A 132,893-nucleotide genomic window follows, 5' to 3' on the forward strand; every position below is an offset into this window, starting at 1 on the left:
CACATAGTCACAAAGATAATCGTCTTCTCAAAAATAGCTTCCTTCCAGCTTACCAACCCAGAAAAAGTATCATTTCTAGTAGCTCTGGCCAAAGTCCCAAGTAGGACTTTGATTGACTAGGCTTGAGACATCTGCTTATTCCTGAACCAATCACTGTGGAAAGAAGAACAGGATACCCTGATTCACCAGACCTGAGCCATGGGTCCACCCCATGGTGGGATTAAGGGTAGTATCAGCCTCATTCCTCTTGTCTCAGCTTTCTGCAGAGCCTCCCCCAGGAGGCCATGGAAACCCCAGAAGCCATGGGCCAGGCATTCAAAATGCCACTGGATAGGTATTCCCAAACCCCTTCTCTTAAACCAGGGATTGGCAACCTTTTTCTGTAAAGGTCCAGATGGTAAAATATTCTAAGTTTTATGGACCAAGGGGCAGAATCAAGGCTATTAGGTAAGTACCTACATAACAAGAGAGAAAAGACATTTCCATAAATTCTTTTCAATCACTAAAAAGTTTTTTTTTTTTTTTTAAATCCTCAGTTTGGGCTGGGCACGGTGGCTCATGCCTAACACTTTGGGAGGCCCAGGCGGATGGATTGCTTGAGGTCAGGAGTTTGAAAACCAGACTGGCCAACATGGTGAAACCCCATCTATACTAAACTTACAAAAAAACTAGCCAGGCATGGTGGCAGGCACCTGTAATGCCAGCTACTTGGGAGGCTGAGGCAGGAGAATTGCTTGAACCCAGGAGACAGAGTTTGTAGTGAGCCAAGATTGTGCCACTGCACTCCAGCCTGGATGACAGAGTGAGACTCCGTCTCAAAAAAAGAAAAGAAAAGATCCTCAGTTTGCAGGCTATACAAAAAGAGGCAGTGGGATGAATGTGGCCTGTGAGCCCTGGTTTGCTGACTCCTGCACTAATCTCTTTCCACTTTCCTAAGTGGAAAAAGCCACAGGGTAAGCAGAGTTTATACTGAGAAGGAAATCTAAGGGTACTGTAGGGTTAGGCTGGGCATGGTGGCTCATTCCTGTAATCCTAGCACTTTGGCAGGCTGAGGTGGGTGGATTGCCTAAGCTCAGGAGTTCGAGACCAGCTGGCCTAACATAGTGAAACCCCATCTCTATTAAAAATCCCGCCCCCCCCCCACACAAATTAGCCAGGTGTGGTGGGGTGCATCTGTAGTCCCAGCTACTCAGGAGACTGAGGCATGAGAATTGCTTGAATCCAGGAGGTAGAGGTTGCAGTGAGCTGAGATCGTGCCACTGTACTCCAGTTGGCACAAAGCAAGACTCTAAGTGACAAAGTAAGACTCTGTCTCCCAAAAAAGAAAAAAATAATAATTACTTAATTTAAAAGGTACTGTAGGGTTAAAACACAGCCAAGGAAGGGGAGGAGGGGAGAGGCTGGAAACCTGTGAAGGCAGAGTCTGAAGGAGAACTGGGGAAATTTGGAAGGGGAAAGATGCATCTTTGGGGGCAGTGGCTATGATAAGAGAGTAAGATAATGAAAGAAAGAAAAAGATTTTACAATTCAGCTGTCCCTCAGTATCTGCAAGGGATTGGTTCCAGGACCCCCAGGATACCAAAATTTGCCAATGCTCAAGTCCCTGATAAAAAATTGGCATAGAAGCTGCAGATAACCTATGTGCATCCTCCTATATACTTCCAGTCATCCCTAGATTACTTATAATACCTAATACAATGTAAGTGCTATGGAAATAGTTGTTATACGGTATTGTTTAGGGAACAATGACACGAAAAAAAAAGTCTGTGAATGTTCAGTACAGAATTATCCTTTTTATTTTTTCTGAATGGTTTTCCACCCACAGCTGGCTGAATCCAGGAACGAGGAACCCATGGATATGAAGGGCTAGCTGTATTGGCTGTGCCTTACAAATTAAGTGCACCAGAGGCTACAATAAATATTCAATTGCTTTTCAATTACTATGGATACTAGATTGGTTTCTCTCTCCCTTTTTCTTAATGTGACACAATGCTGATCTGGGCCCACAAGTGGATGTGTCTTTCTATGGGCTGCCCCCCAATTCCCCAGCTCTGCTAACCCTCCCGTGGCCCAGCCACCCTGAGCAATATGGTTCCCTCACCCATCACATCTCTCCACCGGAGACATGAACGCCCCACCCTAACGTCCCTCTGCTCAACCAACTCCTATTCATCCTTTCTTTGGGAGATATTCCATGGCTCCCTGGGTGACCCCTACTCACTGAGTCCTTACCTCCCACTGCAACCTATCTATGCCCACCCTGGGGAAAGCCTGAGTTCTCTCTGGTTCCTCGCTTTAAAATGGGATCACCTGCCTGCCCCTGCTGAAAACGAGGCAAGGCAGAAGAAAGTCCTTTGCAATCTAAAGGGCAAGCTAGGCACGTGAGGGCGGTTATTGGCATTTGGTTCCAAGAAGGCCCTATTTTTGATCGTCTTCTCTGTCCCATCCTCTCCGGGTGAAGCTTCAACGTGCCCCGAGAGCCAGGTCTCCGCAGAAACAGAAATACTCTGTTATTGGCAGGAATTAGATACGCTTGTGAATTAGGGATCTGCTTCGCGCCAATTTCATCAGCTTGGGGATGGGGGTGGGATGGGAGTGGGCACTCTGACTCTTCTAGGACAGCCTCCTCGTATTCCTGGTGATTGTTTCCCCATCCCAGGAAATCCTGCATGTGCCTCCCCGCAACGAAAGTCACTGATGTCGCGCCTCTCCTCCCAGCAGCTTCCAGACCGCGACCTTCTGTAGCTCTGCTCAAAACTTCACCTGGAAGAGCCTGTTATAATTCTTAAACAGCCCCTCAATCGACTGTGATTAAGCATACACTCCAGCCTCAGCGAGCTTGGCGTCTGCACCTGCCGCTCGGAGGCCCTTCTTAAGGCACCTGCGCTGGACCCCGCCCCGCCTGGTCCGCGCGCACGCGCAGTGGCCCCACCCCGCCCCGCCCCGCGGCGCCCGAGGACCGGATGGAGCTACACTTAAACTGGTTCAGCCAGGAGGCCCTGCGCAGCTGCGGGGAGAGCTGGGTGGTTGTGCCACCTCATTAGACACATTGGTGGACGATGCCACAGATTAGCAGGTTGGCTCGCAGGGCGGGGCGCAGGCTTTCTCACTGATCTGGGAGCATGGGAGCAGGGGCCATCCGGGGGCGGCCCGCCTGCTTCGCTTTCCTTGAGCAACGTCTCACTTTGCCCTTTGTTTTTAAACACCATGCAGGATGGTTTCTGTGCAAACGAAGCTGTGTCACTTCTCAAGTGTCGGTGCTCAACGTGGCAACCCCCCTCCCGCCCCCAGTACAGAGATCCCGCCCATCCACCGACAATCCCCTCCTCTTCTTTCTTCCCCTAGGTGCTAGTGATTCAAGGTAATCCCACTGGAGGGAACACACGCTGCGATGCACCCTCTCCTCTTCCACTGAGCCAGGGGTGACCTTGAGTGACTCAGGCCATCTCAGCAGGCTCTACCAGGAACAGCACCTAGAGCTGGTAGACAGCACGGGCTGCAGAGAGGTAAAGATGGGGTTCGGAAGCCAAGGCTCCCCTTGTTGCACGGGTGGCATCAGGCAAGCTACTCAACCTCAAACCCTGGCTTCCCTTCTGTATAATGGAGACAGTCTCGACCCCACAGGCACTTGTGGAGAAAGTGGGTTTGAGCTGAGCTCCTCTGAAAATCAGGCACACTCAGAGAGTAGCTCAGAAAACCAGGATGTGTCAGTTTCATACTCTGGGAAGCAGAAGCCAAGATAGAATTAGAAGTGCAATGTCTGTGAAGGAAGAATAAAGGGAAAAGGAAACAGGAGTGGGGCAGGGGGCAGACCACAAGGAAGACTGCTAACCCTCCCGTGGCCCAGCCACCCTGAGCAATATGGTTCCCTCACCCATCACATCTCTCCACCTGAGACATGAACGCCCCACCCTAACGTCCCTCTGCTCAACCAACTCCTATTCATTCTTTCTTTGGGAGATATTCCATGGCTCCCTGGGTGACCCCTACTCACTGAGTCCTTACCTCCCACTGCAACCTATCTATGCCCACCCTGGGGAAAGCCTGAGTTCTCTCTGGTTCCTCGCTTTAAAATGGGATCACCTGCCTGCCCCTGCTGAAAATGAGGCAAGGCAGAAGAAAGTCCTTTGCAATCTAAAGGGCAAGCTAGGCACGTGAGGGCGGTTATTGGCATTTGGTTCCAAGAAGGCCCTATTTTTGATCGTCTTCTCTGTCCCAGGGAGAAGGCTGGGAAGAACGACTAGGGTAGAAGGAGCCCCACGGTGCAGTGCAGCTTGAGAAGGTGTGGAGGGGATGGAAGTCACTCATGGGGCAGGAATGGCCCAGCTCCAGCACCTTGCTATGGCCAGCCAGCTGCTGGAAACAGGCCAGGAAGAGTGTGGCCTTCGTGAAAACAGTGGGGTGGATCCCGAGATGAAGGTGTAGCAGCTGGAAGCTGTCAGTTCACCACTCCTCTTCTGAAGGGAGAGCTGAGCCCTGCACATGGGAGCACTGGTGAAAAGGGTGGTAGACGTTTATCAGTAACCTTACTGGTTTTGTGCTCCATCCTCCATCTCCCAGAGTCCCCCTGACCTTGCCTTCAGCTCCAGGAATGGCCACATGGCTCAGACAAAGCCAACCAGCACATCCCATTTCAGTAGCCAGCGATGAATGATTCAGTGTTTACCCAAACGCATCCAATCAGGGTGAATCTGAGGACATTTGCTGGGGAGGCTGGGACACAATCTCTTTTCTGACAGATGGTAACAAGAAAGTAGGTAGCTGCAGGGGCTGCTGGCAGCCATCTTGAGACATGAAAGGTGTCCAAATTGGGATGAATTCAGTGTTGAGGATGGTGGTGCAGAGAAACAGGAGACAGGGGCTTTGGTCACATTGTTGGATGGCTGGGTTAAGCCTCTCCTGAAATCCATTCTACTGCTGGACTTTACAGTTCATAAACTAATAAATCCTCTTTACTGTTTGAAGCAGTTGCGTCAGGTGTCCTGTTACGTATAAGAAAGGTCTCTGATTTGATCAGCAATAGGGAAATGGATGTTCTCTGAGCTCCAAAAGTCAGCACACGCCTAATGCTCAGGCTTTATGGAGCCTCAGACTGATCAAAGGCTGGTATAGGCATCCATGGCTGCTGCTCTTGGGACCTCAGGGGAGCAGTGCGTGAATGTTCATTTCAGAGTCATGACAACTCCACGTGTCTGCATCCTTTTACACCCAGTCACTCCCTTTCCCACAACCAGCTGCTGTCTTCACCCTCTCACCTGTATCTTTTCTCCATTACATAGATCCTCCTAACTCATACTTCTTCCTCCTTCCTGAGTTGAGTTTGCAAGACTGATTCCAGATTCACCTTGTGATTTTCTTAACGCATCTCTTACCTTCAATAACTTCCAAGGGCCTGATCCTCTCTTCATTTCCCAATTCAAATTTCTGGGAGCAGGACTTGGATTATCCCAGCTGTTGCCTATTTAGACACCCTCAGAGATTCTAATTCCACTATCTTTGGAGGGGACTGAGTATTGGTAGTTTTGAAAAGTTTCTTGCATGGTTCAAGTGTGCAGCCAGAGTCAAGAACCCTTGGATTAGTAAAGCTTTCCAGGCCAGCTGACCCCACAGTCAGCCCTTGGGTCAAGTTCAAGCCCAATCCAGTCAGCTAAGAGCAGAGCTACAGGGTTTCACTATGCCCAAAGTCCCTTCCACTGGCAGAATCTGTGGCTACAGAAGGAGTAAGAGGAGGCTGGGAACAGTGGCTCATGCCTGTAATCCCAGCACTTTGGGAGGCCAAGGCAGGTGGATCACCTGAGGTCAGGAGTTCGAGGCCAGCCCGGCCAACATGGCAAAACCCTGTCTCTACTAAAAATACAAAAATTAGCCAGGCGTGGTGGTGCGCGCCTGTAATCCCAGCTACTCAGGAGGCTGAGGCAGAAGAATCGCTTGAACCCAGGAGGCGGAGGTTGCAGTGAGCTGAGCTGAGATCATGCCACTGCATTCCAGCCTGGTGACAGAGTGAGACTTTGTCTCAAAAAAAAAAAAAAAAAAAAAGGAGTGAGAGGAGACAGGCCCCTACTTGACATGCTGAGGACAAACAAGCCTAGCACAGTGTTTGGCATCATGCAGTCGCTCAACAAATGACAGATGTTATTACATTCCTGTCTCTTCTCTAATTCAAGGGGATGCAGTTGGCCCTCCATATCCTGGGGTTTCACATCCATGACTTCAACCAACCACAGACTGAAAATATTCAGATAAATAATAAAATACAATAAAAATGCATATTTTAAAAACAATACAGTATACTCACAATTTCCATAGCATTTACATTGTATTTGGTATAAGTAATCTAAAGATGATTTAAAGCATACAAGAGAATGTAGGTAGGTTATATGCAACTACTATGCCATTTTATATAAGGGACTTGCACATCCCTGGATTTTGCTATCTGAGGAGGCCCTGGAACCAATCTCCCACAGATACCGAGGGACGACTGTATTGTCTTTAAAATAAACTATGCATCTGGGTGTGGTGGCACGCACCTGTAGTCCCAGCTACACAGGAGACTGAGATGGGAAGATCCCTTGAGCCCAGGAGTTTGGTGAGTTCTGATCACATCACTGCACTTCAGCCTGGGCAACAGACTGAGACGCCATCTCAAAAAAGAAAAAAAAACTTAAAAAATAATAATATAAAACAAAATAAACTATGCTGCTATAACACAACAGAGGAAGAGCTGCTGAGGAAGCACCTAGAGGATCTAGGCATTCATGCTTAGCAAATTTACTACAAAACAGGAAAATCCTCACTAATCAGATTTACATTTGAGAGCAATTGCTGCCAATGCAATAGGAATAAATGCAGTTATAAAGTCATATTTTGGGAGGTTATTTGGTGACATGGGAAACAGGACCTCATGTTAAGAGAGAAAAAAGGATGTAAATTTATGTAGTACATGATTCAAATTTTGTTTAAAAAATACATGTTTATTCGTCTACAAAGAAAAATAGAGAAACTGAAAAGGTATCTGGGGTTTCTCAAGAGAGAGGTTTTTTTTTCTTTTTTTTTTTGAGACGGAGTCTCACTCCATCATCCAGGCTGAAGTGCAGTGGCATAATCTCGGCTTACTGCAACCTCTGCCTCCTGGGTTCAAGGGTTCAAGCGATTCTCCTGCCTCAGTCTCCCAAGTAGCTGGGACTACAGGCATGCACCACTATGCCCAGCTAATATTTTTTGTATTTTTAGTAGAGATGGGGTTTTGCCATGTGGGCCAGGCTGGTCTCGAACTGTGGACCTTAGGTGATCCACCCACCTCGGCCTCCCAAAGTGCTGCGATTACAGGCATGAGCCACTGCACCCAACCAACAGTTTTTCTTAAAGCTAATTTTGTCCAATTTAGAGGGCTGATCTTTATCCTAAATACTATCCTTCTACTTTTTGGCATTAACAGGCTTTTATAAAAGGATAGTTTCAGTAGAATACTGCCTAGGTTGGGTTAGAGATGCACATCCAGAATGAAAAGTCAGTAGCCTTACGTCAGCACCCTCTGCACTCTACCCTGTTTAGTTTTGTTTCTAATTTTAATTTTGTAGAAATCAGTACAGAAGTCTGGAACCCACTGCTTTAGAAGATAAGAATCTCTTTCCTGCTCCAATCCTTCTGGCTTGCCTTGGATTCAAGGCTCTTCCAGCAGGAGCTGGCCCTGATTCACGGGGATAGTGTCCATGTCCAGGGGCACTGCCCAGAGCGGGGACTGTTCAGATTCTCTACCAACTGACCTTCCACCTGCCAGCCAAGGGGGCAGTGAGTGGAGAATGCTGGAAATTCAGGGTTGGGGAGGAGGGACGGCAACAGGAAAAGATAGAACATATGTGTCGATTAGGCCAGGAGATGAGGACCCCAGACCCGGGAGGAAGAGGAGGAGGAAAGACACACCTGATCTTCCTGCTTAGAATGCTGGCAGAAGTTACATTCAAAAGATAAGAGAATCAAGACTTATGAAACAAAAGAAAACCCAAGAAAGGCAACATGGCCCATGCTAGGTGGGGATTACTAGCTAGTAAAGAGCTGTCAAGGGTCTGACGCCATGTATTCATTTGAGCTCTCCAGTTGCCTAGTTTTTCATTCAACAAGTGTCGTCTGAAGGTGTTGTGTGGACAGAACGTTGTGTGGGATCCAAAGCTGAAACAGATACTGAAGTCTGTGCTCTAGTAAAGAGAGGAAACCCGTATTTACCCCGCAGGGAGCAATAAATACTCTAAGACTATTACAAATTGTTCTGGGAGTTCAGAGGAGGGAATTTATTTCTAGTCCGGAGCAATGAAGGGTGACCTCCTGGAAGAAGTGGCATTTGACTGGGGACCTTGAAGGATGGATGAGATTTAAACATGCAAACTAACAGCAAGGGAAACGGGAGAGCAACGCAGGAGCAAACATGAAGATGGGAAAACACAAAGCATGTAGGGGAAACACACAAATGCAATACTTTGTATTATGGGTGAGGCTCTACAAGAGGCACTGGATTGCAATGGGACTATTGTTTCCAGGGGACCTCTGGGCTGGTGGTCAAGCTACTGGAACTATCACTATTTCAGACCAAGCCAGGCTCACAAGTCTTAGCTGTTCTTACTGATTCTCCTGAATGCTCACTCCAGGAAGAGCAGTCAGGAAATGTTTCTTTGGAAATAGCTTCAAAGACACCAGCATACCACTATGAACACTTAAAATATGGAGACAGAGCATTTGGAGTGCTGCTCCCAGCATGTCGGAGGGAAAAGCAGCAAGATCCTTCCCGGAGGTAAATCCTTTGTGTTGTTTTCTTCCCAGTGCTTGGGCATCCAATCCCACGTTCATCCTTTTCCTCTAACTTATCTTTTCATGACTTTGGAAAGCAGTCTTCCTTATCTAGGAAACAAATGGCCTCCACGGAGAGCTCAAAACAGCAAAGTCATTTATCTGTTTGACATGTGTTTGCCTGTTTGTTTTCTCCAGCCTTGAGACAAGAGTTGTGTCAACTGTGGATGGCTATGCCCCAGTCACTCGAGAGACACGAATCAATTTCCCAGCTGCATTTATCACTTGCTGCCTTAAATCAAGTCTAATCAATGCTTCCTTCATTTGGTATGGATTGAAACTATACATAACACACTCAGAAAACAGGAGAGAAAAGCAGCAGATCACAAAAATTCCATCAGGGATTTAGATGGAATGATGTTAAAGAAACATTTGCAATCTTTCATTTGCTCTAATGGAGACCCCTGACCAAACAATGAGAGATTTGCGTTCATGAAGCTTAATTTGAATTCACCTGCAAATGTCATTTGCAGTGACATTACATGACAGGCCATTTGATATATGGTGGGTTTCTGCATGTTTAAGGATTTTATAATTAATACACTCTTAGGATCTGATGTATATTTATAATTTCATTCCTATACTAAGTTTTAAACTCATTTCCATTTCTTTTAGAGGTATCTGTTTCACCATCATTGACTATATAATTCAATTTCCAGTTATAACATATAAAGTAATAAAAAATCCCTTTATAACAAAACAGATATCTAGGAGTCTGTTTTGTTTTTGTTTTTTTGTTAATAATTTTATAAAGTCTTAAATATGGCCCTCTCTCTACTCCTCCCAATTCTTGGTATTAATAACAGAATTTGATCCACGTAACCAAAGTGAGTTTTTCATTCACAGGTGTGAAAACCGCTCCCCAGCTGTCAACCAATTTAGAATGTGGTAGGGAGCAGTCTTGTCTCATTTGCAGCTTAATCTTGTGCCAGTGAAAGGTGATACCAGCTTAGTTACCGGCACCTAAAACCTGGCCATGCCCACAGCAAGGCCTCCGATCATTCTTCAAGGATAATGGGACAAGAGAGACAGAACACAAAAAAACAGGTCAATGATAATGCAAGCCTAGAAGATGAGGCAGTGCTGTGATTCATGGGCATAATTAATATTTCTATCTAATCTGCTGAACTGTGTAGACTTTTACCACTAGCCTGCCTCTGTAGCGATTAACAGGGCTGACTCATTTTCACAGTGCCAGCTCCCCTAGCGACCTGTTGTTAGGTAGCTAAATAGAGCCCTGTTCAGCTCTGGGAAGTGAAACAATAATAATAAACCCTTACACTGGTTTAACGCTTTCCAGTTCATAAAAGTGCTTTGAACATACAGTCTCCTAGCACTGGAAGGCCAGCAATAAAAGCAGTTCTATTTCCATTTCTGTCTATGGCCATACCACCCTGAACGCACCCGATCTCATCTATTCCCTCTTTTTTTTTTCCTTTGAGACAGAGTGTCACTTTGTCCCCCAGGCTGGAATGCAGTGGCACAATCTCAGCTCACTGCAATCTCCGCCTCCCGGGTTCAAGTGATTCTCCTGCCTCAGCCTCGAGTAGCTGAGATTACAGGGGCCCGCCACCACGCCCAGATAATTTGTTTGTATTTTTAGCAGAGACAGGGTTTCACCAAGTTCGCCAGGCTGGTCTCGAACTCCTGACCTCAAGTGATCCGTCTGCCTCAGCCTCCCAAAGTGTTGGGATTACAGGCATGAGCCACCACGCCCAGCCCCATTTCTAAGATGGAGGGAAAGGTGTAGTTTGGAGTCCCCTACCCTTGTGAGTCAGCCACAGTGGAGCTGGGTTGAATTGGAGGCTGCCTCTTGTCAACCGCAAAGTCTTGATTTTTCCCACTGAGCTGTGACTAGGCAGTCACTGGGTCTCTTCCCTATACTTTCCCCAACTTATTTTTTTCTCCCATCACCTATGGGTTTTGGGAAACCCATATGGTTATAGGAGAACCCTAAAGTTGCCTGGCAGGTTGTCTAGTTTAAAAAAAATAAATGAAAGGCAGCACCTTTGGAGGTGTTTTGGGTTACTGAGCTAGTGTACTATAGTGTTCTCAGCCCATCTTAAACAAAGACAGAGTAATGTGATATAACAAAGTTTCAACCTCTGTGAACAAAGAAAGGGTAGGAGAAACACTGCCGACACAGACTCTGAAATTAAGGAACTCACTCACGTTGTCTTTAATACTCATGAGGGTTGTTTAATGAGCTCCCTGGCTTTGAGGATGTCCGGGAAGGATCATGTTTGCTCATTCTTTGAGGAAGGGAATAACAAGTTTTTCTACCCAAGACAAGTCCACTGAAGTAGATCCTGTCAAGATTCCTAAGAACAGAAATTGATGGAAGGAAGAAAACTTCCATGGCTTTAAACTTTTAGACAAGAGAGGATTTGCTTAACTTGCTTGACTTCAGTGGAAGTAAATGAGGGGAGTTACAGATAATACTTTTTCAAACTGGCTTCAGGTAATGTACTATTGAGGAGAAATGCATTTTCAATGGTCATAAGGACTTGGAAGCTCTCCAAGGAGGCTGAGAGAAGTCTTGAACACATTCCAACAAAGCAGTTATAGTATTCAGGAGTTCATATGCATTTTAAGTGCCGTAGTCACCCCAGGATCATGTTAACACAAACTAGAAAAGTACAAATATTCACCATCTTCACAAGCCCTAAGTAAAAAGTATCATACCCTTTCTTGAAATTAATGATGCTACTGAGATTAATAGATCAGATTTCATTTCCTCCTCAAAGCAAATTGGTTTTTCTTATTTGTTCATTCATTCAACAAATATTTATGGAGTGCTTGAGAATAAGGACACTGATGATTCAGTGTTAACAAGACCCTACCTCCCCAGCAGCTTAAACTCAAGTGGGAAAACTCATAAACTATTAATGGAGACTTACACTTCCAGTCCCAATGGATTAACAGGGACCAGATTTACTCTCCCGTCAGACATAACCAAAGCAGAGAAACGGGAGCAATACACAAAACCATGGCTTTCCAAACTCTGAACTTCAGGCAATGCAAGACAGTGATCCTGAGAGACAGAAAACAAGGTGAGACCTACTGCCTTGAAAGACTTTCCACGCTATGCAGAGAAGGACAATCCAGGCAGAACCCAGGGGGTTCTGGAGTTCAAAGACAGGGCTGAGGACTTGGGGTGACGAAGGCAGCTAACATTTGCAGGACAGAGCTCCAGAGAGGAGACAGCTGCACAGAGAACCCTGGCTATCTGGAGACAGAGAGGAGAGCCCTCTTCTAGAACCATCTGAAAAGATTAGAGGTAGCTGGGTGCAGTGGCTCAGGCCTGTAATCCCAGCACTTTGGGAATCTAAGGCGGGTGGATCACCTGAGGTTTGAGACCAGCCTGGCCAACATGGTGAAAACCTGTCTCTACTAAAAACACAAAAAAGTAGCCAGGTGTGGTGGTGCATGCCTGTAATCCCAGGTACTTGGGAGGCTGAGGCAGGAGAGTCACTTGAACCCAGGAGGCAGAGGTTACAGTGAGCTGAGATCGCATCACTGCACTCTAGCCTGAGCGACAGAACAAGACTCTGTCTCGAGGAAAAAAAAAACCACACACACTCACATTAGAGAGAACAGTCCTCAGTATGCACACAGGGAACAGTGTGAGTTCAATCGCCAGGCTGAAAAACTCGTAATTCATAAGGCATGGTACAGCACTCAGGAAAATCAGCACTGGGGAATGATTTGCCCTAGACTGAGCACTGCGCCAGACCTGCCTAACAAATTACAAAGCGAGACCCGTAAGGATCAAGCTACTTCCATGTCACTGGACAGCATCCCTACGCAAAGATAGAGAGTATATATAAGAATGCATATCCAGCACCTAAGACGGTAAAATTCACAAAGTGTGGCATCCAATCAAAGACTATGAGGCATGCAAAAAAAAAAAAAAGACTCATTAAGGACTTGTATCCAGAATTTATAAAGAACTCTCAAACTGTTGGGCGTGGTCACTCATGCCTATAATCCCAGCACTTTGGGAGACCAAAGTGGGCAGACCAGTCTGGGCAACATGGCAAAACCCCGTCTCTACCAAAAATAAAAAAATTAGCCCAGCCTGGTGGTGCACACCTGTAGTCCCAGGTACTTGGGGGCGCTGAGGCATGAGAATTGCTTCAGCCTGGGAGGCAGGTGTTACAGTGAGCCAAGATCTCGCCACTGCATGCCAGCCTGGGTGACAAAGTGAGATTCCATCTCAAAACACACACACACACACACACACACACACCCCACAATACAAAACAAAACCAACCAAACAAAAAGAACTCTAAAAAAATCACAAACCCAGCCTGGGCAACATGGCAAAACCCCATCTCTATAAAAGCTACAAAAATTAGCTGGGTGTGGTGGAGCAAGCCTGTGGTAAGGAGGAGGTGCTAGGATTGCTTGAACCTGGGAGGTTGAGGCTGCAGTAAGCAGAGATTGCGCCACTGCACTCCACTCTGGGAGACAGGGTAAGACCCTGTCTCAAACATACGCACACACACACACAGGCAAACATATACACACACACAGAGGCAAAAGATTTGAACAGACACTTCCACAATGAAACACCACTACACATCTATAAAAATGGTAAAAGTTTAAAAGACTCACCATATCAGTAACAAGCATGTGCAAGATTGGAACTCTCATAGGCTGGAACTCTCATAGATTGGAACTCTCATAAACTATCACTTTTGGTGGGAATGTAAAATGGTACAGCCATGCTGCATAACAGTTCAGCGTTTTCTTAAAACACTAAACACATACCTACCATATGGCTCGGTCATTCCGCCCTCAGGTATTTGCCTAAGAGAAATGAAAGCATACGTCCACATGAAGACTTGTATACAAATGTTCATAACAGCTTTATTTATAACAGCCCCAAAATGGAAACAACCGAGGCGTCCATCGATAGGTCAATGAACAGATCTATTCAATGAAGTAGTACTCAGCAATGAAAAACACAAAAACTCTTGACACATGCTGCCACATGGATGAATCTCAAAATAACTAGACCGAGTAAAATAAGCCTGACCAAAAAAGGGATACATATTGTATGATTCAATTTACATAGAATTCTAGGACATGCAAACTAATAAGGGGGCCCAAGAGCACTTGGGGATGATGGGTCCGCTCCTCACTTCAATCGCGGTGACAGTTTTATGTGGGGTACACATATGCCAACACACTGTACACTTTCGATACGTGCAGTTTATGGGGTGTCAAGTACACTTCCTAAAATAAAAATATTGATGGGCTCTACATTCTGGAGACACTGGCAGTAGAACTATTATTTTCAGCTTGAAATATTAGCTACACTTTGGTAAAAATACTTTTGAATTTTATCTTCACAGTGATAGCAAGGAAAACAAAAGGTATACACATTCACTGATTGAAAAAAAAGTCATAAAGTTGTCCCCGTTTCTGTGGGGGGTTGGTTCCAGGACTCCTGAGGATACCAAAATCATCAGATGCTCAAGTCCCTGATAAAAAATGGTGCAGTATTTGCATATAACCTACCCACATCCTCCCGTACACTTTAGATCATCACTAGATTCCTTATATGATCCCATACAATGTAAATGCTGTGGAAATAGTTGTTATACTGTATTAGAGAATAATAACAAGAAAAAAAGTCTCCATGTTTGGTACAGATGCAATTTTTTCTTAAATATTTTTGATCTGCAGTTGGTTGAATCCACAGATGCGGATACAAATACAGCAGGCTGTCTATATACTAAGAAAAACTACAAAGTGAAAATGAGGAATTCTCATTTGGTAAATGAAACCAAATCTACCGTATTTCTCAACAACAAATAAAACCACCTAAGAGTCAATCATTTGGTGTCTGACGGCCGTCTCTCTCCTGCATATTGCTGTGGTTTACAGCAGTGGTGCTCTTGGGTTCAGAAACCTGAACTGTGGTCTTCAGTTGTTCCCCAAGCTCCTCTATCAGAGGTCCAGACACTCCAAGAGGCTGGGAAGAGGCAAGGGGCTTTCCCTGATTGGCATCAGACTCCTGGATGGCTGTGTTTTTGCATACTCCACCATCAACAATAAGAAGGGCACTGCTTTCTTCAAGAAAGGGACCTTGCAAAGAATTGACTGTCTCAGATGGACTGTCTTTGAGTTCATCTTGTTCTGAATCTGAGTCTGAGTCTTCGTTTCCAGATGACACGGTGCTGTCTGAGTCCTCCGAATCACTTGCCTCAGAGCTGGAGCAAAGTGTCTGCTGCCCAGAAACTGAATGGGCTGCTTTTAATGCAGTTTCCTCCTCCTGGACAAGCAGTGCTGCTGCTTCTAGTTCTTCCAGTTCTAACCCCAGCTGGGCCTTTGTAAGGGAGACTTCCTTTAAGGCTTCTGCAAGAGCTGCCAACTTTTTGGATCTTGAAAACATTTTAAGAACAAAGATTAGAATTATTTATTAATTGGCCTGAGGATAACAGGGTATGCAGCTTCCAAAAAAATAAAGTTGAATCCATATTTTAAATGGCACACCAGGATATATACCATAACAGATCCAAGATATATATGTAAAAACAGATCCAAGATATACATATTTTTTAAAAAGCGATTAAAAGTATTACAGGGAAACACAGATTTCCTTTATGACCCTAAGAAGGAGGAAGGCTTTTCTAACTATGACTCAAAATTCAGAAGCCACAAAAGAAAAGACTGATAAATTCAACTAAATAAAATCAATTTCTTGGCCAGGCGTGGCGGCTCACGCCTGTAATCCCAGCACTTTGGGAGGCTGAGGTGGGTGGATCACCTGAGGTCAGGAGTTCAAGACCAGCCTGGCCAACATGGTAAAACCCTGTCTCTACTAAAAATACAAAAAAAAAGCCGTGCACAGTGGCAGTCACCTGTAATCCCAGCTACTTGGAGGGCTGAGGCAGAAGAATCACTTGAACTCAGGAGGTGGAGGTTGTAGTGAGCCAAGATCACACTACTGCACTCCAGCTAGGCAACATAGCGAGACTCCGTCTCAAAAAGAAAAAGAAAAAAATCTATTCCTTCTGGGTAATATATCTATAATAAGTGCATATATATATATATATATATATATATACTAATAAACCCTAATTCTCCTAACAGAGTTCCTAATAATGGATATATAACAACCTAACAGAAAAATGGACAAGCAGACAATTTTCACAAAAGGAAATATAAGTAACTCTTAAATGTATTAGATGTTCAACTCCAGTCAAATAAGAGAAATACAAATTAAAGTCATATGTGAGATATATTTTTTATATGTCAGATTGGCAAATACCCAAACATTTGATATTATTCTGTTAGCAAGACTGCAGGAGAAAAGGCACTTTCATATACTGATGGAGGGAGATTAAATAGCTACAACCCCCAAGAAGGAGAACTTGGCGATAACTTTCAAAATGGAAAATGTATATACCCTGGACCCAGCAAGCCCCATGTCTAAAAATTAAACACATGTAGCACACACACTACATAACATAGGTCTGAGGTTATTTACTATGACATCATTTTTTAATACCTAAAAATTGGAAACAACCAAATGTCCTTGTTATAAGACTGGTTGACTGGTGAAATAAGTTATGGCATATCCACACAAAGGAATAGCCTACAGCTGTATAATGAATGAAACTCTCCATGGGCCAATCCAGACTTACTGCTTAACACCACAAAAGGCTCACCATATGTATATGCTACATATATATAAAAAGGGAAAATAACAGGAAAGATATCAAAACAGATGTTTCTATTTGCTTGTATACTTCTCAATAAACTCTCCAAAGTGACAGAAAACAGTAACTTATGTAAAGGAGATAGGATGGGAACTGGAAATATGGGGGATGACACAGGATGATGGTGTGATGGAGCCTTTTCACTGCCATTGTTTTATTTTTAAACCTATATAAATGTATAAATGTTCACAATCTTAAAATGTACAAGGAGGAAAAGCAATATCAGCAGCATGGAGTACTTTTTCTTAAACCATTTCATATTATTTCAGAAGATTTTTTTGAGACAGAGTCTCACTCTGTCGCCAGGCTGGAGTACAGTGGCGCGATTTCGGCTCACTGCAACCTCCACCTCCCGGGTTCAAGCAATTCTCCTGCCTCAGCCTCCCGAATAGCTGGGACTACAGGTACGTACCACCAAGCCCAGCTAATTTTTTTGTATTTTTAGTAGAGACAGGGTTTCACCATGTTAGCCAAGATGGTCTTGATCTCCTGACCTCGTGATCCACCAGCCTCGGCCTCCCAAAGTGCTGGGATTACAGGTGTGAGCCACTGCGCCCAGCCGAAGATTCTTTTCCTCTAAATTACTTGCTAGATTTATAATATTACATTGTATCGAGTAAATAAACTTTTCCATTATTAACTTGGATGCAATTAGTTGTTTTTTGTTTCTAAAAGAACCAACATGACAGAAACTGGCATTCTCCAAAAATGACTACTCTTCTAAAGGGGAAATCTAATGTGACAACTGAAGAAAGGTGGCAGTGAGTGAAAGTGGTAAACATGCTGACATGGTTTCTACGTTTCCCCAACTCCAAAGATAAAATGAACGTACAAAACATTGAGTGGCTTTGATACAAACTGGATGAGGGTGAGTTTACAAGATAAATTCATTTGTAAAAGTGTAGTCCATCCCATAACATTGGGAAAATGAGACTTCATTTCAGTGCAACTGACAGTACAATAGGAAATACCGAACAAAGATGGTATTTTAATCTGGGTGTCCGCATGTACCTGAAATGCTATTTCTCAAAATACTTAGCACAATAATGAGATTGTGCAGGGATTGCCCCCCACCCCCCACAAACCCTGCTGCCCCTTCACACGTGCAATCAGGCCGCAGAAGCACCACTGCAGTGCCCAAGGGTGAGCGGGAGGCACAGTGCGGTGAGTGGGACAAGGGCAGTCACCATTGTTGATGGGTGGCTTTCTCTTATGCAAGGAAAGCCCTGGGTTTCAGTGCCAGAATTTCCAGAGTGCTTAGAAAAAGGCAGGGGTTAGGGTAAAGAGGAAAACCAAGGTGACATCCACTAGAGTCAGTTAATGATTCACCAAAGCGTTATAATCCCTGGCTAATCTTTTATCAGTCTGAGGCATTTTTAAAAGCATAGTTATGGAATATGACGGCTGCAACATAATTTGCACTTATACCCAAGATAGTTGTAGATGATGTCCACCAATATTTTTAAACCTTGACTACCAGTGCCAAAGGATTCAGTCTGAGCTGCTGCAAAGTTCATTCAGTCTAAGAACTAGTACACCACTCTGTTTCTCCATGAAGGGGAGTCCTCTCACGCAGCTTAAGAAATAAAGAGTAATAAATTTGGGAAAATGGATACTGCCTCTAATACTAGAAATAAAAACATGTAAAATAAAAGCTTTTACTTTACTGACTACATATCTCATTTTAATCGTCACGACAAATACGTCTCAACAATATACAAAGGATGATGTTCCACTAACATCACTGCACTTGCTCCATTAACCACCCTGTGAATCAGTACCATTGTTATCCCTACATTACAGATGAGGACACTGGAGCTTGCAGGGGTAGGAGAGCCACTGAGGTTCGCTCAGCTAACAAGGAGCGGTCACGACTGGAAACCCAAGCCTCAGAACTCCAGTCCTCTTCCCGTTCCATCAAAGGACCTCCCATGAATACACAGGCTTTGCAAAGTGTTCTTTTTTTTCTTTTCTTTTTTTTTTTTTTTCAGACAGAGTTTCACTCTTGTTGTCCGGGCTGGAGTGCAATGGCACAATCTCGGCTCACCACAACCTCCACCTCCTGGGTTCAAGCAGTTCTCCTGCCTCCGCCTCCTGAGTAGCTGGGATTACAGACACGCGCCACCATGCCCGACTAATTTTGTATTTTTAGTAGAGACAGGGTGTTTCCATGTTGGTCAGGCTGGTCTTGAACTCCCGACCTCAGGCGATCTGCCTGCCTCGGCCTCCCAAACTGCTGGGATTACAGGCATGAGCCACTGTGCCTGGCCAAAGTGTCCTTTCTTAAAGCCACATTCTTTACTTCTTCCCAATTTGAGCTCCACTCAGCATCTTCCAACTGAGCAAGTTCTGACTTGCACAAAGCCCAGAATCCTCCAAAGCAATTGTGACTAATATATTTAGCTTAACGATGTTAAATGAAGTATACATACAAACATCATCTATGGAGGTTCAGAAAAGAAGGGTAAAGTTCAAATCATTTTTGTGAATTTCACTGAATATATTAAACATGCCAATTCTCAGGTTGATATTATTTGGATCTTTGTTATTGTCTACTATACAGATATTGTGTCCTGTCTTTTATACCTGTAGAAATGTGGAATTCCAAAGCTCCTCCCCTAGAATCCTGGCTCTTCTCAGAAAGCATACCCCACACACAGGGGGACTAAAAGTATCAAGTGTAACAGGCAGAAAAGTGGTGAAGCTGAATCCAGGGGCCCAAATAGGAACTCCCGTCTGTAACCAGCTGATGCGAACTTTTATCCTTCAGGAAAAAGTTTTTCACTTTCAGCATTATATTGTGCTTAAAATTACCAGGCTACACAGTAAGTGGGTGGGTGGGTGGATGGATGGATGGATGGATGGATGGATGGATGGACGGACGGACGGACGGACGGACGGATGGAGAGACAGGTAGAGAGAGAGAGAGACAGACAGACAGATTTCTGATTCTTCACCAAGCTTCATTTCTATTTTATTATCCCACCCTTACTACTTCAAGCTGGCTAGCTTCCTAAATTAATATTAAAGTTCTGAAAGAAACTTTAATAGAAGAAACATTCTGAACTCTCTCCCATTCTTAAAGAATGCCAGGATAAAAACTGATTAAAATTCAAAATAGCATCGGTGTAGAATGTGCCCCAACAGTCTGAGGAATGAAAGTTGGGTTTGTTTTTATTCAATTACTTAGCACAGATAACCTAGCAATCACTGCTCACGAAAAGGGAAATTATTCCTGTAGGGAAAAAAAATTAAGCCATGAAAGAGTAGCTGTTTTGTTTTTTCAACCACTAGTACAATTAGAGTTGGTTCTAATCTGCCACTCCGTGTAAATTCTAGAATCTACTTCTGTAACAGACTTACCTTTTCAGAAAGCAGCTCACTTAAGGTAGGTAGTGTCATACTCAAAACAGACTAGGCTAGTTCATGTCCAAAAGCCTGGTCAAATGACATTATTAGATAACCACACTTACAAACATCAGGTATCATTTATTTATTTATTTATTTTTATTTATTTTTTTGAGACAGGTTCTCGCTCTATTGCCTGGGCTCTGGAGTGCAATGGTGCGATCAGGGCTCCCTGTAGCCTTGACCTCCTGGGCAAAAGTGATCCTCCCACCTCAGCCTCCTGAGTAGCTGGGACTGCAGGCACATCCATCACACCCAGCTAATTTTTAAATTTTTTGTAAAGACAGGGTCTCCCTATGTTGCCCAGGCTGGTCTCGAACTCCTGGGCTCAAGTGATCCTCCCACCTTGGCCTCCCAGAGTGCCGGATTTACAGGCGTGAGCTGCAGCCCTGGCCATGGTACATTTTGATACTCTCAACAAACACATAGGTTGAGTTACTAGTTATAGTATATGTTTTTTGTTTATCTGGTTGGGTTTTCTTGAGAGAGTCTCACTCTGCCTTCCAGCCTGGAGTGTGGAGTACAGTGGCACGATCTCAGCTCACTGCAACCTCTACCTCCCTGGTTCAAGTGATTCTCCTGCCTCAGTCTCCCGAGTAGCTGGGATTACAGGCATGCACCACCACACCCGACTAATTTTTGCAATTTTTAGTAGAGACGACGTTTTGCCACATTGGCCAGGCTGGTCTCAAACTCCTGACCTCACAGTGATCCACCCACCTTGGTCTCTCAAAGTGCTGGGGATTACAGGGGTGAGCCACCATGCCTGGCTAGTTATAGTATATGTTTTATATCTCAGTGAGGATCACCTACCTGTTAAGAATGTATTTATTATAGAATGAAGAGACTCTGCATTTAAAAGAGACAACTGGATACCACTACTGTCATATTTTAATAAAACCACACGCAGAATAGATTTTTCTTAGAAAGTTACTGGAAATGTAATCCTACGATGTAACTTTAAAAACACCTTTCATTCTTTTTGCATATGTGAAATAATATCCTATTTGGAGAATTTCTCTTTAAAGACTGAAGACAAGTTATGCTACATGTAACTACCACCAAAGAGTAATTGCAACAGCAGAAAGTACATGCCTTGACTGTGGCAAAGCTGATACAAAATTTCCTCAATTATTTTACATTTGGTGACTGTATTTAGGAGGGGGAAAGCCTCCACAGCCTTATGAAGCAACCAAAACAAAATGCAAAAGGAGCCTGAAATGTAGGGGCAGGGAGAACTGGGTATAAATGGAAAGCATACATCCTGTTTTTTTGCTGTAGAGTTTTGTCTCAAACTATCAATCAACTTTTCACCACTTCCTGCAATAGCAGGTCTACTATAAATCTTACAGTAACTGACTAGGTTTCATTTCCTCTGCCCAAACCTAGAAGCCTGCCAGGCATGACATACTGAGACTAGAGCCCACAACTGATCACAGAGGACAAGACTCCAGTGAGGCAATTCCAGACAGTTCAAACTGGATGCTTACTGACTAACCTGGCCTTTTAATTTCACAGCATACCACACACACAATCTCAGGTTCTATCTGGGACCAAACAGTAGATCAAATTTCTTCTTTTTTTTTTTTTTTTGTTTGAGAGATGGGGTCTCACTGCATTGCCCAGGCTGGAGACCAGTAGTCAAAGGAGCAGTAATACCACATTACAATGTTGAACTACTGGCCTCAACAGCCTTCCTGCCTCAGCTTCCCAAGTAGGTGGAACTATGGGTACGTGCCACTGAGCCCGGCTTCAACTTTCTTTCTGAAGGGCATTTACTGCCTATCAATGGTAGACTGGATAAAGAAAACATGGTACATATACACCATGGAATACCATGCAGCCATAAAAGGAACGAGATCATGTCCTTTGTAGCAACATGGATGGAGCTGGAGGCCATTTTCCTTAGCAAACTAACGCAGGAACAGAAAACCAAATACCACATGTCTCACTTATAAGTGGGAGCTAAATGATGAGAACACATGGACACATAGAGGGGAACAACACACACTGGGGCCTAATAGAGGGTGGAGGGTGGGAGGAGGAGAGGACCAGGAAAAATAATGAGTACTAGGCTTAATAACTGGGTGGTGAAAATAATCTGTACATCAAACTCCCATGACATAAGTTTCCCATATATAACAAACCTAGACGTGTCTCTGAACTTAAAAGTTAAATTTTTAAGAAGGGCATTTGTGATAATAACATGTCATTGTTCCTCTCTACTGAAAAGAACCAGTTCCAAACTTTAGGTTCCTTGGCCCAAAACACACATATGTAGCCTGATCTAAAGGTAATGCACTGGCTTTAAGAAGAAGTTGCTGGTGAAATTCCTATCTTGAATCTGAGAGCCGCCAAGGAAAACAAATACCAGTGGATGCACAGAGGAACGCAGAGCTGTCTGTTCTTATTCTGTAACAGTGAGAAGCACTTCTAGCGCAGCCATTAACAAAAACATTCAATCTCTACGAACAAGAAATGACTAACTTAATACAAGGAAGGCTGCAAGATAAAGAGTTATTTATCTTTATCTTATTGACCCATATCTTATTGGTCCATACCTAGTTTGGGCCAATAAAACAACTTCTCATACACATTTCAACTGGCTTTTATGCCATTTTGTGGGCGCAGGCTCTGGGAAACATCATCTAGTCCATGGATCAGCAGAATCATTTTCTGAAAACTCCCTGTATTAGTTTCCTAAGGCTGCCATAATAAGCCATCCAAAACTAGTAGCAGAAAACAAGATAAATAAATTTATTTTTCACAGTTCTTGAGGCTACTTTTTTTTTCTTTTTTCTTTTTGAGACAGAGTGTCATTCTATTGTCCAGGCTGGAATGCAATGGCACGATCTCGGCTACTGCAACCTCCGCCTCCTGGGTTCAAGCAATTCTTCTGCCTCAGCCTCCTGAGTAGCTGGGATTACAGGTGCACACTACCACGCCCAGTTAATTTTTGTATTTTGGTAGAGACGGGGTTTCACCATGTTGGCCAGGCTGGTCTCGAACTCCCGACCTCATGATCCGCCCGCCTCGGCTTTCCAAAGAACTGGGATTACAGGCGTGAGTCACCGCACCCGGCCAAGGCTACTATTAATAGTTCAGAATTAAGGCATTAGCAGGGTTGGTTCCTTCTCAGGGCAGAATCCCTTCTATACCCTTTTCTTAGCTTCTGGTGTTGCTGGCAATCCTTGGAGTTTCTTGGCTTGTAAATGCATCACTCCAAGCTCTGCCTCTGTTGTTACAGGGTGTTCTTCCTATGTGTTTGTGACTTCACATGGCCATCTTCACTCTGTGTGTGTCTTAGTGTCTCTTCTTTTCTTATGAGGTCACCAGTCACAGTGGATTAAGGGCCCACCCTACTCTAGCATGACCTCATCTTAACTAATTACATCTGCAATGACTCTATTTCCAAATAAGGTCACATTGTGAGTTTCTGCAAGGACATGAATTTTGGACGGACATCACAGGGCATCACTGTAACACAGTACACCTTGTAGAGCTAAAATAAATAGTGGAGATGCTCATTAATAGAGGGTAATAGACCAGAAAAAAGTAAGCCAACTTAAAATGGAGACCAAAATTTAATAGTAAATAATGATGATAAGCTTAAAACTTCACATTGAGGCTGGACACAGTGGCTCACGCCTGTTATCCCAGCACTCTGGGAGGCCAAGGTGGGCGGATCACTTGAGGTCAGCAGTTCAAGACCAGCCTGGCCAACATGGTGAAATGCTGTCTCTATTAAAAATACAAAAATTAGCCGGCTGTGGTGGCAGGTGCCTGTAATCCCAGCTACTCAGGAAGCTGAGGCAGGAGAATCACTTGAACCTGGGAGGCAGAGGTTGTAGTGAGCAGAGATTGTACCCACTACACTCCACACTCCAGCCTCAGCAACAGAGGGAGACTCTGTGTCAAAAAAACAAACAAACAAACAAAAACCAAACACTTCACCTTGAAACAAAATTACAAACTACAAAAATAAATTTATGAAATATTTAACAATGTTAACAATATGTAGGTTACAACTGCAATCATGTACTAATTCTCAAAAACAGCAAAGAATGAACCAAATAGTAATTGTATTTGTAACTGTTCTAACAAAATTCTATTACAGCACCATCTAACATTCATCATGTCATGTTGGTCTTTTCGTAGCAGAATCAGAGAAGGTAAATCTTACAGAAAAAAATCAAGGGTATCATCAGTTTCCTCAAGGGCCTCTCAATCATGTGAGGCTCAAATCAATCCTTTAATCAATCCTTTAATATTCAAAATAAGAATTTTCCACTAATTTCACTATTATTGTAGAGTTTTCTTCTTCAATTGTTTACTATGGTGAGCAGTTCCGTGTGGTTCAAGCACATCCCCCATATCACTTCCAATGTTTTTGTGAAATCCTTGATCTTTTGGTTGACTTGCAATTTATTTGCACTGTACAATATCAATGATCAACAAGAAGTCAAACAACAAAAATACTGGCAAGATGGATGGGAAAGATGCTGGGAAGGAAATGATATAGTAGAATGTGGATGAAATTTATTAAGAGGCTTGCTCATTAGTGAGTATTTTTGAGTTTTGACTACCATCGCATTTCTCTAACTTTTTAAGTGCAGAAACTCAACGAATATTCAGAAAGGACTTTCTGCATGACACATATAGGTGGCTGTATTAGAGAGATCCACTGAAATTTCATTCTTTAAGGGAGCACAGAAGTCATCTACTCCAATTCTTCCACTTCATAAATGCAGTTGACATGACTGGCTACTTTGATGCAGCTTGAATGTTTGTGTGACTTAAATTGGAAGAGTTGCAACAAGATATTAATCCCAAAGTTCCAAGCTTAAAGGGCTCTTCTCTCTCACCTGCTCTCTTTCAACTGCTTACAGGGTAGTTGTTATGACAGTAATAGAAATTATTTAATTTTTGAAAAAGACTGTTGAAACCTTCAATGCTATTTAATTCCTATGGAGAAGTCAGCTTGACTGTGATGTACTAAGCTTAGGAAAAATACAATGTGGAGTTAGAAAATAATCAGTATCAAATCATTCCTTAAGGAAATGACAGTGACCACTTTCCAAAAGTCCCTGGCAGAAAATAACTTCTGTCTTCTTGAAATATTACAAACTATATAAAGGTTTTAAAAATCACAAAATAGACCTCCATATCCCTTTATGAAAAGTCAACTGTAGGTTTCCTGTACTTAGATTGATAAAAGCTCTCAAGATGATTCCAACGATTCAACAACTATGCCACTTTTCAAAAAAGTTTATGACCTCTGGTCCTTAGCGCTTTAGTAGAGAATACAAATATTCATGAACGCATTAATATATATCTGACACATTAGACTACAGATCCCAAGAAGGTGAGGGAAATAAAATTTTTATTTTTACTTATTTTTAAATTTTTTGTTATTCTTTTAGGGATGGGGTCTTGTTCCATTGCCCAGGCTGGAGTGCAGTGGCTCAATCACAGCTTACTGCAGCCTCAAACTACTGTGTTCAAGCCATCCTGCCACTTCAGCCTACTGAGTAGCCAGGATTAGAAGCACACACCACCATGCCTGGCTACTTTATAAATTTTCTGTAGTGACACGGTCTTGCTACATTGTCCAGGCTGGTCTCAAACTCCTGGGCTCAAGCGACCCTCCTGAACCAGCCTCCCAAAGTGCTAAGATTATAGGCATAAGCTACTGCGCTGGGCCAAGAAATAAAATTTTTAGATGTATTTGAATAATAGTGTCAAATCACTACGGCAAACAGTGATAATAAAGACTCAACCACCTCTTGGATGCTACGCAAAAGGACAAAGGTTCTTTGACAGTATCTGTTAATACAAAAGGCTTGCACTTCCTGTGCAGTAACTCTGTGCAGGTTTTCTAAGTATTTCACATGGTAAACTCATGAAGTACTTATAGCAACCCTGTGATATAGGTACTATTATTATCCTTACTGGTAAAATAAGAAAATAATGTGGCACCTTCTTTGAGCCATGGAGGACCAAAGAAGATGTCATATTATCACAGAACGACAACTCTAAAGACCTCAAGCAGAACATGTCTTACTTTTTATGTTAATATGTGTGAACTCACATACAGTTTCCCCTAGTTCACAATTATATAGAGAATCATTTGCTTTAATCTTCAAACGATAAACAGGTGGGCTACATGTTTAAAAAGTCCTCCATCAGAATTACTCTTCTGCACAGAAGAGGTGAAAAGCAGGGGAGCTAAAGGCAAGGAGATAGGCTCTAGCTCCAGCAGTTCTTTTTGAGGACAGTCTGCACATAAACATGTACATACATACATGTGCCCCCCCACACACACATGTGCCCACAAACATGTACATACATACATACATGTGCACACACGTGCCTATACAAACATCTGCCCACACACATTAGTAAACACATAGACACACATCCATTTTTTGAGAAAAATAAATGACTAAAAAAAAAAAAAACTTGCTATGGCAATGGTAAATACTGAAAAGAATGGCTCTCATAAGGTTTATCCAAATGCAGAGAAGCCACCATTTGGCTCAACCCCAACCTCCACTTAAGAAATTCAAGGGTGAGGGCAACAAATAGGTTAAGAAAGGTACAATGTCCATAAAGAACTGTGTGAAAGAAACACAGTTCACCCCAGCTTTGCAACTCTTTTATATTTTTGCCAGGCCAGATCAAATTCTCAGAGATGGAAATGTGGGTCTCATAAATTTGCCACATTTCTCTCTACTCCCTAGCAGAAATGCTTTTGCTGAAATGTGCTTCACTGTGATTCCAAAAGCTGATTTAAATAACAGTCCCATGAAAATCTCTTGGAATTGTATACCTCACTTGAATTGTGTACCTCGCAAGGTCTCCCGTTCCACATGGGCTGTTCAAATCCGTGACTCACTCAACATGAGAGAATGTACCTAGAGCTCCTCCTTGCTCCCAGTTTCATTTTGTTTCTACTTTTTTTTTTTTTTTTTTTGAGACAGAATCTTGCTCTGTCACCCAGGCTAGAGTGCAGTGGGGTGATCTCAGCTCACTACGACCTCTGCCTCCTGGGTTCAAGCAATTCTCCTGCCTCAGCCTCCTGAATAGCTGAGATTACAGGCACGCACCACCACGCCTGGCTAATTTTTGTATTTTTAGTAGAGACAGGAGTTCACCATGTTGGCCAGGCTGGTCTCGAACCCCTGACCTCAGGCGATCCGTCTGCCTCAGCCTCCCAAAGTGCTGGGATTATAGGCATGAGCCACCACGTCCAGCCTGTTTCTGCTTTTAATTTTCTTCTTTTACCTTCACCTTTATTATGCCATCTTGTTTTACACACACACACACACACACACACACACACACACACAGAGAAATGCTTTAAATAATTTCTAGTACAAGGCAGAGTATAAATTATGAATGAAACCAATTATCTGCTTAAGTAAAAGACACCTTTGTAGGATAGGAAAGGACAGGAGAAACGGGGACTACAAGTCGCAGGCTGAAGCAGAGCTCTCCAATCCACTTTCTTCTCTATGACTATTCCATGAAGCATGGTATTTGGGCACATCAGACTTGGAACAATTCTGACAACATTCCTACATTTCACCTGTTTTGTGAAAAAAGGGCAAACAGTGTTGTTTAATGATGTAGGATTTTGACCTGTTAACTGTTCAAATGAAACGGCTGTTTGGATTCAGTTAAACTAAGTAGAGGTCAGTCAACTAAATAGAGAAGGTGTCACTATAAAGTTGGTGGTAGAAGGAAGATACTGTGGGTTGAATTGTGTCCCCCCCACAAAGATGTGTTGATGTCCTAAGCCCTGGAAGCTGTGAATGTCACCTGTTTTGGAAACAGGGTATTTGCAGATGTAATCAAGATTGGATACCGGATTAGGGTGGGCCTTCAGTCCACCAACTGGTGTCCTTATAAAAAACACAATGTAAACACAACGTAAAGACACAGGGACACAGAGAATGCCATGAAGGTGGAGGCAGAGATTGGCATGATGTGCTCATATGCCAGAGGATGTCTAGGGTTGCCAGCAACTGCTGAAGCCAGCAGAGAGGCACCAGAACAGATTCTGCTGCAGAGTCTGCAGAAGGAACCAACCCAAATGACACCTTGATTTTGGAATTCTAGCCTCCAGGAATGCAAGGAAGAAAGGTCTGTGGTTTTAAGCCACCCAGTCTGTGGTAATTTGTTACAGCAGCCTTAGGAAATGAATATAGAAGAACATCAGTGATCAAGATCTTTAGAGCAGAACAGAAATTAGAAAGCATTGCACAGTATGCTCCTGAGTTTACAAATGGGGGAAAAAAAAAAGACACCACTAAAAGTAACAACAGCAAGGCACAGAAAAGTTTTCTTTGCATAATAACATGAGGGGAATAGATTAGTTTGTTACTAATTCCCATCCAAGCCCAAAATGCTACACTTTTACACTATGATCACAATGTTCCCCTGCTAAAAACCTGCAATGACTTCCCAAACTCAGAATAAAATCCAAACTCCCGACTTAAGACAAGGCTGTGTAAGACCTGGAACCCACCACTCTTGGCTCTCTCATGATTCTCATCCAGGCCACTAAGCTAACCCCTAACTGCCCTCTCTCTGTCCCAAGGACACATCAACAAATTCTCACACAGCCTTTGTACTTGTTCCCTTCTTTCTGGAATGCTCTTCCACAAGTATTCCCATGCTGGCTCCTACCCATTCACAATTCAACTAAAATGCTCTCAGAGAGTCTTGCAAAAGCAGTCTAGTTAAAGCAATGCTTCCCAAGGTGTTTCGTATCATGGAACACACAGAAAAACTGTCTCTATCCAGCATGGCGCGTTGGATAAACTCACCAGGCTGGCCCACATCCTACCTGCCATCCCGAGGGCTGAGGGGCAATATGCACACTCACCTGAAGCCCTACTTGTGGTGTCTTGGACCACCAGCTGGGTTGCTCTGCCCTTCACCCTCCACTGACATTCACTATTATGAGCTTAACATTTGAGGAGAGTTCTGAGGTGTAAGGAAGTAGAAGTCCTGGGTAAACTTTCAAATGGCATCTCCTTTAACTTCACTGTCCCATTTTGAAAGCAGAATAAAAAATAACTGCTTTCAAAATTTCCTGGCATACTCAGAAAAAAAGACAAGGTCAAGTGACTTCATATGTTTTCTTTGGATGTTTGTTCTAAATGCTAATTTTTCTTTGGCTACAAAATGTAAAGTATGTGTGCTATACTGCTTTCACAGTACTAAGCCAAACTACTCAAGTGTTGGCGTGTTGACTGCGTTATGCAGAAGCAGAAGCATGCAGGTCTTCACAATATAATAGGAGGCAAAAACTTCGAAAATTCAGAATATTTATGCAGTCACTGTTACAATATGCAATGAAATGTCTTTTTTTTTTTTTTTTTTTTCTCCTGAGATGGAGTCTTCTTCTGTCAACCGGGCTGGAGTACAGTGGCGTGATCTCGGCTCACTGCAAGCTCTGCCTCCCAGGTTCACACGAGATTCTCCTGCCTCAGCCTCCCAAGTAGCTGGGATTACAGAGGCACACCACCACAGCCGGCTAATTTTTTTGTATTTTTAGTAGAGATGGGGTTTCACCATGTTGGCTAGACTGGTCTCGAACTCCTGATCTCATGATCTGCCCACCTTGGCCTCCCAAAGTGCTGGGATTATAGGCGTGAACCACTGCGCCTGGCCAAAATGTTTTCTTAAATGCATGCCACAATGGCATGAGTTAGTTAACCCAGAACCATTCTATGGTTTCTTAATGCCAATCCTATTCTACAAAATGAATGAAAGTAATGCATTGCCCGCTGGCTCAGTTTGAGTTTTCAGGAATTATTAAATGACTGACATGTCACAAAAGCTCTGCCTCTTCCCAGTCATTCTGAACCTAAAAGAGTGTCTGTAACCCTTGTTTTCCTACAGAGAAAGCAGGGATGAACACAAGAGGGCACCGTTATGGCACAGAGGCACGGGACAGGGCCAGTCACAACATGGAGTGTCCATCTCTCAGGCAGAGCTGCTGTACTGTCCCACAGTCCTAAACAAACAATCCCACACTGTGCCAGTCAGGATAGCTCACTGACTTAATAAGAACAGCTATTTAACTTGTGTCTCTTCTGTAGGAGAGCCAGGCCTAGGAGCTGTAACATTCAGCATTCAAGAGATCCTTCTGAACACAGGTCCTTGTTGGAACAGAGAGGACTGTGCTAGGGGTGGGAGGGAGCCCTGATGGCTGGGTCTTAGGTCTGATCAGCAAAGACCAAGAAGAAAGTGCTCAGGAAACGTGCCCATCTGTAATCTACTCAATATCCAACCCTCCCCAGCAACCCCACTCACACAGAGTTACATTACTTGCTGCATTCCTTTTTAGGGTACAGTGCTCTCAGGCCAATTTGTTGGGAGAGTTTTTTTTAAGGTGCCCTAAAGACACTTTTAGGAATTGATGTTGAGAGTCAGATTGCTCCAAAAATAATGCTGAATGAATGAAGCGACACACAAAAGAGTATGTACTGTATTTATTATCTCAATTATACCAAGTTCAAAAACAGGCAAAGTCAGTGGCTAGTGACAGAGCTCAGGACAGTGGTCACAAGGTAGGGTGTGCATGAATGGTGCCCCTGGAGTGACTTTAAGGCACATTTCTTGACTGGGGTGGTTGTTACATGGAGTTTTCCTTTATGAGAATTCATTGTTTGTATACTTATAATCTATGTATACAATAAAAATTAACTTAAAAATTCCATGAGTCCTGGAAAGAAGTCTCAAGCCAGAGAGAGGGGAGGACAGTCCTGAGGGTGGACGGGATCCCAGGATGGCACCCATTTCCTCTTGAAAACTGTCAGGACCACCAATACTGCATCCTCATCTCAAACTTCCTTTTATAAAAAGGCATGGAGCATTCTACCAAACACAAAAAGAATTTGAAAACTATGCCTAGAGAAAGATCCATTAGCCATCTCTTTCAATGTGCACACTATACACAGCAAGTTTTTCTTTGCACAAGTGCACACACAGTTCATTGCTATTGAGGTTGTTCCTGAGGTATGAGTAAAGCACTATGGGTCATTTCCAATATCATTTTATAGGCATTTTCCCCCGAAGATTTCTGGCCTACAGACCAACTTTAGTACTTTCTGGGCTAAGTATAAAACAAGAATTTCCATTATTTTTACTTTACTTCCAAGCCTATATAATATTTCATCTTATCCAATAAAAAATCTGAACATGAGCTACCAAGAACCTTTATGCCACCATATAACCTTTATGCCAAAACATAAATATTTTACTCAAGGTAAACAATTTTTTCTAAGTTGTATACTACAGAGTAAAGCTTACTTTCTCGAAACAGGCTGCATGTGGTGGCTCAAGCCTGTAATCCCAGCACTTTGGGAGGCTGGGGTAGAAGGACCGCCTGAGCCCAGGATTTTGAGACCAGAAACATAATGAGATCCCATCTCTACAAAAAAATTAAAAATTAGCTGAACATGGTGGTGAGAACCTGTAGTCCCAGCTGCTCAAGAGACTGAGGTGAGAGGATCATTTGCACCTGGGAGGTTGAGGCTGCAATTAGCCATGGTTGAGCCACTGCACTCCAGCTTGGGTGACAGAGCGAGACTCCTCTCAAAAAAAAAAAAGAACAAAAACCAAAAAAAAAAAACAAAACAGCTTTAAAAAATCGGGCATAATAGGCCCCCATTCTATGTCTATAATTACAAGTAAAATGTACACAATAAAAAAAGAAATCTGGCCAGGCACAGTGGCTCACACCTGTAATCCCAACACTTTGGGAGGCCGAGACGGGAGGATCACGAGGTCAGGAGATCGAGACCATCTTGGCTAACATGGTGAAACCTGTCTCTACTAAAAAATAGAAAAAATTGGCCAGGTGCGGTGGCTCACACCTGTAATCCCAGTACTTTGGGAGGCCGAGGCGGGCGGATCACGAGGGCAGGAGTTCAAGATCATCCTGGCGAACACAGTGAAACCCCGTCTCTACTAAAAATACAAAAAAAATCAGCCGGGCGTCGTGGTGGGCACCTGTAGTCCCAGCTTCTTGGGAGGCTGAGGCAGGAGAATGGTGTGAACTCAGGAGCCGGAGCTTGCAGTGAGCCAAGATGGTGCCACTGCACTGCAGCCTGGGCGACAGAGCAAGACTCCTCTCAAAAAAAAAACAAAAAAGAAAAAAAAAGAAACCCTTCCCCCTGGGGGTGGAGGTATGAAAAGACAACTCTGTCAAGTTCTCAAGTGTTTCATTCATTGTGACTGTAAGGAAAGGCAGGTCGGGGAGTTTCTCTGGTAGACCTCAGCACTGCTCAGGCTTGTTTTGCTTCAATTTTTGGCACTTTGGATCACTTTTTCTAATAAACTATACTCATGTACCTGTTTACACATGCATATGTAGATATATATGGTAGACTCTTTTTCCTTTTTAAATGAGGTCTTGCTATGTTTCCCAAGCTAGTCTTAAACTTTGGCCTCAAGGGAGACACCCACCTCAGCCTCCCTAAGTGCTAGGATTACAGGCGTGAGCCACCACGTCGACCAATAGGGTATACTCAAAGTATGTATTTCTTTGTATTTATAATGAAATTTAAGATTAATCCAATGCTTTGCTTTCATTGTTCAAGCCTCCTATTCATAATAAGAGAAGAGTTCTCAGCACCCAGGGCCTTTTGACTCTACATGTAACCTTCAGGAGTTACGCCATCAAACACTTACCGACCACCTACTATGTGCTAGGTTTAGTGGATCCAATGGGGAATACAAAACAGTATTTGACCTAAAAGATCATATAAAATCAGTGTGTGGTGGGCAAGGGGCAAACCACAATACCACAGTGCAGTAAGTCTATGAGAAGGGTGGGGATACGATGCCCTGGGCACTCAGAAGACAGTTTCTTTGCACATACAATTCTAAATGAAAACCATTCTGTATCTTAAAATAAGGGGAAAAGTCCATCAAAGTCCTAATTCTTCCCAGGTTGACTATTTCAGTGCTTTTTAAAATTTTTCAAACATCAGATTCTTTGACAGAAAAAAAAGAGTACCTTTTTCTTCCTTTTTGTCCTACTGTGTTGGTCCCTCTACCAACTTTACCTTGTGAAATTGCCTATAAGGTAAAGTAAAGCCTCACTACTCCGTATCTGTGAATTTAGCTACTCAGTAAAATTTAATTGTAACCCCCAAGTCAATATTTACAGTGTTTTTGTGGTCCTTTGAGGACATACACAGAAGAGAGAAAATTTCAAGTTCCCCAACACGCATTTCCAGCTGAGGTCCTACAAGGTGATGACATTCTGACTTCTTGTCTCAGCTCTTACACTCTACACAAGGTTCCTTTACGTGGCCTACTTAATGTCGTGTTTTTCTCATTTTTGCGCTTTTTGTCGGTGATTTCATTGTTTAAAGAGGCCCCTAAGCGTAATGCTGAAGGGCTGTCCAGTGTTCCTAAGTGGAAGGAGGCTGAGATGTGCCTGACCGAGACCGCTTTGTTCAGGCATGAGTTTTAGTACTGTTGGCTGTGGGTTCAATATTAATGAATCAACAGTATATATTAAATAAGGCGACTTTAAACAGAAACACACATAAAACAAGGTTAAGTGTTGTGACCAGAGACTCACAGGAACCTAACCTGTATTTCCCCTGGGAACAATGGTTCAGAATTCACTTAATTCAGTGTTCACAGTGACTTTATAGACCATAACCACCTCAAACAGCAAGAATTAAGTACTGGCCATGAGCAGAGAGAAGGGGCAGCCATTTCAGGCTTGGAACGAGGGAAGGGGAAGAGAGAAGAGAAGCAGAGAGGTTCTAGAAAAGGAGCTATCTAAAATGAAATTTTTGTAAGGACTATGAGGAGAAAAGTAGGAGAGGTTCAGTGACATAGGAGCTGTGGAATCACAGCACAAGCCCTGGTACAGGGCCACATCCTAGGACTGCAAGGACATACTGACCACATTCCACAGGACTATATAGTCTATCTGGGAATGTGGTAGGCAGGAGAGATGCATGTAAGATCATCTATCTACCCTGACTATCAGAACACAAATTTCAAAATGTCCATGGTTTGGGGTCTTTTTATTCCCATGAAAACTTCTAGGGTAGTAACTTTTACAAAAGCACAGGAAGCCTTCAGAGTGAGTCACATGCTGCCACCTCATCCACATCACAAGAACAAACTTCTGACCCTGGTCCGGCGTGATCTGTGGCTCAGCGCATATATACCACACCCTACCCAGTGCCCGCATACCACACTATGCAGAACCACTTACTTACAAGTAGGAGAGGTGGAGTGCAGTGGTGCAATCACAGTTGATGGCAGCCCAGAACTCCTAGGCTCAAGTGATCCTCCTGCCTTGGCCTCCCAGAGTGCTAGGATTATTTGCATGAGCCACGGAGCCCAGACTACTAGGGTTTAAAGTATTCAATGACTGCCTCAGGAAACATGGGATCTGAAAGCCAGACATGACAGCAGTTCTGACAAGTGGTCCTCCATAGAAAATCCAACTTGGGAAAGTGTATTTTATGCTTGCTTATACTCTCTCAAAAACTAAACTGAAGTGAAAAACATCTGTCTACCAGAATACCCTTAAATGACAGTCCCTAGACCATCTAAGTAGAATTTTAAAATACTTTTAATAAAGGCAATTGACTTCAATGGCTAATATTTAGTTTCTTTACTTGATAAAGCCTTGCTTCTGAAAGCGTAACACTAGACCAGGAGCAGCAGCAGCATCTTGGAACTTCTTAGAAATGCAGAACCTCAGGCCCCATCCCAGGTCTCTGAATAGGAGTCTTTTTAACAAGACTCCCAGGTAATACACATGCACTATGATGTCTGGAACGCCCCAGAGAGCTGTGACTACGATGAAGTCATTATTACCAGCTGACACTTTTTATTCACTATCAATATTGTGGACTCTTGGATCTGATCAAACTGTGGGATGGGAATTGGTGGGAGGGTCCCCTTGTTCCCGAGTCAACTTGAAGTGAAGCATTGCTGACTTCACACATTGTGTACAGGGCAGCCTGACTCTGCTCCATCCCTCTTGCACCCAGAGCATGAGGATGAATCTCCACCTCGCATTTACTCACCAAACTTGGCTTTAAGTAAAAAGATGCATGGGGCCCTACTCTAATGGTTACATGGCTCAAGAGTTCTTTCCTTAGCCCCTCTTCTAGGCCAGACTGATCCTGAGGCCCAGACTTGGAAACATTTTATCTCACAACCCTGATTCTGCAAAGCTGGGCTTTCTGCCCATTAGTTGCCTTATTGTACATGATCTTCAACTTTCACAGGGACCTTGCCTGAAGCCAGGGTCCACATGCCTGCCCCTGAACCTATTTCTGTCCATTCAGATGCCACCACTTGCCTGTCTCCTCAGACCTCTGCCCGTTACTTCCTTATCTCCTTCTATGGCACTAGCCTCCCAAGAGTCGCTCTACCTCCAGACTGCACTGAAACTGCATCAGGCCTGCAGTTTTCACTCATTCATTCTTTTTTTTGAGACAGAGTTTCCTTCTGTCGCCCAGGCTGGAATGCAGTGGCAAGATCTCAGCACACTGCAACCTCCACCTCCCAGAATCACATGGTTCACATATATATATTTTTTGGGGGAGACAGAGTCTCACTCTATCACCCAGGATGGAGTACAGTGGTGTGATCTCAGCTCACTGCAACCTGCGCCTCCTGGGTTCGAGCAATTCTTGTGCCTGAGCCCCCGAGTGGCTGGGATAAAAGGCACGTGCTGCTACACCCAGCTAATTTTTGTATTTTAGTGGAGACAGGGTTTCACCATGTTGGCCAGGTTGGTCTCGAACTCCTGACCTCGGTGATCTGCCTGCCTCGGCCTCCCAAAGTTCTGGGATTACAGCCATGAGCCACCGTGCCCAGCCAAATAAATACTTGAAAGTACTATGTGTTCAAGCCCCGAACAAAACAGATCAATTCCTGTGCTCATGGAGCTTATATTCTTGTATAAGATAATAAATACTAAAATAATAATAGATAATAAAAACTAAGTAAAATACAGAGTGTGCTGGATGATATTAGTGCCATGAAAAAAAAAAAAATTGAACTGAAAAGGTAGCCAGGGAGCACCTGGGCCAGGGGGTGTTCAATTTTTTATGAGTATTTAGGGAAGGCCTCACTGAAAGGTGACCTTGGGGACCCTATACACCACTGAACAGCCTAAACTGCAGGACCTAGCTTATTCTTGTTTTCAGTTATTCCACCTCTTCCCAGCTTGAACCTCCAGTCTATTAAGCTTAGCGTAAGACACTCACAACGACCCCCTGCTCCCGGTTCTAAAAGCCATCTAGATATCGATTCTGATATAGCTATTGCTAGTCTCCAGATGATGTATCCAACCCTAAACCATTGTTCTCGTACCGTCCATCCACCTCTGTGGAACAACCTGCACCTCCAAAGCTTCATCTGCTACCCAAGTTCATACTACACCACTGCTGCCTGAGCCCAACACTGAGCCTAGGCTGTCCCATGTACACAGAAAATGACCACAGGTCATCTTGTTCTTGACAAGGAAGACCTAGAGGTTTAATAAAAGAGGAGGAAAATTCTGCCCAAGTCAGAATTTTGGGTAAACAAGATAAAACTATTTGAGGGCTCAGGAATGTGTCATTCTACAACTTACCTCTTCTAAGAAACTCACTGCAGAAGGTATCACAGGAAGCGTTCATGCCTCAGACACCAGGCAAACAAGGAGGGAAGATTTCAGCACATCCAAGCCCTGGTATAGGTGTGCCAGGGAAGGGAAGGGGGAACTGAAAGCACAGGCCTCTTTTAAGGACTTCATGAGTCATTTTGTTGAAGTCTAATCAATCCCCAGCTGGAGGAAACCTGCTAGATAACTGAGTTCAGGTTGTCCAGCGGACTTCACATGATGATGGAAACGTGCTGTCCAATAGGGTGGCCACTAAACCCATGTGGCTGTCGGGCATTCGGAATGTCAGCGTGACTGAAGAACTATACCTTAAATTGTACTTAATTTGAACTAATTTAAATGAAAATAGCCACATGTGGCAATGAATACCAAATCAGACCACACAGATCTAATCTAAAGCCCTAATTTGCTTGGCAAAGATGAAGCCTAGAAACTTCAGTGGCATAGGTATACCACAGGCTAGCCACAAACCCAAGCACTAATCCTCCACATGGCATCAGACTTGAGGGCTTCCAAATTGCTTTCATATGTACGACCCCATCCGATCCTTTCATCAGAAACATAAGCAGGTTCAATTCTCATATTCCTCCAATGTTCAGAAGCGAACATTTGCCCCATGCCAGCGGGTTCCTCCCTGATTAGCCAGAACTCCTCCTGTGCAGACCCACTATGCACTATGCTGTGCTGGCTCACGCTCTGAAGCAGGGACGCCATCTAAAGAGTTGATTACCGACATACAAGTTGAACAAGATGCTGGAAGATGACATTTGCCAGCAGAACCACCGGAGAATCTGTCCTATGTCACTGGGCCCAGTCCGTGACAAAACATTTATGCAAATTAAGTCTCCTAGAATAGTTGTACCAGGTAGGGAGCTACAATTAATCTCTTATATATTCTATTATAGTGATCATGACCCTCAACAATTAGGACTCAACTATTTGCGGGATACCTTTTTAAAATCCTACATTCACTCTGTCCTCAAGACTTACTGGCAAAAACACTCCTATAATTAGAACTGAACAGTTGCCAACATGTCCCAATCAGACCCAAATTACTATCTACAAAAATTACTGATTACCAAAAATAAGAATGAAAAAGGGTCTCTGAGATACTATTTTACTAAATATAGGAATACACAGTACAACTTAATCCTCCACAGAGAGATGGTTGCCAGAACCAAACCTGTTGGCTGCCTAGCATTTCATGTTCCTACAAGAACTGGATGCAAAAGCCTAATTATGGCTCGATTCAAACGACGCTATCAAAATGCTTCCTGCGTGGGGCGGGAGATATAAGGGCTTTGCTCCTTTCATTCCCTGTCAGGGAGTCTGGGTGGTTTTTTTTCTTGGAGTCACCTCATTCCACTGAGACAAATCCAGCCCTAGAAGGAACAGTTTACAAAAAAGCAGGGAATGCTGTCAGCAGGGACCACAGAGCTTGGCTTTGATCACAGCTGCAGACCCCACCTGCTTAAAAAGGCAGCAGCAATGATACAACTCTTCATTCCCTTGCTCAAAAACAGAAGAAATCAGCAGAGATAAGCCGACAGGGAAAACATTACACAAATTGCTGACCCTGCTGCAGGCAGAGAAGAGCTGCCTCTGCTCGGCTTTGATTTTCCAAAGCCTGAGCCTGAGGGAGAGGCAGTTTGACTTTCTTCTTTCCTAGTGCTCCCGATGGCAAGGCACATTCAGATGGAGCCTGGAGGAATACCAAGTGCAGAAGAAAGGGAAATAAATAAATAAACAAAACAAGAACACAGGCTAAACCATGGAGAAGAGCTGCCATCAGCAACTAGGAAGATCATATCCCTAGTCGAAAGCAACTCGGTTTTACAGGTTTTTGCTAAAACACACAGAGCCCAGAGCTGTGGCTGTGATCTTTGTCATGTTGTTGTCCTGCTGAGTGAGGCAAATAAGTATGTGCCATAAGCCTTCCTTATGCATTTTCTATTCCTATTGTTTAGTACGTGTCCAAAGAAAACAACAACAGGGCTGCCATCCACGTCAGTGAGGGGAGCTGGAAACAGAGCACTGCATGGCCAGCAGTTTTTTCCTCGACACAAACACAGATTGTTCTCTGCTTTATAAGCAGCCTATTTGCTGCTTAATGGTCATCCACAGTGTGCCTTTAGAACAGGGTTCAACATGAGCCACCAGGTCGAATGGTGCGTGCCCCAGTCTGTTTTCCCCTAAGCATTCTAGAACCCCGCTGCAGCTTCCAAAATTGATTCCACTATAATACAGTCACTGCTGCCATCCAGGTGCCACATTTATTGAGTGCCCAGTATTTGCTGGGCATTTTTCTAGGCCCCAGCTATACAGCATTGCACAAGAAAAACATGGCTCCTGCTTGCATGGGACCTGCAGTTTGGCAGGAAAAAAGTGCAGGTCCTTTGATCCAGTAACACATTAGGCCAAGGCCACAAACTGCTGCCCCCAGAAGCCAAACAGATGGAGTCTAGCAGGCAGGTGGGGGTCTGTGGCAGAATGGAGGGCACTTGTCCCACATAATGGAGACAGCTGGCCCCAGTTCTAGCCAATTGTTACCATGTGGGGATGTGGGCCCAGCAACTGCCAGAACTTCCGTTATTTCAAGAGCAGCTGTAAATCCAGACTTTTACACAAAATCTTCCAATTTTTAAGTGTTGACAACCAATTTAAAGTCTTTAAAAACTCACTGAGAGCCAAAAGTGACCCAAGGGCCACTAGCTTGCAACTTTTACATCCGCAGACTTAGTTCCATCTCCCCAATTCCCTAATATATTCTATATATCTCAATACGTAGCTGCTCCACCAATGTGACCGGTTTATCACTGCTTCCAGACCCAGAACAATTGTTTTTACTTTGGGATGTGCCTCAAGTTGTGTCCCTACCTAGCACATCTCCCTGCTTTCTTTCCGTGCCTGGTCAGATCCCACCCATCTTTAGTTCCCTGTTCAAGACTTTTACTCCACTAAGCTTGCAGACCAGCCTGGGATCCCCTTCTTTGAATCAATATGCCTCTTGCAACGGGGCCAGGGCTTGCTCAGCAGTCCTCGAATTCTGCCCTCTGCGTATCTTGTCTTGTCTCCACAACCAGACTAAATGCTCCACATTGGCTGCTTCACCAAGAAAATGTCCTGTGTTTATCAGGAGGTCACGTGTTCTGGAAGTCAGCAAATGACTGACTGACCACAGCAAGGAGGTTAAGAGCTCAGGCTCTGAAGTCACGCAGCCTGAGATTAAGTTAACTTTATCTCTCTGAGCCTCAGTTTCCCTATTCATAACCTGGGGTGATAAGAAAATGAGGACATAACCCAAATTCATATGGGGCTTGTGAGATCATCAAATGAGATAATCTCTATAAAGCACTTAGCACAATGCCTGCTATGCAGTAAACCCTTGATAAATGCTAGCTATTATTGTTATGGACTGATTGCCTGATTCAGCCAATGCTATTGTTAAACAAGCATCGCATCAATGGAGCTTTGTTCTTAGCAAATATTATTGACCACTTACTCTGTGTTAACATGTTCTAAACAAATTGCATGTGTTAGCTCATCTAATTTTCCTAATTCTCCCCCATTTTATGGATAGCAGAAGCACAGAGAGTTTAAATGGCTTGTTCAAGGCCATACAGACAGAGCTGAGATCTGAAGCTGCCAGCTGGCTCCAGAGCCCATACTCTTAACCATAATACTCTATGGCCTCGCTACATTTCTAATGGCAGGGGACAGCTTTCTGACCTCAGCCTTCCCAAATCAGAAACAGGATTTGGCTTTGTGGACCATGGCTTAAGATGACAGAATGATCAGGGCCTGGTTTGAGCCAGACTACATCTCAGAAGTTCCAGGAAGGAACTTGCTTTTGCCAGTTTCACCAAGGGCTGTCAGTCTGTTCAATAAACTAATCATGACAAGGAAAGAGGAAAAATGCCCAGAAAGTACAAGATCATATCTATTATTATAGAAGGGGAAACTGTGATATAGATTAATACTAATGACAAAGGTGTTCTGCTGATCACAGAATAACTGAAGAGGGAATCAGAACAATATACCTAGCCTCGAATATCCACACAGAAGACAGGTAAGAGGCAAATGTGTCTTCCTTAACTTTTGAAAAGAAGGAAAATGATGAAACCATAGACCATGAACTCAAACTATGCGATATAGGCAGATAAGGGATGAAGTAGGTGATCCCCAGAAGTTACTATGGATTCACAAACTGATGCCATCCCTTGGACTAGCCCGCACCTGGGAATCCTGTGCAAAGATTGTGTCTGGATTTTAACAAAACATATGACAATCTCCTACGGTCTCTTTATGGACAAAATACAAAGTATGGGTGTATGATTATATAGTTGTCTAGACTGACATTTGACCTTGGAGGTGAGACTGATTTCCACCTGAAGGAAGGTATCTAGTGGAAGAGTACAAAGTTCTGACCTCAGCCTTCCTCATTCAACATTCTACTCACTGTCTTAGGTGAAATCACAGAATGTTCATTCTAATTCCTTAAAGCCAGAAGCCGTATCTAATTCTTCTTTAGTTCCACAGTGCCTAACCTTGTGCTTGCTCCAAAAAATGATTGCTCATTAGATTTCAGGAGTCAAGTTTACAAACAGTGTTACAAAGGTGTAAAAGATCAAGAAATAACCTAGGTGACAGATTCCAGTTCCAAAAAGTTTGTAACAGGTGGATGGGATATGCCGAATCTAACAAGGTGAAACTAAACTGGGACAAATGTAAAGATTGTGAACTAGCTAGCACAGAAGAAGAATTATACTTAAAGACGAATATGAAGAGTTTCAGCTAGTCATAAACTAAGAATATAGTGAGTTAAGGTTTCCTATGATAAGTAGATGGCTGACAAAGTAATATTCACAAAAACCAAAAGCAATAGCTTCTCTCTGGTCAAACCTGAAGTATTATATTTAAACTGGAGGATACTTTAAAAGGGTCTGGACCAAAACAATAAATAAAGGGAGGGGTTGAGGGACAGTGACAAAGTAGTGTGCCCAAAAAGAGACCAAAATGGACAAAGAGTTGGAAATTTGGACCTATAAGAATAAGGCAGAAGAGGTTGATCTGGAAGACTGAGAAAGGATGCAATAGTAATCAATCCTCCAGATAGCTGAAGGCAGACATTTGAAAAGAGAACTTATTCTATATGGATACAGAATTGAAATTAATGTGAAGAAAGCAGATTTCAATCAGATTTAAAGGACAACTTTTAAGCCCTCTAGCCTGCTTCAGAGTAGGAGGGTCCTCATTTATAAGTGAATTTGCGGGTATCGACTAAGCAATCACACAGCAGTGACAGCGCAGGGGGGAATTAATCCACAAAATAAAGGCTTACAAAAGAGAAGATTTTGCAAGACTTTTCAGTTCCATGACTGGCTGCATTACAGATAGTCATCACCAAGAGGAGTGATGTCAGTGTTAACTTCAAGTCTTACAATGCAGAGATGACTTAGTTGTGGTCGTTAGAGAAAGCTTAAAGCAAAATGTAATAAATATGGTAGAGAAAATGGAATGTACCAAAACAAAAAAAAAAGCTGCAGTTTATGGCAAATTTGGGAAATAGTGAGTACATCTACTTGTCGGGGTAGGGTGCGGCAGTGGGGCGGGGGGGGGTGGTGCCTGATCAGCAAGAATGAGGGATTAAGCTTAGAAAATGAGGAGAAAGATGCAGAGGGTCTGGAATTCAGCTCAGCTCAGGCATTTAGGCTTTTGTCCTGTAGGCAAACCATCAAGAACTTCTGAGGAGACCAGTTCAAAGACAAGATTGTCAGATGTTCATTCATTTGGATCTTCAAATGCACATATGGATGCATCTGGACCCTCAGACAGTTATATGATAAGTCAGACACAATGTAAGCTTCAGAGCATGTGAAGATTGGGCAAATTATCCAGAACCATTTTTAATTAAACTAAAAAATATTTTCTTAGGGCTTGTATATATTATTGTAGAAAAGGAAACAGAAGATGTACCAGATAACCTTGATGGTGCTTCTATCAAGGAAGAGCTTGATGGTGCACCTCTGGAAGATGTAGATGGAATTCCTATTGATGCTACTCCCATTGATGATCTTGATGGAAATCCCTATAAAAAGTCCTGATGATGATCTTGATGGAGTGCCTTTGGATGCAACTGAAGACTCAAAGAAGAAGGAACCCATATTTAAAGTTGCCCCATCAAAATGGGAAGCTGTGGACGAATCTGAATTGGAAGCACAGGTTGTTACAACTTCAAAATGGGAGTTATTTGACCAGCATGAAGAATCAGAAGAAAAACAAAATCAAAATCAAGAAGAAGAAAGTGACGATGAAGAGGATACTCAGAGTTCCGAATCTGAAGAACATCATCTGTACTCTAATCCAATCAAAGAAGAAATGACTGAGTCCAAGTTCTCTAAGTACTCGGAAATGAGCTAGGAAAAACAAGCCAAACTTTGTGAAATTGAGCTCAAAGTCATGAAGTTTCAGGATGAATTGGAATTTTGGAAAAAGACCTAAAAAACCAGGCCAGAGTTTTTAGGAGCAAGTAGAACACTACAGAGATAAACATCTTCAACACGAGAAAGAGTTAGAAGGAGAATGAGAAAGAGACAAGAAAGACAAGGAAAAACTGGAATCTAGCTCCAAAGACAAGAAGGAAAAAGATGAGTATACTCCAACAAGGAAGGAAAGGAAAAGGCGACACAGTACATCCTCCAGCCTATCTCACAGTAGCAGTGGTAGATGAGTGAAATCCCCATCACCAAAATCGGAGTGATCAGAGCATTCAGGAAGACCTCAGAAAGAGAGCTTAAAAAAAAAAAAAAAAAAAAAAAAGAACTTCGAAGAAGACAGCCACATCCAAAATGGCATTTCAGAACTGTCAGACTGGCATTACTACAGGAAAGAAACAAGACGTGGAGTGAGACTGTGGTGGCAAGGACAACAGGGAGGACACTGTAGCAAGAGATGAGGAAATAGAGGCCTGAATTCAAAAAAAGGTGGTGAGACCAAAAAGAGGGATTTATATGAAAGGGATTGAATAGGAAGAATTAGAAGGATTTGCTGACGGAGTCAATGTGGAGTAGGGAATCAAAGACAGAAACACATGACTTAGAGAACCCAAACATGTCCACCTGCATAACGACAAGACCAAAAACCCAAAAACATCTAAAGTCACAACTGGTTCCCAAATTACTGATTCATCACAGCTTTGCATCATATGTTCAGAGCATATTTTTCACACATACAAAATGTAAGATTTTTGTAGTTAGGTTTGAATTTACTAGAAGCCAGTCATCAAAGGTTTATTGAAGAGATGTTCACAAAAATTAAATCCTCCAAGGACAAGAAGATATTCCAGGCCAATACTAATCAAAAGAAAGCTGGGATAGCCATGTCACTATCAGACAGAATAGATGGTAAGGCAAAAAGCATTATTAGTGATACATTTTAACCAACCAAGAAGATAAAACAATTATAAACTAACTAATAACACCAAATAACATGCCTCAAAATATAAAGTAAAAACTGATTGGTCTACAGGAAGAAACTGACAAGACTGACAACATACGAGATTTTCACACATCTCTTTCAATTCAAAACAGACAGACGAAAAAGACAAAATATATCAGTAAAGACACAAAAAATAAACAGCCCAACAAGTTTCATCCAATGGACAGACATGAAGCACAGCAGCTAACAATTCGAAAATCAACATTACTTTTAAGACTAAAACCAAAAGTGAATGAAAACTGAGACCATTCTAGACATAAAACTAATCTCAACCAATTTCAAAACAATGATATAATTCTCTAGCAGAAATGCAATTAAGTTAGAAATCAATAACAAAAACTTTCCTATAAAAATCTATATGCTTGGAAAGGAGAAACATTTCCAAAATTTCATGAGTAAAATGAGAAAATACGTGGAATGAAACAGTAATGAAAATTCAGTACATTTCCAAACCTGTGAGAGGAAAATAAAGCAGATACTTGAAAGAAAATTTAGTTTTAAATGAAGAAAGGGTCAATGTTAGTAAGTTACTAACATCTATGTGCAGAATCTAACAAACTTCCAAGATGTAGATGAAATAAAACGATACAGGTAAAAGCAAAAGTAATGAAATAGAAGACAAACAGAGAGAGGATCAAGAGTGTGAAATGGGTCGGGCATGGTGGCTCACACCTGTAATCCCAGCACTTCGGGAGACCAAGGTGGGTGGATCACCTGAGTTAAGGAGTTCGAGACCAGCCTGACCAACATGGTGAAACCCCATCTCTACTAAAAATAGAAAAATTAGCTGGGCGTGGTGGCGGGTGCCTGTAATCCCAGCTACTCGGGAGGCTGAGACAGGAGAATCGCTTGAACCCAGGAGGCAGAGGTTGCAGTGAGCAGAGATCATGCCACTGCACTCCAGCCTGGGCACCAGAATGAGACTCCGTCTCAAGGAAAAAAAAAAATTAGCTAATCAAATATACCCCTTACAAAAATAATTTTTTAAAAAAAGAGAGAGACAGCACGAATATTAGGAATGTAAAAGACAACAATTACAGATCTGTGGAGAAAACAGATAAGAGCAAATAAAAACAACTCTATGCCAGAAACTTTGAAAATTTAGAAGAAATGGACAAAATTTTGGAAAAATAAAACCTATGAAAACTGATTCAGAGAAATAAAGAACCAGAAAAGTCCTGTAACAATTAGAAAATCTGAATAAATGGTTAAGAATTTTCCCATAAAGAAAGCCACAATGGCGTTTTTGTTTTGTTTTGTTTTGTTTTTGGTGAATGCTACTGAAGATTCAAGGAATGTATCATTTCAATAATACATGCACTGCTTCAGAGAACAGAAAAGGCAATGCCCTTCTGTCTAAGTCATTTTATCAGGAAAGGACAGTACAACAATGGGAAATTATAGGCCAATCTCCCCTCCTCCCATACATACCCTCCTCCTGACCGTAGGCACCCAAAGAGTTTGCAAGCCAAATCCGGCATCATGTTTAAACAATACATCATAATCAAGACAGGTTTATCCCAGAAATGCAAGGCTGAATTTGTTTGAAATTTTACACATGCCATTCATTACATTAACAAATTAAAGGAGAAAATTTTTAAGATCATCCCAAGGATGAGGGAAAAAATGCAATAAAATTCAAAACTATTTAGAATAAAAAACTCTTTGCAAACTAAGAATAACATGAATCTTTCTTAACTTGATAAAGGCTATCTACAAAAGCAAATATCATATTTAATGGTAAAATGTTGAAAGCATTTTCTTAAAGATAAAGAACAAGATAAATATATTACCACCATATCTATTCAGGATTGTACTGGAGGGCCTAGACCAGTGCAACAAAATGAAAAAGAAAAAGAAATGAAGAATATAAAGACTGGAAAGGAAGAAACCAAACTGTCATTACTTGCATTACTACTGCCCATATAGAAAACTGGACAGAAATGATAAATAAGAGTTAATAGTAGAGTCTGGCAAGGTAGCTGGGTATGAAATCAATTTTTAAAAGTGAATTACATTTTTATATATGTTAACGTGCCACATAATAACATTGTGGTCAAAGATGAACTGCATATGGTGGTCCCATAAGAGTATAATATTCTAATTTTACTGTACCTTTTCCATATTTAGATATGTTGAGATATACAAATACCACTGTGTTACAACAGTCTACAGTAATCAGGACGGTCACATGCTGTACAGGTTTGTAGCCTAGGAGCAATAGGCTACACCACAGAGCCTACGTGTATAGTAGACCATGCCATCTAGGTTTGTGTAAGTGCAATCTATGATGTTCAGATAATAAAACTGCCTAATGACGCATTTCTCAGAATGTATCCCTATCATTAAGCAATGCATGACTGTACTTTAAACAGGCAGTTTACAAATAATTTTTTTTAAAAAGGTATCATTTTTATCAAGCAATAAATCCAACAAAAAATGTGTAAGCCTTTAATGGAAAAAAATTATAAAATTTTATTGAAAGACATTAAAGAAAACTTAAATAGAGAGTCATACCATATTACTGGAAAGAGTCACAAAATGTTTTAGTCTCTCCAAACTGATTAACAGATTCAAAGCAATTCCAATCAAAATGTTTTTCATGGAACTTGACAAGCTGATTCTAAGATATAAAGCTACAGTAATTAAGAAAGTATGGTACTAGCGCATGATAGACAAGTAAATCAGTGGGGCTGAACAGACAGCCTAGAAACAGATCCACACAAACATGTTAACTTTATTTATGAGAGTGAGCACTGCAGGATGTATGAGGAAAGGATAGACTATTTAATAAATGAAGCCAGGATACAGTTATCCATATGGGAAAAATGAAACTGGATCCCCTATTTCATAACATATAAAAAATCTATTCCAGGTGGACTAAGGACTTAAATGCAAAATGCAAAAGAATAAAAATTTTAGAAGATACTACAGGAGAATATCTTTATAACATTCAAATCATAAAAACTTTCTTAAACAAGAACCAAAAGCACATCCATAAAGGAACATACTGAGAAATTCTACAGCATTGAGATTAAAAACTTCTGTTTATGAAAATACTACAAGGAGACTGAAACATAAACTATAAACTGGAAGAAAATATTTGCAACATATTTAACCAATAAAGGACTAGTATCCAGAATACTGGAAGAATCCTATAAATCAAAAAGAAAGGAAGTCCTACTGAAAAACAGGGGATACAATAGACAGACATTTCATAGTAGAGGAAACACCAATGGCTCATAAACACATGAAAAGATGCTCAGCTTCACTAGTAATTAGGAAAATGCAAATTAAAATTATAACAGAAACTATTTCATACCCCTTCAGATTGTCAAATCTTAAAATTTGAACCATATAAGTGTTGGCATGAAGGTGGAATCAGGAATATTCTTATACATTGCTGGTTAAAGTATAAGTTGAAATAAATTGGTACAACCACTTTGGAAAACAGTTTGACACTGCCCATTAAAGGCTAACATATCACTGTCCCCTGATCCCAGAAATTCCATTCCTAGGTATAGGGCTTAACCAAAAAGTTGCACAAGTACACCATGAAACATGTACAGTGATATCTGCAGCAGCATTTTCTTAATAGCCCAAACTGGAAACCATTTATTAGTGGTTCCACAGAACAACAGATAAACAAACAGCACTATATTCAGACAACGGGATAGTACACTGCAGGACAGAAAAGAACAATCTACAACTCTATGCATCATCATGGATAAATCTTTTTAAAATCAAAAGAAACAAGTAATAGAAGAACCATATAGTATGATTCCATTACATAAAGTCCAAAAGCAAGCAAAGCTAAAAACTAAACTTGAGATATATGCACGAATGGTAAAACTATATGGAAAAGTAATGACTGACACAAAATTTAGAGTTGTGGTTACCAGAAGTTAAGGTGGGAAATACAATTGGGATTGGTCCCACAGGGAATCTCTAGGAAATTGGTGATATTCTATTTCTTAAGATTGGAGGCCAGGCATGGTGGCTCACGTCTATAATCTTTCCACTTTCAGCACTTGGAGAGGTTGAAGTGGGAGGATCACTTGAGCCCAGGAGTTCAACCAGCCTGCGGTAACAGAGCAAAACCCTATCTCTACAAAAAATAAAAAAATTAGGTGGGTATGCCTGTAGTCTTAACTACTCAGGAGGCTGAGATGGGAGGATCACTTGAGCTCAGGAGTTTGAGGCTGCAGTGACCTATGATCACATCACTGTCCTCCAGCCTGGGTGACAGACAGAGACCTTGTCTCTTAAAAAAAAAAAAAAAATCAGTGGTAGTTACATGAATATTCAGTTCGTTACTATTCTTTAATTTGTGTAATTGTATACGCTTAATTTGTGTAATTTGTATACGCTTCAAATATTATTGCATATTTCATAAGAAAACATTTTAAGAAAATAACCCTACAAACATTCAAAAAAGACATAAAAAGGCAAACCTCCATAGATAACTGAGCCCAGTAGTTCATTAAATAATAAAGGCAACAATACCAGAGGCAAATAAAGAAAACTGGCCACTATCTAGAATTATGATTAAAGTACAGATCACCACAAAAGATTTTAAGTTCTGTATAAAGAAGAATTCCTCTAACAAAAGCCAAAACGCTGAGATTTCCTTTTCCAAAATTAGGTTTTATCATTCATTCAGCTGTGCAGGCTACAAACCCAGGCATCATCCTCCATGTTGCCTTCTTCCTCATTCTCTAAATCCATTTGAGTTCTTAAAATCTTAACTCCCTAGTCAGGCTACACTCACGCCTCATAAGGACACTATTAATAGTCTTGAAACTGGCCTAAAAAGCTCTTTACACTACAACACCAGTGATCTCCCATCATATGCTGAAAATCCTCCACTGGCTTCTCACTACTCTTAGAAAAAGGATAAAAATTCTTAACATTACTTAAAAGGCACTATACTGTCTGGGTTCTGGCTAAATCAGCAGCCTTTTATTGATCCCCTGCCCCCACATATATACCCTTTCTCTGTGTTCCAGCCACCTTGATCTTCTTGCAATTTCTTGAAAACATATAAAATTCCCTCCTGCCACAGACCCTTTGCACATGATGGATCTACTATATATTCCTGAAGTCCACCACCTTTCTTAGGTTAACTCCTACTTGTACTTCAGTACTCAAACCAAACATTTCCCCAGGGGATCCTCCTTCTCCTCCTAATTCCCTCACGAGGCGAGGTCAGCCATCTCTCATGGCAGTATGAAACTTTTCTTTTGCACCACTTTCCAAGGTTTTAATTTTACTTTTTGTGTATGCAAGTATTTGATTAATACTTCTCTCCCCATCAGACTACACATTCTAGAAGGGCAGAAGCCAAGTCAAGTTTTTGATTACCATTGGCAGGCCCCTGGCAGAGAAGCCTGCACACAGTAGGAACTCATAAACTATTTGTTGAATGAATGGACTGATGAACAGATACTCAAGTCTAAAGCAGTCACAATTAAACAACCACCATTACCATCACATAGGATAACAAGACCCCAAAAGATAGAAAATGAAGTCAGTATCTGGCTTAACTCTCATGCCCAAGCCTCAAGCGGACAGCCCATCTTAAAATGCCAGGGGACTTTGAAATAGTATTATTAACAGAAACAAGTAACACTGACCTATACAGAAGATGGAAAGATCTATGTGGCTCTGGTTTAAAAACAAAAGCAAAACTGTTTTCACACAAACCTGGAGCAAGGTTGAATCTTTCTGATAAAAACGTACCAGGCCAGGCGAGGTGGCTCATGCCTATGATCCCAGAACTTTTGGGAGGCCAAGGCAGGAGGACTGCTCGAGGCCAGGAGTTCGAGACCAGCCTGAGCAACACAGCAAGACCCTGCCTCTACTATTTAAAAAATATTTAATTTTTTAAAAAAGGTATGATAAACCTTACTTACCAGGTAAAATTTTCGGATTTGAAATATGCGTCTGAAACCATGGATCACAATACAGCTTCTGAAAGTAAGGATATATAGTGCTGCTACATTCAGAACACAAGCTTCACAACTAGAATTTTGAAAGCTTGACCTGTGTGATTAATCCAGCATTTAATATAAAGTGGAGATCCTTTGCCAACAGTTTTATTCAGATCACTAACTTATACAGCATTAAGTGAAGTCCTTTTAACTGTTATGTCCCTTAAAACAAGCAGATGGGACAAATGCTGACAACTGTAATCTTAAATATCAAGTTGAAAGTGAAGTCAATTTCTTCCAGTAAGAACTAAATCCTTATTTTTCTGAAGCATTAGGATATTCTAAGGATAGAAAACAAATCTAAATTGGTTGGCAAGCTTATTTGGAATGGCACAAAGGTACTTAATACCATATGTGAGAAGGTGTTTTATTCTTTGCTAAAAGAAAGTGTCTTTGGGTTCTAATAAGGTGTCAAAAGTGACAGCCACAAAGAAAAACTCTGGGTGTGTATGTGCTCTGGGTTTATAGCGTACGTACACACCCAAAGTGGCAGGAGTCAGGAGAAGAGATGATCATCAGAAGAGACATTACTTTTTGCCTTTCGCTCTGTCATTTAAAGTATACCACATAATTACAAATCTGGGATGTAAAGTGGTATTTCATCCATCACGAGACTAAAATCAGGCAAACTAACCAAAAGACAAACATGCCATGATATTAGAGGTGTATTCCATCACTTGATGTGCTGTACAACTCAGAGAATCAAGCGATTCTCCTGCCTCAGCCTTCTGAGTAACTGGAATTACAGGTGCCCGCCACCACACCCGTATTTTTAGTAGAGGCAGAATATAGAAGTAAATAAAGTAAAAAGTATGGTGGTCTGCACTCAAGACAATTTTCTTTTCTTTTTTATTTTTTTGACAGTCTCACTCTGTCACCCAGGCTAGAGTGCAGTGACGCAATCTCGGCTCACTGCAACCTCCACTCCTAGGTTCAAGCGATTCTCGTGCCTCAGCCTCCCAAGTAGCTGGGATTACAGGCATGTGCCACCATGCTCAGCTCATTTTTGTATTCATAAGTAGAGATGGGGTTTCGTCATGTTGGCCAGGCTGGTCTTGAACTCCCGACCCCAGGTGATCCGCTCACCTTGGTGTCCCAAAGTGCTGGGATTACAGGTGTAAGACACCATGCACAGCCTCAGGTGAGATTTTCAAGAAGGGCTTGCATTTCAGAAAAAAGAAAGCCCTTATACCCTACATGAAATGAAATAAACATAATAATTAGATAATTCATCAGTGCTGGTTTGAGTTTTCTCAAATACGAACTTAGCATTTAAGTCAGGTAGTCAATTTGACACTACAAATGCAGTTTTTCTCATAGTTTTGGTGCACCATTTTATTATTTATATAAAATTACAGAGCAGAAAGAAGAGACCATATCATTAGGAGTCTTTAATTGGCAGAGACTGACGAGAGTCCCCGAACCCCAACACTAATTTCCTAGCAGAGGCAATCCCGGCCCTGACATAACTTAGGCTTTGAGAAAAAAGGTATAAGACTCTCTTTGAAAATAAGAATGGTTGTTCCATGAAGCAGTGTGCCTTTTAAGCTTCTAATCAAATATCACATCACTAAAAAAAAAAATGTATGGTAAGTAGCCACTAAAAATGGTTTTTGCCATCAATCCATGTATGAAATATTAATGAAGCTTATTTCATTCTCAAAAAATAAGGATAGATAGAAGGTCTATTACAGTTTTCCTATACCCCAAAAAGATTGTTTTACGTACTTCCTGGAAAAAGTGGACCTCCACAGGAAGCCACAGCAATAGAAAATTTGGAGAATAAATATATACTCTAAATCACAGTTTCAGGATATTATAAAACTCTCCAGGAAAAGAGAGTAAGACAAACACAAAACAGAAAACATGATCCACTTCATGAAAGTCCTAATTTACACTTTAAATTTAACAGAAGTATGAAGCTCTTATGTGAAAAGGACAATAGAAACATGTAACAGCTAATATTTCCTTTAGTTTAAACTTTCCATAATGCCACACTAAATGAAAATATCTAAAATTGGATCAGAAATTTGCTGATATCCAACCGTTAAAATAGAATTTGTCAATTTCTCTCAACACTCTGCTAATATCTATGTTTTCTGAAGCAAAAACACTTTCCTTGAAAGCTGTTTAAATTGAAACAGTACAAGAATAATCAATGAAAAAAACTGTAAAATGTCATATAAATCACTTCAAATCCAGAAATATACCTCAAGAAGGTCCTTTTCCAACACTCCATGCCCACCAATACAGAGTTCCGTAGCTCTGTTTATTATGTTCCCAGCTTCTATTTATTCAAGAAAGTAGTCAGAGCAGGAAATGGGACAAGTCAAATGATCACAATCAATCTCATCACCTTCGCAACATGCTGGGAATGTAATTAATCCTCTATTTATTTAGGGGACTTCACACCCCTTACATTAAGGCAGCAATTCCCTGTTGGCTTCAGCTGAGATAATTATGTTATAACAAAGATTGGGTTTCAATCATAATAGACAGAAGAAAAAGGAAATTGTACTTGAAGTTGTCAGTTTTTCTAAAAAGCTTTCTTGTGACTCCACTGAAAGAATGCTCTTGACAAAGCTCTACTTAAACAGAGCACTTTCTAAGTATGATAACCACACATATGCCACATTAATCAATGTAAGCCTTTTCTCTGAATAAGATGTTAAGACAATTCAAGCATAGTGAAAATTCTACGTGAAGTAGAGAATACTGGTTTTAAAAACCTGACTAAATCAATCACCTAACTCACTTGATCCTGTGGGTCTCCTTCCAAAGAGAATCCTCCTAAGAGTTTTGAGGTACAAAAATACACAGGAACCAAGAGATGAAGGAAAATAGCAATTTGCTTACTCTGTAAAAAGCCATGGCTCCACTGAGCCAAAACCAAGGACTTGAGCAATCTAGAGACAAGTATCAGGAACTAAAACAAGAAAGAACAGAGACATCTAACACAGCCACTCAGTTATAGTTATAAAATGGGCCTGATAAACATACTACTCCCTAAATAAAGGTACGCTATTTTCCAAGCTTATTCACCTCTGAAAATGGTTCATACATATCTCCACATTTTCTCCTCTAACCTCCTCCACCTTAAGAAAATTAAGATGAAAATATAAAGGCCTTGCCCAATTTATTTTTATAAACCTTTTATTTATGTATTTATTTTTTTTGACATGGGGTCTCCCTCTGTCACTCAGGCGGGAGTGCTGTGGCATGATCTTGGCTCATTGCAGCCTTGAACTCCTGGGTTCAAGCACATGCCATCACGCCCAGTTAAGTTTTGTTGAGACAGGGTTTCATGTTGCCCAGGCTGGTCTCCAACTCCTGTCCTCAACTGATCCTCCCACCTCAGCCAACACACCTGTAAGTGTTGCAATTATCGGTATGAGCCACCACGGCCAGCCCTAAACTTTCTCTATTTTTATCAATGTATCATAATCATGATGTCCATGGTATACGTGTAAGTAAAAATGATAAATGAATTATGTTTCTATTTCTAAAAATTCTCAAATATTTATTTTTTCCAAGTCTGGATTCATGATGATTAGAATGTTTCTATGTATTAAGCTCCTCAGGTACCTGAGTATCTCAATAATATTTCACTACCTTTCATAGCATTTAAGCTCCTGAATAACCAAAATGTCCAAGAAATGGAGCACTACTCAATTTCCAGTTCTTTAGTAAAAGCAAAACAAAATGTGGTCTCATGGAACAGAAAAAGGACATTAGGTAAAAACTAAGAAAATCTAAATAAACTTTAGTTAATAATAACATATCAATATTGGTTCATTAATTGTGACAAATATATAATTCCAATATAAGAGGTTAACAGGGAAAACTGGGTGGGGGTACATGGGAACTCTGTACTACCTCTGCAATTTTTCTGTAAATCTAAAACTATTCTAAAATAAAGTTTACCTGAAAAACAACAACAACAAAAAAAAACAGGATACAAATTCCAAATTTTTTAAAATATGAACAAAAATATCCCACAAACCTTTAACATTCAAATATATGATGCTTTTGTTAGTTTTTTCAATACACTTAATTACAGGAAGCATTCATATCTTTATAAAAGGTTATTTTAGTCTTAAATCTGTAGGAACATTTGTAATCCTGTGATTTACTGGCACATTTCTTGTAAGAGAAGTCTAATGAAGAGCGACAGTCCCCAGTGGGCACTGCTGAACTACTGGTGATAAGGTGCAGAACCATTAAGTAAATCCTTTCTATATGAAACCACGCTGAATGGATCCAAGTGAATGGATACTGCCTTGTACTAATCTTTTCTTATGGAGATAAAAACCCACTTCCATCCAGGATGAATTTGTGGATTTAATTAAAAATAAACAGTAAAACTAAAGAGCAACTTGACATGCCAGAATAAGCACCTTACCAAGAATGATTTTAATCCAAGGAGGTTTAACTTGCTTGAAATTACACACAATTGTTTCTTGAAATTTCTACATGCTAATCATTAGCAGCTAATGTAACACTTAGCATTTCACCATTTGTCAGAGAAGAAACTTCCCATACAAACGTAAAACCACCAAGAGTGTCCGATTATCACTCTGTGTGCCTGAATTTAACAGATCCCCAAAATCACCTTCCACACTGTAGATTCATTATAAACACCAGTGACTTGGAGGGTGGTAGGTGTCATGGCTTTCCCCCAGCTATGGCTCAAAATGGTATTGCGAAATTACAGCAATGTCTTCATGAGGTGACTGCATGTCCTCCACCTTCACTTTCTTAGAAATGCCACTCACTACTTCTGATCCCAGTGTGACCAAGGCAACTGGACCAGCAAAACTTACCCTTGCTGAGCCAATCACATTCTTCCTCCCCTGGAATTACAAACAAGGGAATCTATCCCCACTGAAAGTAAAGACACGTAAACTCAGAGTTGTGGAGTGGCCATCCTCCATGTGCAGTGAGAGAGAAGAGTGGCAGTGCCTTGCAGAAAGCAGCACCACGCGAGACCACATGTAAGAGCAAGCCGAATGCCTCACTTTCTCATCACCTGACCTCCTGGTATCCAGATGTACTCCTGAAAGTACAGTTCCAGGGGATAACCTACAGTCACCCAATAAAGTTCCTCAATTTTACTGTAAAAGTCTGAGTGAGTTTCTCTTACGTGACCAATTGACAAGAAGTAGTCAAGAGCCATGCTCCTGTATTCCCAGCTACTCCAGAGGCAGAGGCAAGAGGCTCACTTGAGCCCTGGAGCTAGAGGTCACACAGCGATATTCCATCTCTTAAAAAACAAAAAGAATTAGTTAAGAATACTGGCAGGCTCCGGCACACAGACTGAAGAGATAGGATTTCTTATCTGGCCCTATTACTAAAACATCGTGACCCTCAGAATGTTAACAGTAGACCCTCTTATTTAACAATAAAGGATAAGACCCTCTTATCCTTATTCAACAGCAAGGATAAACTATGATCCAAATGCAAAAAGCCTCACATCCACTCTTGTCCTACCTACACACTGTAGATAGAACGAGAAAATTTATTCACAATGTTGCATACCTGTTTTCCTTGTCTACTCCTCTGCATGACGTTATTTTCCCAGTTTGAAATGCATCCACTCCGATTATTATTATACTTATAGGTAACACAGTACCATGTAACCAGAGAACATTTTTTATGTTTTGTGACTTAATTCATTTCCCTTCTTGTCTAAACTCTTCTTTATACATCTGTCCCAGCTGTGCTCCAAATGTTCCTGGCTCCCTCTTTACTGATATTCCTTAGCGGCCTCAAACCAACATTTCCAAAACTGAACTTCTCATCTTCTCTCCCAAACTGCACACTCTTCATTAGTATTTAATCTTGGCAAATGCACCCAGTTAGATGCCCAAGTCAAAACCCACATCTCATCTTGGCTCCTCCCCTTCTCTCTCTCCCAGCAGCATCCAATCAATTACTAAGTCTGTCTCATCTGCCTCTCAAATCTGCCAACTAATCTCCTTCCCCATTCTCACTCACCTGGCTCAAGCTATTTTTCCTGGAATACTCTGCTTCTTAACCGGCCTTTAAGTCTTGAGCTCTGAGCTCTGTCCCACCACAATTCATTCCCCACAATGTCACCTGATGGATCTTCCCAGAATGTCAGTCTCATCCCCACACTCATATAGGCACTTCATCACTTAAAACTCTTCAGATGCTCTATATTCTCCCAGGACAAAGGCCAAGCATCTTTAGAAGGCCAAGCCTCTACATGAACCTCTAGCCTCACTTCTTTCCTCTCCCTTCTATACTATGACCTATGCAGCCTGGGTTTTCAAGCCCTTCAAATGGGCCATATTCTTTTGTCTACTGTCTGAAATATTCTTCATCCCCACTTCCCCACCTGCATCTTACCAATTCTTACAACCTTTCAGCTCTCAGCTTAAACTCTTCCTCTGGAAGCTTTTTCCTACAGCCCTGTGTCCTCTTAGATGCTTCCACAGCACCCATATTTGCCCACTGTAGCTGCTACTGGGTATAATATATTACATCTACATTTCCCACTAGAAGACCAGCTTTACAACGACGTGTCTCTCTTGTTCACCATAATATTCCCAGCACCTATCTCACCACCTGGCGCATAATAGAACTCAATAACTACTGTTTGAAAAAAATACATGACTCCACTTTTAGATGCAATTCTGATGTTGTACCTCTGCATATGAGTCTCTGACTCCCTAATTTTGGCAGATCAACCAGGAACAACAGACAGCCAAAAGGAAGAGATGTATGTTATCTATCCTGTTCTTAGCATAATCCTATCCCCTTCAAAAGCACACGCACATAGAAAGCAACTCAAGCAATCTAAAGTAATCGTAAGGTCTTAAGTTTTCCACAATTTTAGAACTTCAGTGCTGAAATGACTTAGGTTCGCTTACAACTGAGGAAACTGAGGTTCACGATTTATCCAATGACAGATAACTATTTTGTGATATAGCTGTTTCCCTCTACAAACTTCCCACATTAGTGTCCAAAAGACCGTAAGATTTCAGGCAAAAAGTGAATTGCACTGAGTATTAGAGTTAATTAACCATTAATCAGTTTAATGCAAAGAGAGTTTAGCATTTCAAAAACACTTTTTTCTTTTTCCCCATAACTACCTACTTAAAAAAACTACACTACAGAGAAAAAGTGTGATTTAACATCTTAATTACAAGTTCACATTTGTACTGATAAGAGTCAGGATTTTAGATTTTAGTTTCATTTAAAAACAACAACATTTTTCCATGTAGCAAAAACAAAAGAATACCCTTCTTGATCCCCTGTCATTTCAAAATGTGCTATGTATTAAAACCATAGTTTTAATGTGAAATTTTCTCAGTGAGCATATATGTACTCTTTTTATAATGATGAATAAATTAGTTACTTAAAAAAAAAACTCTGTAATGGATGTTATAAAGGGAAATGGTTTATAGGGTATTATCATGAGTATAAAACAGGCTACAGAATGGTATGTACAATATTGTTTCCACTGGTTTAAAAATGCATTAGGAAACAAATAGAGGAAATATCAAGATACTAATACTGGTTGAATTAGATTAAGTGACAAAGTGACTTGCTAAGGTCATACGGTCAATGAGAAGTAGAGCTGGAATGTATTACAGTTCATTATTTTCTAACCCAACTTATATAAAAAGGTGCCAACTCTTTGAATGAAATGACTTTTTTGCTTATCTGCAGTGGTGGATATCACAAAAATTATGCATGGACCTTTTTTTGGTCCATGCTATCGTTAGTATTAAGTGCATTTTATGTGTGGCCCAAGACAATTCTTCCAGTGTGGCCCATGGAAGCCAAAGGGTTGGATACCCATGGAACTGTTAAACTTTCAGAGGGTCAGAACTATCACTGCTACTGATGGCAGCCAACCAGCAAAGAATCGGGGAACTTGTATATGTAGCTGAAATATCAATAAAAATAAGTTAGAATTGATTTATATTTTTAAAGTCCTACATTTAAAAAAAAATGAAAAATGTTCCTTTAATCCGGTCTAACAGGTATCATTCCATTTGAGTAAAACTGATTGTGCTCACAAACTGTGATGGGCCCAGATAGGTGCTCATTCACAAAGACCTTAGTATTTTAGAGGGGAAAGAGTTACGCATCTAGATTCCTACAATATAAGGCAGGCATGAGAGGTGTCCAGTGATCTCTCAACCAAGTGCTACGGAAACATCCACGAGAAAGACAGACGTTTCATTCATTACCTTTCCTTTAGGAAAATCTCTCTGAAGAAAGGGCTTTCATCTTTTTTCTTCCACATGCTATGGGTGGAGACGACTGGTTGCATACGTGGCGTATCTTGAAAAATATGAAATCTGGAACCAGAAGACCTGACCTATCTCTTATAAGACATATAATCTCAAACAAATCACTTTCTAAGGCTGCCAACCAGAGAACATTTCCTGTAGTGAGCACCACACTCGAAACTTCCAGTGAAGCTTATAGTGAAGGGTGGGAGGGAGCATTCTTTTCAGAAAAACAATTCGTAAAGTCTCTAACTCAGAATGAGAGGCCAGGAGCTTCAGTTTTTCAGCTTTGCAAATACGCACTACAAGACACAGAAACCATAGGGAAACGTAGTACAAAAGCAGAAGTAATAATAGATGTTGCTATAACTTCATTAATTCAAAGTAAGAATGACTTTGCTACCTATGTTTCCATAGGTTTTTGCCAAAGCATGTATCTGACTGTAAAAATGGAATGCTGTATTTGTGCTAGTCAGAATTTATCACTTACCTGGTATTTCAAACAAAACCTTACATAGTTTTTATCATTATAATCAAGAACATCAAACTAAACTAAGAAAAATACACAGCTCTTTTCAAACATAAAAATAAGGTACTAGATTTCACTGATAAACTATATGGAGAAGAAATAAACCAGAAGGTAAAAGTGAGGAAAAAATTACTTATGAAAATCATGGATCTACACTGCAACAGAATTATTTAGACCTAAGAAGTTCACAGTAAAGGAAACACTAGAAAGCTCAATCATGTTGTGCTTGTAAAATTAAGAATGAAACTAGAAATTTTTATAAAAATTAGATAAACAAATGTTTTATTTCAAAAGAGAAAAAAACAGCTGGGCTACAGTTAAATTTAACATACAAACTGAAAGCAACACACCTGTTTAGGGAAAAGAAAGTTATGTTCAAATTGGTAAAGTTGTAAAAACCACTTTTGCAAAGTAATTTGAAGAGATCCTGCTGGTTTCTCTCTCCTACCTCACTCCCCAATACATTATCCCTTTTTAAAAAATTATTATTAGCACAACGATTACAAACAACCTAAGAATTTCGCTTCATGTCCCACAACGTAAAACCAAGAGAAAAAGTTTTTTCCAAGTCAGTCGATAATCCCTACTCTACTTGAGAGCCTATATCTTTCTACTTTAATGAAAAACAATCTTCTCTCTAGTTAATAAAGAATATCACAAAGAGAGAAACAGGCACTCATAGAAATGGGATCCTTGCACAAACCTCAATATTCATTACATGTTTACAAAATCATCACTCCTTAAAAAAAAAAAAGAAAGAAGAAGAAAAACCAAAACCCACACAGATAGACTATCCCCATTTAATTTTATTATGAAAATGAAAGTAACAACAGGAAACGGCAGCAGGGTATTTGATAAGCTCAATTAGCAGGAGGATCAAATGAAGTGGTGACATGCCATTATGACCTCAGGGGTTAAAGATTCAATTTTCCATCTGGCGAAATCTAGATTTCCAACACGAATGCTGACACCACCTGCTGTATGTTATTAGGCATTATCTTGAGCAATCCCTAAGCATTTTCTGTACAACAGGTATAGCTTCAAGTTTTTTCATATTTCATTCTGCAATATAATTGCTTTCCCATGAAGAGAAATAAAAAATAAATCCCATATAATGGCTCATTCAAAACAGATATTAAAATCCACACTAAAGCATTTATTTATCAATCATGGCAGTAGCAAAAATATCCAGATCATTTTTCTTCTAAGTCACAATTGACATTGTAGCTATCATTTTCTATAGCACCTAGGAGTCATTCCAATTAAGAGTTCCCTTCATAGGTTTTTGTTTTGTTTTTTTAATACAGACAGGATCTCACTATGTTGCCCAGACTGGTCTTGAACTCCTGAACTCAAGCAATCCTCCCACCTCGGCCTCCCAAAGTGCTGGGATCACAGGCATGAGCCAACATGCCTGGCCCATTTATAGGTTCTTAATTAACAGCCTCTTGCTACTGAAATGGAATTTCGCCCTGTTTACTAAGAATCAGATCTACAGAACTTCACAAAATGAAAATTCACTGGCCGGGCGCGGTGGCTCACACCTGTAATCCCAGCACTTTGGGAGGCCGAGGTGGGTGGATTATGAGGTCAGGAGATTGAGATCATCCTGGCTAACACAGTGAAACCCTGTCTCTACTAAAAAATACAAAAAATTAGCCAGGCATCCAGGCATGGTGGCACACGCCTGTAATCCCAGCTACTCAGGAGGCTGAGGCAGGAGAATCGCTTGAACCTGGGAGGCGGAGCTTGCAGTGAGCCGAGATCGCGCCACTGCACTCCTGCCTGGGTGAGAGTGAGACTCCATCTCAAATAAATAAATAAATAAATAAATATTCACTGCATTTCAAAATTTAATAATTAATCTATTATGTTTCTTTGACGCAATGGTAAACACTTTTAAAAATGTTTATACACCGAGTGCTGGAGCCCATCTGTGAGTGTTCGGACCCTTCCATACATGCGTTATCAAGAATCATGCCATTAGGCTCTGCAGGTGGTAAGCCAGTGGCTAGCCAATGAATGCAGAGCTCTCATCTGGATTCATTTGATGTGGTTTGCATACTAAAATGTTTGCACACACAAACATGAAGGCACATACATCTACACACACACTCTACTGTAAGTGAACTATAGATACAAGTTCAGATACTCAGTCTTGAGATTTCATACTGGACAGTCAACAGCAAGGCAATAAATATCACAACTGTTTTAATACCTGTTTTCCAAGATATACCAATACCAATTTTTTCTAATAAAATTAACTTTTCACCATCTGTACCTTCTTCCCTAAGAACATTCATCAAGCTTCCCATGTTAATCCAGTTACTTTTTAGTGTTTGGTAGGTCTATGGGTTCCCTTCTCATTAAAACTTATTCCTGACCAGGCACGGCGGCTCTCACCTGTAATCCCAGCACTTGGGAGGTCGAGGCGGGCAGATCACCTGAGGTCATGAGTTCGAGACCAGCCTGGCCAACGTGGTGAAACCCCATCTCTAATAAAAATAAAAAAATTAGCCGAGAGTGGTGGCATGGCCTGTAATCCCAGCTACTAAGGAGGCAGAGGCACAAGAATCACTTTAACTTGGGAGACAGAGGTTGCAGTGAGCCGAGATCGCACCAATGCACTCCAGCCTGGGTGACAAGGGCAAACCTCTATCTCAAAAAAATAAATAAATAAAAAATAAACCTTAGTCCTCAGGTGATTTCGTTTTCTTCCTCCTGGGTAAATAGATATGTCAGCAATGTGAGCATCTAAAAATTCATAAGTAACTCTATGAAAACTTACTTGACTTTCTGAATCCACACACAGTAGTCTGAGATGTAGAGATCATTCAGTATGTATGCTGGGTCGTTTTCCTGAAAAATTTTGTGAATATCCAAGAGACACTTTAAAACTGCACTTTTACCTGAAGAAAATTGAAAAAAAAAACATAAAATTATCCTTAAGAAAAAGAAATTCAGATCCTGAGAGGTAATATATTTAAAGCAGTTTAGAATCCTGATCATTTCTTAAGAATATTTTTAAACGCAAAAAAATTTATGAATCCTATTAGGTCTAAATCCCTTTATTGACTTCCTTAAGAATTACACATAATCTTTGGCCGGACGCGGGGCTCACACCTGTAATCCCAGCATTTTGGGAGGCCGAGGCGGGCAGATCATGAGGTCAGGAGATCGAGACCATCCTGGCTAACACGGTGAAACCCCGTCTCTACTAAAAATACAAAAAATTAGCTGGGCGTGGTGGCGGGCGCCTGTAGTCCCAGCTACTCGGGAGGCTGAGGCAGGAGAATGGCGTGAACCCAGGAGGCAGAGCTTGCGTGAGATCATGCCACTGCACTCCAGCTTGGGTGACAGAGCTAGACTCCATACCATCCCCCAAAAAAAAAATTACGTATAATCTTTATATTCTATTGTTACAGCTGACTAGTTGTGGTTATCATTAAAATGCTATGAAATACAACTAGGTCTATTAAAAGAAAGGCAGGAAGTTTTCTAAACCAAATGAATATTTAAATGCATCATAATTTTAATTAGATAATGTTCTTCCAATTCAAGCTTTCAAAATAACATGGAAAACTGTATTCTAAATTTCAAACTTCTTTATTTCTTATGTCAACATTTTCTGTCAAGGAATTATCTACTAATAAATTATTTTATCTTAAAGAATTGAAGAAAACTCAGTTTGAACACTCAAACATCATAGCACTACTTCAGAAATAAGCTGACAAAACTCATATGAACAAAAGCCATCAAGGATTAAAGTCTTGTTCAACCTAACTACTTCCTCCTGGTTTTTAAATGAACCTAATTTTAACCTAACCAAAGTCCACAAAAGGAGCCTTTTACAATTCAACAATTCCCTAGGTGTTCCACACTTCATGATATTCCCTGAAATTTATTAATTATAAGGTGAACTATTAATACCATATCTAGAGTATTACCACTTTCTTTGACCTGTGAAATTCAGTATTTTCAGTTTAACAGTTTCATTCTTATCTTCACAGTTCTGAAACACAGAAATACTGTATACTGAGTTCATGAAGACACTCGATGCGCTTTCATCGACATTTCCCATTTAACTTTTAGATCATAAAAGAATCATGAGCTAGATGATGACATCTCAAGATCCTAAAACTGCTGACACTAAATTTTTTAACATAATTAACACTAGAAAGTAAGTTTCAAAAGAGCAGGGGCTTCTGTTTTACTTAGTGGTTAATCCCCAATACCTAGAACAGAACACTGCAGCAGCAGGTTTTCCATTTAAGTATTCTAAGAATGAATGAATACATGACAGACACAGTAATCACCCAGCTTAAATCCTTAAAATTTCTTTCATTCTACAGTCTCACCCATCAAATCCTCATGATTTTTCCTTGGAAATTCTCCTTGTATCTGCCCTTTGTCTGCCACTGCCTGAGCTCCTATGTTCACTCATATTCTCATCTCACGTCTCAATTTTAAGAATCTTCTTGCCCATCTTTCAGATTCCAGACTCTACCCCTTCTAACACACATTTTTTAATGCACTGTTTTCATGGAATCTCTTCCCTGCATATGTTCTCAATGCTCTTTCTACAGACTTGTTTCCACGCCTTTTTCCCTTCTCATGTGACCTAGCCCGCTATCAAGGTCTAGCTCCAGTCTTCACTCCTTCGGGAAGCTCTGGGCTGACTTTCCTAGTCTTCACGGTCCTTTACTAAATGCTGCAAAGAAGTGGAAAGGAAACTCAAAATGGGGAAAATCCTCCCCAAACCTCTCCTGTTCAATTCCCAGGAGGAAAACTGGAGGCTCCAGGATGGGTAAGATACAGGGCCACTGAGTTGAGGGACCAGGATCTAAATTCCAATCTTAATGGCTCCAGAGGCTACCCACTGTGCCATGCTACCTGTATGTTCTTGCCCCATCCAGTCTATATCACGTTTTTATTACTCAAGGACTTATTAGTGACTTTAACCCCTAAGTAGGTAGTAAGTCCTTGAAAACAGAGTCCATGCCTTTTTAAAAAATATTAACTTGGTGGCTTCCTCATATGCAGATACAATAATGAATGAATGAAGAATGTCAATGGAAGCTCCACTGCTAGACTGATTGTGAAGAGAAACTAATATTTAGAAGGCCTAAAGCTACAAGATGTCAAGTTGATTTGGTTAAGTCAAGGTCAGTGCTACGGCTTATCAAAGTGGCCCAGCTTAACTATGTCAAATGATTAGTGTGGATCACCCAACAACAAGCCTATTTTAATTACAAACTAGGTAATGTTGAGAGCAGGGTGTGATGAAAGGAGGAGGAAATATAATCAAAATCTGCAGGCATGATGAAACCAAGTTTGCCACATTAGCCATATTACCCAAAGAATCAAGGAACAACTGACCTGTAAGAATGTTTTGAAGTTTTAATTGCCACAGAGAAGACAAATGTCACAGTAAGCATATGCCAACTAATTTCTTTCTTGCTTTCCTTCTCTCTCTCTTTTTAGGGGAAGGAGGGTGCAGAGGGAAGGAGTTAGTTTTATAAGCACTAAAAGTTTTAAATGTCAATCATAAGTCTTTACTGGAAAAACAAACTATTCTCTTGTAACTTGAATAAGCTTCTCTGCTATGTGACACTTCCACAATACTATCTCTCAAGATCCCACACTTTACTAACATAAACAGGTTAACAGAAAATGCAGGATTCAGGCTAGGCGTGGTGGCTCATGCCTGTAATCCCAGCACTTTGGGAGGCCGAGGAAGGCGGATCACAAGGTCAGGAGTTTGAGACCAGCCTGGCCAGCATGGTGAAACCCCATCTCCACTAAAAATATAAAAATGAGCCGGGCATGGTAGTGCGTGCCGATAGTCCCAGCTACTCGGGAGGCTGAGGCAGGAGAATAGCGGGACCCAGGGAGGCAGAGGTTGCAGTGAGCCAAGATCACGCCACTGCGCTCCAGTTTAGGTGACAGAGTGAGGCGCCGAAGAAAAAGAAAAGAAAAAAGAAAAGAAAAGCAAAAAGAAAAAGAGAAAAAGAAAAAGAAAAAAGAAAGAGAAAGAAAAAGAAAATGCAGGATTTGGAGAAAACCATTTGGCTGGAGCAAAGAGTTCATGTAGGGAAAAAAGGGAGAAGCAGATGAGTTTGGTAGAAATCAGACAGAAACAAGGAGGAAGAGAAGAATGCACTTGGACAGACTGAGTGAGAATGTCTCTAAACTTAGGTGTAGGCAGTAGGAATAAAGGACCCTACTCCGGATATCGTAATGTAGAAAGGTACAGAGTTAAGGTCACATATTTAAGGAGGATCCACAGCAGCCATTACCTAATAAAATTATATACAGCTTCATTTAGCAGACATGCCTAAAGTGAGGTTGCCCTCCTGCTAAAGGCCACAGGCAAATTTAAATCTTCCAGCTATCACAAAAATAATAATAATAATAATGAAAAGAAATGTCAAATAACAGGCAGGGCATGGTGGCTCATGCCTTCAATCCCAGCACTTTGGGAAGCCAAGGCGGGCAGATCACCTGAGGTCAGGAGTTCGAGACTAGCCTGGTCAATATGGCAAAACCCCATCTCCACAAAAGTACAAAACAGAGTCGGGCGTGGTGGCATACGTCTGTAATCCTAGTTACTCGGGTGGCTGAGTCAGGAGACTCACTTGAACCCAGGAGGTGGAGGCTGCAGTGAGCAGAGATCGCACCACTGCACTCCAGCCTGAGCAACAGAGCGAGACTCTGTCTCAAAAACAAACAAAAGAAATGTCAAATAACAAAAAATAAGAAATGTCAAAATTTTTTTTAATTTAAAGAGAAGAAATTACATTGTATTTGCATGTTCTGATTCCTATTTTCTAAAAAAAAAAAAAAAAAAAAAAAGACAAATACTCATTTAAAAAATGCTAGGCAGGGCAGAGTGGCTCATGCTTGTAATGCCAACACTCTGGGAGGCCAAGGCTGGCAGACCACCTGAAGTCAGGAGTTCAAGACCAGCCTGGCCAACATGGTGAAACCCTGTCTCTACTAAAAATACAAAAATTAGCCAGCCATGATAGCAGGTACCTGTAGCCCCAGCTACTTGGGAGGCTGAGGTGAGAGAATCACTTGAACCCAGGAAGCGGAGACTGCAGTGAGCCAAGATCACGCCACTGCACTCAATCAAGCCTGGGCGACTTGAGAGTGAGACTCCATCACAAAAAATAAATAAAATAAAAATAAAAAATCCTAGACGTATATACCCAAATGATATTAACAGTATCCGTCTCTACGTTCACTGAGCAAATATGTGAGAGCCTGTCATGCACCTGACATTGTTCAATATGTGGGAGTACAGCTGTTTATTCTTTTCTATACTTTCCTCTATTTTCAAAACTGTCCACAAGAAACATTCATTATTTGTTTAACAAAAATTAAGACATGTTCAACTACACAGCCAACCCCTGAAAAATTGACAAATGAAGGTTACAAATTTGAATCCACATTTTAAATTATATTTTAAACAACTGAGAAGCAATATTTAGATTAATATTTAAAAATCATATTGCACGGCAGTTTTGAAAGGGAAAGTTATATGCTCTCTTCACAAGCTGTGTTTTACCTGTAAGCCTTAAACTACTTTCACAGTATGTGATGTGACAAATATGGTAAAGATAACCAGGCTACTGGCAGTTGACAATCTAGAATAAAAAGTACATGAAAACCATTCTCTCCCCAACAATATGCATTGTTACTCTGAGGTCACACTTGATCTCTTCTGTTCTGACTATGTCACCATAGACGACTATAGCATCACAGTCAGGAGACTCACCAAGCATGTGGCTGGGCTTTTTTTTTTTTTTTATTCAGTCTCTTTTGTACTGACTGCTCTTTCTATCAGACCCTCAGCCACTTACCTAGCAGCTATGAGCAAAGGAAAAATCTGGCCCTCTTCCAGGTTGTCACATGGCCGGTGGCCAGAAGCCTATGGGGACTCAAAGTACACGGTGCCTGTGGGGCTCTATCCAGTCGTGGGCTCATCACACATGATATGGGCATAAAAAAATGCTAAGGCCTAAGTCCAAGAGAATCATTTCTGCTCAAAGGCACTGCAGGAAAGTGACCATTTTTAGACAGTTCACTGCCAGGTTCAAAGCAGAAAAAAAAACAGTGCCTTGCACAGTAACCACGGTAACTATTTTCACTGCAGAATGGCACTAACAGCGCTCTCCAGGATGTTAAATCCCAAGAGTTAGGGATTCTTTAGGATGGACTTGGTTGAACAAGTCAACCCTATCCGTGGAAGAATGACTCTAAGACCAAGAATTCTTGTTCACTCATGAAAGCAGTTTAACACTAGTATCCTGGTATTATAAATGACAAGTGCCATGAATGTTTTACTTCAGGGAAAGACTAATGACAACACAGAGAAACGTAACGACAAGATAAAGAAAATATAGATGACAGTAATAAGTAGGTAGGTAGTAAATAAGATTTAACATATTCCCTGGCTTTCCTTTAAAGGAAAGGTAAACTAAGAACAATGTGATTTCCTGTCTGGACAGAAGTGGCATCTCAGGTTAATATATCTTAATACAAAGACAAGATTGAGTTGTTCTAAATAGAATCCCCTGGCTTCCTGAAATCCTCCTATTAGGAGAGCAGGGTTGGGAATAATCTTTCACTGACAGACCAGCTCATGGCTGGAGGCACATAAGAAATGGTTTCCATCTCTAGGAGATGATCAGGGAAGTGGATGTTTTTGCTGGCTAAAAGCCAGCATAGGAAAAACAATGTAAGTTGCTAAATCTATACAGTAAGAGCTAAATTTCTTTTCAATTGCTGGTACATTACAGCTATGTGACTGTGGTTTTCCGGGTATCTACTCTGCCCTTTAAAGTTCTGAGTTACCCAAGACAAGAAGCTAATTGCTTCTTGGCCTTTTGGCTAAGATTGAATGTCATATCTGTCCTTATCAAGAGGCCAAAATAAGAAAATGGACCAGGCCTAGTGGCTCACACCTATAATCCCAACACTTTAGGAGGTGCCAAGACAGGAGGATCACTTGAACCTGGGAGTCTGAGACCAGCCTGGGCAACATAGTGGGACCCCATCTCTACAAAAAAATAATAATAATTTAAAAAATAATCAGTAAAGAAAAGAAGAGTGGTTATTCCAAACATCTGAGGGAAAGCACTGCTTGGTCTTTATTTGTAAAATCATCTCAAAATAACAGCCAACATTACTATCATTTAAAATACATAGCTTAGTATAATAGATACCTGGCTAGAAAATGGGTAGAATTCTGGGATTCTGATGAGACCATATTATCAAAACAGATATCTTATGATTTCAACACTAATTTTCATATGTCATTTGACCATAAAAAGGGAGAAGGCAGAAAACCTGTGTCAAATTAATCTAAATTAAGAGAACCAAAGTGGGGTAATTTGCTTTAACACCAGGCCCTATCAGGAAATAGAATAAAGTCAAATTCCTAAAAATTAACACAAACACACACATTAACTTTAGCATTAAGAAGGCTTCTAGGTCTATGCAATTTTTTTATCCTCAAATTTCTCAGATGCCATTTAAGCCTAGATTTCTGAGCTGTATTAAGAAACACATACTTGAAGCAATGAATTACTATTTTGAACACAAACTTATGGTCCTGTCAATTTAAAAAGTATTCTTTGTTATTAAAATTACATATATTATCTGTATACTTGCAAACAAAATTAACAGGAAGCAAACATGTACTTTGTAGATGTCCCCTTTGCCTGGAATGTACAACCCTCAATTCAACCCCAAATTTACCGTCTATCCAAGTCTCAAATCAGACATTACTTTTTCTGGGAACAGGGTTCCAACTCTTCCCCCAGCTGGTTTAGGGTTCCCTCATATACCCGACATACGCCCCTATTACAGTAGTGCTATAGTTTGAATGCACCCTGCAAAAAGCATCTGTTGGAAAGTTAATCCACAGTGCAACAGTGTTGGAAGATGGGGCCCAATGAGAGGTATTTAGGTCATGAAGGCTCTACCCTCATGAATGTTAATGCCAATTATAAAAGAACTTGAGGCTGCCAGTTCAATCTCTTGCCCTCTTTCTCACCATGTGATACCCTCTGCCACATTCTGATGCAGCAAGATGGCCCTCACCAGTCCCGTGATCTTGGATTTCCCAGCCTCTAGAACCATGAGCCAATAATTTCTGTTCTTTATAAATTACCCAGTCTGTGGTATTCTGTTACAGCAGCACAAAACAGACTTAAGGTGAGTAATTAGGAGCTACCCACTTGCTCTGCACCAGATACTTTATATAATTACATGATTTAACCTTACAAGTTAGGTACTTTCTTCCCTGTTTCACAAATGAGAAAACTGAGGCTCAAAGATATGAAGGAGTTGGCCAAGATCACAGCTAGGAAGCAAGAATCAGAGCTGGAAAATAAGTTGTCTGACCCTCAGCCACTATGCAATAAATCCATTGTCAGTATTTATCACCATGTGTGATGAAGTCCTTGACAGGAAAGGACATGACTTTTCATCTTTCTTCCTTGGCCTAGAACAATCAATGTCCAGCAAATTGTATGATCCTGTTCAATAAACGCTGGTTGTTAATCTACAGTCTGGAATACAAAGAATCTAACTTTAAACACACCCAGTCAAATTGCTCAGTTAGCATATACTAGTTATAAGATCTCTGTGGTCTACAGATTTGCTTTAAGTTATTTGCATCGTGACAAACATGGCATATACAATTTGTTTACTCCTTCCCTAATTACATATTTCCCTGACGAGAAAAGAATGTAACTGTACAAACTTTATTACATCACTGTACCATTAAAAGTTCAAATAATGAATTTAACCCAAGGCTACTTTTTGCCTTTTCTGCTCTAACAATCCCTGCAAGATTCGCCAGTTTGGAAGGACAGCCTTGACATTAACTCTGTCCTCTTTCTTAAGTAACTTGTCAAAACAGTGACTGTTTCAGTTTAGAAATACATGACTAGATGCCATCAAAACTACATAATGGTAACATGACTAATTTCAATTTCTTCAGACAACTAAGAATGAGGCATCCAAGTTCAAGGTAGAACATTAAAAATATATAGTCCATCTACGCAGTAAGGAGAGAAGTAGATTAAAAAGCTGAAGATGCATGGGAAAAAAACTCTTTGAAACAGCTGCAACCTAAACTTGAACTTTTAAAAAACCCACAGGCATAGAAAACTTCAAAATTTTGTGGGTAAAATTTGTATTCAATTTTTCCATCTTAAGAATTACAGTATGTATTTCAATGCCCTTTGTACTTTTAATTAAAACAATTACACTCCATTTTTTCCAATAAATACCACTTAATAGAGTTCTAATTCTTTGAAATTTGTTTTATTTCAAAATGAAAAAAAACTAAAACTTCATGAAGTCGGAAAGAAGAAATAGGAGTATACAGGAAAAAGACAACTGGATATCTCAAAGAGCTCATAAAAAGAAAAACCAAACCTAAACCTAATCCTACCACTGATGAATTTATTTTGGTGATCTCAAGTACTGATAAGTATGTCAAGGTAAACAAGGAGAAAAACTAAACCGTTTTGAAATCCTCACTGTGTTTCAGTGAATATGTTTGCTTTCTGCTAAATGGTGTGCACACTGGTAGACTGAGCTATGCTTCTTTATATTTTAATCAATGGATAATAAATATAATTTAGTAAAGCTGATTAGATATGTATCTCTACATGTAAGTTTAATTTATATGAAAAGGATGCATGAAAATTTTGACTATGAAATTAAGATCTTAGAACTGTGTTCCCCAATTCTAAAAAGCCAAGGAAAGATCATTAAAAAGCTACACATAAATAATCTTATGCAGTTCTTAGCTAATTTCTCACAAAGTAAAAATGGTAACAATCCCAACAGTTCCACTGGGGACCAGCTGTGCAGCCCAGAGTTTGCTTGCTTCTGGTATCACTTCTTAGCTGTTTGGTACTTAATCTGAATCTGTTTCCACAGGGATAAATTAGAAGAAAAATTCTTAAGAATTGCCATGGAAATTAAATGAGACAACAAACATGTAAGCACTTTACATATAAAAAAGGAAGGACGACAACAGGTCATATGATCAGCCCTGGCACTCCCGTTACTGGTCCCTGCCCCCGCTACCTGTGAAGCACCTGCCCACATATTCCTTCCTCCTCAGTGCCGTGGCTAGCGCTGTAGTTCAGACCATACTGCCTGTCCCCAGACTACCTTGGGTCTAGGCAAGAATAAGTCTCCTCTCTTCTCCATGCCCACTAACTTCACCCTTCTCAATGACTCTATACTAAGTGTTGCTGCCAGATGAATCTGATTTCATAAGCCTCTCACCGGCTCCAATGCCAAACTCTTCAGTGGTTCCTCCCTGAATAAGACCCAAACTCATCAGCAAGCCATTGCAGGCTCCTTTCAGCCCAGTCCCTGCACACTGTTTCCATCTTTACCCTACCATTCCCCTTCACACCTCTGGCCTCCAGACAGACAGGAATTTGCCGTTTCTTGGACATGGAACTCTTTCATTTTCCTTTTTCTGATTTTTTTGCCTTCTACTTTCTCAGGGAATACCCTTCCTCCACATCTTCTTTTCTAAATCCTACACATTCTTTAGTAACTATCATTATACATCACTCATTAATGCTGTTTGCTCCTTCCCTATTAATCCCTTCTCCTCCCACTACTAACAAGCACTCTATCAGGGTCAGAGTGAAGTATGGTAACTGAAATCCTATCACTCATTTCCTCCACCCTGACCAGGCTCTGGCTGACAAGATTAACAATACAAAGTAGTCAAAAGAGAGGCAGGGCATCCACTTTTTAAAAAGGTTTTTTGGTGTTAACTACATTAGACAATGCGGGACATCTCTTACCTCCTTTGCCTGCCCCAATCTTAGAACCTGTATCAGGCTGAGACTCAGTCTCAAGCCACGACTGAAGGAGCAAAGACCTGGTGCAAGCCTTCACTGCAGCTAGAAACAGGCAGGTCCAAGAGGGTATGAGAAAGACAGGCTGGCACTTAGCTTGCTTTAGAGCAGAGACTGAAAACCGGGGGCCTCCCAGGCTGACGTGGGCTCTCAGACATGCTATGGCTCTTACATTGTGATTTAAAATTATTTTACTTCTTTGTTCATACTTAAGCTTTAAAAGATTTTAAAGCTTTCTACTTTAATTTTACTTTCTACTTCTTTTTAAAACTGGCAATACTACATATTCACACAGCAACAGTAGGCTACAGTTGAGCCATGTATCTCTCGAGTTCACACAGGCCTCATTAGTCTCTATTTCCTTAAACCCTAGCATCCTTATTCATTTACCTGCTTGGCGAAGTAGCCATCTCAGTTTGCCTCTCCTAATGTACAGAAGTCTACTCTAATGTGAGCCAACTAGATCAGCTACATTTCATCCTGTGGGAAGGCGAGAGAAAACAGCTGAAATGATCTACTTCAATGCTGGCCACTATTTGGAATGGCAAGCAGCCAAAGACCTCGGCTCCCTACAAAAGGGCTCCCTCCAACCTCCATGTACATACCCAAGGCAGAGGTGGTAAATTTTCTCTGTAAAGAGATAGAAAGTAAATATTTTGGCTTTGCAGGTCAATATCTGATGCACTTACTCAATTCTGTCATCTTATCAGAAAAGCAGCCATAGACAGTATGTAAGTGAATGAGCCTGTGTTCCAATAAAACTTTATTTATGGACACTAAAATGAGAATTTAAAATAATTTTCCCAAGTCACAAAATATTATTTTTATTTTTTTCAACGATTTAAAAATGTAAAAAGCATTATTAGCTCAAGGGCAATAGAAGATGGATTTGGCCTGTGGATGGCCATTAAGGTAATTTCTTTTTTTTTTTTTGTTAGAGACAAGGTCTTACTCTGTCACCCAGGCTACAGTGCAGTGGTGTGATCATAGCTCCCTGTAACCTCGAACTGCTGGGCTCAAGCAATCCTCCTGCCTCGTGATCCCAAGTAGTTAGGACTACAGGCACACACAACTATGCCCTGCTAATTTAAAAAAAAATTTTTTTTTCTAGAAACAAGGTCTCATTATGTTGCCCAGGCTGGTCTCAAACTCCTGGCCTCAAGAGATCTTCCCCCTTCTACCTCCCAAAGTGCTGAGTTTACAGGCATGAGCCACCATACCTGTCCGTTAAGGTCTTTTTTAAAGGGAGTCTCTCCTTTGTATCTTATAAAGACTTACATTTTGTTCTTGTTTTGAACATTTAAGTTCTGAGGTATATGTGCCATGGTGGTTTACTGCACACATCATCCCATTACCCAGGTATTAAGCTGAGTATCCACTAGCTATTCTTCCTGATCCTCTCCCTCCTCCTGCCCACCCCCTCCCACCCTCCAAAAGGCCCCAATGGGTGTTGCTGCCCGTGTCCATGTGTTCTTATCATAAATACTTACATTTTGTACCCTATCTTTTGACCTATCATTCCTATTACACAATAAACTCCTTAAGAGCTAAGACCAAGTCATAAATATCTTATAACTCTTCACCAATTCTGTTATACTCCCTTGCATGGAGAATAGATTTGATTCATGTCTGTTGAATAAATAAATGTCTGCCACTTGTTATTTTCCAACGCTAACTTCTTACTTTAAACTTTAAGTTGGGATATGGTGGCTCACACCTGTAAACCAGCACTTTGGGAGGCTGAGGCAGGAGGACAGCTTGAGCCCGGGAGTTTGAAGTTGCAGTGAGCCATGATTATGCCATACTGTACTCCAGCCTGGGTGACAGAGTGAGACCTTGTCTCTAAAAAATAAAAGAAATGAAATGAAACTCTAAATTACCTAAATATATATATAATCAGATGTTGCTTAATGATTTGGATATGTTCTGAGAAATGTGTCATTAGGTGATTCTGCCATGTGAACATCACAGAATGTACTTACACAAACCTAGATGGTAGTCTCCACTACACACCTAGGCTATAGTATAGCCTATTGCTCCTAGGCTGCAAAACAGTATAGCATATGACTGTCCTGAATGCTGTAAGCAATTGTAACACGGTGCTAAGTATTTTTGTATCTAAACATATCCAAGCATACAAAAGATACAGTATATTCCAGCTCTTTTCTGATTCAAAGAAAAACAAACAAAAAAAATTAGTAAGAAAATAAAGATACAGTAATCACAGTATTACAATGTTATGGGACCACTATTGTACATGTGGTCCATCACCTACTGAAAGTCGTTATGTGGTACATAATTGTAATTCTTACATGTATTCCAGGTAAAACATAAACAATTATTCAATTCAGTTCATCAAGGCCTTAGTATTAGTATACAATAGGACCTTGATTCATTAGGGTCAAATAGAAGGTTTTCTCTTTGTTCCCCCAAAGTTGTCTTAAATACATACAATTTTCTGCTGCTATTTTCTTACAGAAAGTTACTTCCATAAAAAATCAGATCCATAAAAATAATCTCAAAACTGACTTTAAATTTATTTAAAGAGGCACTAATTATAGAAGTTTTTTTTAAGCCATACATTCAAACCATGTAACTAAGTTCTAGGGATTTCTACACTGCTCAGCTCAGAAACTGCTGAAATTAACAAAAATAAGTAATACAGAAAATATAGTGTAGATTTAAATTGTATGTAATATTTAAGAGGTCAGCCGACTTGAAGCCATCACCCATCAGTAAGCATTTCTATATAACTCCAATTTTCAAAGAATACTAACATTTTAAAATATTTTAAGTGATATTTTTGAAGCCAAATAACCACAAGCTATTCATCATTTGTTGCAATTAAAAGGCAATTTATTATTTGTAAGCCATATGGGAAATGCTTCCCTCTACTGTGTATTTTAAGAGAACCAAGAATGTTTTATACAAATGTAACCCAAAAATTACCATGAAAGCAATCTAAACATTTTTAGTGATTAACATTATTTAGAAGTATTAGGGGGAAAGGGATTCTATGGAGATGACTAGAATTTGATATTCTTTCTTTTAATGTTTACATTTATACACAATACCCTTCTACAAAGGGTTATAAGTATAAACCTGCAAATGCTCTGAGGTTAAATAATACATATGAATGGGAAGAATGTACTAATTTAGGAGGCTGGGAACATAGACTTGTACTCCAAGGAAGAAACAAGAGTAAAAGGAATTCACTTTGCCTCACAGAAGGAGAATCCAGAGTTCTCCCTTTCAAACATTCAGCAGCAGTTCATGATTTCCAGGAGTTAACTCCTGCTGTCCTCTGAAGTTCTCTCCTTTCTTGGATTAGTTGGTATGTAAAATGGTCAACAAAAACAGGTACAAATGCTACTTCAGTAGCTGACTTTAATTCCATGCTGAAGTTTCTGAGAGCACCGTGATTGTTCTATTCTTAGAAACATTAATTGGTATGGGGAATTAAGTCAGAAAAAAAAAGTTCAAGAACAATTTAGAATAGGAGGAAGAAAACACAAGGAATTACCATCTCCCGGGTAAGGAGCAGGGAATTAAACAATAATATTTGAAAAGTAGAGATGTAAATTCCAGTGACCAGTTAACTCAGATAGGAAAGAAACTATCAACTAGTTTTAGAGGCTATAAAGCAAATCTCAGCATCAGATAGCATATCGATTTTCCATCATCTCATTCCAACAAACACATTTTCATAGCAGAAACTATACTATCCCATGAACCTCCTCACACGGTTTACTCACAATGTTTACAACATTCCCTGCATCCTTCAAGTCCCAATTCAAATCTCACAGCCTCTATGAAAATTTCCCTGACCCCTAGCAAAATGTGTCATCTCTCTCTTTTTTCAACTACTTAATCCACCTTTCTTGTAAGGCACTTACCACAGTTGACTATATATTTTATGTTATTGAGGGACATCTTAGCTCCCTGGCTAGTGAACAGGCTCCCCCAAAAAAGCCCACACATTTATTTATTTTTCTATTGCTCTTTATATTTACAGGGTGCTTTGCATGGACTGGCTCCTGAGTAGGTATACATTCAAAATATGTATCGAACAAATCAATGAATAGATGAACTCATCAAGCAATTAACAAGTACTTGAGGGCGCTAGGAAACTAGTAGAAGCTGAGAATTAAAGGTCAAATAAAGCAGAGGCTCCCACAATAGGAAGTTATATGTCTTCAATGACTTAAATGTAGGTCAGTTTCCCTGGCTTATATTTTCACTTTCCATATTTCTCTTTTGAGCTACTTAATACAAATGCAATTTTTCAAAAACCCTGGTAGTTGTGTAATTCTGTGCCCTGTGCCCCCATTAGAACTATTATATCTTCAGAATCCAGCTCAGCAGCCTCACACGGCAAGTTCTCAACAAATACTTGTTGAATAAATCTCAAAATAGTTTCATACGACGTATTTAAAGAGTAAAAATTAAAAGGCCTAACAGTTCTTTAAAATGTCCAGAACTTGGAACTTACAGAAATTAAATATAGATAACTGTCAACACTGGAAAATCGCAGTGATTTCATCTTTTAGTTTTCGAGTTTGCAGTATCTCCTCTACAATTCAATTTTTTTAAAAGTCATTTGCTATACTGACTCTGGAATAAATAAAATGTAAACATTAAAAAGAAATTCACCTCTAAGGTCTCCTCCAAACTCGGAGCTCATCCAATACACTTGCCAAACCTCAACGTTTTAAACATCCATTTTTCTTTTAAAAAACTGATCAGTCATAAGCCCTGGGCTTGGTGCCATAGCTCTTCTTTTCTTTCTCACTGATTGTGTTATTTTATCTACAGAAGAGGTTAGTAAAGCAGTAATCTCTGAAAATGTGTTTATTAAGCCCAATTAATAACTGATATGTAAGGGTTATTAATTATCTGAAGTAATACAAGGTTTTAATTGGTGACAACAACTAGACTCCTGAAGGCTGTTTCTTGGGTTACTACCTGTTCGGTAGCTACTATTCATTAGACTTCACATGTTATTAAAAAGTAGGTTTCTATTAACCTTAAAAACAAAACAGCAAATAGAAAGAACAACTGTATATGTTTTTATTAGTATGGTGGTGAAGAGTAGTATGGTGGTGAAGAGTCCAGACTTAAGAAAAAAAAGACTTTGTCTAAGGGAAAATCACAACATGTACAAAAATAGGGAACACAGTATCATGAATCCCACATACTCATCACCCAGACAGCCATCAACTTGTAGCCAACCTTGTTTCAGCTACACCCCACCCACTTTCCCACAACCCACTCTGGACTATTTTGAAGCAAATTCCAGGCTTCATATAATTTCATTTATAACTAGTTCAATATATATAAGCACACAGACTCTAAGTTACACAGATCTGGAGTCAAATCTAGGGTCTCCCACCTACTAGCTGTAAGACCCTGGGCCATTGACTTCACTTCTTTGGCCTGTCTTCTATTTGCAAAATGGGGATAGTAATGCTTGCTTCACAGGATTGCAACGTGAGCAAAATGAGATATGGCATCTAAAGAACTGAACTTAGCGCTGGCACACAGAAAGTAGCTAACACACGCAGCTATGGTTATTATTAACAAACTAGCCAAACCAGAGCTACTTCTATTTAAATTATGGGGTGTCCAAACAAATGAGCCTCTTCAGTGGCAATAATGGCATCCCTGTGCCATCCACCTGTACGTATTATCAACACATCAGGACAGAACTCTTTCTGACTCTTTTCTAACGAGGCTCACAAAGAAAGTAACTGGTATCAAGTATCCCTATATTTTAAAGAGATACTAACCTCTTTATGCTGAACTTGTAGAGACAGAAACTAAAAATGATTTGTAATTCATTCGCCAAATATTCACCTTCAGGAGCTTAAGAGTAAAGAGGTCCAGAAAAAATCTCCATGGATAAAGGTGGTAGAGTGCTGTGCAGTTTCTTACTACACTCCATGGGTGCGGGAAGGAGGTGCTTTTCTGTTACCTCAAGCCAAGAGAAACGGGGTTTCAATAGGCCCTAAGAGAGTACAACTTGCTTACCCTGGAAATTTTAACTGTAGACATCAACTGTAGAGTACAAAGATTGGTGTCTGGCTTCCATTAAGAAGCAGGACAGAGCAGCATGTGGTGGCCGAGTGGAGGAAAGCAGTAGGTCCTGTCAAAGTGAAAGGGGTCCTCCTCCCTGCTGCTGGTCACCCACCCTCAGGCAGGTCCCAGCTGGGGAAGGGAAGATTTCCTTTTGTAATGAAGTTCAAAGTGGACATTTTAAGTGCCGAAATTAGACTCCTCTTGTGACTAGAAGTGGTAAAAGAACTTTTTAAAAATCTAAAGTGAAAGAAAAAGTTATAGGATATATATTATAGGAGACAAATATACGATATGATATATATAGGATATATATTCCATCCAAGAAGAAGGAAAAAAAAAGAACCCACAGAATGAGTTCAAAGGGAGAACTGGAAGCAAAAATTAAGTTGGTGTTTCTCTTCCACCCCATCCCATCCTACCCTTCTAATGGAAGTAAAGTAAGGAATACCTTCTATACATTAATAAGATGTAGACAATGCACTCACTAAATTACATAAATAATGTATGATCAAGTATTAAACTACGACTTGTGACTTCTAAAATGAGTAACTCTTCTGAGTGGGCCAGGTGCAGTGGCTCACACCTGTAATCCTAGCACTGTGGGAAGTCAAGGCAGGCAGATCACTTGAGGCCAGGAGTTCCAGACCAGCCTGGTCAACATGGCAAAAGCCCGCCTCTACTAAACATACAAATACTAGCCAGGCATGGTGGTGCATGTCCGTAATCCCAGCTACTTGGGAGGCTGAGGCATGAGAATTTCTTGAACCTAGGAGGTGGAGGTTGCAGTGAGTCAAGATCCGCCACTGCCCTCCAGCCTTGGGCAACAGAGCAAGACTATGTCTCAAGGGAAAAAAGAAAAAAAAAAGAATAACTCTTCTGAAGATACATTAGAAAATCTGCTTTTTCTCTTTTATTTTTAATTGACTAACAGCAGCTAAGTGATGCTTCCATGAAAAATTTTATCCATTCTTCCAAAAAGAAAGGAACAAAGAGGCAATAAAAGTTGAAGAGACAGAGACAGAGGAAAAGAAGGAGTCATGTGCCCCAAGATGACTGATCCAAAGAGAGCAAGGTCCTTTGTTAAGCACTAAAACAGTACTTAAGGGGCAAAGCAGGATTTCCTGCCCTTAAGGAGTTTGGATTAAACAAAATAGCAATCTCCAGAGATAAACATACAGTCTTCTGGAGGAGGGGATGGAATGAAAAGAAATGCAAACCTGAAAAGAGCCAAAGGCCTAGTAAAGAATCCTTGTAAAGGCTACTTGTGAAGTCACATGAAGCCAATTCCTGGCTCTTTGAAAACTCAGATCTTAGTCAATCAGTTATAATGACATATTCTGTAGTTTCTGAAGCACTCCTACATTGGTTTTGAAAGCTCATTCCATTTAAGATCAATCCTTCTTTGGAGCCAGGGTTATTCATTACTTTCAACTATGGAACACTATACTGACCTTTATAATAAAAAGTGTGAACACTGTGACTGCATTTTGAATTATAAGTAGGCATGAATTCATTCTTGGAAAACAGTAAATGCCAAACCAGAGCTACCTTTATTTAAATTATGGGGTGTTCAAACACATGAGCCTCTTCAGCGGCAAGAATGGCATCCCTGTGCCATCCACCTGTGCAAAGACAGGTGACAATTCTCATCCAGAGCATGTCATCTCCACAGCTTCTGGCACAAATTCTAGACAACCCAGCCCTCAGTTTTAGCACTAACTGGCCACAACCCAAATTAGTCACAGAACACACTGTACATGGTACGTAGAGGGTTCAGGTTCATTTTTAGCAGTGGCCTCCAGTGTGTTACTTCAAGTTTTAAGTTGCTATCGTAACACAGTTGATAAAACTACTTCTTGTCGTAGTGATAATGAATAAAAGTTGAGTCTCATTTTCAGTCCTGGCTTACTAAAACGGTTTGGGTAATTGATTCCTGTGTAAGTCAAGGCAATCGAATTTATTTTTGGTTATGCAATCACAGAACTGATTACTTTTCCAATAAAAGTCAAAAGAACTAGATTACTTCCCAGAATAAAAAGTAACAAGCAGTAGTTTGTATATGTGAGTGAGAGTGAGAGAGGGAGAGTGAGTGTGTGAGTGCGTGTGTGTGCAAACGGGCATGTGGAGGTTCTGCCAATTCTCCATCTGGAAGCCACGATATAACAGGATAACCGCAAACTGCATTCTCACTGGTTAAGTCCATGAATAATGCCCAGATAATCTAGCAGGCCTTAAAAAAGAAATGAATGGTGACGTGTAACTGAGGCTCACACAGTCATTTATAGTAGATTGATTTTCCAAGGTACTTTTAGCAATTCAAAAAACATCTTGGATGGAAGGCAAGAAGAAATAACACGTGAAAAAACAAAGCAGTTTGTTTCCCACTGCTAAGTTAAAGAAAATAGATTTCTCAATGATAGCTCTTTTATCCTATAATCAACAATCCTTCAAAATAAAATACGGCTAGTCTAAACCAACTGGATGAATAAAAAGGCATCTTTCATCTAACCATGATTCATTTTTACAATTATTGTCTACTTTAAAATAATCTACTTCAAACGTGATTTTCCTCCCCCATCCCCGCCACCAGGGCAAGAAGACCACAGGTTACACAGTAGGCAAAGTACACCTCGAGGTAGGAGAAAACATTTGAGATGTGATTCTCTTCTTTAGGTCAGTGAAGTCACCTGGAGGTAGAGGGAAGAACTTCCTTTCTTTTCTCAAGTCTGAAAACCTTCTTATTCTCAAGTCTGAAAACCAAGTTCCCAGAAACACTTTTATCTAAGGGCAAAGGAATGATGAGTCTCCCCAGGGGGAGAATATAAGAAATGACCATAAAGTACTAAGAGTGAGTTTTAAATAAATGTGCCAGAACTAATACACACAAATGGATGGTGCCCCCTTCAAAGTCATTACCCTGGAAATTATGTACTTATTCTAATGATAATATTATGGGCACTTTGGAATTTGTTTCAGAACTCAGAATTTCCCACATCCTTAAAGCTAGCAAGTGTTTGTCTTTTCGGGTTGAATTTAGCAAGTCAAAAGTGCTCAGAGTAGCTGTACTTTTTGTTGGAAAATCTTTCTTGAGATGCCAAATCTAAGTTACTTGTCCCCTCCTAAATGATCCCTGGACTTCTCCCAGCAGAGTACTTTTCACTCTCTCTTTGGAACTGCTTACTTACTCATCATCTGTCTGACAAAACTGTAAACTTCAACAGAGCAGGGAACTTTTCTACCTTCTTTATTATTAGACCCTCAGCCCCACCATAGAGCCTAGAAGATTACAGGCAGTCAAGAAATACTGAACCATGCAAGCTATTATAATGTAAAATGGTTTGCAATACCGTGTGCGCCTTATTTGTTTACCTTCCTTACTCCTCTCGGAAAAGAGTTTTTATTACGCCTCTGTGCAATTACTTATCTACATATATGTTATACACAGGAATTTTGTACTTTAAAAGTGGTTGGATTCATTTTTCATTACTTACTTATATACAGAAAAAAAACAAAAATAATTGTATCTTCGCAGATTAAAAACTTACAACTTTTTCCCTCCCAAATTTGCAAGCGCAATAATATCTTACCTAGTTGCAATATCTTTATAGTGTCGCTGCAGGCCTTCACCACCAGCTTGAAATGGCGATAGAGTGGGTAACACAGCACCCTTCTTCCAAAAGACACCATGATTTCATGAACATTAGTCCAAGTCTGTGAAGTGACATTTTAATAAGCAGTCATTTCCATCAAATGTCACACAAACAAAAGCACACAATGAAATAGGAAGCTTTTCTCATTTAAAAGCTGTAAGTTCGGATCATTGTGATGCCAAGTAGAAAAGAAACATAAAACCATGAAATAAGATTATTTTCGTATACCTTAAAATAAAACATAGAATCTTAGTTTTTCTAATTTCTCACACTATCAATACATCACAAATGTCACAAGAAAGCTTTTTAAAGTCCTAAGTATTTTAGATTCTTACAAATAAGAATCTAAAACACATGGCATTAACAAAATACAGATGCACATAAAGGATATTTTAAAATAATTTACATTTCATGTTTTTGTCATCTAGGGCTATTCAAGATGGCACACATCAAAAATGTAGAACTCACCGGGCACGGTGGCTCATGCCTGTAAAGCACTTTGGGAGGCCAAAGCGGGCGGATCACTTGAGGTCAGGAGTTCAAAATCTGCCTGGCCAACAGGGCGAAATCCCGTCTCTACCAAAAATACAAAAATTAGCCAGGTGCGGTGACAGGCACCTGTAATCCCAGCTACTCAGGAGGCTGAAGCAGAGAATTGCTCAAACCTGGGAGGCAGAGGCTGCAGTGAGTCAAGATTATGCTACTGCACTCCAGCCTGGACAATACAGCAAGATTCCATCACAAAAAAAAAAAAAAAAAAAAAAAGTAGAGCTCTTTAGTAAAGTATGTTCAACTTCCTCTCCTCTTTTTTTCTTTTTTTTTTTTTTTTTTTTGCACTGGACATGGGTAATACAAGACATTTACTTGAGTAATTTGCTCTTGCTTATCAAACTGATTTCTAGGGAAAAAAAGGTGTTCTATCTTGAATGGTATCAAACTGATAACATTAGCAATTCAAAACTTACTAAAAACACTAGACAACAGAAAATTTCCACAAAATTGTTTTTCGATAAACAAAGTATTAAAAAATGTACACCATATGTGAAACTTAAAACCAAGGGAGAAAGATAATTTACATGTACATTAATCCTTAAAACTATGAGAAATCTGATTAACACTGAGTATTTGACATAAAGAGAATTATGAACTTAAAAACCATAAATAGGTGAATTTTCATGTAGATTTTTAATAACTACACCACAAAATCATCCAGTCACCAACTACTTCCAACATATTAATAAATGCTAACACAGAAACCGATTCCTCTTATATGCTGATCATGGCAACATGAGGAACTCCAATGAAGCCTAGAGGGGAGCACTTTTCATCTTCAGTAGGCATACAAACTCCCCAGAGATCTTGCTACAAATTCTGGTTCTGATTCGGTGGGTGTGAGGTGGGACTGAAATGCTGTCTTTCTAATGAGCTCCCAGCTGAAGCCGCTGGTCAGGTTGTTGGTCCTTGAACCATTTTTGGAGTAGTAAGATTCTACAATGAAGTAAGTGTTTCAGTTCCTGTTTACATCTTACCTATTATTTTAACAGTGACGTCAATGAACCAACCTGGATTTTGCAACTTAAAAAATACTGGTTGTTTTCATTGATGATATAATCTTGATACTTTTTTAAAGTTTCTGCTTTTAGTTACTGTTTTGATGCACAAGTTTGTTAAAAACTTATAAATTTAAAGATATTATCCTTTGGTATTTTTGGTGAGACCTGCACAACCATCTTTCAGAACACAGAAACAATTACTACCATACTAAAAGAGTTATCAAATATAACCAGACTACATTTGAATTGCAGGACTTAAGTGATTTAAGCTATATGATCTAAGTTTCCTCACCTGTAAAACCTGCAACACTTACCTCACAGACTTACTGAGAACAGGTGAAGTTTTTCTTACATATACATATATATATATATATATATAAAACATATAAAAACATTATTTTTCGTGTGTGTGTGTGTGTGTGTTTATTCTTGGCATAGACCCTGATGGTCACTTATCACCTAGGTTTGCTTCCATCTTTGAGTTTCAAGCTCCAATAAATACATGCCAGCTTACAAACACACCTCTCACTCTGCCCCACATTCTTTCCCAACAAACCATGTCTCCATCCTCTCTCCGAAGTGTGTTTCCCTCCCCCAACTTCCAAAATACTCTACCTGGTTTCATTATCAGAATTTTATTAAAAAGATGGAAAACAAACTTGTACAATAGAGCTTCTATTTTTAAAAATTCAAGGAATTGCTTGAATTATCCCAAATGATGTAAAAACAACAAAAATAACTTCCTGAACAACAAACTCTAAACAACTGCAACTGGAAATCATACCTCAAACCAGCATAGTGTTGGACTCAGTTTCCTGATATTCCATGCAGATTCAACCTGTATTTGTTTTGGAGAAAAGAGTACCATCACATTAAAGGTAAAGTCATTTAAACAAACCAAAGAAATCCATTTTTTCAACCAGTGTCTGAGGATCACTGACATATGAGAACTAAGAAGTGTTCACAACTATAGAAAAATAATTATTTTGCTGATGCAGAGACTATCAGTGGGAAGTTTCTGTTTACTTTACTTGGGATTTTTGAAAATAAAACTTTTCTACTGATAAAAGTACCAGAACACAAGAGCAAATAACCAGGGGTTTTGAAACTAAAAGTTAAAGCAAAGTAATCCCTGCTCAATTTCTGTCCTTTTTCAACTAAGTTACATGCCTCCCAAACAATCCATAAATAATCTATCAAAGGAATCAAAGATAATGTTGAAGTATTACCTGTGGCACTTAAGAAGCTGCTAGAAAATTTGATCTTTCAGAGAATGCTGGTGAGAATAAGCACATTCTAGAGGAGGTCTCAAGTTGTAAGACTTGATGATTTTAAATACACAAATACAAGAATAAAAAATGGTAAATTTTTTCAAGTATACCTAAACACTCATCTTTTCAAGATTTAATATGAAGCATTTTTTGTCAAAGAAAACATTTTCTCCATTTACAGTATCTTTAAAAGATGAGTGAAAACCAAAAGTATTTTCAGATATATTAAGTAGCCTTAGCACACTCAATTAATAGTCATCTTGGAGTCAGACACAAACGTCAAGAGTCACCCTAGAAATTTTCAGAATCATGACAACAAAAAAATTGGTACACAGAAAATTCTAACTCTAATACCATCCTAGTGCCATAATGTTGAGTGAAAAAAGCAGGTTAAATAGTATATACGTTAGGACCCAAGGTAAATACACACAATATAGACACATGTGCACACTGAAAGAAGACTGGAAATAGATACATCGCTACGTAACAACGGTTATTTCTGATGACTAAAATTACAGGAAATCTTAATTATTTCCTTCGTTTGTATATTTTCCTTTACAATATGAATTATTTGTGTAATTCAAAAAAGGAAAGTTATGCTCAGATCAAAAATAACCTTTAGAGCGAGGACAATTATAAACAGCTGCAGCACCACACTAACTAGAAAGGCTGTTTTTTTTGGTTTCCAGCCTTTTTAAATATACAATCAATGGTATAGGTGAAAAGGAAGTTTACAATATCAAATATGGTTTAAGAAGAAATACAATAAAGTCTATATTATTTTTTAAAAGATTAAGAAATAATTTACAAAAAGATTTACTTTTATAACATGATCCATTTAAATAGCAAAAAAAGATATAATTCAGGTTTTAAAAAATCTGACTTACATATAATTTTTCAAAAATCCACATACTCTATGAATTGAGGGACACTTGCAGGTAAATACTAAGATTTCTTTATTTTGTAAAATGCCATATTTTGCATCTGCTGACTTCTGGCTGAGAGAAAGAATATAAATGGGTATGGTAGTTTACCCCCTGGCCAATGTGAAGTTGTCATGTGACAGAGCACTTCTCTGGCCTAAAAGAGATGAGGGCTCAGAGTAGCCTTCCTCTCTACTCTCAGCTTTACTCCCTTAAACTTCCCTACTCTGCTATTTTGCAGAGACTAATCCCAAGAGAAAACTGAAAAAGACCGACTAAGCAATGTATGATTGCATGTGGGTACCCACCACCACCACCCCACACACGCAACCCTGCCGGGGGCATCCCCTGAATAACTAATCACCACCAGTTCTACTCTAGACAAGAAAGACTGATGCTTTAATGCAGTTTACTCAGCACAGTCATCTATGGCAACACGCACACATACAAGCACTTACATTCTTCTCTCCTTCCGTGACACGGGTTTCATAGCAATATGCCAGAAGGATATCAATCAAACTGTAGTACACTTGACGACAGGCTTTCTTGTCCAGCAGATAAGATTTATTGACAAATTTTCGTAGCTGATATTTCTCTTCTTCAGAAAAAGACACTAGAAGAAAACGCATTTAAAAATTAGATGTTTCATTCATTTTTGTAAATCCCCCAATGTGGAAGATTTGTCAAAATTAGAACTTTGATTATAGAAACTGAAATAAAAGTTATTTCTACTTAACTCTGGATATATAAATAACTTAAGTAGACGTCACAGTTTTAGTAAGAGCTGTGAGTCTGCTCAAATCCTAATAGGGCTGAATAAAGATTTTTTGAAATAATACCTAATCCTTAATTCCCAACCCTCCCTTTTTTGCTACACTGTTCTGTACTTAAGGTGTCTGAATGCCAGTTACTGACTTTAAAATTAAGATAACACATTTTGACAACAGAAAGCGCTAAAGTACACTGAAAATATTCATTATCCATTTGAAAGTTCTATACCAAGAAATAGGAATATTCCCAGATATTAATCAATTAAAATTGTTACATTTAAACTAAACTAAATTTCAATTCAAATTAATCCATTAAAATCTCATATTGTCTACCATATAAATCAAGTTTTACATATGACCACATCACATACATTAGACTTGTGGGACGAGACTGTTTCTTTACAACACGGTTCCTTTTTCCTTTTCTTCTTTTGCTTGGCACCCTCTCTCCACCTGAATATTCGTCAACAGCCTCTCACCCACTAAAAATCTAGTATATACCATTCCATAGTTTTCTCTACAGACATGTAATCATATACAGACACACAAGCATACATACTAGGGAGTTTGTACTTCCTACGCCCTCCCTTGACCCAAATAACTAGGTCATTTTTCTCCATCTAGCCCTTCTCACTCAACAATACCTCTGGCAAATCCCTAAAAGTCAACTGGTGTGTAACTAATTTTTGTAAAGGAGTATAATATTCCAAAACGTACCATGCTCTATCCAACCACTCCCCCTACTGATGGGCACTGACGTTGCTTCTAGCTTTCTGCCACTGCTAATAATGCTGCAATAAATATCCTTATCCTATGTCCTTGGATATTAGAGGCTTTATTTCCATAAAGTAGACTCTCGAGACTGGATTGACTGGGTTAAAAAAGTATCTGTTTTAGAAAGATACTTTACTTAAAGGCTACAATAACTCTCCTTTCTCACAGTCATGAATAGAAGTTCCTCTTCCTACACATACCTCCCACCTTCCCCTGGCAAGAAATGTAATAGCTTTTTTACAATCATTTCCAGGTTAATAAATTGAGTAGAGCAGGCAGAATTCCAAGATGACCTCCAATGAGTCATATCACTATGTGGGGATGGAGCTTGTGACTTGCATCTATCCAACAGAATATAGCCAGGCAATGGGACAGTCATTTCCATGATTACATTCCATTATTAGCAGACCAAAGCCAGGGACTCACCTGCTAGTTTTGAAGAAATGTCACACGGTGAAGTGAGAGAGCCTGTGAGAAGGCTATATGGCAGGGACCTGTAGGGGCCTCTAAGATCGAAGAGTGGCCCCCAGCTGACAGCCAGCAACAAAGTAGGGGCCTCAGTTCTGTATCTGCGAGGAACTAAATTCTGCCAACAATCATGTGAGACTGGAAGAAGACCTTGAGCTCCAGGAAACACAGCCTCCAACATTTGTTTTTTAAAAAAATAAGATGGGTATTTTTGGCTACAGCCTTGCAAGACCTTACACAGTGGACCCAGGTAAGCCAGGCCCAACTTCTGACTCGCGGAAACTGAGATCATGAACGTACACTGTGTGAAGCTTGTGATAATCTGTTATGCAGCAAAAGAGAACTAAAACGGTGACTTATCATTGTTATTTCACTTAGTATTTCTCCAAATGCTCAACTTTAAGCACTAGTTCCTTGGTTTGTAAGCAATCTGGATTTGCACTCTTATGAGTAACCCATTCGGATGTGTTTTGTCCAGTTTTTTCTTCCATTGGATGGCTTGTCTTGTCAAATTAAGAATCCTGTATATTATAGATATAAACCCTAATCATCTTTCCAAAGCTACCATATCTCTACAGACATGTAATCATATACAGACACACAAGCATACATACTAGGGAGTTTCTACTGACTTTGTTTATGGTACCTTTTGCCATTGAAGCATTTATTTTTCATGTAGTCAAATATGTCCATCTTTTTTTTTTTAAGAAAATATTCTGGATTTATAGCTTTAGTTAAGGTTTCCCCAATCCTTGAATTGTACATGAAGTCTCTTTAAGATTAAATTATCCATTAAGTGGAGGTATAGCATCATAAATAAAGGTCCTCATCCTGGTCTTCACATTGAGTAGACTGAGGAAAACGAGGAAGAGGAAGGGTTGGTTTTCCTATCTCAGGGGTGGCAGAGGCAAAAGAAAATCCCCATATAAGCAGACCTATGCATTTCAAACATTTTTGTTCAAGGGTCAACTGGGTTTAATTTAAAATTTACTAGATTTAATCAATAAGACAGATAAACTGAGTGTTGATTGCCTCACTGGAGGACACATCTGAAGATTCCTTAATTTAAATAAAAGCTCTCAGTTCACTTTAAGCAATTTGATTTAAGGAAATGGCATGAAGGAATACACTCACTGCAGGAAGAAAGCATACCTGACAAAATATTTTAAGACTCCTGGTATTTAGCAAGAAGGTTTGAGACAGTATTCCCTTAGGTATGGTTTTTGAGATGTTCATTAATTTAGCTAATGGGAAAATGCCAGGTGTTCATGATATCTGACTAGAGAAATATCTTTATATCCTAGTTGACTAATAAAGATCCCTGCTCCCACATAATTCTCAATCACAAAGTAAGTTTGCCCAGAAACCATTTAGCAACATGTCAACTCTCCACATATTTATGCCTTCATTTTTAAGTAATCATACCTATCAATGCTTAATCATTTGTAAAAGTTGATCTAGGCAATGTAGGTTCTGATGTTACATTACGCACATGGAAGTGTTTCTACATTAGTCATTTTCAGTAACTGTGCACAGAAGAAAAACCTACTTGAATTATTCTTCTGAATTCTTGGATACTAGGAGCTGTTAGACTTTCCCTAAAACACTTCCACCTTTTACTGAGCATTTATAAGTTCCATTGTGGCCTACTTCATTAATAATACACAAATGCATTTAAATTCTGAAATTCAAGCAAAGAAATCAGAGATGATAAATAACAATAACAACAAACCAGGAAATCACTAGAGAAACCAAAAGTCTGAGCTCCCTAAGGCCTTTTTTATTAGAGCTATAAATCATATCACCCAAAGGGGAACTTGGGGGAAGTTTGCACACAATCAAGTCTAACCTAGCAGCAGTACTGGAAATAACTACAGATGCGGTGCCAACAATGCTTGGATGATTGCCACCATGAGTAACATTTGTCAAGCATTTATATGACTTAGCTACACTACAAAGCAGCTTTGCCATATAGTTCACAATGTTTTGGTTAATTATACTTTTAAAAACAATCTCCAGTGAAATAAAAGTCAGTTGAACTCAGTACATTTGAGGAGGAAACTGGTACTTGAGCATTGAAGCAAATGGCCGAGGACCACCTCCCAACATCAAAACTCCACCAATATGTCTGAAGGCTGCAAAGGGACTCTCATCAAAATGGAAAGATGTCTGCAAGGTAGTCACTTTTCTCTCCCAAATATTTTCTAATTTTGTTATTTTTAAATCCTCCCTTCCTCTCTAAATCCCCCTCCCAAACATCCCTCTTATCTAGGTCAACAATTAAATCACAAAGGATCTCGATGCTCTCAGAGTAATGCACATCTGTCTATTACATTGTACATTCATTGGAACCAGATCAAGGGAACCAGAAAAAATTGTGCTGCATTCAAACCTTCAGCCTAAATGGGTAGCCCTGCAGTGCTACAACTTTCAAAGTTGACACTGACAGTTATCTCTACAAACACTGAAGGGCTCACTGGTGCCAAACAGGATGTCCCTGCTAGGAAGTTCATTGACTATAAATGTTATGTGGTGTCATAACATGCAATAACGTGCCAAGACTTTGGAGCTTCAGATTAACCACTGAAAGACAACATGGGAAATGCGGTAAGTTCATCCTCATGAAACCAGAGCTCAGGGGAAGCATAGCGTTTAACACTTCCATTTACAAGCCTTTGGGGAGGAAAATCTGGATCACTACAAAGCTGGAGAAAAGTCTCCCTGTTGTAACTCAGGGCTGTGATGAAAATGACAAGAATTACAACCAAGGGAGAAAGAGAGGGAGCAAAGTTCACCACCTAAGGCTTATCTGGAATTCAAAGCAATCTAGGTTAATATTTTATGATACAGAACAAATCGAAGGTACACCCCTCACCTGCACTGTTATATCTGCCTGGCAACACCTGATGAGGAGGTGTTAAACAGACAACAGCCCACAGCTATGACACAAGGAGGAAGAAGGCCAGAGAGGCAAAGAACAAAGAGGAACAGGGGAAAAGGTACAGCAGCAGGCACCGCAGGTAAGCAGAAAACTGTGAGGTTTATTTCTTGGTTTATTTCTTTTCCCCCATATTTTATCCTGGCTCAACACACTTCAATTTATTCCTCCAATTCTGAATGCCTCAAATATTTGAACCAGAATTTTTTAAATGAGAGAGAAATTTTGTTAACAAGGAACCTTCCCTTAAAGCTTTCTAAATGTATAAAAATTGTAATTTCACAGAGAAACTAACCAACTCCTGGCTCTCCTGTGACTGATTTTACTCTATAATAATAATTTCTAACATTTACAGGATTTTAAATATAACGTTTCATTCAATCTCAGGACAACTCTGAGGCAGGTACAGGATTTCCACAGCAACCCAAAGGTGCAAGATCATATCGCAAGCATGTGGTGGAACAAGAAGTCCAACCCCAAGCCTACATTGAGTTTATATCTTATATTTGGTATTATTAGAAGAGACACTCTGTTCAACACAAAGCTCAAGTTCTTCTACCTTAGATCACATGTCCTTGCTATTTTTAAAGGTGGTTTTTAGAATGAATCATCATAATGGCTTTGCAGACTATGACTGTTCCTGATGCACCAGCCTGGCTATCAGCCATGGGTCAGATGAAGGGTCAGGAGGGCAGGTGGTTAAAAGGACTGGGTGGCTTGATCTCCTGCTAAAATTACACAGAGAAGACTAACTCAAAGCATTGCTGACACAGAAAACTGGACTGAGAATAAGCTACAATTTATCAAAGTAGAGCAAGTTAGAATTTAAATCAAAGGGAATGCCTTCTCTTGATTTTTAGGGCCACTAGCTCACCCTGGTGGACAGAAAACTCAACTACGCAACCATCAATTTTCTCCCATACCACTCATTAAAATACTGTGCAAAAATTAGGGAAACTGACTCAAACCAATTGATATACTAGATGATTTAAGTTTGCTCAAACTTTATGACCAGATCTATCTAGCATATACAGTTAACTATCTAAATTGTGTTAGCAATCCTAAACCTGAAAATGTGCCTATATATACATATAGAACGTGAGAAGTCTGAAAGCTGCTTAAACTCAAATATAAAAGTCAGGATTTGTTGAAAACGACAATAAATCTATAACAAGAGTCACTATAATGAGCTTCTGTGATGCACTAAAGCTAATCCTCTTTTTTCTAAAATATTATAGTAGCAATGTTTTGATCTGGTAGAAATCACCTAAACTTTAATAAAACTTAACCATAAAAATATTTATTACAATATTTATAGATATTTATTGAGTACCTTTGTATAACAGGCACTATACTAGACACTGAAAAAATAGCAGATAACAGGTTATTGCATTGATATGCAGAAAACAAAAAACTGTGATGCATTAGAGACCCTGCAGCTACTTCAGAATGAGTGGTCAAAGAAAGTCACTATATATATTATTTGCAACTGCAGAAAGCAGGAAATCACCCAAATGTCCACCAGTTGTAAACAGCCCAAATATCCATCAATCATGAAAAAAAATCCAACGGGATACTAGGTAATCATGAAAAGCTTCAAGTAGATCTGTACATACTGATATGGAAGATGTGCAACACACTACAAATTGAAAACAACAAGGTACGAACCGGGTATACGTGAGTCTATGTGTAGACATTTCTAAAAGCAACTATTTAGATGTGGGAATATATATTTCTAAAATATCCCCCAAAATTACTAATAGTGATTACTTCTGGGAAGAGGAACTTGAGGTGGAAAAAGTCTATATTCCATTCAGTATTCTTCAGAATGTACATATGTGTGTATTCTTTCCATTTAAACATTGAAATTTTATTTTTAATATGTAAATAAAAGCCAAATCAGTGTGACAGAAAACATGGGTGTTCTTTCCTTGATCTGTCTGCAAATGTTATATTTCTAATGTATAGTCTTAATATATCAACGCTGTACTTAGACAAGGTGGTAATAACATGTCCATCTAGGTCTTTTCCCACCTGGGTCTTTTCCCCCCATTACTAATACTCAAATGTCCTTACCAAAGAAGAATGTTCATACCTCTTAAGCAGGTTATTGAGAAACTACAAATGTCCTGTGTGATCATATCCCTAAATTTAGGTTTTAAAAAATAATTAATTGTAAAAGAACTCCAATGATTCTAAAGGAAAACATACTTCAAAAGAATTTTCCAACACAAATAAGCCTAATTACTTAGCGGCATGTTCCAGTCAGAGGCAAAGACGTCATTTCCAAAACTAGCAATTCAAACTCATATTTTAACATTATAAGGCAATTACATCTATATGCTTAATAATATGGAAGGCAGTAAATGTGGTACATACACCATGAGATTTTAAAATGAAACAAATTAGCCGAATTTGAGTTTCTTACCTAATGCAGCATGATTTTCTTCCTCCTGACTCTTTTCCAAAAAGGCCTTCATTTTTGAATATTTGTCAATCCACCAAGGATTATATTTCAAAATCTGTTCAATCGCCTCATCTTCAAAAAAGTCAGCTCTAGGAAAACACATTGAAAGAACTTATTATACTGGCTTTTACTTTTTAACATTTTATCTTAACTCATATTTGTACCAGAAATACAGATTTTTAATTCAAAGTACATTTCAAGGAAAGACTGAACACTATATTTACTTTCTTTGTAGTTACCAACCACAAACATAAGTTACTTATCATAAAACAAAAGTAAGTATCTGATTAAAGGGATATATAAGATTTCTGATCTTTTTTGTTGTTGTTGTTAACTTTTTTAAAAAGAGATGGGTCTCACTCTGTCATTCAGGCTAGAGTACAGTAGCATGATCGCAGCTCACTGCAGCCTCAAACTCCTGGGGTCAAGCAATCCTCCTGTCACAGCCTCTCAAGCAGCTATGACTATAGGCACGTGCTACTGAGACTGGCTAATTTCTATTTTTTTTATAGAAACAGGGTCTTGCTTCCTTGCCCAGACAGGTCTTAAACTCTCAGCCTCAAGTGATCCTCCCACCACAGCCTCCCAAAGTGTGCTGGGATTACAGGCTTGACCCACTGTGTCCAACCTCTGATCTCTTTAAATAGAAGGTACGTAGAAGACTGGTCCTACCCTGAAGTCCCATCCCATATTCAATGATGTGAAATGAAGCAAATCTGAAGACACACTGGAATGAAATCTAGCACTTGTGCTAGGTCTGCAAGTACCACAGACTTCAGTAAAATTTCAATAAAGGAAAAAATTTTTGAACTCAACCAGCAAAGAAAAACAAGCAGATGAGTAGGAAATTCAGGATACTGCATCTCCGCAAAGACGCTAAAAGGGGCTATACACACACACACACACACACACACACACACACACACCATTTTTGGCATGTGCACTCATATTTTCTACCAAGATACAATCTATTTTATTAAGATATGAATTTTAACAGTTCCTTAAATTACTGAAGAAGATAAAAGCAACATTTGTAGAGAACAGAAAGTTAATTTTCCTGTACTCTACATTCCTGTTTTAACTAGAAAAATAACAGCCACATTCAAAATATACCTCTCACTCTTAGAGGACACTTATTTAGAAATGATTCTATCTTGCATTCAAAGTTGGAAACTGGTATTCTTGGGAAAAGCATTAACAAAGTATAACTCAATGGTGAAAATTTTATTTATATTTTAGTTAACCAGAAACTCAAGGAATTGGTTGCTTTGATACACTGAATTTTCTAACTGATAGTTTTACAACCTTAGACACTTGAAGTTCCCTTTCAACTGAGATACTGAAATCGTTTAAAAATTAGAAAGATCACAGACAACTTACGGAGTTCTTTGTATGTTCCAGGCACTGCACTAAAAGCTTTGCATCCATTATTTCCTTGAATCTTCACACCATCACTATGAGCATGGGGTACTATTAATACCATCATTTTACAAAGGTAGAAACTGAGGCTCAGAAAAGTTTTGTAGCTTGGCCAAGTTCAGAGAACAAGTAAAAAGCATAGCTAGGATGTAGACCTACTTAACTCTTACTCCAGATTCCAAGCTCTTAACCAAATAAATATTCCATTTTTATATAGGAGGAAATAAAGTACATATTAGACAAAACTGAACAGCTAATATCTTGAAATAGGAATTGTCAGTAACGATTTCTGACAGGTGCACAGACATGTGAGACTAAGACAAAATAGCTGCTTCATAAACTAATCCTGCTAAGCCTATTTTCTTCTTAGCTATCTCTTTCTCCTTAAAGTGAAGGAACTCTTTTGAATTGAGGTCCTACTATAAACTCATCCACAAATCAGAACGTGAGCTTTTTTCCAGGAAATGAATTTTAAATGGATAAACAATAATCAATGACTAACATGCTAAATAAGTCATTCATTCAACAGAAAGTATTGACATTGTGCCACGTTCCATGTTCCATGTTAGGCACTAGGGTTCCACTGCTGACAAGACACAGACAGTCCTGGCCCTCACACAACTTACAATCCCATGGGAGAGTCAAACAATTACAATATAGCAAAATGCTATGACATAACAGCAGTGTAAGATTCTAGGGCAAAATAAATTAGAATGACAGGCAAGGACCCTGGAGGATATAATATCTAAACCAACGGTGGAATGACAATGAACAGTTAACCAGAGGAAGACGGGTAGGAGAGAGTATTCTGTGATGAAAAACTGGTTGGCAAAGGCTAGAAAACAAGAAGGCACATTTAAGGGGAAAAAAAGTCGAAAGAAGCTGAAAATAATATAGTGGCAACCACCTTGTAAGCCATATCTAAGAAATCTCAAAGATTATCCCTACCAACTAAACACTTAAAAGCTTTGCACATAGGGGAATGACACTGGCATGGTTTAGAAACATCACTCTTATTGCAGCCTGGAGAATGATTTAAAGGGAGAAAGTCTGGAGAAGCAGACATAATGGTGGCCTAGAATAACATAGTGGCAGTAGACACACAGCAAAGTGGATGAATCTGACCTACATGTAGATGGCAGAACCCTCAGGATGCAGGGAACGAGGAGCTCAAGGAGTGAAAAATGACACAGAGAATTCTGGCCTCCATAACTCAGTGGACAACAGTGTCCTTCACTGAGACAGGGACATAGGAGGGAAGCTAGCAGATATGAGTGAGAAATAAAGACCCCTGCTTGGGATAGGTTGAGTCTGACATGCCTTTTCTTAGGATTTACAAACATCCCGTCCAATAGGTAGGTGGACATACAAGTCTGATGCTCAAGAGAGAGATATGGGAGTCATAAGCAGTTAAATCAAGAGGAGGATAAAATTGCCCAGGAAGAACTGGCACAGTGAGAGAAAAGGGCCTTGGACACCACAGCGCGGAGGACACCAAAGGCAAGAGTAGAGGAGCCCATCTGAAAAGATGCTGTTTTCCTCCCCAAGGGACCACGATGAAGGGAAAAAGAAAACTGGCTTGGAAACATGGTATTTCTACCACCTCCATCCCCCTCCCCACCAAAAACACCTCCAAAATGTTTGATTATTTTGAGTAAAATTTCACTAACACAGTCCTAGTAATCCAAACTGTGCTGGTCTATGCTTGACATTGTCCATGAATTAAGAGTTTCATGAACAAGCGCTGATGGTGACTAATATTTTACTTTTCATAATAAATTACTTCCAAGTTTTGTCTGTTTTTTCATTTGAGATCTCAATTTTTTTTCAAGATTTTTAAGGTCACAAATTGAACAAGCATTCACTGAATGCCCTCTACGTGCGTCGTCAGGAAGATGAAGATCTGTAAAATTCACTTCCTGCCCTTAAAGACTCCACAATTTAATGAGAACCAGGTACACAAATACAGAACATTATAAAACAATGTGGTAAAAACAAGATAAACTGTAACAGGGGAGCACTGAGGTGGGCTTCCTAAGCCAGTCTAACAGGGCGAGTGCATGGGAGAAACAATGAGCCTAGTCTGAAGAGATAAGAACCACTATTCAGGCAATGTGGGGTCAGGGGAAATAAATGGCAAAGGGATACGATGATAAAAGGAAACATATGAGAAGCAGTGTGGGCTGGGCGTGATGGCTCATGTCTGTAATTACAACACTTTGGGAGGCCAAGGTGGGTGAATCACGTGAGGTCAGGAGTTTGAGACCAGCCTGGCCAACATGGTGAAACCCTATCTCTATTAAAAACACAAAAGTTAGCCAGGCATGGTGGTGCAGGCCTGTAAGCTCAGCTACTCAGGAGGCTGAGGTGGGAGAATCACTTGAACCTGGGAGGCAGAGGCCATGGTGAGCTGAGATCGCACCACTGCACTACAACCTAGGCAACAGAGCAAGACTCCGTCTCAAAAAAAAAGAGAGAAAAGCAGTGTGGTACAGGTGGGGAAATGCAAACATTCATCATTGTTGAGGCGTAAAACGTGAGCAGGGAGTGGCAAAAGTGAAGCTACAGAAGTAGGCAGGGTCCAGATCACAGAGAACTTGCAATGACACACAAAGGAGTTAAGTACTTTAAGCAGAAGAGCATCAAGGACAGGGTTCAGCAGATTTTCATTTTCAGCATGTAAGACATCATACTAATGGTTCATGGTTGATGGATCTGAAGTAGCCCGGACTAGCAGCAGAGATGCCAGTTAGGCAGTTAGTGAGTGCTGCACTAAACCAGACACAGATGAGGGCCAGAAATTGATGAAATGGAAAAAAAAAAGGAAAAAAAAAATACTACAGAGATGAATGGTACAACTTCAGAATTGATTGAATGTGTGGGATAAGAGAGAAAGCAAAGATGAATCCCCGCTTTCTAATCTGGGTGACTAGAGTGAAAAATGGGGCATCAACCAAGTTAGAAAATTCACAAAGACTTTAGAGGTAAAATGATGAGTTCAATTTTGGACATGTTGAAACAGAGAAGTCAGTGGGATACCGAGTCTCTCTCTAACCCTTCAATCTGCTTCTTCCTCATAGCACTTAATCAAAATAAAAATAGTGTCTACTTCCTCCACTACAATGGAAGTCCCATGGACAACACAGAGATTGAGATCTTGACATATGCACCACGGTGTCCTTGGTATCTGTGACACTGCTTAGCATGTAGTTCATTCAGACAAATATTTGTTGAACAAATAAATACATAAATGAAAGAATGGATACATAAAATTGTATTCTAATGCTTTTTCTCAAGTTCTATGTTTTGAATTGAGAGCCACCTCAGAAGCATGTGATCCTGCTCCCAGTCTTCCAATTACTATTTATTGTCTTAATATCCACTCAATAAATCCAAGAGTTTAATCAATATACCATCTTCTTTCACAAATTTAGAGTAATGAAAAATTATCGCAATTTAAAACGGTACCACAAATGGTATAAGATCATTTTTGTCCCTTTTCTTATCTCACAGATGTTTAGAACACTGACTAAATTCTTGTGCTTCCTTCCAAAGAAAGAGGCAAGATTTTAAGACCTTATTAATGTAAAATGTATGCCAACAATTTAAAAACTATTGGGGAAGAAGAAAACCAAACATTATCAGCAAGAGAAATATGAATACTTGGCTATAATAATAAGCAATGAGGAATGACTATTAAGAAATGCTAGGCCGGGCACAATGCCTCAAGCCTGTAATCCCAGCACTTTGGGAGGCCGAGATGGGCAGATCACGATGTCAGGAGATCGAGACCATCCTGGCTAACATGGTGAAACCCCGTCTCTACCAAAAAATACAAAAAATTAGTTGGGCGCGGTGGCGGGCACCTGTAGTCCCAGCTACTCGGGAGGCTGAGGCAAGAGAATGGCGTAAATCCAGGAGGCGGAGCTTGCAGTGAGCTGAGATCTGGCCACTGCACTTCAGCCTGGGCGACACAGCGAGACTCCGTCTCAAAAAAAAAAAAAAAAAAGAAATGCTTCAAGAGGGTGGTTCCATGATGGGTGGTTCCATGATGGCCAAATAGGAACAGCTCCAGTCTACAGCTCCCAGCGTGAGTGACACAGAAGACAGGTGATTTCTGCATTTCCAACTGAGGTACCAGGTTCATCTCACTGGGGTTTGTTGGACAGTGGGTGCAGCCCACCGAGCATAAGCCAAAGCAGGGCGAGGCATCTCTCACCCGGGAAGCACAAGGGGTCAGGGAATTCCCTTTTCCTAGCCAAGGGAAACTGTGACAGACAGCACCTGGAAAATCGGGTCACTCCGACCCTAATACTGCGCTTTTCCAACAGTCTCAGCAAATGGCACACCAGGAGATTATATCCCCGAGTTTGGCTCGGAGCATCCCACGCCCACGGAGCCTTGCTCATTGCTAGCTAAGCAGTCTGAGATCGAACTGCAAGGCAGCAGAGAGGCTGGCGGAAGGGCACCCGCCACTGCTGAGGCTTGAGTAGGTAAACAAAGCGACCAGGAAGCTCGAACTGGGTGGAGCCCACCGCAGCTCAAGGAGGCCTACCTGCCTCTGTAGACTCCACCTTTGGGGGCAGGGCATAGCCGAACAAAAGGCAGCAGAAACCTCTGCAGACTTAAATGTCCCCATCTGACAGCTTTGAAGAGAGTAGCGGTTCTCCCAGCACAGGGTTTGATATCTGAGAATGGGCAGACTGCCTCCTCAAGTTGGTCCCTGACCCCCAAGTAGCCTAATTGGGAGGCATCCCCCAGTAGGGTCAGACTGACACCTCACATGGCCGGGTACCCCTCTGAGACGAAGCTTCCAGAGGAATGATCAGGCAGCAACATTTGCTGTTCAGCAATATTCGCTGTTCTGCAGCCTCCGCTGCTGATACCCAGGCAAACAGGATCTGGAGTGGACCTCTAGCAAACTCCAACAGACATGCAGCTTAGGGTCCTGACTGTTAAAAGGAAAACTAACAAACAGAAAGGATGTCCACACCCAAATCCCATCTGTACGTCACCATTATCAAATATCAAAGGTAGATAAAACCACAAAGATGGGAAAAAAAACAGAGCAGAAAAGCTGAAAATTCTAAAAATCAGAGCACCTCTCCCCCTCCAAAGGAACGCAGCTCCTCGCCAGCAATGGAACAAAGCTGGACGGAGAATGACTTTGATGAGTTGAGAGAAGGAGGCTTCAGACGATCAAACTTCTCCAAGCTAAAGGAATAAGTTCAAACTCATCGCAAAGAAGCTAAAAACCTTGAAAAAACATTAGATGAATGGCTAACTAGAACAAACAGCATAGAGAAGACCTTAAATGACCTGATGGAGCTGAAAACCATGGCACAAGAACTACATAACAAATGCACAAGCTTCAGTAGCTGATTCGATCAACTGGAAAAGGGTATCAGTGATTGAAGATCAAATAAATGAAATGAACCAAGAAGAGAAGTTTAGAGAAAAAAGAGTAAAAAGAAACAAACAAAGCCTCCAAGAAATATGGGACTATGTGAAAAGACCAAATTTACGTCTGATTGGTGTACCTGAAAGTGACGGGGAGAATGGAACCAAGCTGGAAACCACTCTGCAGGATATTATCCAGGAGAACTTCCCCAACCTAGCAAGGCAGGCCAACATTCGAATTCAGGAAATACAGAGAACGTCACAAAGGTACTCCTTGAGAAGAGCAACTCCAAGACACATAATTGTCAGATTCACCAAAGTTGAAATGAAGGAAAAAATGTTAAGGGTAGCCAGAGAGACAGGTCGGGTTACCCACAAAGGGAAGCCCATCAGACTAATAGCGGATCTCTCAGCAGAAGCTCTACAAGGCAGAAGAGAGTGGGGGCCAATATGCAACATTCTTAAAGAACAGAATTTTCAACCCAGAATTTCATATCCAGCCAAACTAAGCTTCATAAGTGAAGGAGAAATAAAATCCTTTACAGACAAGCAAATGCTGAGAGATTTTGTCACCACCAGGCCTGCCCTACAAGAGCTCCTAGGAAGCACTAAACATGGGAAAGAACAACCGGTACCAGCCACTGCAAAAACATGCCAAATTGTAAAGACTCGATGCTAGGAAGAAATTGCATCAACTAATGAGCAAAATAACCAGCTAACATCATAATGACAGGATCAAATACACACATAACAATGTTAATCTTAAATGTAAATGGGCTAAATGCCCCAATTAAAAGACACAGACTGGCAAATTGGATAGAGTCAAGACCCACCAGTGTGCTGTATTCAGGAGACACATCTCACGTGCAGAGACACACATAAGCTCAAAATAAAGGGATGGAAGAAGATCTACCAAGCAAATGGAAAACAAAAAAAGGCAGGAGTTACAATCCTAGTCTCTGATAAAACAGACTTTAAACCAACAAAGATCAAAAGAGACAAAGAAGGCCATTACATAATGGTAAAGGGATCAATTCAACAAGAAGAACTAACTATCCTAAATACATATGCACCCAATACAGGAGAACCCAGATTCATAAAGCAAGTCCTTAGAGACCTACAAAGAGACTTAGATTCCCATACAATAATAATGGGAGATTTCAACACCCCACTGTCAACATTAGACAGATCAACAAGACAGAAGGTTAACAAGGATATCCAGGACTTGAACTCAGCTCTGCGCCAAGCAGACCTAATAAACATCTACAGAACTCTCCACCCCAAATCAATAGAATAGACATTCTTCTCAGCACCATGTCGCACTTACTCCAAAACTGACCACATAGTTGGAAGTAAAGCACTCCTCAGCAAATGTAAAAGAACAGAAATTATAAGAAACTGTCTCTCAGACCACACTGCAATCAAACTAGAACTCAGGATTAAGAAACTCACTCAAAACCACTCAAAACCACATGGAAACTGAACAACCTGCTCCTGAATGACTACTGGGTACATAACGAAATGAAGGCAGAAATAAAGATGTTCTTTGAAACCAACGAGAACAAAGACACAACATACCAGAATCTCTGGGACACATTTAAAGCAGTGTGTAGAGGGAAATTTACAGCACTAAAATGCCCACAAGAGAAAGCAGGAGAGATCTAAAATTGACAGCCTAACATCACAATTAAAAGAAGTAGAGAAGCAAGAGCAAACACATTCAAAAGCTAGCAGAAGGCAAGAAATAACTAAGATCAGAGCAGAACTGAAGGAGATAGAGACACAAAAAACCCTCCAAAAAAATCAATGAATCCAGGACCTGGTTTTTTGAAAAGATCAACAAAATTGATAGACCGCTAGCAAGACTAATAAAGAAGAAAACAGAGAAGAATCAAATAGACGCAATAAAAAATGATAAAGGGGATATCATCACCAATCCCACAGAAATACAAACTACCATCAGAGAATACTATAAACCCCTCTACGCAAATAAACTAGAAAATCTAGAAGAAATGGATAAATTCCTGGACACATACAATCTCCCAAGACTAAACCAGGAAGAAGTTGAATCCCTGAATAGACCAACAACAGGCTCTGAAATTGAGGCAATAATTAATAGCCTACCAATCAAAAAAAGTCCAGGACCAGACAGATTCACAGCCGAATTCTACCAGAGGTACAAGGAGGAGCTGCTACCACTCCTTCTGAAACTATTCCAATCAACAGAAAAAGAGAGAATCCTCCCTAACTCATTTTATGATGCCAGCATCATCCTGATACCAAAGCCTGGCAGAGACACAACAATAAAAAAAAGAATTTTAGACCAATATCCCTGATGAACATCGATGCGAAAATCCTCAATAAAATACTGGCAAACCGAATCCAGCAGCACATCAAAAAGCTTATCCACCATAACCAAGTGGGCTTCATCCCCGGGATGCAAGGCTGGTTCAACATATGGAAATCAATAAACGTAATCCATCGTATAAACAGAACCAAAGACAAAAACCACATGATTATCTCAATAGATGCAGAAAAGGCCTTTGACAAAATTCAACAGCCCTTTATGCTAAAAAACTCTCGATAAATTAGGTATTGATGGGACGTATCTCAAAATAATAAGAGCTATTTATGACAAACCCACAGCCAATATCATACTGAATGGGCAAAAACTGGAAGCATTCCCTTTGAAAACTGGCACAAGACAGAGATGTCCTCTCTCACCACTCCTATTCAACATAGTGTTGGAAGTTCTGGCCAGGGCAATCAGGCAGGAGAAAGAAACAAAGGGTATTCATTAGGAAAAGAGGATGTCAAACCATCTCTATTTGCAGATGACATGATTGTATATTTAGAAAACCCCATCGTCTCAGCCCAAAATCTCTTAAGCAACTTCGGCAGTCTCAGGATACAAAATCAGTGTGCAAAAATCACAAGCATTCTTATACACCAATAAAAGACAAACACAGAGCCAAATCATGAGTGAACTCCCATTCACAATTGCTTCAAAGAGAATAAAATACCTAGGAATTCAACTTGCAAGGGATGTGAAGGACCTCTTCAAGGAGAACTACAAACCACTGCACAACGAAATAAAAGAGGACACAAACAAATGGAAGAACATTCCATGTTCGTGGACAGGAAAAATCAGTATCATGAAAATGGCCATACTGCCCAAGGTAATTTATAGATTCAATGCCATCCCCATCAAGCTACCAATGACTTTCTTCACAGAATTGGAAAAAACTACTTTAAAGTTCATATGGAACCAAAAAAGAGCCTGCATTGCCAAGACAATCCTAAGCCAAAAGAACAAAGCTGGAGGCACCATGCTACCTGACTTCAAACTATACTACAAAGCTACAGTAACCAAAACAGCATGGTACTGGTACCAAAACAGAAGTATAGACCAATGAAACAGAACAGAGCCCTCAGAAATAATACCACACATCTACAACCATCTGATCTTAGACAAACCTGACAAAAACAAGAAATGGAGACAGGATTCTCTATTTCATAAATGGTGCTGGAAAAACTGGCTCACCATATGTAGAAAGCTGAAACTGGATCCCTTCCTTACACCTTATACAAAAATTAATTCAAGATGGATTAAAGACTTAAATGTTAGACCTAAAACCATAAAAACCCTAGAAGAAAACCTAGGCAATACCATTCAGGACATAGGCATGGGCAAGGACTTCATGACTAAAACACCAAAAGCAATGGCAACAAAAGCCAAAATTGACAAATGGGATCTAATTAGACTAAAGAGCTTCTGCACAGCAAAAGAAACTCCCATCAGAGTGAACAGGCAACCTACAGAATAGGAGAAAAATTTTCCAATCTACTCATCTGACAAAGGGCTAATATCCAGAATCTACAAAGAACTTAAACAAATTTACAAGAAAAAAACAACCCCATCAAAAAGTGGGCAAAGGATATGAACAGACACTTCTCAAAAGAAGACATTTATGCAGCCAACAGACGCATGAAAAAATGCTCAACATCACTGGCCATCAGAGAAATGCAAATCAAAACCACAATGAGATACCATCTCACACCAGTTAGAATGGAGATCATTAAAAAGTCAGGAAACAACAGGTGCTGGAGAGGATGTGGAGAAATAGGAACACTTTTACTCTGTTGGTGGGACTGTAAACTAGTTCAACCATTGTGGAAGACAGTGTGGCGATTCCTCAAGGATCTAGAATTAGAAATACCATTTGACCCAGCCATCCCATTATTGGGTATATACCAAAAGGATTATAAATCATGCTGCTATAAAGACACATGCATGCGCATGTTTATTGCGGCACTATTCACAATAGCAAAGACTTGGAACCAACCCAAATGTCCATCAGTGATAGACTGGATTAGAAAATGTGGCACATATATACCATGGAATACTATGCAGCCATAAAAAAGGATGAGTTTGTGTCCTTTGTAGGGACACGGATGCAGCTGGAAACCATCATTCTCAGCAAACTATCACAAGAATAGAAAACCAAACACCGCATGTTCTCACTCATAGGTGGGAATTGAATAATGAGATCACTTGGACACAGGAAGGGGAACATCACACACCAGGACCTGTCATGGAGTAGGGGAGGGGGGAGGGATAGCATTAGGACATATACCTAATGTAAATGACGAGTTAATGGGTGCAGCACACCAACATGGCACATGTATACATACGTAACACACCTTCATGTTGTGCACATGTACCCTAGAACTTCAAGTATAATAAAAAAAAAAAAAAGAAATGCTTCAAGATGCTGTCAACATATTTTAGTGTAAAACTAATACCCCAAAAGAATTACAAATAAGAAATGGATAATAAAAAACAATAAACATTTATGGATCATCTGTGATATGCCGATCACTGTAGTGAGCTGCAAAACATGCCAAAAAAAAAAAAAAAAAAAAAACAGATTATACCTAAATAACATCCAGATTTTACAATAAAAGACTTTTAAATAACAATCTAAAATCATATATATGCCTTTGAAATGTATAATTTTTTCTTTACAATCAATTGACTTCACTGTGTTCTGCTTAGGCTGAAATTAAAATTCGTTTTTCTAAAGCCCCCCAAATCCTGACAACATGAGGAAACACTATGACTTGTAAAGACAAAGTCAAACAACTTACAAATAGGTAATATTATATACATTATTGATTATCCTAATATATACATTATGTGTTACAAGTGTATATTATAATGTATTATCTACACGGTGATAGTAATTTAAAGTGAGTCTTTTTTTCTCCACTGTTTTAACCACTAACAACAACAAAAGCACTGAGCTAAAAAAATTTTTAATTAAAAATTTAAAAGCATTTTAGTTGCATTTCATTTAATATTAATACATTTGGATGAGTCAGGTAATATTACGCTAATATTATATATATTATGTATTACATGTGTATATTGCAATGTATTATCTGCATGGTAGATGGTAATTTAAAGTGAGCCTTTTTTTCTCCACTGTTTTAACCACTAACAACAAGAAAAAAGCACTAAGCTAAAAAAAAGAATTTTTAGTTAAAAATTCAAAAGAATTTTAGTTGCATTTCATTTCATATTAACACATTTGGGTGAGTCAGTCAGCTAATAATGAGTAGTAACACAAAAATTACACTGAGCCAAAGTCTTACTGCTATCAGAAAAGTCACAAAGAATCTTTACCTCATGACTCCCACTCTCCTCACTTAGCCCATAACTAAATTTAAACCATTCCTGTAAGAACTGTTCTTTGAGAAGTGGAAAGAATATTTCATGCATAGCATTAAAGAAAATGAGCTTCTGGATAAAAACACACAGAAGACGGAGAAAAATAAGGGCTGCTTATAATATCACACTGCTAACTATAAATTCCAATTTCCTAATTCTCTCAGGCCATAGTTATTCTTCTAGTTTTGGAAGAGAGGAGATAGGCAATTCTTCTAATTAAGCTCCCTCCCACTTGAAATTTCAGTCTTGTAAAGCTCACTCTGTTTTTATGCTAGCCTGAGAAATTTGCTGACAATGAAATTTCCACTTTAAATATTCAGCATGATTTTAAATGGGTTTCTTCAAATTACTCTTCAGTGGACCTTTAAAACCACAATTGGAGAGATAAAGGTAATTAGAAATAGCAATGTAAATGGAGTTCAATCTCTCAGATGTCCTCCAAAATGTAACATCCCCTGCTCTTACCCAGTTTCCCTTAGGATGTTAAACAGTTCAACCATTTATCATTACACATCACTCATTCCATTTGCACATCACAAGATATATCCCTGCCATTCCAATTAGTATCCTACTGTGTCACAGGAGATAGAATGTTAATCACAAGAGCTACAGCAGTTAAACTGAAATAGTGTACATGAAAAGGATATACAAAATGACAAATGGAGAGACTCTTTTCAAGTCTTGGCCAAGCCACTTAGTAGTAGTGTGACCTTGAGCAAGTCCCTTAACCTCCTCTCCTCATCTGTTGTGAAAACTGAATAATTACATGAGTGCACTTTATAAGCTGCAGGTACTATACCAATATAATGAGATACAATGATTATAGCTATATATGTAAGCTAAAAAAATCTTGACCCAGAATAATAATTGAGGTCTACATCAACCTAAAACACTCATTCTCCATGCATCCTAATAGAGCCATGTGTCCAAGAGAGGTCAAGCAACAATCCTTGGAAGAAATGCTGCTATCCTGGCCAGCGGGAGGTATCACAATCTCTCAGGTCATCATGTACCTATCTGTTAATTAGATAAGTTCTTTACGCAAATGTAAGCCTGATGGAGACACATTATAACCAAAAACACAATTAATGCCAGTGGGAAATACAGCAAAACTTCAAATTAAATTCTATTTATACTCTACCACAAAGTATAGTTACTTGTTCACTGGAAACATACCATTGATTACAAGGGCTAGTGGATGAAAGCATTAGGAAGATCCTGGGATCAGCCAAGAAATATAGTACAGGTACATTCAAATTCTTAAAGAAACTGAAACATACTTTCACTTATGCATACCGTTAATCACAACCAAAAGCTTACTTAAAAGAAGTGTAACAGTCTCATGAATTCAGTATTTTTTATATATTTTTTTTTGAGATGAAGTCTCGCTCTGTCGCCCAGGCTGGAGTGCAGTGGCGCAATCTCGGCTCACTGCAAGCTCCACCTCCCGGGTTTACGCCATTCTCCTGCCTCAGCCTCCCTACTAGCTGGGACTACAGGTGCCCGCCACCACACCCGGCTAGTTTTTTTTGTATTTTTTTAGTAGAGACGGGGTTTCAGCGTGTTAGCCAGGATGGTCTCAATCTCCTGACCTTGTGATCCGCCCGTCTCGGCCTCCCAAAGTGCTGGGATTACAAGTGTGAGCCACCGCGCCCGGCCTCAGTATTATATTTTTAAGCCTGGCAAGAAAAAAACTAAAAAGTATGTTAGAAGAGTTCTCTGTTGCTAAGATGAACAACTTGAGATATAAGAGGCAACATCTTACAAAGACTACAGAGATACAACAGTTGTAGGTTAATTCAAACGTCCATTAAGGTCTTCAGTCTTCAATAGTTTCTAGAATCCAAAACGCACATCCCTAGCAGAGTTAAAAAGATACTCAAAAATTTTAAAATAAATGTCAAGTAAATTATTTAATCCTCAAAAACCTCATTACTCACAGATAATGATCAGGATCAAACTTGGCCAGCTCAGCAGCCAGGCGCTTCTGTCTTCGTTCAGCTGCAGGGGTGAAATCTGGATTCTTAATATCAATAACATCATTCAATTCATCCTGAGGACACCCAGAAAAGAAATAATTGCTATCTCCTATTTTTAGCATTTAAAACTCAAATTTTATACAAAATGCCAAAGCACAGGAAGAACCTAACTGATCAGTAAACCATGATGCCACCTGTGACATTTAGATTCAAATCCAACAAATGTTTAAGCACCTACTACTTGGTAAGCCCTGTGAGATCTTTCTCATAACTTATCTCATTTAATCCTTACAACAAACAAGCTGACTGACAGATATTAAGGCTATAAAAGTTTAACATAAAAAACAGAATGGAATAAACCCCTACAAGCAAGCAGGAACACTTAATTCAACATCCATTTCCCCATTTACACCTAGATATTTGAAAGTTATTAACGTAGAGTGGCTTGATTTTCAGACATCTACACATAGTCTCTTCTTTCTTCCTATAGTCTAGCTCAGCTGGCCTAAAGAAGCATTACCATACAGACAATATCCCTTATACGAAATGCTTGGGATCACAGTGTTTTGGATCTTGAATATTTCTAAATTCTGGAATACCTGCATTATACCAGTTCATCAGGCCCATTCCAATAATCCCAAATGCGAAATGCTCCAAAGAGTATTTCCTTTGAGGGCCATGTTTGTGCTCAAAAAGTTTTAGATTTTGGATCATTTCAGATTTCAGATCCTGTAAAAGACTACATACAAGCTGAGCATGATGGCTCACACCTGTAATCCAAGCACTTTGGGAGGCCAAGGCGGGTAGACTGCTTGAGTCCAGGAATTCGAACTACCCTGGGCAACACAGCGAAACCCCATCTCTCAAAAAATACAAAAATTAGCCAGGCCTGGTGGCTCACGCTGGTAGTCCCAGTTACTCGAGAGGTGGAGGTGGGAGGATGGCTTGAGCCCAGGAGATGGAGGCTGCAGTGAGCCAAGATCATGGCACTGCACTCCAGCCTGTGCGACAGAGCCAGACTCTATGAGAGAGAGAGAGAAAGAGAGAGAGATTATAGGCTCATGCCTATAATCCCAGCACTCTGGGAGGCCAAGGCAAGCGGATCACGAGGTCAGAAGATCGAGACCATCCTGGCTAACATGGTGAAACCTCGTCTCTACTAAAAATACCAAAAATTAGCCGGGCATGGTGGCAGGTGCCTGTAGTCCCAGTTACACGGGAGGCTGAAGCAGGAGAATGGCATAAACCCAGGAGGCGGAGCTTGCAGTGAGCCAACATCATGCCACTGCACTCCAGCCTGGGCGACAAAGCGAGACTCCGTCTCAAAAAATAAAATAAAATAAAATAAAGCAGCTCTTTTCCTCTCTCCTCTTCCCCCTGGCCTCCAGATTCAGGGCCTCCACATACAGTCATGCAACATGTACACAGCAGAACGTGAGTGTTCTATGGCAGTGCAAGCCCCACCCAGGCTTGTTCTATGCACAGTCACATGCAGCAGCCCTGTTCAAACTGGACCCTAAAAAGAAACAGAAACAAACTAAAAGCCAAGGTAGCTTGGGGTTTAGAAGTAGAAGGCATCAATCAACCAAACGGAAGAAAGAGGATAAGAAGTGTTCAACTACAGCAGGAAAAAAAGGTTCCTTTTTCTCTTTTTTCTTCTTTTTTTTTTTTTTTTTTTTTTGTGAGACAGAGTCTCGCTCTGCCGCCCAGGCTGGAGTGCAGTGGCGTGATCTTGGCTCACTGCAAGCTCCGCCTCCCGGGTTCACGCCATTCTCCTGCCTCAGCCTCCCGAGTAGCTGGGACTACAGGCGCCCGCCACCTCGCCCGGCTAGTTTTTTTGTATTTTTTAGTAGAGACGGGGTTTCACCGTGTCAGCCAGGATGGTCTCGATCTCCTGACCTCATGATCCGCCCGTCTCGGCCTCCCAAAGTGCTGGGATTACAGGCTTGAGCCACCGCGCCCGGCCCCTTTTTCTTTTAAACAACTGCTACGGCCACTAGTTACTAGCTATTTAAAGATAGATATTGTCAAAAAAAGGTCATGTAGGATTTAAATTAGGCTTACAGAAGTTTACGCATAGGTTAGGCAGAGACAATCCAGAGAGAAAATAAAGAACAGTGAACACATCTGGCTAGTGGGTCTCCTGGAAACAATGGCCTCAGGTCCCCGTGTAGCCAAAAGGACAGGGCCAGCAAGCCTGGCGTCCTGAGGCGCTGGCAGCAGCAGTCCCAGGAGCTTGCTGGGTTGGCGCCCAAAGACTCTAGGATTGTTGCTGCTGGCAGCCACCACTGCCAGAAGCTTGTTGTGAAGTCCTGACTTTGAGCAGCCAGGGCAGTTTTCCAAAGGCACCCTGGTGGCTGGCAGCAATTTCAGAAAGGAAAAAAAGACTAGGACTGGGGAGCGTATATCTCTGTGTATGGGGAGTAGAGGGAGGAATGTTCAGAGAATTTGTTTCAGCAAAAATATTTTATTTTCTTATTATCAGTATAAAATATAGAAGTTTACAAGCAAATCCTGTCTAAAAAGTTGGAGGCAGGCCAGGTGCCGTGGCTCACACCTGTAATCCCAGCATTTTGGGAGGCCGAGGTGGGTGGATCACGAGGTCAGGAGATCGAGACCATCCTAGCTAACACGGTGAAACCCTGTCTCTACTAAAAATTACCAAAATATTAGCCAGGCATGGTGGTGGGAATCTGTAATCCCAGCTACTGAGGAGGCTGAGGCAGGAGAATGGTGTGAACCCAGGAGGCGGAGCTTGCAGTGAGCTGAGATTGCGCCACTGCACTCCAGCCTGGGCGACAGAGCAAGACTCCGTCTCAGGGGAAAAAAAAAAAAGTTGGAGGCAAAAAATGTGAAAGACTTCTGTAAAGGGCTAAATTATTCAATGAAGAAAAGATCCCTGAGTTGAAATTATGAATTTTTTTACTTTCTTCTTTGTATTATATTTTTATAATAAATCTGTATTGCTCTTATTCTTAGAAACAAAAAAAGCCATTTTTCATCTATGGAGGGAGGAAAAAGCTGTAAAAATACTGATATGAATAGTTAATGAAGCTGTATGGACATCTCTTCATCTACAGGCAGAACTAGAAAAAATAAACTTGTATGAAAATAGTATTTGAGAAAATGGTGAAGTTTTCAAAATAATTTTAAATTAGAAGAGATGTTCTAAAATATCTTATTTGAGATCATCATTTCAGTTTCTTCTAGCTGCTTTACTCACAGAAATAGGGTCACATTATTAACCTCACATGATCACTCAGTTTTGAACCACTTGTTACAGCTGCCATAAACAGAGCAGCTGTGAATGCAGACAAACTCTACAAGTAATTAACCAATTATGCAAGATTTCTGTGGCAATATTTCATAAAACATATCCACCTTAATACCTTCAAGAGGATACATTTGAATTTTTGGAATCTTGGGTTTACACTTGATTTCTGAAAAAGTCTGGTTGCTGCACACAAAGCACTCAGCACAGTGCTATCCAAATCCCCTGGAGCAAGGTGAGCTTCAGGATTCACTCAGAGTTTGGAAAGGTAACATGGCGCGCACACCATATTTTACGTAATACCCTCTAAGATGTCTGGGGCAGCGCCCATATCCAAACACTACTTCTACAAGGAAGTTTTGAATATGTACACTAAGTGGGATTTAAAAACCTGTATCATTTCAGGTTAAGTTTTGCCATCAAATTAAATATTTTAAAACTTTTAGTTTTCAGAACTTTGTGTGATCCCAGCATTCCACATATGGGGTTATAAACCTATACTACAAGTAGTATACTATTCACTTGATAAAACCCTTAGAGTTTTCCCAGATGCTCAGCCGTTTTTCCCCTACATTAGGGAATATGCATTCAAATTGTTTAGAAAAACAATGCTCATGCAGTTAAAATTTGAAGAAGAGTTTAATGATTTTAGACAATTAAGCCATTTTAAACGCTTAGAATAATAAACATTACATTCAGTGGTTCATTTCCTTTTTTTTCCTTTTTTTTTCCCCCTGAGATTTAGTCTCACTCTGTCACCCAGACTGGATGGAGTTCAGTGGCGCAATCTCGGCTCACTGCAACCTCTATCTCCTGGGTTCAAGCGATTCTCCTGCCAGCCTCCCAAATAGCTGGGATTATAGGCGTGCGCCACCATGCTCAGCTGATTTTTGTATTTTTAAGTAGAGACAGGGTTTCACCATGTTGGCTAGACTGGTCTCGAACTCCTGACCCGCCCGCCTCACCCTCCCAAATTGCTGGGATTACAGGCATGAGCCACCACGTGCAGCCACAGTGGTTTATTTCTGATGGGAAATAAGAGGGATGTAAACAAAAAGGGATTAGACAGGAGTGAACTATATTGGTTAATATTTAATGTTTTTAACCTAAGTAATAAATATCCAGGTATTTGACACATTAGTTAAGACATCCAAAAAGACAGAAAGTATAGCAGCTTTAAAAAAAAAAAATTAAATTATTTATTAAGTGAACATTTTCAAGATACAAGAATCTCTGACCTAAAAGGGACTCGTTCTAGGTTCACATTATGGCATTCCTGCAACATCTCAGCAACGTGTCAGAAATCCTTCAAAAGGATTTTCCGTAAATAGCAGCAACAATTAAGTAACAAACCCCTGACCTCAAGAAGCACTTCTAATCTAAATGTAAAATCTGTACTTAGCCGTGTGACATTTATTATCATTCATGTATAGCGTTAGATTGGCAAGCCCCAAACAGCCTGACCACAAACTATCTCTTGGCCAAACAATTGAGGTCCATTCACTGTAGTTCCTGCTACAGACAAAACTGACTATTCTAATTACCTCTGAGATCACCAGCGATTGTGATCAAGCAGAGAATATGGACAGACTACAACTCAGCAGAAAAACACCTAAGTTTTTAGAAGGAAGGCTATTTTATCAGCATTATTTGCTCCTAAGTAAATCTCAATTTTGTTCCCTTTAAGGAATTTTGAGAGCATTTTATATTTTTCAAGGGCAGGAGTCTTTACAGCATTCTACACTTTCCAAAGACTTTTCACATACATTCTCTTCTTAAATTTTCAAGACAGCCTTATAAAGTAGGTGGGCAAATTTATCCCCACTTTCCAAAAGAGGAGACAAAACTTACTTGTGGTCAAATAACTGGCCTGGTATCCCAAATCTAAACATAGGCAGAAGCAGGACTAGAACCTGGGTCTTTTCCCTCTCCTTGGTAAATTCAAATATGTCTTAAGATAATAAACCACATTCTAAACAGGTTTTGTTTTGTTTTGTTTTTTGAGACAGAGTCTCGCTCTGTCGCCAAAGCTGGAATGCAGTGGCGCGATCTCAGCTCACTGCAACCTCCGCCTCCTGGGTTCAAGGGATCTTCCTGCCTCAGCCTCCCGAGTAGCCTGATCTACAGGCAGGTGCCACCATGCCTGGCTAATTTTTTGTATTTTAATAGAGACGGGGTTTCACCATGTTAGCCAGGATGGTCTCGATCTCCTGACCTCATGATCCGCCCGCCTCGGCCTCCCAAACTGCTGGGATTACACGCACCACCACATCCGGCTAATTTGGCCAACATGGCAAAACTCCGTCTCTACTAAAAATAGAAAAATTAGCCAGGCGTGGTGATGGGCACCTGTAATCCCAGCTGCTTGGGAGGCTGAGGCCGGAGAATTGCTTGGACCCAGGAGGCAGAGGTCGCAGTGAGCCAAGATCATGCCACATGCACTCCAGCAAAGTGAGACTCTGTCTTAAAAAAAAAAAAAAAGAATAAATAAACAATGGGCTGGGCACAGTGGCTCATGCCTGTAATCCCAGAACTTTGAGAGGCCAAGGCAGGCAAATTGCTCAAGTTTGAGACCATCCTGGCCAACATGGTAAAACTCCATCTTTGCTAAAAATACAAAAAACTAGCTGGGCGTGGTGGTGGGCACCTGTAATCCCAGCTACTCAGGAGGCTGAGGCAGGAGAATTGCTTGAACCTGAGAGGCACAGGTTGCCATCAGCCGAGATCGCGCCACTGCACTGCACTCCAGCCTTGGCGACAGGGTAAGACTCCGTCTCAAAAAAAAAAAAGAATAGACAGACAATGGTGCGTACTACACACCAAGAATTAGACAATTTGATCAAAACACATAATCTCACTCTCGCCAGGAACATTCTATTTCATGTATATACAGAAAAGAAGACACATCGTGCCGTAAGTACATGATCACATTTTTCAGAACTATAAAACATAAAGCTTTGCAGGAAGTATGAGAGAAGAGTTCTGCTTCGCACTTTGGAAACTTCATGTCTAGAATACTGAATAAAGGGGAGAAAAAAGAAAGCCACGGGGCGTCTGTAAGAGCAGTACAGTTAGGCAGAACAGCCAATGATATGGAAGGGAATGAACATCTATGTACTTTAGCTATGCTAAGTGCTTAAATACAATCACCTCCTGTAGTATTACTTTTAAAAACTACTGAGTATAAGCATAACTGAAATTAAAATATCCAAATGGAAAAATCCTATAGATCAAGATCTTTCAGAAAGACAACATACCTGTAACCGCTGAAACACTCCTGATCTTAAGTTTCCAAATCCATAGTGGCACTGCGGATTCAAAGCACTTTCTGATACCTCTTCATAGGGTGTCTGCTCAATTTCCCAATCAAATTCTTCATCGTCAACTACTTCCTCAGGAATCTCAGAAGCATCTGAATGTGTTAAATTTTAATTTAATTTTTTTAAAGTATTGGACTTAAGCACAACTAGGGGAAGAAAAAGTATAGGAAAAAATGCCCACACAGATGTACCAAAAGACACGTACAAGAATATTCATAGCTCCGCTATTCATGATAGCAAAAAAAAAAAAAGAACCAAAAATGTGGTATATTCATACAATGGAATATTACATAGCAATGAAAGCAAATGAATCTCAGCTAGAATATGAATAAATCTCACAAAAATAATGTTAAGTGAAAGCAGCCAGACAAAAACAACACATACTGTATGACCTATATATGCAACACAGTAACAGGCAAAACAGAGAATAGTGGTTACCCTGGAGAGAGCACAAAGTAATGGAAGAATACAGGATGGGGTTCCGGGGTGTTGGAAATGCTCTATTTCTTGACAGAGGTGGTGTTCACTTTACATCGGTGGTCCCCAAACTTTTTGGCACCAAAGACTGGATTTGTGGAAGACAACTTTTCCACAGATCAAAGGGGTAAAGAGATAGTTTTGGGGGATGAAACTGTTCCATCTCAGATCATCAGGCTTTAGATTCTCATAGGGAGAACGCAACCTACACCGTTCGCAGGCACAGTTCACAGTAAGTTCATGCTCCTATGAGAATCTAATCTGATCTGACAGGAGCCAGAGCTCAGGCAGTAATTCTCCCGGCCCTCCGCTCACCTCCTGTTGTGCATCCAGGTTCCTAACAGGCCATGGATCAGTACTGGTCTGCAACCTGAGGGTTGGGGACCCCTGTTTTACGTAACTCACTGAACTGTATACTTCTGATGTTAGCTCAAGATGCTAATATTTTGCCAACCACAAAATGCTGCTTCAATTGGTCCAAAAATGTGAGAGATCTGGTTCAACAGGATTTTTAATGTCTTAATTATATCACCAAAGAAGCTATTTTCATATGGTTTCACATGAGCACCTTATACCTGAAGTATTTTCTTCAATTTCCCATTCACTATATCCCATTTCCCCTACAAATACACAGCATTCCAAATATTTCTATCTATCTTAATTTCCTCCCAACTGCAATAAACATACCTATTTCTTCCACAAGTGGTTTTGCTGTCCTGGATTTTCTTGGTGCCAGAAGAGCAGTTAACATGTTCAGCCCCTCAAAATGCTGGCCAGGAGTTTCTTTGGGCAGGCGAATGGTAAAAATTCCTTAAAGATAAATTTGTTTTACGCTTAGATTAAAATATTCAAAAAGCTAGACACAATAGCTCACACCAGTAATCCCAATACTCTGGCAGGCTGAGGCAGGAGGATCATTTTAGCCCAGGAGTTCAAGAACACCCTGGGCAACATATCAAGACCCCATCTCTACAGAAAATAATAAAAAAAATTTTTAATTAAAAGTAAAAAATAGGCCGGGCGCGGTGGCTCAAGCCTGTAATCCCAGCACTTTGGGAGGCCGAGGCGGGCGGATCACGAGGTCAGGAGATCGAGACCATCCTGGCTAACACGGTGAAACCCCGTCTCTACTAAAAATACAAAAAACTAGCCGGGCGCGGTGGCGGGCGCCTGTAGTCCCAGCTACTCGGGAGGCTGAGGCAGGAGAATGGCGTAAACCCAGGAGGCGGAGCTTGCAGTGAGCTGAGATCCGGCCACTGCACTCCAGAGCAAGACTCCGTCTCAAAAAAAAAAAACAAAAAAACAAAACAAAAAAAAAAAAAAAAGTAAAAAATAAATAAAATAGTCAAAGACTTCATAAATATATCTAAGAAATATATGCCTTGGTAAAATACAATTCTATTTTACAGAGCTCTAAAACTATGTCCTCATAGATTTGGTGAATACAAGTCAAGATAGAAAAAGGTTCTTAACAAGAGTTTTTCAGAAGCTGTCATTTCTATAAAAAATTATTAATCTGGCTGGGTGCAGTGGCTCATGCCTGTAATCCCAGCACTTTGGGAGCCTGAGGTGGGCGGATCACGAGGTCAAGAGATCGAGACCATCCTGGCCAACATGGTGAAACCCCATCTCTACTAAAAAATACAAAAATTAGCTGGGCGTCGTGGCAGACGCACCTGTAGTCCCAGCTACTCAAGAGGCGGAGGCAGGAGAATCGCTTGAACCCAGGAGGAAGAGGTTGCTGTGAGCCGAGATCATGCCACTGCACTCCAGCCTGGGCAACAGAGCGAGATTTCATCTCAAAAAAAAAAAAAAAAAAAAAAAAAAAAATATATATATATATATATATATCTATCTTAATCTGTTAAAGCTATAGAATACTTTAATCTTATACAGTATGACCTTCACCTACTGATAATATTAAAAATCTGAGTTAAAACTTCTAAAAATCAATGGCCTAAGAAGGTAATAGCTTAGAATTAACCAGGAGTTACTAATTAGACTTCTGGAAAAGGAGGAAAAAATCCAAATACCTAATCCAATGGAGAATGGCAGCAGTTTTAAAAATACACAGAATCTTAGATACAATAACTATGGCTTAATAAGGTTTTTGGGCACGTCAGGAGATCTATCCCTAAAGTCTATGGCAGACTCAAATTCTATGTACTTCTTTTCTTTCCTTGACTGAGTTTATCAATCTTATTTAGGCTTCCCTGGGAACTTACTACATTATTGAGCACTCTTATATTTTAAAACATTTTGCCTCTTTCAGTGTACTGAACTGAATTTCAACATATCAAATACAACTCAGCCCAAATATGTCCGCATATACAATCTTCCTTAACTCCTGTGTACTTTTAAAATTTAATAATTTTGTTTCAATATGCAACTTACCTATAACTAAAAGCCAGTTTACTATCTAGGAAGGCAGTTTCACTATACTTCATTACACATTAATTATACTGCATTATGGGTTAGATTTCTGTCATTTAACCCACCTTAGTCCAGTTCAGTAAGGTCAATAAATATTCATTGAATAAAGTACACAAGAGTACACAAGGTGTTCTAAATCCAATGACAAAGGAAGCCAGTGGCTTCTATAAAGGAAAAATAAATGGGTTCATGGCTAGCTGAAATGAAGGGCTCATCAATCACGAGGAGAAAATTCAATTAGCCTTTAAATGCCACCCATGCATAGTTTCTCTCTCACCTATCTGTTATTAAAATTCAAGTGTGAAAATTATACAAGAAAGATTCCATTCATAAGCTCATAAGTCATCTACATTTTTTATGATCAATCATTTCATGTTCTAATTTTTACTTTTAAATGTCTACTAAATGTAGGGAAAGTACTCTAGGAAACAGAACCAGAGCATTTAACTTTACTTTGAAGAATATTGTGAAATACTTTAAAAGACTTGCGGGGGACAAAAACATCAATAACAGGCACTAGACACTAAGAAGCAAGAAAGAGTGATCAGAACAGATTGTACTTGAAAGATATTGAAAGGTCCCCATGGTACCTTGAAAGATTATTATGTAAATAATGTGAAAAATCCCAAGAAATAAACTAACAAAAATTCCGAAGACGATACCTTTATCTGCATCATAGGACCCTTGCTCGCTTCCATTTTCTACTATTCTTCCAGGAAGGGTTAATCTGCAGATTTAACACAGGTCTCATGAAGTCCTTAAATTATAACATAAGTGGCCATCAATACTTGTAAACATTTAACCATCAAAATAATCATTTTTTTAAAAAGTTCCTCAGTATTACTTTCACATTTTAATAAACTAAATAAGTTAGATTCGAAATAAGTTAGATTCTTTCCCCAACTAAGAAAGCAGAAATCAGAGGTGACTCATCTTTCTATTTGAATACCCTTAGTCACCAATAAAATAGATACTGAAAAAGAAAAGCCATAATAAATAATAGTTATCACTACTGTTAAAATACAAGTTGAGTATCCCTAACCTGAAAATCTGAAATGCTCGAAAATCTGAAACTTTTTGAGCACCAACATGACACCACAAAGTGGAAAACTCCACACTTGACCTCACGTGATGAGTCACAGTCAAAAAGCAGTCAAAATTTGGTTGCATACACAAAATTAATAAAGGTATTATATAAACCTACCTTCTGGCTATGTGTATAAGGTATATATAAAACAAATAAATTTCGTGTTTAAACTTGAGTTCCATTCCCAAGATATCTCATTATGTATGCACAAATATTCCAAAACTCTAGAAAATCTGAAATTTCAGATAAGGGACACTCAATCTGTACAGACAAGGGATACTCAATGGGAAACAATAAAGAAACATAAAACCAATTGCTTTTATCAAGCAAATTACTACTTTAAAAAAAAAGCAGAAAGCAAAAGTGTCAAATCTCATCATTATTATGTGGGGATTTACCCATCTTTAGTACTAAAAGAAAGGAAGTGATTGGCTGGGTGCAGTGGCTCACGCCTGTAATCCTAGCACTTTGGGAGGCCAAGGCAGGTGGATCACCTTAGGTCAGGAGTTCAAGACCAGTCTGGCCAACATGGAGAAACCCCATCTCTACTAAAAATACAAAAATTAGCCGGGCGTGGTGGTGCATGCCTGTAGCCCCAGCTATTCAGGAGGCTGAGGCAGAAGAATCACTTGAACCCAGCAGGCGGAGGTTGCGGTGAGCCAAGATCACGCCACTGCACTCCAGCCTGGGCGAGAGTAAGATTCTGTGTCAAAAGAAAAAAAAGAAAGAAAAAAGAAATGAAGTGATTTCCCAGCTTCCAGTTTTACCCTAGTTCAATCAGTCTTCCACTGAGGCCCCAAAAGAATTTTTCTAAAACAGGAATCTAATTGTCACTTTTCTATTTTAAAAAACGTCTATGGCTGCCTGATATTGCCTAGATAATTTAAACTCATCAGAAGGGCATCTCAGGCCCACTCCGTATCATTCCAAACTTGAAATTTGAGCTTCCTTTCCTCCCATGGCCCTCCCCCTTCTTTCCCATTAAATACAATTAAAAACAAAAACACCTGACAGTCCCAAACAGCCCAGAGCCTTTAGTCCCAAGGTTTCCTCAAGCTTCAATACATTTTCAGAATGAAAATCCCTCTAAGCCAGAATAAGGAGTCAGTTTATGGATGAGTTTGTTATAATGGTTACAAACACTAACTTTAGTGTCAGAATCTGAATTAACTCCCAGATCTGCCATTTACTAGATGTGTAACAACCTTCTTTGTACAAGTTAATCATTCTTCAAGAATCATAAATCTCTCTTCTGTAAAGGAGGGAAATAACAGTAACTATCCATGAGTTACTATGAGCATGAAATGAAAATGCAAAGAGCTCAGTGGTTGGCACAATAGGTGAGCATTCAGAAAATAGCTATTATTACCAGCTCCCTTCCCCTAAACTCTAAAAGCCTAGAGTTCAATTCTTACTGCATAGGAAATCATATTTGCTTACAGGGTGCCTCCCCAGCTACACTCTCCGTTCTTCAAGGAGAGGGACCAGGTTTTATTCGTCCTTGGTATGCCACAGCAAACTGTATTTTTTTTTTTTTAAGACATAGTCTTGCTCTGTTACTCAGGCCGGAGTGCGATAGCACAATCTTGACTCACTGCAATCTTCGCCTTCCAGGTTCAGATGATTCTCTCACCTCAGCTTCCCAAGTAGCTAGGACTACAAGTGCGTGCCACCGAGCCCAGCTAATTTTTTTATATTTTTAGTAGAGATGGGGTTTCACCATGTTGGTCAGGCTGGTCTCAAACTCCTGACCTCAAGTGATCTGCCCACCTTGGCCTCCCAAAGTGCTGAGATTACAGGCGTGAGCCACCACACCTGGGGGCAAACTGTATTTTCAAAGAATGCCCATCTCACAGCACTCTTCCCAACCATGAAGGTCTATGTCCCCTCCTCTTAAAATTCAGCAGGCTCTGGGACTGTTTTGATGAATACAATAAAGCAGAAGTGACACCGGAATTAGACCTTCAACATATGAATTTGGGGGCAAGAGTTGGGGGGGTGCCCATAAATAATCCATCCACGGCAACGGGTAAATAATAAAACCTCATTGTAATACTCTCCTAATAACAAATGAGATAATCCGTATAAAGCACCAATCTGGAGTAAAAATTCAATAAATATTTGCTACCACCATAATCTTCCTATTCTTCACATCCTGGCTTAAATATCGCCTCCCCAGAAAGGCTGTTCCTGACTACTTTATAAAATATGGGCCCCTTTTCATTCTATATCATGCACTTCTTTCTCCTCATAGCACCTGCCACAATTAGGTAGACGGCTAGTTTATTGTTTTCCTCTCCCCAGTGTAAAGTACATGAGGGCAGAACTTTGTCTTGTTCAGCGCAATAATCCCAACACTGAAACTCAATAAACAAACTAAAGAAATAAGTGAATTAAGAAACTGGAAACTGCAATATATTCAAATAGGTACGTTACACGGTATAAGGGAAATCCGAGCAAAACTGGTTCAGGAACAGCGAAAAAACCACCTTGACTGGTGGAGAAGGTTTGTATCACAAAAGTACTTGGGTGGGAAAAGCAGGCTGCAGCTGCACTTGAGAAAAATTAGGAGGATGGATAAAGAGAAGGACAAAAGATTGGCAATGCTTTACGATGAATATGTAGCAGCGGGTTCTGTGGAATGGGGTTAATAGCAGTGCTTATCCCTAAGCAACACTGTCAAAGTTAAATGAGATACGGCATTACAAAGCACTTAACGGAACTGCTTGTCCACCACACTGCGGGTGATCAGTGTTAGCTGCTACTAAGGTTACGATTCTGCAAGGAGAATAATTTAAACAGATCAAGTACTGACGGCCCCTCACGAAGACTTGGGGGAAATAACCACACATCAGGGGCAAAACCAAACAGAGAAGCAGCAGACAGCAGGGAAGCACGAGAACTAGGCTAATATGGTGTCAAGAGGTCCAAAAAAGGTAAGAATTTCAGGAAGTAGGGAGGGGACAGACAAGAGATGGATCAACAGAAGGCTGCCTGAGCAAAGTTAAAAGGACCGATGGGTTGGGAAGTCACGGGGATGTCAGCGCGCGCCGTTCGTAGGGAGGGAGAGACTGGGAGAGCGAACGCGGAGTGAAAGAACAGAACAAGTCAAAATGGAACGAGAACTAGGGCGACAGGGCAGAAACGGGCAAGTGACACGGTCCAAACGCCACTTTTTCAAGTGATTCCGCAATCCTTTGATGTGGGATTTAAGAAAGCTTAAGAAGGAAAAGGGCTTCTGCAGCATCTAAAACGCACCCCTGGAAGAGGGAGGGCATTGCCCTGTCACCAAGAGAAGCTGTGGAAACGTCGGGAAATGGCATTCGCGCAATCGAGAACTGCTCTCTCGACCTTGCATTCTCCCTCTAAAGCCGCTATCTAACGAATGCGCCTTTCCTGCGGCCAGGCACCCAGAACTCGCCTGAGAAAGTAGGGCTTGGCGTAGAACTTGAAGTCGGACCCCTCAAAGTAGACGTCGAACTCGGAGACCCGGGCGTAGGGCACGCGGATGGCGATGGTCAGGAAGTCCGGATCCTGGCTGAGGTCGAACGCCGGGGTCAGCATCGCCGCACCGGACGCAACAGCCGGCGCCACTCGCTCTCACTGCCGCCGCGTTCCCGCCACGCAAACTCTACAATTCCCCACGCGCAGGAACCCGCGGTGTGAGCCACAGAGCTTCCGGCTCGAGGCGGAAGTGCTCTCGCGTGGGGCAGGAAGTCCCGCCCCACGCCGATCTCCACGGAGACGGGACGCCGTTCGAGAAGAGGTGGAACTTTCGAAACCGCCGGGAGGAGAAAGGACGTGGCGAGTGGTGCCTGGGCCCAGGCATTGGACCGACCGGATGACTAGCAACCAAGCCTTTTGCGAGGTTTTTAGAGATGATTTTAACAACACTGGCTTGGCAGGTGGACAGACGTGCGTTTGAATCCCTTCCTGGCCACAACTTCCCAGCTGTAAGACCTTGGGAAAGTTACAAAACCTCTCTATATCTTCTGTGAAACGAGGATGATACGAGAACCTGGCCCCATAGAGATGCTATGAGGGTAGCATGAAGTTGTGCATGTAGAACTCTAATAACGAACTTGGCAAGTTGTCAACGTTTGATGTGCTGAAGTAGTCACCGCAGTAGCCACAGCAGCACCGTTACAGTGGTTTCCCTTAGTCCTCACCTGCCTTATTAACAATTCCTCTTACACTTTCCCTTTCCTCCCTCTCTCTTTCCACTTCTCTTTTTCTGCAGCTTTCTCTCTCATTCTTAACCGCTTATTTGAAGAGTTTTCTCTTTAACAGATCATCCATCCCACTAATCTCATCTAATCCACGCTGCAAACTCTAAAGAAAACGACTCACAGAGGTTAAGAGTATATTTTATAACCATGCATTTTACAGTGATTAGAACTCAGAACGTTTGCCTCTTACACCGTGTCGGTGATTGCATTCACAAATTAAGATCCCTCTGTATTCCCCTTCTTTCCTTTTTCTCACTCTTGTCCTTACACTTGTCTGAGGACATCTTTTCTGTGTTTTGTTTTTTTTTTTTTTTCCTACTTGTCTTCCCTGTATTTTCTCCCCTTGGAGTGTGCCCCTTATACTCTCTCCGTGCCTCTCCCACTAGTCTCCCTCTTCCCCCACATATTCCCTTGGTCTTTCCACACATGTCGTTTCCTGTTATTCCACCACTAATTAGAATAATCCAGTTGCGGTATTTATTCCATGGTTTTAAGTATCAGTGGAAAGGAGATGAAAGTCATATCCTAGGACAGTGGAGATAACCAGAAAACTTCAAAAGACTTTTCAATCTCCAACTGTTTTATGATTCTAAGGAAACATTGTTGAAATTTCATTAGGACTCAGAAAAAAAAAATAACGGGCTAACATTAACTGAATACTTACTATGTGCTAGCACTGCAGCAAACTCTTTATAATGATCTCATTTTCCCTCCTGACAGCTCTATGAAGTAGGCGTTATATATTCCCTTGGCTTGCACAGGATCTCACAGTTAGTAAGTGGTGCAATGGGAATTGAAACCCAGGTGAGTCTGATTCCTAGGCCCAGGCTCTACACTATTACGGAGTTGACTCCCTCTGTTATTACCACCTACTTCCTTTGTTTCACATTCTAATGCCAAGCCTGCCTGCTTTAGACCATACTGAGCCTTACAAGTAACAGGCACTCAATATTGACAATGAATTGATGCCAACTTGGATTTAGTAAAGCTCTCAAAAGGTCCCTTGAGATAGGCCTTTGACTAAACTATTCCAAGTTAGCTTCTTTACAAAGAATCTTGGCCGGGTGCGGTGGCTCACGCCTGTAATCCCAGCACTTTGGGAGGCCCAGGCAGGTGGATCACCTGAGGTCAGGAGTTCGAGACTAGCCTGGCCAAGATGGTAAAACCCCGTCTCTACTAAAAATACAAAAATTAGCTGGGCATGGTGGTGTGCACCTATAATCCCAGCTACTCAGGAGGCTGAGGCAGGAGAATCCCTTGAACCCAGGAGGCAGAAGTTGCAGTGAGCCGAGATTGCACCATTGCACTCCAGCCTGGGTGACAAGAGTGCAACTCCATCTCAAAAAGAAAGGAAGAATCTTTACATCTACCATGGGGCCTCATTCCTGTAGGTCACAAGCATTAATATTTTTAAATTATTAATGCCAGAGAATCAACTGAAACAAGCTATGCTATCCATGAGGAAACTCTAATTGAAAGCACTTTGCAAATACAGCTGTGCATTTCCTGGGTACTTTATTATGTGTCTGGCAACACACACACACAGAGGACTGCAATACAGAAAAACAGACGACATGGTTCAGTGCTGCTCTCATTATAAGAAATATATATTGCATCTGTGAAACCACAAAATACTGATAGTTTCAAGTATATAACAAAGTTTTGTTGTTTTGGGTTTCTGTTGGTTTTTGTTTTCTTACAAGCAACAGTTTTCTTATTTTTGCATTTCTAATTTGTGGTAAATATAAGTTATAGATTCATTCTCACTTAAGAACATAAAGTTCCTTTTGGCTGCCATGCAACTTTGGTTCTTTCTCCTTCCTCAGAGGCAGTCCTTGTAGCTATCACTTCAGACCCATTTCTAATTCTACATCCATTTCTATGGACCCTGATGCCTTGTGTTTAGACCCACTTTATGTGGGCACATTCTCACACTATAAATGTAATTCTGCAACATGCTTTTTTTCCTACTTTGGTTCATTTTTGAGACATAGCTATATTGATTTATAGATCAAATTGAGTTTCTATTTCTGGATACAGATATTGCTTGACAATAAAGACATTTTAATATTTTAAATTAGCTCTGGTTTAGAGGGGAAAAATAGGAATGCAATTTTTCATCATTTTTGAGCATTCAAATGTTGCAGTATTTTTTATCGTTTCATTTTCTGAAAGCTTACTTTTGGATGGCCTACCACTATTTTAAAAATAGTTTTTTCTTCTGGCCTACAGAGGACATAAAATAAAATAATAAGATAAAGTTTTTTCCATGACCAACTTATTTAGGACAAGTGTGTAACCCATCATCTTTCATTATTTTAAATTGGCCCCTCCTCTGATCTAACAACCCTGATTGTGATCCATAAGCTTCCAAATTAAATGTTGAATTAAAAATGGTTTTTATAAACAGTTGCAATGTGAGCTTTATTACCAAGTTCTATTGTTAGAAGTCTTTTAATGGTGAAATACTCCTTGTTTCCAGAAGGTGGCATGCATGTAGGTGATTAAAACAATGTTATCTCAAAGAATGGAGTTTTAACCTATGTTGAAAAATAGCTTCCTGAATAAGTTGTTTATATCTCTAGTTCATTCTCTGAGCCATTTTGGGGAGGTGGTGGAATCTGACACATTACTTGCAAACTACATCTTAACCACTGTATTTTGGCATACAACCATTATTTTGGCATACATCTTTTCAGTCTCCTATTCATAAAAGTATGGGAAGTATTTTCAACAAAATAATGTAATAATCTGTATTTGCTTTCCTCACTTAATATAGCATTACAGGCTGGGCATGGTGGCTCAGGCTTGTAATCCCAGCACTTTGGGAGGCCTAGGCGGGTGAATCACTTGAGGTCAAGAGTTTGAGACCACCGTGGCCATCATGGGAAAACCCTGTTAGTACTAAAAATACAAAAAAATTAGCCAGGTGTGGTGGCGCCACCTGTAATCCCAGCTACTCGGAAGGCTGTGAGGCAGGAGAATCCTTTGAACCTGGGAAGTGGTGGTTGCAGTGAGACGAGATTGCTCCATTGCCCTCCAGCCTGGGTGATAGAGCAAGACTCCATGTCAAAATATATCTATATATAATATATGGCATTACAATATTTCCATTTGACTACATTTTTGTCAAGAATAGGTTTATCCATAGTTGTACTCTTTGTACTTTTTTTTTTTCCCCAGAGACAGGGTCTTGTGCTGTTTCCCAGGCTGGAGTGCAGTGGCAGGATCATAGCTCACTGCAGCCTCAACCTCCTAGGCTCAAGCAATCCTCCCACCTAGCCTCCCGAGTGGCTAGGACTACAGGTATGTTTCACCACACCCAGCTAACTTTTTTTTTTTTTTTTAGTAGAGACGGGGTCTTGCTATGTTGCAAAGGCTGGTCTCAAACTCCTGGCCTCAATCGATCTTCCCACTTCAGCCTCCCAAAGCACCGGAATTATAAGAGTGAGCCACCACTCCTGGCCTAGTGTTGTAACTCTTAAAAACAGAATTGAATATGGTGATGATTCATTTTAACATTTTAAGAAAGGAAAAAAATAAAACTAATACTAGGATTACAAAACTAGGATAAAAATACGAAAGTTAGAATACAAACTAGATAACATTTTGAAGTTTGAAAAAATCCTTTTGTATAACAGTGGTAATACAATGGGACTAGATATCATTAGTTTTTTATTTAAATTTATTTTATTTTAGATTCGGGGGTTCATGTGCAATTCTGTTACGTGGATATATTGCATAATGTTGGGGTTGTCCTTCTAGTTAGCCATCACCCAAATAGTGAACACAGTACCCATTAGGTAATTTTTCAGCCCTTACCCTTCTCAGTCTCCCGCTTTGGAGTCCCCAGTGTCTACTATCTCCATCTTCATGTTCATGTGTACCCATTGTTTAGGCTCCTACTTATAAATGAGAACTTACAGTATTTGATTTTCTATTTCTGAGATTTTCTATATCTATTTAAGATAATGGCTTCCAGCTCCATCCATATTGCTGCAAAGGGCTTGATTTCATTATTTTTTATGGCTGCATAGTATTTCATGGTATACATATACTACTTTTTTATTTTATCTATTTATTTATTTGAGACAGAATCTCACTCTGTTGCCCAGGCTGGAGTGCAGTGGCACAATCTCAGCTCATTGCAACCTTTGTCTCCTGGGTTCAAGCAATTCTCCTGCCTCAGCCTCCCGAGTGGCTGGGACTACAGGCATGTACCACCATGTCCAGCTGATTTTTTGTATTTTTAGTAGAGATGGGTTTCATCATGTTGGCCAGGCTGGTCTTGAACTCCTGACCTCAAGTGATCCACCTGCCTCGGCCTCCCAAAGTGTTGGGATTATAGGCGTGAGCCACTGCACCCAGCTACCACATTTTCTTTATCCAGTCAACCACTGATGGACGCTTAGGTTGATTTCATGACTGCTATCGTGAGTAGTGCTACAGTACACATATGACTGGTGTTTTGTTTTTGTTTTTGTTTTTGTTTTTTGAGACAGAATCTTGCTCTGTTGCCCAGGCTGGAGTGCAATGGTACGATCGTGGCTCACTGAAACCTCTGTCTCCCGGGTTTAAGCGTTCCTCCTACCTCAGCCTCCCAAGTAACTGGGACTACAGGTGTGCACCTGGCTAATTTTTGTGTATTTTAGTAGAGATAGGGTTTCACCATGTTGCCCAGGCTGGTCTCGAACTCCTGAGCTCAGGCAGTCCGCCCACCACAGCCTCCCAAAGTGCTAGCATTACAGGCATGAGCCACCGCACTCAGTCAAGTGTCTTTTTTTAATATAATGATTTCTTTTCCTTTGGGTAGATACCCAGTAGTGAGATTGCAAGTTCAAATTATATTTCTATTTTTAGTTATTTGAGAAATCTCCATACTGTTTTCTGTAGAGGCTGTACTAATTTCCATCCCCACCAACAGTGCATAAGCATTCCCTTCTCTCCACATCCATGCCAACATCTGTTGTTTGACTTTCTAATCATGGCCATTCTGACTGGTGTTAAGATAATATCTCATTGTTGTTTTAATTTACTTTTCTCTAATTAGTGATGTTGAGCATTTTTTCGTGTTTATTGGCTACTTGTATGTCTTCTTTGGAGAAACGTCTGTTCATGTCCTTTGCCTACTTTTTACAGTTTTTTTTCCCCCTTGTTGAGTTGTTTGAGTTCCTTGTAAAGTCTGGATGTTAGCCTTTTGTTGGAGACATAATTTGCAAATATTTCTTGCCATTGATACTCTGAGTTTTGCAATTCCAAGCTATAAACTGCTTCTGAGAGGACACAGATAAATTAATGGGTAACAGACAGATAAATACAGGACTGTAAAAGAGGGTTAAGGGATGATCCCAACAGGATGTAGAGACTAAGAAGACCATAAGTCTGACACTGGTGAACTCCAGTGGTTTTCAAACTCCTCTGGATTTAAGTACAGCTATTTTTGTTCTTTTCCCCAGTCTTTTAGCCCATTCACATTACTGTTAGAGTTAAACTTGCTAAGGAGCACAGTGTTAGCACTAATGCAGCATAGTAATGAGTATTTCAGGGAGGATTCAGCCCAATTCCAGTTTTACACAAGTTCAATAAAGCTCCAAAGAAAATCCAGAATGGTTACAGCTGATGTAAGAGTGTTTTTTGACAAGATTTCTGAGCAATGTACCTAAGGGCTTAGTGATATATATTTCAAGATGCTAGTCTCATCCCATTAAGTGAAATGCAGAATTACAAAAGAATGCTAACTTAACCGCATTTCAAGCCTCCTTCATTGTTTAACATATTTTGAAAAGACATCTGCAAAAGGTACTATTCTGATGCCCTGCCCAGATTCCCTTTATGGAGCCAGGAAGCTCATCTGTCACTAGCAGTGAATGTAATGGCTTCCCACTGATCCCTCCAAAGAATTGTCCTAGCCCAGGATTTCTTCACCCCAGTATCGTGTGCAGGATCATTCTTTGTTGCAGAAGGCTGTCCTATGCATTGTAGGATGTTTAGCAGCATCTTTATCCTCTAATCTCTCAATACAAGCATGAGTTTTCCTGGTGTGACAATCACAAAACATCTCCAGACTTTGCCAAATGCCCTCGAGGGGACAAAATTGCCCAGGGCTGAGAACAGCTGCTTTAGATTGACAGAAGAAACCTCCAGGATTTAATTACCACCACCACCACCACTACCCCCTTGCCCAGGCCTGCAATCACGAGGAATGATATGGGGTTCAGAAGACCAGCTCAAAAGGGAAGGTGACTCTGTGGCATGGCTTATGCGCCAGAGTTTTGTTTTGTTTTTTTAATGGGATCAGGCCAAGGCTAGATTTTCCCCAAACCCACATCTTGATTTGGCTGTCTTCCCTTTTCCCATTCCCTTTCACCTCCTCAATAAGTTTCTCCAGAGAACCCTTCCTCGTAAATCACATGCATCAAAATCTCTCAGGATCTGGCCAGGTACAGTGACTCACACCTGTAATCTCAGCACTGTGGGAGGCAGAGGTGGGCAGACCACCAGAGGTCAGTAGTTCAAGACCGCCCTGGCCAACAGGGAGAAACCCTGTCTCTACTAAAAATACAAAAATAGGCCGGGCGTGGTGGCTGACGCCTGTAATCCCAACACTTTGGGAGGCCGAGGTGGGTGGATCACCTGAGATCAGGAGTTCGAGACCAGCCTGGCCAACATAGTAAAACTCTATCTCTACTAAAAATACAAGGCCGGGCGCGGTGGCTCAAGCCTGTAATCCCAGCACTTTGGGAGGCCGAGGCGGGTGGATCACGAGGTCAGGAGATCGAGACTATCCTGGCTAACATGGTGAAACCCCGTCTCTACTAAAAATACAAAAAACTAGCCGGGCGTGGTGGCGGGCGCCTGTTGTCTCAGCTACTTGGGAGGCTGAGGCAGGAGAATGGCGTGAACCCGGGAGGTGGAGCTTGCAGTGAGCCGAGATCACGCCACTGCACTCCAGCCTGGGAGACACAGCAAGACTCCGTCTCAAAAAAAAAAAAAAAAAAAAATTAGCTGGGCATAGTGGTGGGCGCCTGTAATCACAGCTACTCGGGAGGCTGAGACAGGAGAATCGCTTGAACCTGGGAGGCAGAGGTTGCAGTGAGCTGACATTACACCAATGCACTCCAGCCTGGGCAACAAGAGTGAAACTCCATCTCAAAAATAAATAAATATAAATAAATAAATAAATAAATAAACAAACAAAAATTAGCCGGACATGGTGGCTCATGCCTGTAGTCCCAGCTACTCAGGAGGCTGAGGCAGGAGAATCACTTGAACCTGGAAGGCACAGGTTGCAGTGAACCGAGATCGCACCACTGCACTCCAGACTGAGTGACAGAGCAAGACTCTGTCTCAAAAAAAAAAAAAATCTCTCAAGATCTGCTTCTAGGGAACCTGACTCATGACCACACATAAGGAACCCCTTAAACCTTCTTCACGCTCCTGCAAAATTACTGGAGAAAAGTTTCTACAATACCCATGGAGGAGAGCTGATTCAAGTCTTTATCTTACTTTTTAAAAAGTTCCTACAGTCTAGTTATCCTTAGTCTAACTAATGTTTTCCTTGATTCAGAGTAAACATATTTTTATTTTTATTATTATTTTTTTGAGGTGTAGCTAGGACTACAGGCACATGCCACCACGCCCAGCTAATTTTTGTATTGTTTAGTACAGACAGAGGTGAACATATTTGTAGTCCCTCATGCAGAAATGATTTAAATGTACCTTTTTTGGCTTGAAAGATTGTGGTGGGATTGTAAACTGGTATAACTACCTTAAAAAATTGTTTGGCAGTATCTACTAAGGCTAAACATATGTATACCTTGAAATTCCTCTTTTACACATAACAGAAGTGAGGTACTATTCCATCGAGAGACATGTACAAGAGCGTTCATGGATGCATTATTTATAATAGTCAAAACTGGATACAATTCAAGTGCTCATTAAGAGTAGAATGGGCAAGGGCCAGGTGTGGTGGCTCACGCCTGTAATCCCAGCACTTTGGGAGGCCGAGATGGGAAGATCACCTGAGGTCGGGAATTTGAGACCAGCCTGACCAACATGGAGAAACCCTGTCTCTACTAAAAATACAAAATTAGCCAGGCATGATGGTACATGCCTGTAATCCCAGCTACTCAGAAGGCTGAGGCAGAATAATAACTTGAACCTGGGAGGCGGAGGTTGCAGTGAGCCAAGATCACGCCATTGGAATCCAGCCTGGGCAACAAGAGTGAAACTCCGCCTCAAAAAAAAAAAGAGAAGAATGAGCAAATTGTGGTATATTCACTCAATATAGACACACAGCAGTAAGAATAAATTACTGCTATGCAGAGCAACATACGTGAATCACATTAGGCACATTAAGTCAAAAAGGCAAGACCCAGGAGAGTATATTAAATATTATCTAAATATATTATATATATATTATATATTTACTAATATATAATAATATACTAATATATTAGTAAATATAGATATTTCCACTTATATGAAGTTCAAAAACAGGCAAAACCAGTGGTCATAGATGTGAGAATAGTGATTACATCTGTGTGAATGGTTATTGAGGGGACTTGAGACAGCCTGCTGGGGTATTGAAAATTTGGTTTTTATCTTAGTTTGAATGGGAATTATATAAGTGTATTCATACATAAAAATTCATAGAGCCATGGATTTAAGATTTGTGCACATTACTCTGTGTAATATCTCAATAAAAAGAGAATCTGTGGATGCCTGGACAACGGTCAGAAGACCCTGGATGCTGGGAGGGACACTGCTGCTGCTGGCTCACAGCTGTGTACCTCACAGGGCACTGCCCTTACCTAGAGAGAACTACCTTTTCCAGTTACCCTCTTCCAGAGGGCTGATGTGCAAAAGGCCTTACTCCTTTCCACAATATGAGACAACTCCGAAAAGGCTGTTAAATACTGAAGAAGAAAAAGTCATCCCAGCTCCAAAGCTCCTAGTAGAAATGGTATGGCTGGGCGCAGTGGCTCACGCCTGTAATCCCAACACTTTGGGAGGCCAAGGCAGGCAGATCACAAGGTCAGAAGATCGAGACTCCTGGCTAACATGGTGAAACCCCGTCTCTACTAAAAATACAAAAAATTAGCGGCATGGTGGCCGGCACCTGTAGTCCCAGCTACTCGGGAGGCTGAGGCAGGAGAATGGCATGAACCCGGGAGGCAGAGCTTGCCGTGGGCCGAGATCACGCCACTGTACTCCAGCCTGCATGACAGAGTGAGACTCCATCTCAAAAAAAAGAGAAATGGTGGAGGCCTTGCTTGCAATTGTAATGTCCAGTCCCACCTCCCTCTTTGTAGAGGTGTTATCTCCAAAAGCATCCCCCAAAACCATCTGCACTCAACTCTCCTTCTTAGAGTCTTAGACTGGAATGCTGACCTTCCCTTCAATACTAAAATTCCCCATGTAACTCTGAAGCCTCCTTTTGATTTTCCTGCAGTGTCCTTTCCCAGCATTTCTTCACTAAGGGGTCTTAAAGCCATGAGTTTGCCTGTACAGTCTTGTGCCCGATAATGACTTTCCAGTCAGCAATAGACCACATGTAAGATAGTGATCCCATAAGATTATGATACTGTATTTTGACTGTACCTTTTCTAGATTTAGATTTATTTAGATATACAAATACCTATCATTCTGTTACAATTTCCTACATTATTTAGTACAGTAACATGCTGTGCAGGTTTGTTGCCTAGGAGCAAAAGCTTATACCATACAGCCCAGGTGTATAGGAGGCTAGGCCATCCAAGTTTGTAAGTATTCTCTGACGTTCACACAATCACTTAAAGAAAGAATCACTTAATGACACATTTTCCAGAACATGTCCCTGTCACTACATGATGCATGACTTCACTTTAAAAATCCATCCAGGCATGGTGGCTCATGCCTGTAATCCTAGCACTTTGGGAGGACAAAGCAGGAAGATCACTTGAGGCCAGAAGTTCAAGACCAACCTGGACAAGAGATTGAGACTCTGTCTCTACAGAAAATTATTTTTTAAAAATTAGCTGGGGCTGGGCACAGTGGCTCACACCTGTAATCCCAGCACTTTGGGAGGCTGAGGCGGGCGGACGATTTCAGGTCAGGAGTTCTAGAGCAGCCTGGCCAACATGATGAAATCCCATCTCCACTAAAAATACAAAAAAATTAGCTGGGTGTGCTGGCACATGCCTCTAATCCCAGCTACTGGGGAGGCTGAGGCAGGAGAATCACTTGAACCTGGGAGATGGAAGTTGCAGTGAGCTGAGATCATGCCACTGCACTCCAGCCTGGGCAATAGAGTGAGACTCCATCTCAAAAAAAGAAAAAAAATTAGCTAGGTTAGTGACATGCACCTGTAGTCATAGCTACTTGGGAGGCTGAGGCAGGAGGATCGCTTAAGCCCAGGAGGTTGAGGCTTCAGTGAGCTATGATTGCACTGCTGCACTCCAACCTAGGCAGCACAGCAAGACCCTGTCTCTAGGGGGAAAAAAATCCATTGCCAGCGCGTTCTATCTTGCTGAATGTCTTTTGATTATTGCAGCCACCCAAAAGAAAGCCAGTCTTGTTGAAGGAAAGAAGCAAAACAAAATGAGCTCTAAGTAGGAGGAAAATTGGCCCTCCTGCAATTTGAAACTATTTCTGTAGATTATATGTATTGTAAACTCATTACAGGCACTTCTCTGTAAAGTTAAAATAGTATAACTGGCTTGTTTTATATTGTTTTCCCAGAAGAGTTCACATTAGTTGCTTTTTTCCAAAATAAGGACCAATCCTTTCAACAAGATGCCTTAGTGTTTAAAATGCA

The 132,893-nt window shown here is 40.4% G+C and overlaps 1 protein-coding gene and 1 pseudogene across 1 annotated transcript; one reads left to right on the forward strand and one right to left on the reverse strand.

Moving 5' to 3' along the window:
• Positions 1–13,688: 13,688 nt before the first annotated feature.
• On the reverse strand, positions 13,689–121,505 carry SHQ1 (SHQ1, H/ACA ribonucleoprotein assembly factor). The gene is made up of 11 exons (XM_001082636.5): positions 121,288–121,505; positions 117,442–117,506; positions 115,034–115,156; positions 113,807–113,961; positions 107,240–107,352; positions 92,708–92,835; positions 85,788–85,942; positions 83,920–83,973; positions 81,520–81,643; positions 61,732–61,852; positions 13,689–15,233 (listed from the first exon to the last, which is right to left on the reverse strand). The coding sequence occupies exons 1-11, from the start codon at positions 121,428–121,430 to the stop codon at positions 14,681–14,683; spliced, it is 1,734 nt and encodes a 577-aa protein (XP_001082636.2). The 5' UTR covers positions 121,431–121,505; the 3' UTR covers positions 13,689–14,680.
• On the forward strand, positions 37,408–44,397 carry LOC114676114 (U2 snRNP-associated SURP motif-containing protein pseudogene; annotated as a pseudogene).
• Positions 121,506–132,893: the final 11,388 nt, after the last annotated feature.

This window comes from Macaca mulatta, chromosome 2, assembly GCF_049350105.2.
Source record: "Macaca mulatta isolate MMU2019108-1 chromosome 2, T2T-MMU8v2.0, whole genome shotgun sequence".
NCBI lineage: Eukaryota > Metazoa > Chordata > Mammalia > Primates > Cercopithecidae > Macaca > Macaca mulatta.

What these genes read in the sequence shown, in the direction of transcription:
- SHQ1 (XM_001082636.5), bottom strand. Translation starts at nt 121,430, where the DNA reads ATGCTGACCCCGGCGTTCGACCTCAGCCAGGATCCGGACTTCCTGACC. An exon ending in GAGTGTTTCAGCGGTTACAG is followed by an intron (nt 107,353 to 113,806) that starts GTATGTTGTCTT and finishes GGGTGTCCTCAG; the next exon opens with GATGAATTGAATGATGTTAT. An exon ending in GTGTGGATTCAGAAAGTCAA is followed by an intron (nt 15,234 to 61,731) that starts GTAAGTTTTCAT and finishes AATGTTTTCAAG; the next exon opens with ATCCAAAAAGTTGGCAGCTC.